At 48.1% G+C, this 107,726-nt stretch overlaps 1 protein-coding gene across 4 annotated transcripts; it reads left to right on the top strand.

Moving 5' to 3' along the window:
* Positions 1–29,594: 29,594 nt before the first annotated feature.
* Positions 29,595–90,374, top strand: RGS19 (regulator of G protein signaling 19). Of its 4 annotated transcripts, none has more exons than XM_040331532.1 (6): positions 29,596–29,749; positions 52,533–52,719; positions 84,741–84,859; positions 85,805–85,879; positions 87,210–87,444; positions 89,822–90,374. In XM_040331532.1, exons 3-6 carry the CDS (start codon positions 84,771–84,773, stop codon positions 90,008–90,010), a joined length of 588 nt encoding a protein of 195 aa, XP_040187466.1. In that variant the 5' UTR covers positions 29,596–29,749; positions 52,533–52,719; positions 84,741–84,770; the 3' UTR covers positions 90,011–90,374. The 4 variants fall into 4 exon arrangements, with proteins under 4 accessions (XP_040187463.1, XP_040187466.1, XP_040187465.1 ...); XM_040331531.1 differs by having other exon boundaries at positions 52,533–52,740; XM_040331529.1 differs by lacking the exon at positions 52,533–52,719 and having other exon boundaries at positions 29,595–29,749.
* The last annotated feature ends 17,352 nt before the right edge of the window (positions 90,375–107,726 follow it).

The following is a 107,726-nucleotide window of genomic DNA, read 5'->3' as shown; positions in this document are numbered from 1 at the left end:
TGAGACTGTAGAGGATTTCCCATATGCATCCAGCTTTCAGCTATCTCCTTGTTGTCCCTAATATGGAGATAAGACGGCACAACATTTAAGTACAGCAATCCAGGAAGCAGTCAGTCATCTAACACTCACACTGGGATATGTCTTTCATCCAGCTCCATCTTTCCAGACAGATAACAATCTACTGCTTTTTTCCCTCCACTGTTAGCAGCTAATGGAGTCAAGTCTGCTTTTCCACACCCAGATCATTTATAGAAGACCGTCCGAACACAATTTAGTATTCTCAGGCCTCGATGATCACAGTTAAAAGAGTTTTTCACCCCCATGATTATTTAGTTCCTTTTTTAACTTCCCTGTATTTGTTCATGCAAAAATTTAATTTTCATATTATCATAGGGAAGAGTGAACTTATGCCTAGCACAATATACACTCTAGGACCATTACACAGACTATATGGCCAATAGTATGGGGGAACCCTTCAGATGATTGAATTTGGGTCTTTCCAATGACAAGTGCTTTTAATATGACAGCATACAAAGACCATAGCTCCAAACTGCCCCTGATTTCGAGGGACTGTCCCTGATTTAAAGCAATGTCCCTCATTCCTCCTCATTTGTCCCTCATTTTGGTCAGATCTATATAGATGTGTATAAAATGCACTTTTTATCTATCAAAAAGTGTTTCCCAGTGCTAAACTTTTCATCGTATTACTAAATTTCTGAATTTGTAAATTCCATAAGCCAATATAAAGCAATAGTGGTAAAAAAAAAGCACTTGTGGGTTTAACCAATCTTGTTTTTTGTGTAATTCTCCTTTAAGGGGGCGTAGCAGGGGGGGGTCCTATGCCTGCATACTTTTGCTGATAGGTGTCCCTCACTTCTATGCAGGGGCGGACTGACCATTGAGTCACTCGGGCACTGCCCCATGCCACTAGGGGGCCCCATCAGGGTTGCAAGGCTCAGTAAAATCTGTGTTTTTTTTTACATCTGTCCCTGATCTGTCCGAAACTGACATGCTTTTGATGTGAAAATCCAGAGATTTTAGCTGCCCCGCCTCTGCACTGCCTCCTGGCGTGGTGGCCATCTGTAAGCCCGGGGGCCCCATAATCTTTTATTGCCCGGGGCCCCATGAGTTGTCAGTCCGCCCCTGCTCCTATGTCAAAAAGTTGGGAGGCTTTTGTGTACTATTGGGGTAGGCCCATTTCTGATCCAGTGTGACTGCACCCCCATGCACAAAGCCAGCTCCATAAAGAACTAGATTGACCAGTTTGGTGTGGAGGAAGTCAAGTGTCCTGTACAGAGCCCTGACCTCAACCCTACTGAACGCCCTTGTGATGAAATGTGATGCCAAATGTGAGACAAGTCTTCTCTTCCAACATACCTGACCTCACAAATGCCAGTTTGACTGAATGGGCCCAAATTCCCATAGACATTCCAAAATATTGCGGAATACCTTCCCAGAGGAGTGAAGGATTTTATAGCCTCAAAGAACGGGATGACTCCATATTTATAGTCATAGTTTTGGAATGGAATGTCCAACAAATTTACATAGATTTGATGGTCAGGTGTCTACATACTTTCTTTTCATATATAATTTTTATTATGACTGAAGTAAACGATGCAATATTATATAATCTAATATAAACTATATAACTATTCTTCCGAAAGGTGTTTACGGATTTCCCTCTATCTATTGCATAAATGTATCAACTTGTCTAAGCCTATAATTAGCTAGTCTATTATGACTCTGATAAGCACAATGATATAAGGTTATCTATGAAAGTAAACGCACTACTTAGTAAAACAATAACTTTCATTTATTTCCCAAGTAAATAGGAATATACTAACATCAAACACTAAACAGCAGAATATCAAAAATGCTTATCACAATCCTCTAGGCATAGTCTCATCGGCTGGGCTCTGGATGGCACCGCGGACCGGTTTCATCGGACATGTCTGCTCGTGAGTACTCTGCCTTATGGCTCAGGCCAAAGCTAGGATCCAGAACAAGGGAAAAGGGGCCTATCTCTCTTTTGTGTACCCTTTTTACTCAAACACTTGCCTCCTGTGCAATAGATATTGTCAAGAGGTAGTCTTTGTAATATATTATGTTGGCCTCTAGGGGCAGTATTGTCCATGTATCATCTCTATGAGCCCTGGGTCGTCTTCGCCAGCACACCAAGGATCGTCCAATTACGTCCAAAAAAGTTTTATTACAAAAAAATAAAATAACAAAGGTGCAACGTTTCGGGGTCGCGTAGGACCCCTTTGTCAGGCATGTTACGCTTTCCACGACTTGTTCATTCCCTGACTTAGTTGGGGTAGGCGGTACACTTTGATGGGGGTGGGTCAGCCACGGCCCGTGACCTTTGACCTTATTCTCTTTGAAGCCTATAATCACACATATCACACCAAGGTGGGCTTGAGCCAGGCCCTTGTTACCAACTTCCAGATGAAGATTCTGAAATGCTACAAAGCTTTGATGTTAACTGGTTACCTTCCAACCTGGGGCCGTCTGCCTGTATGAACCAGGAAGCGAAGTTCCAGAGCTATGAAATTAAACCAAGTTGCCTTCTAACAATGACCATTCAGAAACTCAGCTGTCCCTGCTTTCTATGAGCTTTCTATTCCTGCTGTCATGGGACTCCATTGTGGTGGAATGCCAGGGCCTGGTCACAACTACCCTGGTAGTTCTGCCACTGGTGTTATGGTTTCAATTGCCAGCCCCAACATGACTACAGTGTCCTATAGTGAGATATAAGGAGTATGGAACCACATCATCCGACACTCCCTGAAGCGTCAGATGTGAAGGTTCTGCGGAGGATAACGCAACAAAGAAGAACAGGCAGCAGGGCAAATAAATATCAACTGCCTTCTTTTGCTGATGGTGTGTTTTATACAACACACCAACCTCCAACCAGATACCATCAACAAAAAGGAGAGGGCTGTTCTTGTATGGAAGGGTTAAAATCTTTCATCCAAGATTTTATTTTCAAAGTCGGGGGCTGTCTGCTTTTTTTTCCCCAAGCATTTCATATACGGGTGCCCTTTAAGGCAAAATAAAAGCTTCCCCCATTTTTATTCCTTTGCAGAATTCCTCCTCTGCAGAAAAGCAGCAAATATAGAATGTCTGTCTATTTACAAGAGGAAATTGTTGTCCTTGAATACGGTGCAGGTAGTTTTTCCTGATTTCACTGCGTGGCTCTCAGACCTCTCGGCTGTCTGATAAACACACACCCACACACACTGCTCTCTGCAATGGCACACAAAAATAAGAAGACAGAGTCCGACCCTCCATCTGCAGAACTGAGGCCAACACGCTAATCTCTGCGACACGCACATCAGGCTTTTACCAAGAGCCAAAGCTTAGGGTGCCCAATCATTTTAGCAATTTACCCATCGAATGCCAATATGTCAGATTTGTATATATGCCACGGGGGTGGGCAGAAGAGACAGCCGCCACTTCCGGGTACGATGCTGGCGGTGGGCATTCCTAATTGATGGACAGGCATCCGACCGACGCATACATCGCGTCACGAGATGCCGAAAGGAGCCGAACGTCGGTGCGGCTCTATACGGCGCATGCGCACCAACGTTCGGCTTCTTTCGGCATCTCGTGACGCGATGTTTGCGTCGGTCGGATGCCTGTCCATCAATTAGGAACGCCCACCGCCAGCATCGTACCCGGAAGTGGCGGTGGGAACGAATATAGCAAACGGTATGTACGGACGTTTTTTTTTTAATAAAACCAGCCGATTCTAATCGTAATTAATTTGGGAAAAGCAATGTTAAAAGTTTATTTTTAGGGGAACCACCGCTTTAAGGACCCCTTCACGCCGATATACGTCGGCAGAATGGCACGGCTGGGCACATCCACGTACCTGTAAGTGGCCCTTTAAGCCCAGCCGTGCAGTTGTGTGCGTGCACACGACCCCGGTCCGAAGCTCCGTGGCCGCGGGACCCGCAGACCCGATCGCTGCCGGTGTCCCGCGATCGGTCCTCCGGAGCTGAAGAACTGTGGCGCTGTCATTGATCGTGTGTTCCCTGTTAAAGGGAAACACAATCGATGACATCACACGTCCAGCCCCGCCCCCTACAGTTAGAAACACATATGAGGTCACACTTAACCCCTTCAGCGCCCACTAGTGGTTAACTCCCAAACTGCAATTGTCATTTTCACAGTAAACAATGCATTTTTTGCTGTGAAAATGACAATGGTCCCAAAAATGTGTCAAAATTGTCCGATGTGTCCGCCATAATGTCGCGGTCATGAAAAAAAATCGCTGATCGCCACCATTAATAGTAAAAAAAATATATATTAATAAAAATGCAATAAAACTATCCCCTATTTTGTAAACGCTATAAATTTTGCGTAAACCAATCAAACGCTTATTGCGATTTTTTTATACCAAAAATAGGTAGAAGAATACGTATCGGCCTAAACTGAGAAATAAATATGTTTTTTTTATATCTTTTTTGGGGGATATTTATTATAGCAAAAAGTAAAAAATATTTTTTTTTTTTTTTTCAAAATTGTCGCTCTATTTTTGTTTATAGCACAAAAAATAAAAACCGCAGAGGTGATCAAATACCACCAAAAGAAAGCTCTATTTGTGGGGGAAAAAGGATGCCAATTTTGTTTGGGAGCCACGTCGCACGACCGCGCAATTGTCAGTTAAAGCGACGCAGTGCCGGATCGCAAAAACTGGCCAGGTCCTTTACCTGCATAATGGTCCGGGTCTTAAGTGCTTAACTAATCTGCATGAATACATTCCTGCCGCAGCTTTATGGCACAGCATAGCTCTGGCAGGGCAGGAGACCGGATTTTTCTTTGTAACACTCACAGGTCTTGTCCCTACCCCCAGCCTGGACAGTGAAAGGAAATGCATCAGACTAATGGGCCCATCTCTCTTTGTTCTCTCCTCCTATCAGCATGTTCCTTGCACGGCTGAAAAACTGATTGGCTCCTTGTGCTGCTTCTACATCTCCCAGAGTTATGCTGTACAGCGATTGCAAGGGGCTGATGCCGGATTCAGGTAATTCTACTACTTACAATAAAAAGAACCCATATTTAATGCTGTAATGATGAATACAGGGCTGCCTTAATGCGTGTCTTTTGTATCTGGTTGGGGATAATCTTTGTATACTAGTAGGTAGATTCACGTACATTGGTGTAACTTTAGGGCGGCCTAGCCTAGCCTGTTTAGGCTACACCGCCGTAAATTAGTTAGGCTAGTAGTGATTTTCAATCTACTTACCTGCTAATCTACGGCGGCGTAGCCTCAAACGAGCGGGCGTAAGGGCGCCTAATTCAAATGACTTGGAGGGGGGCGTGTTGTATGGAAATGAGGCTTGACCTCACGTTTTTTTACGTTTTTTGACACTGCGCATGCGCCGGGCGACTACATTTCCCAGTGCGCATTGCGGCTAAGTACGCCGTGCGGGCCTATTGATTTCGACGTGTACGTAAACGACGTAAATCCCGATTCGCGGACGACGTAAAAAATTCGAACCTCGCGGCGGGAACGGCGGCCATACTTAACATTGTTATTCCACCTCATAGGTGGAATAACTTTAGGCGGCCTATCCCTTACGGAAACGACTTAATTCGACGGCGTAGGCCTGGCGTAAGTTCGTGAATTGGCGTATCCCCCCATTTACATAATCTACGCCGGCCGCAATGGAAGCGCCATCTAGCGGCCATCAGAAACATTGCAAGCTAAGATAGAACGGCGCAAGCCGGCCTATCTTAGCTTTGTTTAAGCGTATCTCTGTTTGAGCATACGCTTAAACAAACGCCGGCGTAGATTCAGAGTTAGGTCGGCTTATCTGGAGATAAGCCGGCCTAACTCTTTGTGAATCTACCTATAGGTATGCTGGAAACAATACCTTTCGGAAGATCCGAGCTGAGCATACATAAGGATACATAAGGGAGATGTGAAGTGGGAATAATCGGAGTTGTTTGAGAAAAGCCTGTTCCCAGTGCAGCCTCATCTGGAAGTATTCCATAATTGGATACAGCTTATCGAGACACTCCAAGCTCTCATTGCTAAAATAGCAACTGGGTTTAAAGAGGAGGTCGCAGCATGTTCGCTGCCAGCAATACGGGCACATCGTGGGGGGCTGGCCATTCAGGGAAGAGGGGGGGGGGAGCCAAGCAGAACCGTAGATGTAAAACAAAGTACAAGGTTTTGTAATCTGCTTGTCCCTGCTGAGTTACATGACAGCATAGATGACATCACTTTTCTATGGTTTTCAGTCCTCTGCCCCGTCTCATAATTAACCCCTCCCACTTCGTCTTACAAAGCAGGTACTCCCATGGATAGCTTGATTTCTCTGAAGTCTGCCCGTTCTCTATATCTAGAATATATAGAATTCTGTAAATATAGATATTTACTCTGGTTCAACATACAAGTAATTTCATGACCTTTAAAAAAAGCTGCATTCTCAGTGATGTCACCGGTCTCTAGTGAATGGATAGGCTGTATTCTCAGTGATGTCACTGGTCTCTAGTGAATGGATAGGCTGTATTCTCAGTGATGTCACCGGTCTCTAGTGAATGGATAGGCTGCATTTTCAGTGATGTCACCAGTCTCTAGTGAATGGATAGGCTGTATTCTCAGTGATGTCACTGGTCTCTAGTGAATGGATAGGCTGCGTTCTCAGTGATGTCACTGGTCTCTAGTGAATGAAGAGGCTGTATTCTCAGTGATGTCACCGGTCTCTAATGAAAGGATAGGCTGTATTCTCAGTGATGTCACCGGTCTCTAGTGAATGGATAGGCTGTATTCTTAGTGATGTCACCGGTCTCTAGTGAATGGATAGGCTGCATTCTCAGTGATGTCACTGGTCTCTATTGAATGGATAGGCTGTATTCTTAGTGATGTCACCGGTTTCTAGTGAATGGATAGGCTGCATTCCCAGTGATGTCACTAGTCTCTAGTGAATAGATAGGCTGCATTCTCAGTGATGTCACTAGTCTCTAGTGAATGGATAGGCTGCATTCTCAGTGATGTCACTAGTCTCTAGTGAATGGATAGGCTGTATTCTCAGTGATGTCACTGGTCTCTAGTGAATGGATAGGCTGCATTCTCAGTGATGTCACCGGTCTCTAGTGAATGGATAGGCTGTATTCTCAGTGATGTCACCGGTCTCTAGTGAATAAATAGGCTGCATTCTCAGTGATGTCACTGGTCTCTAGTGAATGGATAGGCTGCATTCTCAGTGATGTCACCGGTCTCTAGTGAATGGATAGGCTGCATTCTCAGTGATGTCACCGGTCTCTAGTGAATGGATAGGCTGCATTCTCAGTGATGTCACCGGTCTCTAGTGAATGGATAGGCTGTATTCTCAGTGATGTCCCTGGTCTCTAGTGAATGGATAGGCTGCATTCTCAGTGATGTCACTAGTCTCTAGTGAATGGATAGGCTGCATTCTCAGTGATGTCACTGGTCTCTAGTGAATGGATAGGCTGTATTCTCAGTGATGTCACCGGTCTCTAGTGAATGGATAGGCTGCATTCCCAGTGATGTCACTAGTCTCTAGTGAATAGATAGGCTGCATTCTCAGTGATGTCACTAGTCTCTAGTGAATGGATAGGCTGCATTCTCAGTGATGTCACCGGTCTCTAGTGAATGGATAGGCTGTATTCTCAGTGATGTCACTGGTCTCTAGTGAATAAATAGGCTGCATTCTCAGTGATGTCACCGGTCTCTAGTGAATGGATAGGCTGCATTCTCAGTGATGTCCCTGGTCTCTAGTGAATGGATAGGCTGCATTTTCAGTGATGTCACCGCTCTCTAGTGAATGGATAGGCTGCATTCTCAGTGATGTCACCAGTCTCTAGTGAATGGATAGGCTGCATTCTCAGTGATGTCACCGGTCTCTAGTGAATGAATAGGCTGTATTCTCAGTGATGTCACTGCTCTCTAGTGATTGGATAGGCTGCATTCTCAGTGATGTCACTGGTCTCTAGTGAATGGGTAGGCTGCATTCTCAGTGATGTCACCGGTCTCTAGTGAATGGATAGGCTGTATTCTCAGTGATGTCACCGGTCTCTAGTGAATGGATAGGCTGTCTTCTATGCGATCACAAGATATTAGTTTAGCCTAGTACACTGTTAAACCTATGGATATATCCTTTTCAGAAAACTGTGCTTTGTTACTGTTTATCCAAAACATAAAATTAGCAAATTTTGCAACAAGCACAGGAACCAAAAGAGCTGATCTAGCAAAAGTTGGACAAACTGTCGATCTGACATATGGAACAGATCTATACATCACCCAGAGGATCACATGGGCAGAAGGAGGAAGTGAAGAAGAAATGTGTGTCGCCTCCCCCTCCTGGGTTGTCTGTCCATGTGACAACATTTCGGGTTCTGCTGAGACAGATCAGATTTAACCCTTTCTTCTTGGAATGAAAAACGTCACGGAAAAAAGTGTAATTTCTAGCCGCATACTCAGTCTTACTCACTTAGTGCAAAGAACAATTCCCCCTTTTGCATATTTCCAGTCTCTTTCACTCAGGATTGCACAGTCCACCAGTCAGAGGCATGCTAAAGAAAAAGATGGCTTCTAAACAGAACTGCACAGAGCCTTGTCACTCCTCTTTGAAGCCTCTTTTCCTCTCGTTTGCCCCCTTTTTTTGGTGGGGGGTGGGGGGGGGGGTGAATTTGCCTACACACCTAGGCCAGACAACCTAAAAATATAAATAACATTTTAAATATAACAATAATATGTACATTTTGCGTTTAGGAGCTTCGCCAATTATTTTGATGAGTTTAATCTGCTTATATTTAGTCTTTTGTGGATTCTCATTTCTCCCCTCATAAACATTTCTAACCTTTTTAAAGCGGGGGTTCACCCTTAAAAAAATTCTAACATTACATTCAGCTCACTACCGACATTGAACGTCGAGTCGGCGCTATACGGCGCCTGCGCACCGACGTTCGGCTTCTTTCGGCAACTCGTGACGCTCCTTATGCGACGGGGTGGGTAGTGTTTGTCGTCACGTCAATCACTAACTGCTGCATAGGAACGCCCACTCCCTTGGGATTCACTACCCGGAAGAAGGCTAAGAAAATAGCTTTACAAGGTATGTACGCCAAAAAAAAAAAAAAACGACATACTGTCAATGTCGAGACTGAGCTCAATGTAATGTTAGAAAATAGTTTTTAGGGTGAACCTCCGCTTTAAGCCCCCGGAACATTTTGGCGGTCAAAGACCAGGCCACTCTTTGCGATCGGCACTGTCTGGCTTTAACTGACAATTGCGCGACGTGGCCCCCAAACACAATTGGCGTCCTTTTCTTTCGCACAAATAGAGCTTTCTTTGGTGGCATTTGATCACCTCTGCGGTTTTTATTTTTTGCGCTATAAACAAAAATAGAGCGACAATTTTGAAAAAAATGCAATATTTTTTACTCTTTGCTATAATAAATATCCCCAAAAATATATAAAAAAAACATATTTTTTCCACAGTTTAGGCCGATATGTATTCTTCTACATATTTGGTAAAAAAAAATTGCAATAAGCGTTTATTGATTGGTTCGCGCAAAAGTTATATTGTCTACAAAATAGGGGATAGATTTATGGCATTTGTATTAATAATTTTTTTACTAGTAATGGCGACGATCTGCGATTTTTTTATCATGACTGCGACATCATGGAGGACACATCGGACACCTTTGACACCATTTTGGGACCATTGTCATTTTTACAGCGATCAGCGCTATAAAAATGCACTGATTACTGTAAAAATGACACTGGCAGTGAAGGGGTTAACCTGTAGGGGGCTCTGAAGGGCTTAAGTGTGACCTAAGGAGTGCTTCTAACTGTTAGGGGGTGTGGCTTGTCACTGATCGCTGTTCCCGATGACAGGGAACAGACAATCAGTGACATGTCACTAGGAAGAACGGGGAGATGTTGGGGCAGATCCACATACATCTGCGCCGGGCGCAGCATATCTAAGATACGCTACGCCGCCGTAACTTATCTTTTTTAATCCACAACGAATCCGCGCCATAAGTTATGGCGGCGTAGTGTATCTCTCGCGGCGTAAGGGCGCGGAATTCAAATGGATCTAATGGGGGCGTGTTTTATGCTAATACGTCGTGACCCGACGTAAACAAAGTTTTTTACCCTGGGGGTATCCCAGTGCGCATGCTCGAAATTAAACCGGAACCCGCCAATGCTTACGACGGTGACGTCATTCTACGCAAATTCCTATTCGCGAACGACTTACGCAAACGACGTAAAAAATTCAAAAAATTGTACGCGGGAACGACGGCCATACTTAACATTGAGTACGCCTCAGTATAGCAGCTTTATCTATACGCCGGAAAAAGCCTAACGCAAACGATGGAAAAAAATGCGCCGGCCGGACGTACGTTCGCGGATCGCCGTAAATAGCTCATTTGCATACTCTACACGGATTTCGACGGGAACGCCACCTAGCGGCTGCCGAAAAATTGCAGCTTAGATCCGACGGCGTACGAAGACGTACGCCTGTCGGATCTAGCCGAGATGCCGTCGTATCTTGTTTTGAGGATTCAAAACAAAGATACGACGCGGGAATTTTGAAATTACGCCAGCGTATCAATAGATACGCCGTCGTAATTTCTTTGTAGATCTGCCCCATTGTGTTTACACTGACATCTCCCCGTTCCTCAGCTCTGTGACCCGATTGCGGGGCATCAAAAGCCTTGATGGGTGAATGTCGGACTTGGGAGGAGTGGGCATTGCTAGACAGACCTTATTTGCATGCAGACTTTCCTAAGGTAATGCTCACATGATTGACAGAACTGAAAGGCAATTCCATAAAAGGGTGGGTCATGGACAATCAGGCTGGGGAGGAAAGCACAATATGATGCCGGATGCCCTCCAGCCAGGTAAAGAGACAGGATCTGACTTGCTGCAACTTCTAATGAACGCTGTAAGAAACCAGAGGAAGCAAATTCAGTCCAGGAGAGGAACCTGTACAACTGTGCAAGAATGAAGGGGAGGCTGGCGTTCAGGTACTTACCTTGGTGGATGCTACATCTGTCCCCCGGCGCCTCTAACACTGAGAACCGAGCGATCAAGCACCGCCGATCGATCAGTTCTCGCAGCTCCCTGAGCAGAGAGCTGGTGACTGTCACCGCAAGAAAAATCAAACCCCCCCCCCCCCCCATACTTCTCTCTGTTCAGCCCTCCACCGCTCTCTGGAGCGCTGGGCTGTGGAGGGGGCGGGAGCGGCCGGCTCAGGCTCTCAGTGTCTCTCTCGCTGAGAAGCTGAGGCGAGTGCTGGTCTAGGCATGTGGGCGGATCCCGACTCGTGAGCTTTCCTGAGCCTGGACCGGCTCTGAGATGTCAGCAGACAGTGGGATTTAGAGCGAACTGCACTCCTGTGATCGATAGAAGTACAGCCAAATGGGCCAGATTCACAGAAAAAGTACGCCGGAGTATCTGCTGATACTCCGGCGTACTTTCAAATTTGCCGCGTCGTATCTTTATTTTGAATTCTCAAACAAAGATACAACGGCATTTGGCTATGATCCGACAGGCGTATGGCTTCGTACGCCTTCGGATCTTAGGATGCAATACTTCGGCGCCCGCTGGGTGGAGTTTGCGTCGTTTTCTGCGTCGGGTATGCTAATTAGCTGTTTACGGCGATCCACGAAGGTACGCGTGTTCGTCGCATTCTCTTACGCCGTCAAGTTGCGATTGCTATTTAGGTGGTGTAAAAATAGACAGCCCATGTTAAAGTATGGCCGTCGTTCCCGCGTCGAATTTTAATTTTTTTTTTTTTTTTTGCGTAAGACGTCCGGGAATAGGAAAGGACTTAACGCACGTCGCCGTTCAAAAAATTACGTCGGTGCGACGTCATTTCACGCAAAGCACGGCGGGAAATTTCAAAACGGAGCATGCGCAGTACGTTTGGCGCGGGAACGCGCCTAATTTAAATGATACACGCCCCATTTGAATTAGGCGGGCTTGCGCCGGACGGCTTTACGCTACGCCACCGCAAGTTTACAGGCAAGTGCTTTGTGAATCAAGCACTTGCGCTGAAAACTTGCGGCGGTGTAACGTAAATGACATACGTTGCGCCGCCGCATTTGTACCTGAATCTGGCCCAAATGAGCTTTAAAGAAGAGCTGCAGTCTTCTCACATAACTTGTAATAAAAACATTGGAAGCTTCCCTACAAACACTTTGCATTTTATTTTATATATACTGTGGGCTAGATTCAGTAACACTTACCACAGGCGTATCAGTAGATACGCCGTCGTAAGTCCGAATCCGCGCCGGCGCAATTTTAAGTGTATTCTCAAACTGAGATACGCTTAAATGTTGGTAAGATACGACCGACGTAAGTCTCTTATGCCGTCGTATCTTAGGGTGCATATTTACGCTGGCCGCTAGGTGGCGCTTGCGTTGATTTCGGCGTAGAATATGCAAATGAGCAAGATACGCCGATTCAGAAACGTACGTGATTTTTTTACGTCGTTTACGTAAGGCTTTTTCGGGCGTAAGGTTACTCCTGCTATATGAGGCGTATCCAATGTTAAGTATGGACGTCGGGACAGCGTCGTATTTGTGACATGATTAGGAGCATGGGCACTGGGATACGTTCATGGACGGCGCATGCGCCGTTCGTTAGAGAGGTCATTTACGTGGGGTCATGTTTTATTTACATAAAACACACCCACCTCTTCAAAATTTGAATTCGGCACGCTTACGCTGGCAGATTTACGCAACGCCGCCGTAACTTACGGCGCAGGTTCTTTGTGAATCCAGCCCCAGCCACACTAAGTTACTGTGGCGTAGCGTATCTGATATATGCTGGATCAAGGGGGGGCTCAAGTGAGTTCTGGAGGGGGGGGGCTGTAGAGGGAGTAGCAGAAGAAGAATAGATGAAGGTTAAAAAAAAAAACCTTCACCCTTATAGCCACTAGCCAGTACTAGTTGAAGAAAATGTGGAAAGAGGGGGAGCTTGATTCTTCTAATTGAAGCAGGCTAATAGTTTGTCAAAAAACGAGAGACCTCCAATAAACAGTTGGACACTAATATGACACAAATACCTATAAAGCGTAATTTATTGTAGCATAATGTACCAGAAAACAGACAAGATCTCACAATTAATGATAACGATGGTAATTTATTCTGTCCTCTCAGTCTTGGTGTGTATAAGTTTCTCTTTGTGCCCCACTGACCTGCATTGAAATCTCTCAATTGTTGGCAATGCCACACAGTCCCTGGCAGAATGCTGTAGAGGCGCATTAAAGGGGGAACCGAAGGTGCATTACAGGGAATCGGTGGAGGGAAAGGAAGTTCATTACAGGGGGGTGCATTACATGGGGCACAGTGGAGGGGAAGGAGAGGTGCATTACAGGGGGGACAATGGAGGGGAAGGAGAGGTGCATTACAGGGGGGGCAGTGGAGGGTTAGGAGAGGTGCATTACAGGGGGGACAGTGGAGGGGAAGGAGAGGTGCATTACAGGGGGGGCAGTGGAGGGTTAGGAGAGGTGCATTACAGGGGGGACAGTGGAGGGGAAGGAGAGGTGCATTACAGGGGGGGCAGTGGAGGGGAAGGAGAGGTGCATTACAGGAGGGGCAGTGGATTGGAAGGAGAGGTGCATTACAGGGGGGGGCAGTGGAGGGGAAGGAGAGGTGCATTACAGGGGGGACAGTGGAGGGGAAGGAGAGGTGCATTACAGGGGGGACAGTGGAGGGGAAGGAGAGGTACATTACAGGGGGGGCAGTGGAGGGTTAGGAGAGGTGCATTACATGGGGGGCAGTGGAGGGGAAGGAGAGGTGCATTACAGGGGGGACAGTGGAGGGGAAGGAGAGGTGCATTACAGGAGGGGCAGTGGAGGGTTAGGAGAGGTGCATTACAGGGGGGACAGTGGAGGGGAAGGAGAGGTGCATTACAGGGGGGACAGTGGAGGGGAAGGAGAGGTGCATTACAGGGGGGGCAGTGGAGGGGAAGGAGAGGTGCATTACAGGGGGGGCAGTGGAGGGGAAGGAGAGGTGCATTACAGGGGGGACAGTGGAGGGGAAGGAGAGGTGCATTACAGGGGGGACAGTGGAGGGGAAGGAGAGGTGCATTACAGGGGGGGGCAGTGGAGGGGAAGGAGAGGTGCATTACAGGGGGGATAGTGGAGGGGAAAGAGAGGTGCATTCCAGGGGGGACAGTGGAGGGGAAGGAGAGGTGCATTACAGGGGGGACAGTGGAGGGGAAGGAGAGGTGCATTACAGGGGGACAGTGGAGGGGAAGGAGAGGTGCATTACAGGGGGGCAGTGATGGGGAAGGAGAGGTGCATTACAGGGGGGACAGTGGAGGGGAAGGAGAGGTGCATTACAGGGGGGGGGGACAATGGAGGAGAAGGAGAGGTGCATTACAGGGGCAACAGTGGAGGGGAAGGAGAGGTGCATTACAGGGGGGACAGTGGAGGGGAAGGAGAGGTGCATTACAGGGGGGCAGTGATGGGGAAGGAGAGGTGCATTACAGGGGGGACAGTGGAGGGGAAGGAGAGGTGCATTACAGGGGGGGGGACAATGGAGGAGAAGGAGAGGTGCATTACAGGGGGAACAGTGGAGGGGAAGGAGAGGTGCATTACAGGGGGGACAGTGGAGGGGAAGGAGAGGTGCATTACAGGGGGGGCAGTGGAGGGGAAGGAGAGGTGCATTACAGGAGGGGCAGTGGATTGGAAGGAGAGGTGCATTACAGGGGGGGCAGTGGAGGGGAAGGAGAGGTGCATTACAGGGGGGACAGTGGAGGGGAAGGAGAGGTGCATTACAGGGGGGACAGTGGAGGGGAAGGAGAGGTGCATTACAGGGGGGACAGTGGAGGGGAAGGAGAGGTACATTACAGGGGGGGCAGTGGAGGGTTAGGAGAGGTGCATTACAGGGGGGACAGTGGAGGGGAAGGAGAGGTGCATTACAGGAGGGGCAGTGGAGGGGAAGGAGAGGTGCATTACAGGGGGGGCAGTGGAGGGTTAGGAGAGGTGCATTACAGGGGGGACAGTGGAGGGGAAGGAGAGGTGCATTACAGGGGGGCAGTGGAGGGGAAGGAGAGGTGCATTACAGGGGGGGCAGTGGAGGGGAAGGAGAGGTGCATTACAGGGGGGACAGTGGAGGGGAAGGAGAGGTGCATTACAGGGGGAACAGTGGAGGGGAAGGAGAGGTGCATTACAGGAGGGGCAGTGGAGGGGAAGGAGAGGTGCATTACAGGGGGGACAGTGGAGGGGAAGGAGAGGTACATTACAGGGGGGGCAGTGGAGGGTTAGGAGAGGTGCATTACAGGGGGGACAGTGGAGGGGGAGGAGAGGTGCATTACAGGGGGGACAGTGGAGGGGAAGGAGAGGTGCATTACAGGGGGGACAGTGGAGGGGAAGGAGAGGTGCATTACAGGGGGGACAGTGGAAGGGAAGGAGAGGTGCATTACAAGGGGGACAGTGGAGGGGAAGGAGAGGTGCATTACATGGGGGACAGTGGAGGGGAAGGAGAGGTGCATTACAGGGGGGGCAGTGGAGGGGAAGGAGAGGTGCATTACAGGGGGGCAGTGGAGGGGAAGGAGAGGTGCATTACAGGGGGGGCAGTGGAGGGGAAGGAGAAGTGCATTACAGGGGGGACAGTGGAGGGGAAGGAGAGGTGCATTACAGGGGGGACAGTGGAGGGGAAGGAGAGGTGCATTACAGGGGGGACAGTGGAGGGGAAGGAGAGGTGCATTACAGGGGGGACAGTGGAGGGTTAGGAGAGGTGCATTACAGGGGGGGCAGTGGAGGGGAAGGAGAGGTGCATTACAGGAGGGGCAGTGGAGGGGAAGGAGAGGTGCATTACAGGGGGGGCAGTGGAGGGGAAGGAGAGGTGCATTACAGGGGGGACAGTGGAGGGGAAGGAGAGGTGCATTACAGGGGGGACAGTGGAGGGGAAGGAGAGGTGCATTACAGGGGGGGGGCAGTGGAGGGGAAGGAGAGGTGCATTACAGGGGGGATAGTGGAGGGGAAAGAGAGGTGCATTCCAGGGGGGACAGTGGAGGGGAAGGAGAGGTGCATTACAGGGGGGACAGTGGAGGGGAAGGAGAGGTGCATTACAGGGGGACAGTGGAGGGGAAGGAGAGGTGCATTACAGGGGGGCAGTGATGGGGAAGGAGAGGTGCATTACAGGGGGGACAGTGGAGGGGAAGGAGAGGTGCATTACAGGGGGGGGGGACAATGGAGGAGAAGGAGAGGTGCATTACAGGGGCAACAGTGGAGGGGAAGGAGAGGTGCATTACAGGGGGGACAGTGGAGGGGAAGGAGAGGTGCATTACAGGGGGGCAGTGATGGGGAAGGAGAGGTGCATTACAGGGGGGACAGTGGAGGGGAAGGAGAGGTGCATTACAGGGGGGGGGACAATGGAGGAGAAGGAGAGGTGCATTACAGGGGGAACAGTGGAGGGGAAGGAGAGGTGCATTACAGGGGGGACAGTGGAGGGGAAGGAGAGGTGCATTACAGGGGGGGCAGTGGAGGGGAAGGAGAGGTGCATTACAGGAGGGGCAGTGGATTGGAAGGAGAGGTGCATTACAGGGGGGGCAGTGGAGGGGAAGGAGAGGTGCATTACAGGGGGGACAGTGGAGGGGAAGGAGAGGTGCATTACAGGGGGGACAGTGGAGGGGAAGGAGAGGTGCATTACAGGGGGGACAGTGGAGGGGAAGGAGAGGTACATTACAGGGGGGGCAGTGGAGGGTTAGGAGAGGTGCATTACAGGGGGGACAGTGGAGGGGAAGGAGAGGTGCATTACAGGAGGGGCAGTGGAGGGGAAGGAGAGGTGCATTACAGGGGGGACAGTGGAGGGGAAGGAGAGGTGCATTACAGGGGGGGCAGTGGAGGGTTAGGAGAGGTGCATTACAGGGGGGACAGTGGAGGGGAAGGAGAGGTGCATTACAGGGGGGCAGTGGAGGGGAAGGAGAGGTGCATTACAGGAGGGGCAGTGGAGGGGAAGGAGAGGTGCATTACAGGGGGGACAGTGGAGGGGAAGGAGAGGTGCATTACAGGGGGGCAGTGGAGGGGAAGGAGAGGTGCATTACAGGGGGGACAGTGGAGGGTTAGGAGAGGTGCATTACAGGGGGAACAGTGGAGGGGAAGGAGAGGTGCATTACAGGGGGGACAGTGGAGGGGAAGGAGAGGTACATTACAGGGGGGGCAGTGGAGGGTTAGGAGAGGTGCATTACAGGGGGGACAGTGGAGGGGGAGGAGAGGTGCATTACAGGGGGGACAGTGGAGGGGAAGGAGAGGTGCATTACAGGGGGGACAGTGGAGGGGAAGGAGAGGTGCATTACAGGGGGGACAGTGGAAGGGAAGGAGAGGTGCATTACAAGGGGGACAGTGGAGGGGAAGGAGAGGTGCATTACATGGGGGACAGTGGAGGGGAAGGAGAGGTGCATTACAGGGGGGGCAGTGGAGGGGAAGGAGAGGTGCATTACAGGGGGGCAGTGGAGGGGAAGGAGAGGTGCATTACAGGGGGGGCAGTGGAGGGGAAGGAGAGGTGCATTACAGGGGGGACAGTGGAGGGGAAGGAGAGGTGCATTACAGGAGGGGCAGTGGAGGGGAAGGAGAGGTGCATTACAGGGGGGACAGTGGAGGGGAAGGAGAGGTACATTACAGGGGGGGCAGTGGAGGGTTAGGAGAGGTGCATTACAGGGGGGACAGTGGAGGGGGAGGAGAGGTGCATTACATGGGGGACAGTGGAGGGGAAGGAGAGGTGCATTACAGGGGGGACAGTGGAGGGGAAGGAGAGGTGCATTACAGGGGGGACAGTGGAAGGGAAGGAGAGGTGCATTACAAGGGGGACAGTGGAGGGGAAGGAGAGGTACATTACAGGGGGGGCAGTGGAGGGGAAGAAGAGGTGCATTACAAGGGGGACAGTGGAAGGGAAGGAGAGGTGCATTACAGGGGGGACAGTGGAGGGGAAGGAGAGGTGCATTACAGGGGGGACAGTGGAGGGGAAGGAGAGGTGCATTACAGGGGGGCAGTGGAGGGGAAGGAGAGGTGCATTACAGGGGGGGCAGTGGAGGGGAAGGAGAAGTGCATTACAGGGGGGACAGTGGAGGGGAAGGAGAGGTGCATTACAGGGGGGACAGTGGAGGGGAAGGAGAGGTGCATTACAGGGGGGACAGTGGAGGGGAAGGAGAGGTGCATTACAGGGGGGACAGTGGAGGGGAAGGAGAGGTGCATTACAGGGGGGACAGTGGAGGGTTAGGAGAGGTGCATTACAGGGGGGACAGTGGAGGGGAAGGAGAGGTGCATTACAGGAGGGGCAGTGGAGGGGAAGGAGAGGTGCATTACAGGGGGGCAGTGGAGGGGAAGGAGAGGTGCATTACAGGGGGGGACAGTGGAGGGTTAGGAGAGGTGCATTACAGGGGGGACAGTGGAGAATCTATGGGGATGGCAATATAGGAGGTGCATCTTCTAGGGGGTCTTGGTCCCAACATTTCCCCTCATTGAGTCACTAACCTAATCCAATATTTCGGTCCAGAGTTCTAAGTCTTTGTAATGTGTGAAGCAGGGGGGAGAATGACAGCCCCATAGTTACATCTTAAAGGAGAGCTCCGTGTAAAAACAAAGAATATACCGATTTTTTTACCTTCTTTCTGGTTGCAGCATTTACAGGAATAAAATAACGTTCCATTAATTTCCAGGCCTATAACAGGAAATGAACTTGCTGCCAGCTACTGTATAAAGGATTACAACAGTGACCACAAGTGCTGCAGTTTACACATCAGCAAATGGCAAGTAACTAATAACCTGATAATATGACAGTTTACTGCTAAACTTTTTATCATGATGGTGATTTTTTTTTTTACAACTTTTTAATGGCTTTATGTACTGAAGTGCCTAAAAATAGGAGGCATTGACCTTTTGTTTTTTTTTACCAAGGAAAGAAATAGATTTGAGTCCCTGCTTTGTGGGAAACATAACATCTATCCCTTCCACCCTGTCAGAATGGAGATCTGCCTTGTTTACATAGGTGGAGCTCTGTTGCAAGTCTCTCACTGACATCGAGTGCCTGGCACCCACAGATCAGCTTCTGCTGATTTTTTACTATAACAATGGCGGCGATCAGCAATTTTTATCGTGACTGCGACATTATGGCGGACCCATCGGACACTTTTGACACTATTTTGGGACCATTGTCATTTTTACAGCAATCGGTGCTATAAAAATGCACTGATTACTGTGAAAATGGCACTGGCAGTGAAGGGGTTAACCTGTAGGGGGCGCTGAAGGGGTTAAGTGTTTCCTAGAGAGTGATTACTACTGTGTGGGGGCGTGGCTTGGTGTGTGACGTCGCTGATCGTCGTTCCCTATGACAGGGAACAGACGATCAGTGACACTCACACTAGGAAGAACGGGGAGAGGTTTGTTTACACTTACCTCTCCCAGTTCTTCAGCTCTGTGACCCGATCGCGGGACACCGGCGGTCACGGAGCCCGGGTCGCGAGTGCGACTCACCGCTGGGCTCTAAAAGGGCAACATACCTTAACCACTTAAGGACCCCTTCACGCCGATATACATCGGCAGAATGGCACGGCTGGGCACATCAACGTACCTGTACGTTGCCCTTTAAGCCCAGCCGCAGGGTCGCGCGCCGCTGGAGTCCCGCGATCGGTCCCCGGAGCTGAAGAACAGGGAGAGCCGTGTGTAAACACAGCTTCCCCGTTCTTCACTGTGGCGCCGTCATCGATCGTGTGTTCCCTTATATAGGGAATCACAATCGATGATGTCACACCTACAGCCACACCCCCCTACAGTTCCAAACACAGATGAGGTCATACATAACCCCTTCAGCGCCCCCTTGTGGTTAACTCCCAAACTGCAATTGTAATTTTCACAGTAAACAATGCATTTTTAATGCATTTTTTTGCTGTGAAAATGACAATGGTCCCAAAAATGTGTCAAAATTGTCCGAAGTGTCCGCCATAATGTCGCAGTCACGAAAAAAAATCCCTGATCGCCGCCATTAGTAGTAAAAAAAAAATTATTAATAAAAATGCAATAAAACTATCCACAATTTTGTAAACGCTATAAATTTTGCGCAAACCAACCGATAAACGATTATTGCGATATTTTTTTTTACCAAAAATATGTAGAAGAATACGTATCGGCCTAAACTGAGGAAAACATTTTTTTTTATATATTTTTGGGGATATTTATTACAGCAAAAAGTAAAAAAATATTGAATTTTTTTTCAAAATTGTCGCTCTATTTTTGTTTATAGCGCAAAAAATAAAAACCGCAGAGGTGATCAAATACCACCAAAAGGAAGCTCTATTTGTGGGGGAAAAAAGGACGCCAATTTTGTTTGGGAGCCACGTCGCACGACCGCGCAACTGTCAGTTAAAGCGACGCAGTGCCGAATCGCAAAAACTGGCCGGGTCCTTTAGCTGCCTAAAGGTCCGGGTCTTAAGTGGTTAAATACCACACAAAAAAATAATTTGTGCAAAAAAAAAAAAAAGGTAAAAATTCCATATGGGTACAGTGTTACATGACCGCGCAATTGTCATTCAAAGTGTGAGAACGCTGAAAGCTGTAAAATTGGCCTGGGCAGGAAGGGGGTGAAAGTGCCCGGTATTGGAGCGGTTAAGGGAACGTTACATTGTTTTCTGGCAGTTGGCACAGGACTGCAAAATAGTGTTGTAAGATGTTTCCATCTCATCCCTACAGATAAAGTCAGAGGCCTTGCTAACTGCAACGCATCTCCTTGCCAGCGCGTTCTCTATACAAACAAGGTTAAATAAACCCAAATTTGTGTTTGTTACATAAAAGAATGTATCCAGGAAGGAAAAAGAGGAAACGCAAAGATGCAATATGACCTCGGTCACTTTTTCAAGATAACGATCTGCACATGTTTTGTTAATAAGTCGCTGCATTGAACTAGTCGCTTAGTGCGCCGAGAAATCATCTTCTGCAATGCTAAAGTCAGACAACTGAAAACACTTCCAAATGTTAAGCAAAGGTCTTCGAAAACAGGCATCTGTTCTGTGGAGGGGGGGGGGGGGGGGCATAAGCTTGTGCCCTCAGGACTTCCTGTTCTGCAGAACAGGAAGTTTTGCGGTTCCATTGTAGGGCTATATAAGGTAACTGGAACGGTAGATAGGAAAGATAAAGTTAGCAGTACAAAGGACCTTAGGGTGTGCTAAAGCAGCTTCTAGCCATATATAACCCTATCCCTTGAGGGGGTCACTTTAGCATGCCTTTAGTGCTGCCACAGCTTGGTGAAACAGGCCTTTCAAGCTGGTTAAAGGGGTTGTAAAGGTACAATTTTTTTTTTCCTGAATAGCTTCCTTTACCTTAGTGCAGTCCTCCTTCACTTACCTCATCCTTCCATTTTGCTTTTAAATGTCCTTATTTCTTCTGAGAAATCCTCACTTCCTGTTCTTCTGTCTGTAACTCCACACAGTAATGCGAGGCTTTCTCCCTGGTGTGGAGTGTCGTGCTCGCCCCCTCCCTTGGACTACAGGAGAGTCAGGACGCCCACTGACACTCCACACCAGGGAGAAAGCCTCCCATTACTGTGTGTAGTTACAGACAGAAGAACAGGAAGTGAGGATTTCTCAGAAGAAATAAGGACATTTAAAAGCAAAATGGAAGGATGAGGTAAGTGAAGGAGGACTGCACTAAGGTAAAGGAAGCTATTTAGGGAAAAAAAATTGTACCTTTACAACCACTGGCCCAGATTCAGCATAGCTTGCGCTTTATTTGCGCGGGCACAGGGCAACGATTTTGCCCTGCGCCCACGCAAATATTTTGCGCTGCCCTCGATTCACGGAGCAGTAGCTCCGTAAACTGCGAGGGCGCGCCGGCAAATTTGCCCGGGGTAAGCGCGCGCAAGTTAAATGATCCCGCCGGGGGCGGGAATCATTTAAATTAGGCGCGCTCCCGCGCCGAGCGTACAGCGCATGCTCCGTCGGGAAACTTTCCCGACGTGCATTGCGGCAAATGACGTCGCAAGGACGTCATTTGCTTCAAAGTGAACGTGAATGGCGTCCAGCGCCATTCACGAAGCACTTACGCAAAGGACGTAATTATGATTTGTACATGTAGGAGAGAAGTGCCAGAATAGGCCCGGTATGGATGTGTGTATAACAGCCCTGTATGGAAGTGGATAAATATACCATTAAAAAAAAAGGTTTTATTATATCTGTCCAAAAAAGTGCAAATAAACCGTTGATATTGCTAGAAATTCAGTGACGTCCTTTATACTCCCAAGCAGTCTTCTTAGCCCTGCCCAGTTCTCTCTATGGACTACAGAACCCCTCACCCTATGGTATGTTGAGGGAGAAGGTGTCTCTTTGCAGGGTGACAACGCTGCTCTTCCGTTGATTCAGTACACTGAGTAGGAGTTGTCACCCTAGGATAGGAAGTGTGTTACCTGGCAGAAACACTAGGTCAAAATAAAGTAAAAAGAAAAAGCCTAAGGCCCCTTTCACACTGAGGCAGTATGTGCGGTGGCGGTATAGCTACACCGTCGGAATTGCGGCGGTATTCGGCCGCTAGCGGTGCGGTATTAACCCCCGCTAGCGGCCGAAAAGGGGTTAATACCGCCCGCAGAGGCACATTGCGGGCGGTATTACCCCGGTGTCCCATTGTTTTCAATGGGAAGGAGCGGTATACACACCGCTCCAAAGATGCTGCTTGCAGGAGATTTTTACTTCTCCCGCCAGCGCATCGCCTCAGTGTGGAAGCCCTCGGGGGTTTCACATTGAGAATGCTGGGGCAGGAGTATTTCAGGCTTTATTTATGCGCTATTTTTAGCGCTAAAACGCCTGAAATACGCTCAGTGTGGAAGGGGCCTAAAGCATGCTTGACATGAATGTCAGGTGTAGAGACCCCCAAACTATGCAAACAAACTGTTAGACCCCTTTCACACTGAGGCGTATTTCAGGCGTTTTAGTGCTAAAAACAGAGCATAAATAGCGCCTGAAATACTCCTGCCCCAGCCCCCCCGAGGGCTTTCACACTGAGGCGAGGCGATGCGCTGGCGGGAGAAAAAAAAATCTCCTGCAAGCAGCATCTTTGGAGCGGTGTGTATACCGAGCCTTCCTATTCAAAACAATGGGACACCGCGGTAATACCGCCCGCATTGCGCCTCTGCAGAGGCGCATTGCGGGCTGTATTAACCCTTTTTTGCCCACTTTGCAGGGGTTAATACTAGGGTTGTCCCGATACCACTTTTTTAGGACTGAGTACGAGTACCGATACTTTTTTTCAAGTACTCGCCGATACTGAATACCGATACTTTTTTTTAAATGTGTCCCCAAATGCAGCCATGTCCCCCCCAAATGCAGCCATGTCCCCCTACATATGCAGCCATGTCCCCCCCCCATATGCAGCCATGTCCCCCCCATATCCAGCCATGTCCCCCCCATATCCAGCCATGTCCCCCCCATATCCAGCCATGTCCCTCCCATTTCCAGCCATGTCCCCCCCATATGCAGCCATGTCCCCCCCATATATGCAGCCATTTCCCCCTTACCTACATGCTGCTGCATCCCCGCTTGGTTAATACGGGCGGCAAACATTACAGCTTTCATTTGAATAGCTGTAGTCTTTCGCGCCGCGCTGCGTATAGACACTGCCCCTTGCTCGGGATTGGACAGTTCACCCGAGCAAGGGGGAGTGTCTATACGCGGCGCGAAACACTACAGCTATTCAAATGAAAGCTGTAATGTTCCCTGCCCGTATTAACCAAGTGGCGGCTTCAGCGGGGATGCGGCGTAGCGTTGGCGGCGGGGGGGAAGTATTCTATTTAGGTATCGGGGGCATTTGCGGGAGTACGAGTACTCCCGGAAATACTCGGAATCGGTCCTGATACCGATACTAGTATCGGGACAACCCTAGTTAATACCACACCGCTAGCGGCCGAATACCGCAGCAATTCGGACGGTAAAAATAGCGGCGCGATACCGCCACAGCACATACTGCCCCGGTGTGAAAGGGGCCTAAATCTTCAGGGCAGACCTCAACAGTCACCAAAAATAGTACATCATTCTACATTCTCAGAATACCTACTTGGAGAACAAAGCTCTCTATACTGCCCAAGCTCTACACTACCAGATCGGACTTCTTTCTGGATAATAGGGAAATGCCATGGTACCAGTCATGTGGTCTGTGCATAAGGAAAACAAGGGGCAGATGTCAGGAATGGATGCTGCTCAGGCAGAGTCACTGAATGGCCGCCTCTGTCTGGACATCATCGCTCCCCAACATCCTCTGGCAGTGACCACGTGACTGGAGCTTCGGCATTGAGCATGTGACCGGGGTCTGCAGAGATGACGAGATATTTTTTCCTTTTTAAAGAATGGGACAATACAACCTTTCACTCTTTAGTTCTGCATTTTGTTCCTTCAACTGGAAAGCCTTCATTCGTGGGCCCCTAACCAAGCAAAACGTTATGCTGAGGAGCCCTGTCTATATTTTTCACATAGAATGTGATGCCGGTATTCATACTTGGAGGAAGTAAAGTGTCTATGTTGCTCAGAGCAGGGCCGGGACAAGGAGAGGGCAGGAGGGATGGCTGCCCTGGGCACTATGTGTTGTGTTGGAAGGAGGAATTTTGGGAAGCAGCAGGGGGTAAGTATTGTTCTACCGTGTTTCCCCGAAAATAAGCCCGGGTCTTATATTAATTATGCCAACAAAAGACACAGTAGGGCTTATTTTTGGGGTAGGTCTTACCATGTAATGTGCTGTCTTCTCTCCCCCTCTCCCTCCCTGCCTGTCAGGAATCCCCAGTGTAAACTGAGTTAAAATGCTTGTAAAATCCTCTAATCCACTCTATTACAGTAGTATATAATGTACAATGTGTGCGTTTCTGTAATATAATTGTGCCAAATACCTTCATTATAGTGCCGCTCTGCGCTTCTGTTACCCGCCGGAGCTCCCTTCCCCGCAATTATATTACAGAAACACACACATTGCACATTATATACTACTGTAATATTGTGGATTATAGGATTTTACAAGCATTTTTAACTAGGGCTTATTTTCGGGGTAGGGCTTATATTACAGCCCTCCTGGAAAATAACACTAAGGCCCCGTACACACGAGAGGATCCATCCGCTGGAATTGATCCGCGGACCGGCTCCAGCGGATAGATCCCCTGGTGTGTACAATCCAGCGGATCTGTTTCCGCGGATTTTTATCCCCTGGAATGGATTTCCAGCGGATAAAAATTTGAAGACATGCTTTAAAATCTATCCGCTGGAATCCATCCCAACGGATTGATCCGCTGGTCTGTACAGACTCACCGGATCAATCCGTCCGAAGGGATCCCCCGCATGCGTCGTAATGATTCGACGCATGCGTGGAATTCCTTTTATGACAGCGTCGCGCACGTCATCATCGCGGCGACGGCGCGACACGTCATCGCGAGGGGATTTCGGCGTGGATTTCGATCCGATGGTGAGTACACTCCATCGGATCCAAATCCGTGGAAATCCTCAAGAGGATTTATCCGCGGATACGGTCCAGTGGACCGTATCCGCGGATAAATCCTCTCGTGTGTACTAGGCCTAAGTCTTATTTTCAGGGTAGGTCTTATATTTGGGGAAACAGGGTAGGAGGGGAAATTTGGTGGTAAGAGTGGCGATTTAGGGGGATTCATGTTGGCAGGGGGGTGGTGGAAGAAGAAGATTTGTGCTGGTAGGGGGGATTTGAAGTGGTGGGGAGAAAATGTATACTAGGAGGGGAAATATTAGTGGTAGAGGACTTGTGCTAGAAGGGATTCCTTTTTGAGGGGAAGGGCTATCTAGCTGGGGGGCTGTGGGGGCAAATATGTGAGCTGGGATGAGGGATTTAAGCATGGGTGTGCATTTGTACTGGGAGGAGGGGGGATTAGTGCTCAGTGGTTTTGTGGGTGGAATTTTGCTGGCACAAAATGATCATGCATCTTGGGGGGGTTGCAGTTTGGCATGTTTGCCCTGGGCGCTAGATGACCTTGTCCCGGTGATCTAACGATATGGTTCCAGCTATCGAGATGGTTCCTGTAAGGACTGCGCAGGCGCAATCCTTGCTGACGGAAATCTCCGAACCTCGGCCGGCATCCAGGGTGACGTGGAATTTGAGGAAAGTGGCCAGTGGGCCTCACTCCGCCTCCTGGCTCTTTTTTTAACATCCTCCAATCCACGGGGATGTTAAGGAATGAGCCTGTATGCCGGCCGAGGTTCGGAGATTTCCGTCGGCAAGGATTGCGCCTGCGCAGTCCTTACAGGAACCATCTCGATAGGGGAACCTTAACGACAAGTCACCGGCACTGGCTCAGAGCACAAATGTTCCACCTTAGTAGCACCTTAGGCTCCTGCATCCTTTACTGCAGATTTATGTTGTAGTTAACAGAGGCGTCAAACTCAATTTAATCGCAGGCTGCATCAGCATTATGGTTGCCCCCAAAGGGCCGATTGTATCTCTAAGATTAAAAGTCCAGACCCCCCCCCCCCCCAGCCTATATCAGACATCAAGAGCCTCCCCACCAAGTCAAAAAACTCCCACGCTCCCTTCCATGCAGGGCGGATCAACAACCTGCAGGCGCGAGTTCTTGGTGCCGGTCCTCCAACAGAGCACATCTAGCTCGATAACTGGAATCCAAGTGTATGAAGCGGAGCCGCACACCGTCATCGGCAACCACAGTCTGGCTTCAGCTCAATCTCCTTCCATAAAGACACACCAAACTAACGCGTTTCACCACAGTAGGGGGTATGTCTTCAAGGGAGGAGATTGAGCGAAAGCCAGCCTTTAGATTTTTGCTAGAGGTTAGCATCGACAGTGTGCGGCTCCACTTCCTACACTTGAAGACCAAAGGGCCACAGTTGAGCGCCAAGATTGTAGAATGCAAGTGGATCTTACTACTAGATTTCTAGGAGGACATAATAAACCAGTAATTCTCATAATACTCATAAGTGATCTGGGTGGAATGATATCAATATAGAAGAACTTCAGTGGAACCTCAGATTACGAGCATAATCCATTCCAGGAGAATGCTTGCAAGCCAAAGCATATCAAAGCCACTTTCCCCATAGAAGTCAATGGAAACTAAAATGATTTGTTCCGCATTGACTTCAATGGCATGCAATACCGCATGTGGCCAGAGGTGTGGGGGGCCCTGGAGAGCCTCGGAAACGGCCGGAAAGGCCCGAGGACACCTCGGCAAACCTCGGAAACGAAGTATTTCCGTGTCTTTCCGACCGGCGCCGTTTGGCTACGGCGCCCCCCCACCTCAGGCCAAATGCGGTACTGCACACCGCTTTGGCCTGAATCCTGCTCGGAAAAAAACCCAACACAGGATGGTTGTACTGAAGTTGATCGATTGGATCGACATCAGTACATCTAATCTGCCCATAGATGGATCGGAATTTGATTGCTCTTGTACCAAATTACGATCCATCTATGGCTGACTTAACAGCAGTGGGGTCGTGTATTATAGAAGAGTGCAGTGTGTGGAGCAGTACATTGTAACGGAGTGCAGTGTGTGGAGCAGTACAGTGTTAGGCTGGGTTTACACTGCTGCGAATTCTTTTGGGAATTTGTGCGTTGCGATTGCTCAAATTCGCAAGTCATTAAAATAACATTGTTTCCCATGAGTGGCGTTCACATCAATGCGGTGCGGATCTAAGCTGCGGGGAAAAAAGGGTCCTGTGCGAGTTTGATCCGTGTGCGATGCAAATTCAGCTCTATAGCCTGCCATTCCCTGAAATCGCAGCAAAAACACGATTTTACAGTGATTTTGAATTCGCAGCAGTGTGAACCTAGCCTAAAGGAGTGAAGTGTATGGAGCACCACAGTGTAAAAGGAGTGCAGTGTGCGAAGCAGTACAGTGTAGAGGAGTGAAGTGTATGGAGCAGTATAGTGTAAAGGAGTGCAGTGTGCGAAGCAGTAAAGTGTAAAGAAGTGCAGTGTGGAGGAGTGCAGTGTGTGGAGCAGTACAGTGTAACAGAGTGCAGTGTATACGGCAGTGCAGTGTGGAGCAGTACAGTGTAAAAGTGTGCAGTGTGTGGAGCAGTACAGTGAATAAAGCAGTACAGTGTAAAGGAGTGCAGTATAATGGAGTACAATGTACAGGAGTGCAGTGTGTGGAGCAGTACAATGTACAGGAGTGCAGTATAATGGAGTACAATGTACAGGAGTGCAGTGCATACGGCAGTACAGTGTAAAGGAGTGCAGTGTGTGGAGCAGTACAATGTACAGGAGTGCAGTGTGTGGAGCAGTACAATGTACAGGAGTGCAGTATAATGGAGTACAATGTACAGGAGTGCAGTGCATACGGCAGTACAGTGTAATGGAGTGCAGTGTGTGGAACAGTACAATGTAAAGGAGTGCAGTGTATACGGCAGTACAGTGTGGAGCAGTACAGTGTAAAAGTGTGCAGTGTGTGGAGCAGTACAGTGAATAAAGCAGTACAGTGTAAAGGAGTGCAGTATAATGGAGTACAATGTACAGGAGTGCAGTGTGTGGAGCAGTACAATGTACAGGAGTGCAGTATAATGGAGTACAATGTACAGGAGTGCAGTGCATACGGCAGTACAGTGTAAAGGAGTGCAGTGTGTGGAGCAGTACAATGTACAGGAGTGCAGTGTATACGGCAGTACAGTGTGGAGCAGTACAGTGTAAAAGTGTGCAGTGTGTGGAGCAGTACAGTGAATAAAGCAGTACAGTGTAAAGGAGTGCAGTATAATGGAGTACAGTGTAAAGGAGTGCAGTGTGTGGAGCAGTACAATGTACAGGAGTGCAGTGTGTGGAGCAGTACAATGTACAGGAGTGCAGTGTGTGGAGCAGTACAATGTACAGGAGTGCAGTATAATGGAGTACAATGTACAGGAGTGCAGTGCATAGGGCAGTACAGTGTAAAGGAGTGCAGTGTGTGGAGCAGTACAATGTACAGGAGTGCAGTGTGTGGAGCAGTACAGTGTACAGGAGTGCAGTATAATGGAGTACAATGTACAGGAGTGCAGTGCATACGGCAGTACAGTGTAAAGGAGTGCAGTGTGTGGAGCAGTACAATGTACAGGAGTGCAGTGTATACGGCAGTACAGTGTGGAGCAGTACAGTGTAAAAGTGTGCAGTGTGTGGAGCAGTACAGTGAATAAAGCAGTACAGTGTAAAGGAGGGCAGTGTGTGGAGCAATACAGTGTACATTATAATGGAGTACAATGTAAAGGAGTGCAGTGTATACGGCAGTACAGTGTAAAGGAGTGGTGCATTGTATGAATACACTGTATAGCATTGCATGGAGACATTTCGTAGTACTGTGTGTAGTGCAGTGTATAGCATGCAGTAGTACAGTGTATAATGCAGTGTATATCAGTGCAGTGTATGAAGTGTATGGAGGTACAGCAGAGATCAGAAGGGAAGTGTATGGAGGAGAGGAGAGGACGGATTAGTCGTGGTTGGGGGATATGACTGTACAGCGCTGTGTATACTGGTGTAGGGCGCAGTATGGCGGTGTAGAGTAGAGCGGTAGGGCCGGTAGTGGAGGGAGATCGGAGGTGTGAGTCGGTGGCGGCTCCCGGTGCGGTGTACGGCAGATCCCGTCTCTCGGTGACTGACGTGGAGTAGCAGCAGCAGCAGATCGGAAGTGAATGGGGGGCGGGGCGCATGCGCAGTGCGGCGCTGGCTGTGTCTGTGTCCCCGGGTCCCTCCCGTGTGTCCCGGTTCCCGGGTCCCTCCCTCCCGGTGCCGGCTCTCCCCCCAGCCAAGCGGATGTGCTTCAGGAAGAGACCGGGCTCCACTGCTGCCCAAATCGTGAGTACCAGCTGCCCCCCCTCCCTCCTTGCCCGGCTCAATCACTACACAGGGCTCCGATCCGGGGTCCCTCCAACCGTGCCCCGGTGTCCCCCCCACCGAGCCGGAGCCCGCTCCTCTTCCTGCACCTCCCACCTACTCTACACCCCCCACACAGCCACTCCACAGCACTGCACCCCTCACTCTACACCCCCCCCTCCACTGCACCCCCCTCACTCTACACCCCCAACACAGCCACTCCACAACACTGCACCCCTCACTCTACACCCCTCACTCTACACCCCCCACACAGCCACTCCACAACACCCCTCACTCTGCACCCCCCACACAGCCACTCCACAACACTGCACCCCTCACTCTGCACCCCCCACACAGCCACTCCACAACACCCCTCACTCTGCACCCCCCACACAGCCACTCCACAACACTGCACCCCTCACTCTGCACCCCCCACACAGCCACTCCACAACACTGCACCCCTCACTCTGCACCCCCCACACAGCCACTCCACAACACTGCACCCCTCACTCTGCACCCCCCACACAGCCACTCCACAACACCCCTCACTCTGCACCCCCCACACAGCCACTCCACAACACTGCACCCCTCACTCTGCACCCCCCACACAGCCACTCCACAACACTGCACCCCTCACTCTGCACCCCCCACACAGCCACTCCACAACACTGCACCCCTCACTCTACACCCCCCACACAGCTACTCCACAACACTGCACCCCTCACTCTACACCCCCCCTCCACTGCACCCCCTCACTCTACACCCCCCCTCCACTGCACCCCTTACTCTACACCCCCCACACAGCCACAGCACTGCACCCCTCACTCTACACCCCCCCCTCCACTGCACCCCCTCACTCTACACCCCCCCTCCACTGCACCCCTTACTCTACACCCCCCTCACTCTATACCCCCCCCCCTCCAGTGCACCCATCACTCTACACCCCCCTCCAGTGCACCCCTCACTCTACACCCCCCTCCATTGCACCCCCCTCCAGTGCACCCCTCACTCTACACCCCCCACACAGCCACTCCACTGCACCCCTCACTCTACACCCCCCTCCACTGCACCCCTCACTCTACACCCCCCTCCACTGCACCCCTCACTCTACACCCCCCTCCATTGCACCCCCCTCCAGTGCACCCCTCACTCTACACCCCCCACACAGCCACTCCACAACACTGCACCCCTTACTCTACACCCCCTCCACTGCACCCCTCACTCTACACCCCCTCCACTGCACCCCTCACTCTACACCCCCCCTCCACTGCACCCCTCCACTGCACCCCTCACTCTACACCCCCTCCACTGCACCCCTCACTCTACACCCCCCCTCCACTGCACCCCTTACTCTACACCCCCCTCCAGTGCACCCCTCACTCTACACCCCCCACACAGCCACTCCACAACACTGCACCCCTCACTCTACACTCCCCCCTCCAGTGCACCCCTTACTCTACACCCCCCTCCACTGCACCCCTTACTCTACACCCCCTCCAGTGCACCCCTCTCTACACCCCCCTCCACTGCAACCCCTCACTCTACACCCCCCCAGTGCACCCCTCACTCTACACCCCCCACACAGCCACTCCACAACACTGCACCCCTCACTCTACACTCCCCCCTCCACTGCACCCCTTACTCTACACCCCCCTCCACTGCACCCCTTACTCTACACCCCCTCCAGTGCACCCCTCACTCTACACCCCCCTCCACTGCAACCCCTCACTCTACACCCCTCACTGTACACCCCCCCAGTGCACCCCTCACTCTACACCCCCCACACAGCCACTCCACAACACTGCACCCCTCACCCTCCACCCCCCCTCCACTGCACCCCCCACATTACACCCCCCCTCCAGTGCACCCCTTACTCTACACCCCCCCTCCAACCCTCAAATTACACCCCCCTCCAGTGCACCCCTTACTCTACACCCCCCCTCCAGTGCACTCTACACCCCCCTCCAATGCACCCCCTCACTCTACACCCCCCCTCCAATGCACCCCCTCACTCTACACCCCCCCCTCCAATGCACCCCCTCACTCTACACCCCCCTCCAATGCACCCCCTCACTCTACACCCCCCCTCCACTGCACCCCCTCACTCTACACCCCCCTTCAATACACCCCCACCCCTCTCTACACCCCCCTCCACTGCACTTATCACTCTACACCGCCCTTTCCACTGCACCCCTCTCTACACCCCCCTCCACTGCACCCCTGACTATACACCCTCTCTCTACACCCCCCCTCTACACCCCCCCTCCACTGCACCCCTCTCTCTACACCCCCCTCTCCACCACTTCACCCCTCACTCTACACCCCCCCCCTCCACTGCAGCCCTCACCCCCCTCCTCCATTGCCTCCCTTACTCTACACCCCCCTCCTCCATCTGCTGCACCCCTCACGCTACACCACCCCTCCCCCACACATCTATGTACCCCCACTGCTCTACTGTACAGAACCCCCAACACATACAACTCTGAACACCACTGATCTACTGTACAGCACCAACCCCATACAACTCTGCGCCCCACTGATCTACCGTACACCCTGCCCCACTCTACATAATACTGCACCCCTCACTATACACCCTGCCCCACTCTACATAATACTGCACCCCTCACTATACACCCTGCCCCACTCTACAGAATACTGCACCCCTCACTATACACCCTCTCCCACTCTACAGAATACTGCACCCCTCACTATACACCCTGCCCCACTCTACATAATACTGCACCCCTCACTATACACCCTGTCCCACTCTACAGAATACTGCACCCCTCACTATACACCCTGCCCCACTCTACAGAATACTGCGCCCCTCATTATACACCCTGTCCCACTCTACAGAATACTGCGCCCCTCATTATACACCCTGTCCCACTCTACAGAATACTGCGCCCCTCACTATACACCCTGCCCCACTCTACAGAATACTGCACCCCTCACTATACACCCTGTCCCACTCTACAGAATACTGCGCCCCTCATTATACACCCTGTCCCACTCTACAGAATACTGCACCCCTCACTATACACCCCGCCCCACTGTACAGAATACTGCACCCCGCCCCACTATACAGAATACTGCAGCCCTCACTATACACCCTGTCCCACTCTACAGACTACTGCACCCTTCACTATACACCCTGCCCCTCTCTACAGACTACTGCACCCCTCACTATACACCCTGTCCCACTCTACAGACTACTGCACCCCTCACTATACACCCTGCCCCACTCTACAGAATACTGCACCCCTCACTATACACCCTGCCCCACTCTACAGAATACTGCACCCCTCACTATACACCCTGCCCCACTCTACAGAATACTGCACCCCTCACTATACACCCTGCCCCACTATACAGAATACTGCACCCCTCACTATACATCCTGTCCCACTCTACAGAATACTGCACCCCTCACTATACACCCTGCCCCACTCTACAGAATACTGCACCCCTCACTATACACCCTGCCCCACTCTACAGAATACTGCACCCCTCACTATACACCCTGCCCCACTCTACAGAATACTGCACCCCTCACTATACACCCTGCCCCACTCTACAGAATACTGCACCCCTCACTATACACCCTGCCCCACTCTACAGAATACTGCACCCCTCACTATACACCCTGCCCCACTCCACAGAATACTGCACCCCTCACTATACACCCTGCCCCACTCTACAGAATACTGCACCCCTCACTATACACCCTGCCCCACTCTACAGAATACTGCACCCCTCACTATACACCCTGCCCCACTCTACAGAATACTGCACCCCTCACTATACACCCTGCCCCACTCTACAGAATACTGCACCCCTCACTATACACCCTGCCCCACTCTACAGAATACTGCACCCCTCACTATACACCCTGCCCCACTCTACAGAATACTGCACCCCTCACTATACACCCTCTCCCACTCTACAGAATACTGCACCCCTCACTATACACCCTGCCCCACTCTACAGAATACTGCGCCCCTCATTATACACCCTCTCCCACTCTACAGAATACTGCGCCCCTCATTATACATCCTGCCCCATTCTACAGAATACTGCGCCCCTCACTATACACCCTGTCCCACTATACAGAATACTGCACCCCTCACTATACACCCTGTCCCACTCTACAGAATACTGCGCCCCTCATTATACACCCTGTCCCACTCTACAGAATACTGCGCCCCTCACTATACACCCTGCCCCTCTCTACAGAATACTGCACCCCTCACTATACACCCTGCCCCTCTCTACAGAATACTGCACCCCTCACTATACACCCTGCCCCACTCTACAGAATACTGCACCCCTCACTATACATCCTGCCCCATTCTACAGAATACTGCACCCCTCACTATACACCCCGCCCCACTCTACAGAATACTGCACCCCTCACTATACACCCTGCCCCACTCTACAGAATACTGCACCCCTCACTATACACCCTGCCCCATTCTACAGAATACTGCACCCCTCACTATACACCCTGCCCCACTCTACAGAATACTGCACCCCTCACTATACACCCTGCCCCACTCTACAGAATACTGCACCCCTCACTATACACCCTGCCCCACTCCATATAACACTGCACCTCTGACTATGTACAGTGTCCCCACCATCTAATGTTCCACTACATATACTCCCATCACTCACTATTCACCCTGCCCCCACCCCATACTGCTCCACTCTATATACCTCTTCACCCCTCACTATTCACCCTAACCCCCCCCCCCATATTGCTCCACTCTATATACCTCTTCACCCCTCACTATTCCCCCTAACCCCCCCCCCCCCATATTGCTCCACTCTATATACCTCTTCACCCCTTACTATTTACAGTGCCCCCATCCCATACTGTTCCACATTAAAGCGATAGTAAACCACTGGATGTTTTTTTTTTTTTGTTGTACCCTGCGTGGTAAAGCCATAATGTGCTAGTATGTTAAACTTCTCTTAAAGCAAAGCCCTTACAGCGCCGAGCTGCCACCGCTGAAGCCGCTCCCATCTTCGCCAGTCTTCCTTCCGGGTTCACAGACTCTGACTGGCCGCAGCTGCGATGCGTAGGAGCCACAGTTTATGGCACAGGGCCCTGGCGGCCGTTCCTTCAGAGCGCATGCACCAGTGATGTCACTTTATAGAAAATTGCACTGCTTTAGGATGTACCCTCCTCCCTTCTTATCCTGGGGGACTCCACTCTGTAAAATACTGCACCTCTTTACTGTGACCACTGCCCCATCATAGTACTAGAGAGCCCCATTCTGTACCCAGCCACAACCCCATACCAGCTCTACTAACACATGGGAAGCCCGGCTTTGTAGAACTTTGCACCCCTTCCTTTATATTCAGCCCCCTGTTAGTACTGGGGAGCCCTACTCAACTGTACCCACGTTCTGTGTGTTCGGGCCCCATCCCATCCCATCCTGCTCGCTAGTAGTACTAAGGAGTCCCACTCTCTAGAACACGGGTGTCAAACTGGCGGCCCTCCAGCAGAACTACAAGTCCCATGTGGCATTGCAAGGCTGACAGTTACAAGCATGACTCCCAACAGGCAGATGCATGATGGGACTTGTAGTTCTGCAACAGCTGGAGGGCCTGCCAGTTTGACACCCCTGCTCTAGAACATTGCATTCCTATCTACTTACCCTGCCCCCACTCTATACTACCTTCTCTCAGTACTAGGGAGCCCAGTCTCTATATTAATGCACCCACCCCCTCCCTTCAATATACCCCTCCCTTACCACAATACTACTTCCTCATCCTCTCCAGGTATGGTGGCCCAGCTTTTCAAAATACTGCACTACATAATATTTCTATACTGCCCCCTTATCTCCTCCTAGTACTAGGGTACCACTTTATGTACCATATACTATTCTCTGCCACAACTCAACACTCACCTTGAGTCCTGGGCCTCCTCTCAATAGTCACCCACCCTCTACAATACACCATGTCTCTGGGGGCCCCTATTCCCTATAGCACTGCACCCCCATTCCGTTGCAGGCAACATAACACCCCTTTCCCGAAATCCTCTCCCTCCTGGTGTTTGGGGGATACATATGTTTGAACTCCATAAATCTATCCTTTTCTCCAGGTGTGGTACCCCAGTGTGAAAAGCGCTGCACCCCCTTGTAGCAAGTACCCCCTTCCATGTATTATTCCATAACCCAGTTTAATAGTACCCCTTCCTTCTCTGTAGATACCAGAGCCCCTATTCCCTATATCACTGTACCCCCTTTCAGTTGCAGGCACCATAACCTACCCTTGTCCCAAAACTTCTCCTAGTATTAGGGGATCCGTGTGTTTGAACTCCACAAAACTATCCGCTTCTCCATTGTGATACCCCAGTGAGCTGTACCCCCTTGTAGCAAGCACCCTCTTCCAGATCCCAGTTTAATAATACCTCCTATCTTCTCTGTAGGTATCAGAGCCCCGTCTGCACATGAATTCCGTACCACTTATACCAAAGCATACCCCGCCGCCTATATTGGGGGCCCCGTACCCCTTACCAGGCTTCTGGGGCGAAGGGAACTGAGAAATAACAGAGCCTTCCCCTGTCATTCATTCATCCCCTACAGATCAAAAGGCCTAATGGATATGGAAGAGCCAGGGCTGTCTTAATGAGAGGGCACACCTGGGCACTGCCCAAGGGTCCCAGCTGCATGGGGGGTCCCTGCCCTTTCCCCAAAGCAGCTGGTCCTTGAAGTTGGGGCAGCCCGGACTGCCCCTCTACATCCCAGATATCCCCCCAGCACTCTGACCCCTCTACACCCCAGATACCCCCCCAGGACTCTGACCCCTCTACATCCCAGATATCCCCCCCAGCACTTTGACCCCTCTACACCCCAGATATTCCCCAGATATCCCCCCAGCACTCTGACCCCTCTACACCCCAGATATCCCCTCAGCACTTTGACCCCTCTACACACCAGATATCCCCTCAGCACTCTGACCCCTCTACACCCCAGATATCCCCCCAGCACTCTGACCCCTCTACACACCAGATATCCCCCCAGCACTCTGACCCCTCTACACCCCAGATATCCCCTCAGCACTTTGACCCCTCTACACACCAGATATCCCCTCAGCACTCTGACCCCTCTACATACCAGATATCCCATCAGCACTCTGACCCCTCTACACACCAGATATCCCCCTAGCACACTGACCCCTCTACACCCCAGATATTTTCTCAGCACTCTGACCCCTCTACACCCCAGATATCCCCCCAACACTCTGACCCCTCAACACCCCAGATATCCCCCCAGCACTCTGACCCCCTCTACACCCCAGATATCCCCCAGCACTCTGACCCCTCAACACCCCAGATATCCCCCCAACACTCTGACCCCTCTACACCCCAGATATCCCCCAGCACTCTGACCCCTCTACACCCCAGATATCCCCCAGCACTCTGACCCCTCTACACCCCAGATATCCCCCCAGCACTCTGACCCCTCTACATCCCAGATATATCCCCAGCACTCTGACCCCTCTACACCCCAGATATCCCCCCAGCACTCTGACCCCTCTACACCCCAGATATACCCCCCCAGCACTCTGACCCCTCTACACCCCAGATATCCCCCCAGCACTCTGACCCCTCTACACCCCAGATATCCCCCCAGCACTCTGACCCCAGATATCCCCCCAGCACTCTGACCCCTCTTCACCCCAGATATCCCCCCAGCACTCTGACCCCTCTACACCCCAGATATCCCCCCAGCACTCTGACCCCTCTACACCCCAGATATCCCCCCAGCACTCTGACCCCTCTACACCCCAGATATCCCCCCAGCACTCTGACCCCTCTACACCCCAGATATTCCCCCAGCACTCTGACCCCTCTACACCCCAGATATCCCCCCAGCACTCTGACCCCTCTACACCCCAGATATCCCCCCAGCACTCTGACCCCTCTACACCCCAGATATCCCCCCAGCACTCTGACCCCCTCTATACCCCAGATATACCCCCAGCACTCTGACCCCTCTACACCCCAGATATCCCCCCAGCACTCTGACCCCTCTACACCCTACATATTCCCTACGTCCTACCTACTTGATTTCTGTTTACCTGCACTGTCTCCATTGTAGGGGCCCCAGTGCATTACTTTGCTCAGGGGCCCATGATGCTATTATGACGGCCCTGGGAAGAGCCACATTTTACTTTTCATGTCCTCCAGTGCCAATGGGGCAACTTGAGCAGGACCCGCTCTCCTTATTTTTTATATTTAATATGACGAGGGAACATTTATTGTACGTGACTTGTGTGTGTGAAGGGTTAATCAGGGGGCCAAAAAAAAAAAAGAAAAACTCCACTTTTCCAGGCCTGGAGTGATGTGTCTGTAACATAGTTACTAATTGTATGCAATGAGTGTATTTGTAGCGATATGTGATTGAAGGGCTGAACGGGAGACTGAGGTTGACTCTTCGAAATGCTGTAAAAGGATACAAATGTATAAATTTAGATCTGTACACAGGATTTTTTTTACATATGTCTTTAGTTTAGCAATCCTCATGTGGTGTGTGTTTTTCCCCTGTGTATGTCATCGTATGTGTGTAGCAATCTTCCCTTCACCGAGGGGGGGAAGCTCTCTGTAAAGCTTCGTGTGTTATGACTGTCCGTCGGGATTTCAGGAGACAGAAAGGGAGATGCCCACACGGCAATATTAGATGAAGCTTTTCATTGTCCCCTGCCTTGTTGTGTATACAGTAAAATGCTTTTGTCAATGTGCTGTGTGATGTGGCAGACCCGCCAATGGAGCCTCGGTGAAGGATTTATGTTTGATCTGTGCTCGGATTTATGTTACTCGCTTAGATCACTGACAGACTTCCACGGCACTTTGGTTACGTAGGCCACCTGCGTCAGGTCGCTGCTCCCCAAAGGAGAATGGTTATGTAGGCCTCTAGCTTTAGGCTCTGCCCCCCAAAGAAAAATGGCTACGTAGGACACCAGCGTCAGGCTCTGCTCCCCAAAGGAAAATGGCTACGTAGGCCACCAGCGTCTGGCTCTGCTCCCCAAAGGAGAAGGGCTATGTAGGCCACCAGCATCTGGCTCTGCTCCCCAAAGGAGAAGGGCTACGTAGGCCACCAGCGTCTGGCTCTGCTCCCCAAAGGAGAATGGCAACGTAGGCCACCAGCGTCTGGCTCTGCTCCCCAAAAGAGAATGGCTACATAGGCCACCAGCTTTAGGCTACACAGGCCACCAGCGTCCGGCTCTGCTCCCCAAAGGAGAATGGCTACGTAGGCCACCGGTATCGGGCTCTGCTCCCCAAGGAAGAATGGCTACTTAGGCCACCAGTGTCAGGCTCTGCTCCCCAAGGAAGAATGGCTACGTAGGCCACCAGCGTCAGGTTGCTGCCCCCCAAAGGAGAATGGCTACACAGGCCACCAGCGTCCGGCTCTGCTCCCCAAAGGAGAATGACTACGTAGGCCACCGGTATCAGGCTCTGCTCCCCAAGGAAGAATGGCTACTTAGGCCACCAGTGTCAGGCTCTGCTCCCCAAGGAAGAATGGCTATGTAGGCCACCAGCGTCAGGTTGCTGCCCCCCAAAGGAGAATGGCTACATAGGCCACCAGCGTCAGGTCGCTGCCCCCCAAAGGAGAATGGCTACATAGGCCACCAGCATCAGGTCGCTGCCCCCCAAAGGAGAATGGCTACATAGGCCACCAGCTTTAGGCTACACAGGCCACCAGCATCCGGCTCTGCTCCCCAAAGGAGAATGGCTACGTAGGCCACCGGTATCAGGCTCTGCTCCCCAAGGAAGAATGGCTACGTAGGCCACCAGCGTCAGGTTGCTGCCCCCCAAAGGAGAATGGCTGCATAGGCCACCAGCGTCAGGTCACTGCTCCCCAAGGAAGAATGGCTACATAGGCCACCAGTATCAGGCTCTGCTCCCCAAGGAAGAATGGCTACGTAGGCCACCAGTATCAGGCTCTTCTCCCCAAAGGAGAATGGCTATTTAGGCCACCAGCATCAGGCTCTGCTCCCCAAAGGAAAATGGCTATGTAGGCCACCAGCTTTAGGCTACATAGGCCGCCAGAGTCAGGCTCTGCTCCCCAAAAGAGAAGAGCTACATAGGCCGCCAGCGTCTGGCTCTGCTCCCCAAATGAGAATGACTACATAGGCCACCAGCGTCTGGCTCTGCTCCCCAAAGGAGAAGGGCTACATAGGCCACCAGCGTCTGGCTCTGCTCCCCAAAGGAGAATGGCTACATAGGCCACCAGCTTTAGGCTACACAGGCCACCAGCGTCCGGCTCTGCTCCCCAAAGGAGAATGGCTACGTAGGCCACCGGTATCAGGCTCTGCTCCCCAAGGAAGAATGGCTACTTAGGCCACCAGTGTCAGGCTCTGCTCCCCAAGGAAGAATGGCTACGTAGGCCACCAGCGTCAGGTTGCTGCCCCCCAAAGGAGAATGGCTACATAGGCCACCAGCGTCAGGTCGCTGCCCCCCAAAGGAGAATGGCTACATAGGCCACCAGCATCAGGTCGCTGCCCCCCAAAGGAGAATGGCTACATAGGCCACCAGCTTTAGGCTACACAGGCCACCAGCATCCGGCTCTGCTCCCCAAAGGAGAATGGCTACGTAGGCCACCGGTATCAGGCTCTGCTCCCCAAGGAAGAATGGCTACGTAGGCCACCAGCGTCAGGTTGCTGCCCCCCAAAGGAGAATGGCTGCATAGGCCACCAGCGTCAGGTCGCTGCTCCCCAAGGAAGAATGGCTACATAGGCCACCAGTATCAGGCTCTGCTCCCCAAGGAAGAATGGCTACGTAGGCCACCAGTATCAGGCTCTTCTCCCCAAAGGAGAATGGCTATTTAGGCCACCAGCATCAGGCTCTGCTCCCCAAAGGAAAATGGCTATGTAGGCCACCAGCTTTAGGCTACATAGGCCGCCAGAGTCAGGCTCTGCTCCCCAAAAGAGAAGAGCTACATAGGCCGCCAGCGTCTGGCTCTGCTCCCCAAATGAGAATGACTACATAGGCCACCAGCGTCTGGCTCTGCTCCCCAAAGGAGAAGGGCTACATAGGCCACCAGCGTCTGGCTCTGCTCCCCAAAAGAGAATGGCTACATAGGCCACCAGCTTTAGGCTACACAGGCCACCAGCGTCCGGCTCTGCTCCCCAAAGGAGAATGGCTACGTAGGCCACCGGTATCAGGCTCTGCTCCCCAAGGAAGAATGGCTACTTAGGCCACCAGTGTCAGGCTCTGCTCCCCAAGGAAGAATGGCTACGTAGGCCACCAGCGTCAGGTTGCTGCCCCCCAAAGGAGAATGGCTACATAGGCCACCAGCGTCAGGTCGCTGCCCCCCAAAGGAGAATGGCTACATAGGCCACCAGCATCAGGTCGCTGCCCCCCAAAGGAGAATGGCTACATAGGCCACCAGCTTTAGGCTACACAGGCCACCAGCATCCGGCTCTGCTCCCCAAAGGAGAATGGCTACGTAGGCCACCGGTATCAGGCTCTGCTCCCCAAGGAAGAATGGCTACGTAGGCCACCAGCGTCAGGTTGCTGCCCCCCAAAGGAGAATGGCTGCATAGGCCACCAGCGTCAGGTCGCTGCTCCCCAAGGAAGAATGGCTACATAGGCCACCAGTATCAGGCTCTGCTCCCCAAGGAAGAATGGCTACGTAGGCCACCAGTATCAGGCTCTTCTCCCCAAAGGAGAATGGCTATTTAGGCCACCAGCATCAGGCTCTGCTCCCCAAAGGAAAATGGCTATGTAGGCCACCAGCTTTAGGCTACATAGGCCGCCAGAGTCAGGCTCTGCTCCCCAAAAGAGAAGAGCTACATAGGCCGCCAGCGTCTGGCTCTGCTCCCCAAATGAGAATGACTACATAGGCCACCAGCGTCTGGCTCTGCTCCCCAAAGGAGAAGGGCTACATAGGCCACCAGCGTCTGGCTCTGCTCCCCAAAGGAGAAGGGCTACATAGGCCACCAGCGTCTGGCTCTGCTCCCCAAAGGAGAATGGCTATGTAGACCACCAGCACCAGACTCTGCTTCCCAAAGGAGCTTTAAATCTAATATGCCTTTTTGTAGCCTTGCATGTGCACAAAAGATAGTTTTTCATAGACAATCTGGCTGTGTAAGGTGTTTTGTAAGACTTAGGTCTATGATAATTGGACTGTCTGGAAAAATATTGGATCTGCCCTTGTATTGTTGTTGTCTATACATGGTTTATGGGATGTAATCCAGAGAAAACTAGACTGCTCATTGAAATATAATGGGAACGGAACCCAGGACCCCAGTGTAGAAAGCGCACATTCACCCTTCTGAGGGCCTCTAAGTTTTAAATGGAGGTTGTCTACCCCAGTGGTGGCCAACTGTCTTGATATGGGGGGCCTCAAGTGCAATCCCCGGATATCACCAAAGGGTCATACATAAGATTCAGAGACAGCAGACACACAACAGAATATAACAGATGGTCAAAGACTGTGGACGTGATACAAGAGATGGTCAGAAATTGCAGCATGATACAATTGATGGTCAGAGACTGCAGAAATAATACAAGAGATGGTCAGAAATTGCAGCATGATACAATTGATGGTCAGAGACTGCAGAAATAATACAAGAGATGGTCAGAAATTGCAGCATGATACAATTGATTGTCAGAGACTATGGACGTAATACAGGAGATGGTCAGAAATTGCAGCATGATACAATTGATTGTCAGAGACTATGGACGTAATACAGGAGATGGTCATAGCAGTGGAAACTATCAGGGTCGCACTTGTGACCAGGCCCTGGCTTTCCGCCACTGTTGAGGGCCCCAGTGGGGTAGCTTACTACAGGGCTCCGAGATGAGAGCAAGGATTGGAGAGAGAGGAGAGAGTCGATCTGCTCCTTCTCCTCCTGCCCCTCTCCTCCTGTGTGTGCACCACAGGAAGTTTGAAGCCAAGTAGCTGAGTTTGATCATTTAGCTGCTGGGCTTCATGGTTTCCGTGTTTGCACACACAGGAGAGGGGTGGGAGGAGAAGGAGCAGATCGACTCTCTCATCTGTGCGAGTGAGGGAGAACTGTCAGTGCAGGCTCTGGGCTGTATGAGAGAGACACCCTGAGCTCAAAATTCTGCTGAGGAGGCACTGATGGGCACTGGTGAGCGGCACCAATGGGGCTGCACTGATTATCAGTATAAACAATGTGCCGACAGTCTTTCCGGTTAACGACTCTCCTTTCCTCACACAGATACAGCGTGGGGGGAAAGGACTGCTGACAATTGGCAAGTCTGTTTACATGTAATCAGTTCATCACATGGTAAAGGGCGGTTGTAATTGGCCCTTTATGTGATCTGCTGTGTCCAATAGACAGAGCAGTCACAGAGTGCACTGAAAGCACACGAGAGGCCTGGACACCCTCCCAGAACTGTAAGCCCAGGGCTCAGATGTAGGGGGGGTTCTTGCACCAGGACCCCGATTCCTGTTATGCCTCTGGCCAGAGACTGCAGACATGATACAAGAGATGGTACGAGACTGCAGACATGATACAAGAGATGGTACGAGACTGCAGCATGATACAGGAGATGGTCAGAGACTGCAGCATGATACAAGAGATGGTCAGAGACTGCAGACATGATACAAGAGATGAGAGGCACAGGACTTGTCAGCAGCTGAATGGAGACCTGTACCTGGGGTCTGCTATTGCTCTCTTTCTGAAGATGCTACTTGCCTGGCTATAATGGTGATCCGATGTCTGTGATACTTCCTGAGTCACAGACCTGGAACAAATGTGCAGATAAGATGTGTAGACTTCACTGGTTCCATGCTTGTTTAAGACCTGTAAATTCAAGGGATCTATATCACGGTCAGTTGCCACCTTCAGAAGGAAGTTGGCAATGCCGTTCTCTGCCCACCGAGCAGACTAATGTTAGAGAGTCTAGACCAGCACCTGTCTTGTCTCTCCGGCGCGGTCAGGTTTTGTCGCCTGGTTTTTAGAACCGATAACTTGTCTCACAAAGATGGAAAGAAGGAGAAAAAGCTCCTTTTTGATGCAGCACTTGGGTTTTCCTTTCATAACCTGACCAGGATACTATCTGCATGGAGTATGCATGTTCCCCCCGTGCTTGCGTGGCTTTCTTCCAGATGCATACTGGCAGGTTCGTTGACTCCTCTCTAAAATGGCACTAATATGTGTATGAAGTATGGACCTTAGATTGTAAGCTCCCTAAAGTGGAGGTCCATCCTAAAAAAAAAAAGAAAATAATTACACCAAAATGCTACAAAAAAAAATAGAAAACGTATTTTTTTTATACTTACCAGAAATTGCGGTTGCTAGGCGGATCTTCCTAATCTGCCTCTTCCTAGTCCACAGCTGGCCTTCAGCCTCGCGTTGTCTTCTGGGGAATGGGGAGCGCTGCCTTCTGGGAACGGTGCGTATTGCAGAGAGCAGCCGCCCATTCATACAACGCCGCGAGACTCGCGCATGCGCAGTAGGAAACGAGCAGTGAAGCCGCAAGGCTCCACTGCCTGTTTCCCTTAGTGAGGATGGAGGCGCTGGGACCTGCCACCATTGAGGGATCGGCCTTGGGGGCCGACATCGTGGGCGCCTAGGACAGGTAAGTGTCCTTATTAAAAGTTCAGCAGCTACAGGGTTTGTAGCTGCTGACTTTAAAAAATAAAATAAAAATGGCGGGTGGAACCCCACTTTAACCACTTAAGGACCGCCTCATGTACATATACGTCAGCAGAATGGCACAGGCAGGCACATGCACGTATATATACGTGCCCTGCTTGACGTGGGTCGGGGGTCCGATCGGGACCCCCCCGGTACATGCGGCGGTCCCCGTGGCTTCAGGAGCGATCCGGGACGACGGCGCGGCTATTTGTTTATAGCCGCTCCGTCGCGATCGCTCCCCGGAGCTGAAGAACGGGGAGAGCCGTATGTAAACACGGCTTCCCCGTGCTTCACTGTGTCGGCGCATCGATCGCGTCATTCCCTTTATAGGGAAGACACGATCGATGACGTCATTCCTACAGCCACACCCCCCTACACTAGTAAACACATACACAGTGATCCCTAAATGTTACAGTGCCCCCTGTGTTTAACTCCCAAACTGCAACTGTCATTTTCACAATAAAGAATGCAATTTAAATGCATTTTTTGCTGTGAAAATGACAATTGTCCAAAAAATGTGTCAAAATTGTCCGAAGTGTCCGCCATAATGTCGCAGTCACGAAAAAAATCGCTGATCGCCGCCATTATTTGTTAAAAAAATTAAAATAAATAAAAATGCAAAAAAACTATCCCCTTTTTTGTAAACACTCTAAATTTTGCGCAAACCAACCGATAAACGATTATTGCGATTTTTTTTACCAAAAATAGGTAGAAGAATACGTATCGGCCTAAACTGAGGAAAAAAAATTTGTATATATGTTTTTGGGGGATATTTATTATAGCAAAAAGTAAAAAATATTGCATTTTTTTCAAAATTGTCGCTCTATTTTTGTTTATAGCGCAAAAAAATAAAAACCGCAGAGGTGATCAAATACCACCAAAAGAAAGCTCTATTTGTGGGGAAAAAAAGACGCCAATTTTGTTTGGGAGCCACGTCGCACGACCGCGCAATTGTCTGTTAAAGCGACGCAGTCCCGAACTGTAAAAACCCCTTGGGTCTTTAGGCAGCATTTTGGTCCGGGGCTTAAGTGGTTAAGGACAGGGATAGATTGTCGGCACTCTATAGACATGGAGTGAAGGTCTGAGCTGTTTACCTCAATTTGTGGTTAGCATCCACTGGTTTTGGGGGTCCTGTGTTGGGAAGCCCACCTACTGCCTGAGTTGCTTCTTAAGCCTCGTACACACGATGGGACTTCCATCGGACAAATCCGTGGATTTTTGTCCGAAGGGCATTGTCCGTGAACTCGTTCTGCATACACACGCACAACTTTTGTAGCCAAAAACACAAAACTACGTTTTTTTCTCAGCTCTTTACCGCCACCCTTTGGGCAACTTCTGCTATTGTTTGTCTGATGTTTAGCATTGGTTCGGAGCATGCGTGTTTGTACTTTGGATTTTAGTCCGACGGATTTGTGTACACACGATCGGATAATCCGACGGAACACATTTGTTGTCGGAACATTTGAGAGCATGCGCAGCCAGAGCATTGTTTGCTTTATACAGCTATCTGTGGCTTAGTTGGCTCCTTTTCTCTCCATTGCCTTTAGCAACCTGTTCCAGCGTCCTCTCACCACTGAATGGGAGAATGAAGGGAAGACATTTCCTGGCTGCTTAAAGCAACCCAGCTGAGGCGCGTTCAGTACCTCCTGATGGATTCATAGTCCAGGCATCCTGTAGAAGGTGTTGCTTACTTACTTCCACCCGTTTTCTCTCGTCATACTACCCACATTCTCACCACCTTCACATCAGTCGCCCCTGCCACAGGGCAGAATATCTATCTTATCTTCTCATGGTTTCATTCCCCCAGGCCGGTCACACACATAGACCTGTTTTTCTGGCCCCATAGGTATTCCATAGGGTGCCTATTGATATTGGAGAAAGGTTGGATGTGTGAGAACCTTTTCATCTTCTTTGAGCAAACCAGTGTGTCCCCTAAGCCCACATTCAGGGCACAGTGAGGGAATGGGGCCGCCATAGGTGTGCGCAGGCCATGGCATTAGGGTGTGCACCCAAAGCTCAAACACGTGTGTGTGTGTGTGTGTGTGTAAAATATATATATATATATATATATATATATATATATATATATATATATAATATCCTAGTAGAGCAGTGGACGGTGTCAGTAGGGAAGAGATTGATGTCAGTAGTTTATTTTTATTATTATTATTTTTTTTTTTCACATTTTTCAAATTTTCTTTAATATATTATTTATTATTTTTTATCATAACTTTTTTTTTTAAATTTTCTATTTTTTTTTTTTTTGTTTTTTACAATTTTATTTAATAATATATTATTTATTTTTAATCATAACTTTTTTAATGTTTCTTTTTTTTTTTTTTTACAATTGTATTTAATAATATATTTTATATATATATATATATATATATATATATATATATATATATATATATATATATATATATATATATATATATACATACATACATACATACATACATACATACATACATACATACATACATACATACATACATACATACACAGGAATACCCCGCTTTAAGTACACTCACTTTACATACACTCGCGAGTAAGGACATACCTATGAGTATGCTCTCAAGCTAAAGCTGCAGCTGAGTAATCCGTGCATGTATAGTTCAGATTCCCTGCTACTTGGAAAAACACTCCCTGACACCCCCACTATAGTCCCTGACACCCCTCTACATACCCTGACACCCCAGAAGTGAAGAAAGGTATTGCTTCACTTTAAAGCGGGGGTTCACCCTTAGAGGGCACTTTTCCCCCTTAGATTCCTGCTCGTTTTGTCTAGGGGAATCGGCTATTTGTTTTAAAATATGATCTGTACTTACCCGTTTACGAGATGCATCCTCTCCGTCGCTTCCGGGTATGGGCTTCGGGAATGGGCGTTCCTTCTTGATTGACAGTCTTCCGAGAGGCTTCCGACGGTCGCATCCATCGCGTCACGATTTTCCGAAAGAAGCCGAACGTCGGTGCGCATGCGCAGTATAGAGCCGCACCGACGTTCGGCTTCTTTCGGCTACGAGTGACGCGATGGATGCGACCGTCGGAAGCCTCTCGAAAGAATGTCAATCAAGAAGGAACGCCCGCTCCCGAAGACCCATACCCGGAAGCGACGGAGAAGATGCATCTCGAAAACGGGTAAGTACTGCTCATATTTTAATACAAATAGCCGATTCCCCTAGACACAACGAGCAGGAATCTAAGGGGAGAAACATTTTTTTTTTTTATAAATGGGTGAACTCCCGCTTTAAGTACATTTTCGTTTTACATACATGCTCTGGTCCCATTGTGTACTTAAAAGTGGGGTATGCCTGTATATCTATATACACACACACACACACACACACACACATTTATATATATATATATATATATATATATACAATTTTTTAGGAGCTCCATTGGGGGGCTTTGGTGAGATATCAGAAGTTGTGATTAAAAAGTTACAATTAAAAAAAAATATTAATATATTATTAAATAAAATTGTAAAAAAAAATGTTACGGTAAAAAAAAAAAAAAAAAAAAATATTAAATAAAATTGTAAAAAAAAATAGAAAAATTTAAAAAAACAGACCCTTGATATCTCACTTTTTAGACAGCTTTTCCCCAGTCCCTTTTTCTGCAGCCAAACAGCAGGGGGAATCTGTGCAGCGCAGTGTGGTTAGGGTGTGCCCGGGCACACCCTGTGCGCACGCCTATGGGGGCCGCCCTGATGCTGGGCTGTAATAGGTGTATTTAGTTGAATTTACCACCACTCAGGGCTGTTTTGGCTTTTCGTAGCGGACCTACCTCTGATTTAGTTAGCTGTATGCCTGTCCTATATCAGAGACTAATGCCAGCCATAGTTGGATCGAATGTTGGATGGTTCAGCAGGGACCGAACGAGATTCGATCCATGTATGGGCAGGCTCATTGCACACAAGTCAAGTCATTGATTGACTTGGATACAACCAGAATGTCAAATTTTTAGCATGCCATTATTGCCAGCGGCTATAGCCCCCAGCAGTAATCACTGTGTTCTCCTGGCTCCCCACCAAAAGAATACAATGGCCCCATGAGAGGGATTCCTCCATCAATGGGAATCAAGTGATTTTCTTTCCTGCAACCCAAAGAAAATGGCATAATCAATGGTCTGCCTTAGAAGGTATTGAGGCCGGGGCAGATAGAGAGACCTCTCTATACAGGTCTTCTTCATAAAGTTGATTGACATTTCAACTTTTTTATTTTCAGGTGGAAGAAGGACCCCACCAGGGGGTAAGATAGTGAATGTCTGCTTCCGTCAGAGCCTAATAACACAGGGCTTTTGCTTTACAATGAACATCCTCCAATGCTGTGGGGGGGGGGGGGGGTATATAGGGGAGGACTTAGCTGGTGGTTTTGGATGCCACAATCCACACTGCTGACTTGACAACTGACGCAAGACTTAGATGCAGCGACGTGCACGCTGAGACTTGTAGTTCCCCTCGCTCATGATGTACGCAGGATCTGTAACTTCCGTCCTTGTGGCAGTCAAGTGGCATCTGACGTCACCGGAGAGCTTGCACAGTGCCACTTGAGAGACTGCGGCTGAGGGAGTTGCACTTTCTGCGGTCGGTTCTCTGTCTGGGCTTCCTGTTTCACGTATTTGCTTGTTTCTGCCCGAATTTTAACCCCCTCAGTCCCCCCTTTCATCATAAACCCCTGACACTCTGACTGTCGCCGCTACACTGTACCCCAACACCTTGTCATGCCTAAGTTACCTTTCTACACTGTACCCCAACACCTTTTAATGCCTAAGTTACCTTTCTACACTGTACCCCAACATCTTGCAGTGCCTGAGTTACTTTTCTACACTGTACCCCAACACCTTGTGCCTGAGTTACCTTTCTACACTGTACCCCAACACCTTGCAGTGCCTGAGTTACCTTTCTACACTGTACCCCAACACCTTGTGCCTGAGTTACCTTTCTACACTGTACCCCAACACCTTGCAGTGCCTGAGTTACCTTTCTACACTGTACCCCAACACCTTGCAGTGCCTGAGTTACCTTTCTACACTGTACCCCAACACCTTGTCGTGCCTGAGTTACCTTTCTACACTGTACCCCAACACCTTGTCGTGCCTGAGTTACCTTTCTACACTGTACCCCAACATCTTGCAGTGCCTGAGTTACCTTTCTACACTGTACCCCAACATCTTGCAGTGCCTGAGTTACCTTTCTACACTGTACCCCAACACCTTGCCATGCCTAAGTTACCTTTCTACACTGTACCCCAACACCTTGCCATGCCTAAGTTACCTTTCTACACTGTACCTCAACACCTTGCAGTGCCTGAGTTACCTTTCTACACTGTACCCCAACACCTTGTCATGCCTGAGTTACCTTTCTACACTGTACCCCAGCATCTTGCAGTGCCTGAGTTACTTTTCTACACTGTACCCCAATAGCTTGTGTCTGAGTTACTTTTCTACACTGTACCTCAACACCTTGTATGGGCAGAGTTACTTCTCTACACTGTACCCCAAGACTTTGTAGAGTCTGAGGTACTTTTCTACACTGTACCCCAACACCTTGCAGTGCCTGAGTTACCTTTCTACACTGTACCCCAACACCTTGCAGTGCCTGAGTTACCTTTCTACACTGTACCCCAACACCTTGTCATGCCTGAGTTACCTTTCTACACTGTACCCCAGCATCTTGCAGTGCCTGAGTTACTTTTCTACACTGTACCCCAATAGCTTGTGTCTGAGTTACTTTTCTACACTGTACCTCAACACCTTGCAGTGCCTGAGTTACCTTTCTACACTGTACCCCAGCATCTTGCAGTGCCTGAGTTACTTTTCTACACTGTACCTCAACACCTTGTAGAGTCTGAGGTACCTTTCTACAATGTACCTCAACACCTTGTAGTGGCAGAGTTACTTCTCTACACTGTACCCCAAGACCTCGTAGAGTATGAGCTACCTTTCTACACTGTACCACAACACCTTGTAGTGTCTGAGTTAATTGCACTGTACCCCAACACTTTGTAGTGTCTTAGTTAATTGATACACTGTACCCCACTTTGTCCAAGTTAGTTTGCCAAACTGTACCTCAACACCTTGTAGCGTCTGAATTACTTTGCTACACTGTACCCCAGCACTTTGTAGAGTCTGAGCAAATTTGCTACACTGTACCCCAACACCTTGTAATGTCCTAGTTACATAGTCAGGTTGAAAAAAGACACAAATCCATCTAGTTCAACCAAAAAAAAAAATGGTATAATCCCATATACACAATCTTGTACCCACAGCTGATCCAGAAGACGTTCATTTGCTACACTGTACCCCAACACTATGTAGCATCTGAGTTAGTTTGTTACATTGTGTTTAGAGAAGGGAAATAAGAAAAGGAGAGAAGCATCCCGGTCATACATTTTGGGATGAAGCGTTTCTATAGGCTGTGATACGTTGTGTCTGTCTACGGAACATGAAATATTTTTCGATGAGACTCGTGTCTGTAAATATTGAGGAAGGATTGTGTAAAAATAATTGGCCTAATTTGTCAGCATGCTACATTCAATAAGAGGCGCTTTGTGCCCAGGTCTGATAGCGGGACGCGTCTTCCTTCTGGTTGGGGTTCGGTGAGCTCCTTGGGTAAAAGAAAGGCGATGACATGGAATTGTATCGGGATCCTAAAGTGTGTGAGCCCAGGTGTGATGCCTCATAGTCACGCAGATTGGACGAGGTCGTATGAAATGGTGAATGGATGAGGTTTCATCATTTTGGGTACCTATAAATATCCCTCTCATACCCCCCTTTGCCAGTTATGGTACAGCCGTTAGGTGAGAGAAAGGTCCTCTAGAACAGGGGTCTCCAAACTGCGGCCCGAGGGCCAGATGTGGCCCTTTGCTAGCCTTCATCCGGCTCCCAACTATATGAGGCACTATTCCTCCCAATGACACCAACAATGGGGCACTGTGTATTCCACTAATGGCAATGATGGAGCCCTACTCCTCCTCCTACTGCCCACCAGCACTGGGGCAATGTTTATTCTCACTGATGCTCGGCCCTGGGGAATTTTCTACCCCCTCTGGTCAGAATCCGGCCCCCCTTAAAGGGGTTTTCCACCTTTTTTTTAAGTTTATTAAAAGTCAGCAGCTACAAAAAGTGTAGCTGCTGGCTTTTAATAAACTGACACTTACCTGCTCCACGGCTCCAGCGACGCGCCGGCCGGGGCTCCGCTCCTCGCCCCCCTCTTCATTCTTAGTGTGGGCCCCCGGCAGTGACAGCTTTCAGCTTCACGGCCAGGCACCCACTGCGCATGTGCGAGCGGCGTGGCGTCGTCCGATTGGACAGGCGCTCGCCTACAGGGAGGGGCTGTGAAAAGGCGATTAAGCTAATCGCCTTTCCAGCCCCTCGGCGGAAGGAGGAAGTGGGACAGGAAGTCCCCTTCTCCTGAAGCCCCCACTCCCCCCCCAAAAAAATTACATGCCAAATGTGGCATGTAAGGGGGCAAGGAGTGGGTTAAGAGGAAGTTCCATTTTTAGGTGGAACTCCTCTTTTTAAGTCTGAAAGACAGTAAACTGACCCTTTGCTTGAAAAGTATGGAGACCCCTGCTCTAGAACAATGTTTCTCAACTCCAGTCCTCAAGGCACCCCAACAGGTCATGTTTTCAGGCTTTCCATTATTTTGCACAGGTGATTTGTTCAGTTTCACTGCCTTAGTAATTACCACAGCCGTTTCATCTGAGGGAAATCATGAAAACATGAGCTGTTAGGGCGCCTTGAAGACTGGAGTTGAGAAACACTGATCTAGAGACACCCAATGGTGCCCATTTTTGGAGGGTCCCTTTTCTCAGTGATGGAAGGTCTAGCCTGGGCATAAGATGCTTCTGTCTATCAGGTCATTGCAGGAGATACAATGACAGATCCTGGTGGAATGTAGGACTGACAGATGTGCCCACAACCATCTTCTTTCAGGGAGTCATCTGCACGTCTGTCGTCGGCTTAATTTTCATTTTTATACTGTTAGGCTTAACATTAGTAGACTAGAATCTGATTGTAAGGTGTCTGGTTGAGAGATAGATGGAAGGGTGGAAAGATAGGTAGACGATAGATGATGGTAGATGATTGAAGACATATACATATATATAATATATATACTTGTATAAAGTCCGCAGGAGGAAGAAATGGAGACAAAGGGGCAGAATGAGCCATAAAGTTCCCAAAAGAACAGGAAGTGACAGGCGCGTGTTGCTTATTAGAGGAAGGAGCAGAGGAACTTTCTCAAGAGCTTGCAATTGACGAGGAGCGCCAGCAGAATATGCATTGTGCCTATGTAAAAGGGAGGAAACGGCATTGTATGTATTGCTCATGAGATGGTGGGTTTACGTATTGTGTTTTCTGTGTATTTGTGAGGGAGGAAGCGGTGAGGTCTGTGTATTGTTCAGGTGGGTGTCCGGGATCGGAGGGCGCAGGGATGGAACGGCAAACTTGTGTGGTTTGCCTTGGCATGGAGGCGAGTATGGCGTGTTTGTTCATTTTGTGGTCCTCAGCAGATTTAGCTCTGTGTAAAAGAGATGTTATACTATTGATCAGCCAGTGTGCTCTCTGGGGGGTATTGGGGAACAAGCTTACCAGGACTGATAGTACCCCAACAGCTGGGTGGTCTTAGCCTGCCCATATTAATCATAAAACAGATTCTTGTACCACTTGGTGCTGGGGTAGTTAGATCTCTGACATTGTATCCCCAGCCTCGCCCAGCATGCAATGGTACGGAGATCTCTGCACCCTTGGTCCCAGTTTAGGGGACACCATATGATACTGAGATCTCTACACCAATGCTCCCAACTTTTGGCTACTATCTGATGGTACTCAGATCTCTGAACCCGTGCTTCAGACTTGGGGCCACTGTTTGATGATACTGAGATCTCTACACCCATGGTCCCAGCTTGGGCTACCATACGATGGTACTGAGATCTCTGCACCCATGGTCCCAACTTGGGGCTACCATGTGATGACACTGAGATCTCTGCACCCGTGGTCCCAGCTTGGGGCTACCATGTGATGGTACTGAGATCTCTGCACCCGTGGTCCCAGCTTGGGGCTACCATATGATGGTACTGAGATATCTGCACCCGTGGTCACAACTTGGGGCTACCATGTGATTGTGCTGAAAACTCTGCACCCGTGGTCTCAGCTTGGGGCTACCATGTAATGGTACTGAGATATCTGCACCTGTGGTCTCAGCTTGGGGGGGCTACCATGTAATGGTACTGAGATATCTGCACCCGTGGTCACAACTTGGGGCTACCATGTAATGGTACAGAGATCTCTGCACCCATGGTCACAACTTGGGGCTACCATGTGATCTACTGAGTTCTCTGCATCCGTGGTCACAACTTGGGGCCACCATGTGATCTACTGAGATCTCTGCACTCGTGGTCACAACTTGGGGCTACCATGTAATAGTACTGAGATCTCTGCACCCGTGGTCACAACTTGGGGCTACCATGTAATGGTACTGAGATCTCTGCACCCGTGGTCACAACTTGGGGCTACCATGTGATCTACTGAGATCTCTGCACCCGTGGTCACAACTTGGGGCTACCATGTAATGGTACTGAGATCTCTGTACCCGTGGTCACAACTTGGGGCTACCATGTGATGGTACAGAGATCTCTGCTCCTGTGGTTCCAGCCACGCCCGACACCCCCTCAGTGGTAGTGAGACCTCTATACCTGCCAGCCTGATGGGGTACCTACTCCTTGTTTTTTTTGTTTTAATTTAGTTTAGTTTAATTGAATGTAATTAGACTGCTCATCCTGCAGCGTGAGGAAAGAGTCTCCACTGCAGGGGTGTGTCAGAATCTCAGTGAAGAGTGCTTGAGAGATATAGGAAGTCTGGGGGGGGGGGGGGGTTACTCAACCCACTAATGAGAACGTGTAATTTAAATATAAATTGTAGGTGGACAAATCCTTTAAATGTGTGTTATATGATTACTGGGAGTGCCCGTCTGTGTCCAGTATGAGTTTTTACTGCAATGTTTAGTCCTTGGAGTCGATTTTCCTGCAGTATGTGCGGACCCAAATGTTGGATCTGTCTCATGGCGTCCAATCATGTATGGGGATCCCTGTCTTGATCCCTCAGTATGTTGGAGCTGATATGTACCAGTATACTGCATGTGTTGGCTTAGCTGATTTCCTATTATAGAGAGGGACACCCGATTGCCTCTGAGCCAGAGATTCTGAACAATCGACCTTTATTCATGGGACTGTTATAAAAAGATCTCAACCATAGATCCTTCTCTTACTTCCTGCTGCCACGCCTCTAAACATGTACATCTCAGTCCATAGAGATTGTTCATACATGGGCGCCCCAAAGGACGATAAAACCCAAGACATGGAGTTCTTCTCATTGTAACTTTCACAGTTGGCTGTATAGATGTTCCCATATCTGGGATAATTTTATATATATAACTCTGCAGTGCTGCCACAATGGGCATAAGAGGGCACCAAGGTGACAGTTGGTGGTTTCCTTGCATGGGGCTACCCGACGGGAAGTCAGTTGTGTGTTAGAAAATATGTTCTCCCGTAACATATCGCCTTCCATCTTTATCTCTGATTACCTCCTGAGTCTGTTGTTAAAGGAGAAGTATGGGGGAAAGCTCGTTTGGCTGGACTTCTCCTGTGGATCACAGAAGTGCAGTTAGTTCTGCACTCCTGTCATTTGTTTTCAGCAGGAAGTAGGCTGAAACCCGCTGTCAGATGACGTCACAGAGCTGGTCCAGAGCTGGTTGCGATAAGGAAGTCGGGCCCCGCCCACATGCCTGGACTGGCACCCGGCTCAGCCTTTCAGCGAGCCACTGACAGCCTAAGCTGGCCGCTCACCACCCACTCCACAGCCCCGCGCTCCAGTAAGCGAGGGGGGGAGCGGTCAGAACAGACAGCGGTTGACTGACCGTGACCAGGTCTCTGCCGAGGGAGCCCTGAGAACTGAGCGATCAACAGTATTTGATCACTCGGTTCTCAGTCCTGGAGCCTGCTGCATCCACCAGACAGGTGCTGCATCCAGCTAGGCAAGTATGATTCTGAAAAAAAAAAATATCCATACTTATCTTTTAATAATTTATTATAATACAGGAGTATTAGAAAATTATATATTTATAATGTTAAAATATATTTATAATATATTATAAATTATTTTAAATATATTAGAATATAGTTCTATATTTATAATAATATATTTATATTAATATATGTAATATTCAAATATATTTATAATATATTTAATATTATAATTAGTATATAAAATATAAATATATTATAATATTTTTTTATAATATATTATAAATTATAATACATATAATAATATATAAATATATTTAATATTAAAATATATTTATAATTTAATATTAAAATATATAGTATAATATATAAAATATAACTATATTATAATATAATTATATATTTATCATATATTATAAATTATTCTAAATATATTATAAAATATAATATATGTAATATTAAAATATATTTATAATATATTTAATATTAAAATATAAAATATAAATATATTATACAATTATTATATATTTATAATATAAATTAATCTCAATATATTATAAAATATAATAATGTATTATAAATGTATTGATAATATATTTACTATTAAAATATAATATATTTAATATTAAAATATATATTATAATATTATTTAAAATAAAACTATTATAATATAATATATAAATATATATTATAATAGTTTTATTTTATATAATATTTATAATATATTTAATATTAAAATATATATATATATTATAATATAATTATTATATAAAATATAAATATATTATAATGTATTTTTCATATAATGTATGACAAATATATTTATAACATATTTATTATTAAAATATATTTCATATGTTAAAAAAAATTAAATATATTATATTTAATATACCGTATTTATCGCGGTATAACGCGCTCCCGCGTATACCGCGCACCCCTAAAGTTACCGTGAATCCTGTGGAAAAAAAGTTTTTGTTGTACTTGCAATTTTGGTGTCTTGCGCGGCGTCCATCGGCGGCCTCGTCGCGTCCGGCGTCCGTCTGCGGCTTCGGGTGTCCTCTTCGTCGGGTCCGGCGTCCTTCTGCGGCTTCGGGTGTCCTCTTCGTCGGGCCCGGCGTCCTTCTGCGGCTTCGGGTGTCCTCTTCGTCGGGCCCAGCGTCCTTCTGCGGCTTCGGGTGTCCTCTTCGTCTGGTCCAGCGTCCTTCTGTGGCTTCGGGTGTCCTCTTCGTCGGGTCCGGCGTCCTTCTGCGCCGTCCTCGCGTCCTCCCCGCTCGTTTCATGCGCCGAGTTTGAAGACTGCGCCGACATATACCGAGCGCAGTACATTCGTGTATCGTCGGGCAGGCTCGGCAACTCTCGCGCTGACGTCCTGTACGCTCAGGACGTCAGCGTGAGAGGCGCCGAGACTGCCCGAAGATACAGGAGTGTACCGCGCTCGGTATATGCCGGCGCAGTATTCAAACTCGTGGCGGGAAAGCGGGTATCGGCGTATATCGCGCACCCACGATTTTGCCCTGATTTTCAGGGCAAAATAGTGCGCGGTATACGCCGATAAATACAGTATTAAAATATATTTATATAGCGCCAACAGACTGCGCAGCACTACAATATAAAGGGAGACAATACAGCAACAATACAATTCAATACACGAGGGTTAGGAGGGCTCTGCTCCTGTGAGCTTACAATCTAATAGGTTCATTGTTTTGCATGAAAAATCTCGTCATTCAAAGAATGGCCTTTAAGATCCTTAGTGCCCCCTCCCACATTGCCCAGCTAACAACAACAGTACACAGCATACTGTATGTGTACATATGGGCAGGTAACACCCCCACCCCCCACCACCCAAGCTGGGTTACACAGGAACGGAAGTCTTCTTGTCAGGAAGTTACATTGTCACCACAGGATGTCATAATCGCTCGTCTCCCACACCCTCACCGCTCATACTCACTCCTCATTCCGAATCCTCAGCGCTTCGAATGCTTCTCACTTCTTCTCAATGGGCATCGGAGAGCGACGCCAAAAGATGCACCCACTGGGAGAGCAGACTAAAGGACGCAAGGTGGGTGTGTTCTGGCTGGGACCTGTCTGCCTTTCTTCTTCCTTTTTTTTTTTTTTTGCAGGTTGGACTTCATTTAATGAAACACTTTTTGGGCAAATTAAACCAAAACATGCAGAGAGGAGGAAATTCAAAAATGTCCAATTCTACATTTGCTGCAATTTTCTGTTTAAAAAATATTTGATGATTTAGCAGAAGATCTTTGGAAACGTGTGTGTGTGTAATTGTTTGCGTATGTATATGTGTGTGTATATATATATATATAATTTAATACACATATACACAATGGGGGAGATTTACTAAAACTGGAGAAAACAAAATCTGGTGCGGCTGTACATGGGAGCCAATCGGCTTCTAACTTCTCCTTGTTCATTAAGCTTTGACAATAAAACCTGGAAGTGGATTGGTTTTCTATGCACAGCTGCACCCGATTTTGCACTCTCCGGTTTTAGTAAATCTCCCCAATTGTGTGTGGCTTTGTTGTCAATCAGGTAATAAGGGCTAACTTATAAAAAAAAGTGTGATTCTTTCACGATAAACATTGATTTTGATTTGTGATCGAACTGCGTAATATTACGTTTGTTTGCACCAGTGCAAAATCTGGTGCAGCTGTGCATGGTAGCCAATCGGCTTTCAGGCTTTATTGTCAAAGCTCAAAGGGATTGTAACGGTTCATATTTTTTTTTTTTTAGATAAAAAACATGCCTATACTTATCTTCTCTGTGCAAGAGTTTTGCACAGAGAGTGGCCCAATCCTCCTCTCTCTGGGGTCTCCCGATGGCGCTCCTGGCTCCTCCTCCTCATCAAATGCCCCCACGGACAGCTGATTTCAATAGGGGGATTTATTCCCCCATCCCCCCCCCCCCCCCCCGAGTCATGCTGTTGTGTCCTTTGACACAGACAGCAGGACTCGGCCCCACCCCCAGCTCCCGTGTCACTAGATTTGATTGACAGCAGTGGGAGCCAATGGCTCCTGCTGCTATCTATCCATCCAATGAGGGCCCGAGACAGTCGCTGAAAAGATCGGGTTCAGTTAAGAAAAAGGGGGGAGATGCACCACAGAAGGTTTTTCACCTTAATGCATAGAGTTGAACTCGCACGGCTTTATTCCCGCAGCCCAGTTTGAACCTGGGCTCAAGCAACTCTGGAAAGATCTCCATCCCATTCGCTCTTTTTTGCAGCTGACTTTTCACCTGTCGTTGCACAGAAACTAGAAAAAGTTTATTGAAAACGGGTTAATTATGAAATAAAAACACACGGACGTTCAGGTCCGCCTGTCAGTTTTGACAGTCGGATGTCACTGACATCTGACCCGATCCGATCTGCCAAAATCAGGCGTATGGCGATACGTCCCCATCCACCCATGGCGGATCGGATCGGGTGAGATCCGATGAAAACGGACATGCTGTCCGTTTTCATCAGATCGCTCCATAGGAATCAGCGGCGCTGCACAAGCCCCTCCCCGCTCAGTGAGCAGAGAAGAGCTTGTCATCTGCCAGCTCAGTGGAGATCTGTCTGTGAATGGGGCCTAACTATAAAAACAACCATAACTATAAAAACAATTATAACTAACTATAAAAAACAAGTTATAGTTGTTTTTTTAGTTAAAGTTTTTTTTATAACTTGTTTTTTATAGTTTGTTATTGTTGTTTTTATAGTTTTGTTTTCTAACTTTTTTTTATAGTTGTTTTTTAACTTGTTTTTATAGTTAGTTATAATTTGTTTTTATAGTTAAAGTTTTTTTTATAACTAACTATAAAATAAAAGTTAGAAAACAATTATAACTAACTATAAAAACAATTATAACTAACTATAAAAACAACTATAACCAACTATAAAAACAACTATAACCAACTATAAAAACAACTATAACCAACTATAAAAACAACTATAACTAACTATAAAAACAACTATAACCAACTATAAAAACAACTATAACCAACTATAAAAACAACTATAACCAACTATAAAAACAACTATAACCAACTATAAAAACAACTATAACCAACTATAAAAACAACTATAACCAACTATAAAAAACAACTATAACCAACTATAAAAACAACTATAACCAACTATAAAAACAACTATAACCAACTATAAAAACAACTATAACCAACTATAAAAACAACTATAACCAACTATAAAAACAACTATAACCAACTATAAAAAACAACTATAACCAACTATAAAAACAACTATAACCAACTATAAAAACAACTATAACCAACTATAAAAAACAACTATAACTAACTATAAAAACAACTATAACCAACTATAAAAAACAACTATAACTAACTATAAAAACAACTATAACCAACTATAAAAACAACTATAACCAACTATAAAAACAACTATAACCAACTATAAAAACAACTATAACCAACTATAAAAACAACTATAACCAACTATAAAAAACAAGTTATAGTTGTTTTTTTAGTTAAAGTTTTTTTTATAACCTGTTTTTTATAGTTTGTTATTGTTATAATTGTTTTTATAGTTTTGTTTTCTAACTTTTTTTTTATAGTTGTTTTTTTTAACTTTTATAGTTAGTTATAATTGTTTTTTATAGTTTAAAGTTTTTTTTATAACCAACTATAAAAAAAAAAGTTAGAAAACAACTATAACTATAAAAGCAATTATAACTATAAAAACAACTATAACTATAAAAAAAAGTTAGAAAACAACTATAACTATAAAAAAATCATAACTAACTAAAATAAAAAACGATAATTATAAGAAAAAACTATGCTAACTATAAAAAAAATGAACTAAATAAAAGCAGCTGGATTAAATCTGCAACATGTTGCAGTTGTAAGAACAGAGAAAGCTGAATGGCTCTATGAAAATCGTGTGAATGAATAAAGATCTATAACGAGGTGCAGTTTCCTTCCTGGACTTTGCATCGTTTGCTTGTATTTGATGTCGCCTACGAGAACATTGGGTGGGGGGGCAGCGATTTCAATGATTTTTAGGGATGCCTTCGCACAGAAATTTCCAAACATATTGGAAAGTGCTTGTTTGGAAATGTTTGTGACAACATCCTTATTTTCTTTTCTAGAAAAAACAAAAAGGTAAACTACACCCTACATCCTGCCCCCAGTCCCTGCTGTACTTCCCTCTGGGGATGCTGAGCTGTCAGTCCCCATGTATCCGGTCCAGTGAATACTTATCTCTGTGCAGCGCTTCCGGGACGGAGCAGATCAATTCTGATTGGTCAGCACCTGCGCAGTGAATCGCTCTGGTCCATCCCTGAATGAATGCACTGCACAGAGAAGAGGGAGGAGAGCGGGGACCAGCTGCATGAGCACTGACAGCTCAGCATCCCAGAGGTAAGTACACCGAGGACCAGGGTGGTGGGGAGGTGTTAGTTCATCTTTACATTCTTTCTATAGGGCCCCTTTCACATGGAGGTTCCGATTGGGTGCACCTGTCAGTTTTTCAGGTGGACCGGATCCGAATCTCCATTCTTCTCTGTGGAGCAGTGGGTGTAAATGTCTGCTTACACCCGCCTACATCCAATCTGATCTAATCTGCCAAAAGCAGAGGGATGGGGATACGTTCTCCATCCGTCCGGCGGATCGGATGGCAGTCGGGTGTAAATGGATAGGTAGGTGGTCCGTTTTCATCCAGCGGCTCATTGAGGAGAGCTGTCTGTGTCCATGTCTGCTCTGCTTGAGCAGAGCAGACAGGCACATAAAAAAGCTCTGTATTCATGAATACAGCAATATAATTAGAAAAAGTGTAAGCACCTAAATGTAATCTGATATCAGCCTCTTGCAGTTGCTGATAGGAGGAGAAAGTAGCGTGAATGTGAGATGAGCGCTGCTTCTCGTTTCATTGTTCAGTCACAGGGTGGAGCAGATCCTGGGGCTCAGAGGAACTAAGTTTGAAATATGCTGGCCATCAGACTGAGGACATCTAGTGGCAGACAAAAGGTATAGCGGGGGAAATATCTGGGTTGAAAGGGAATATTGTAGCAGAATCTGCTTTTATTATTTTATTTGTTCATGGGCTAGTCACTTGTATCCTGATATATTTTTGTTTGGAGTTCTGCTGGTCCAGCGATGGCTGTCAGCAGTACCGGGACAGGTTCATGTAGCGCCAACAGCCAAATGCATGCTGTAGAACAGTGTTCCCCAACCCCCGGGCCGCGGACCGGTACCGGTCCGTGGATCAAACGGTACCGGGCCGCCCGAGGAACTTTAAATAATTTCACTGTGGCGGCCGAGGCACAGAGCATTGCCCTCCCGAGCCCGCCCATTGTGTGACAATAGCGAATGAAAATTCGCTATTGTTACACTGATCCTCCTGGACAATCAGGGAGCGGACATAATACAAGCGGCCCGAGCAGAGAGATGGTGTCATCTCTCTGCGCTACGCAGAGGCGCGCCGCTGTCCCGCCCTAACATACGGGCTGCAAGGCTACGCTACACAGAGGCGCTGCCGCCCGATGAGAGCAGAGAGAGAAGTCATCTCTCCGCCCTCCCCCTCTATGCATTCCCGCAAGCGAACGGCTCCCCTCACATTCCCGCCCTGAGACTGTAAGTACAGTGGGCACTGGGGAGGGACATGCATATTGTTTTATACTGGGACATTTATTAATTTTTTTATACTGGGACATTTAATCATTTTTTTATTATGGGACATTTAATAATATTTTTACACTGGGACATTTAGGGCCGGTTCACACTGCACCAATGTCAGAGTTCAGATGTGATTTGCGCCGCACTGCAGTGCACATCACATGCGATCTCTGTGCGATGCGATTTCAGCCATAAAAATTGTATGGCTGAATTCACATCAAACTCGCACAGGACCCTTTTTTTTCGTAGCAGAAACGGATCGCATGGGTGTTCACACCCATGCGATCCGATTCCTGTCCGAGTTTGCAGATCGCACTGCGATATGCGAACTGATTTGGGGGTATTAACTTTTAAATGACACTCCCAGCAGTTCGCATAGGGCAATGTGAACTGCCGCAAAACATGTGATGCGGGAACCCGCAATGGATTTGCAGGGTTCCCACACTAACCGCTAACGCAACACATGGCGATTCCTCCTACCGGGCCTTGGAAAAATATTCTTCCACAAACCGGTCCTTGGTGCCAAAAAGGTTGGGGACCACTGCTGTAGAATGTTTACTGTTCTGTGATTATTCTCTGCCCTCTTGTTCTGCTGTGTCCAGGGCAGCTTTCCCTCCCGCCCACCCCTTGTCCCACCTCTGACCGTCATTGTTGGTCGTGGTCACCCATCAGATCCTGCCCACCCCTTGTCTCGTCCCTGACCATCCTTGCCGGTCACCCACCAGATCCCGCCCACCCCTTGTCCTCCCCACCCCTTGTCCTCCCCACCCCTTGTCCCACCCCTGGCCGTCATTGTTGGTCACCCATGAGATCCTGCCCACCCCTGGCCATCATTGTCGGTCACCCATGAGATCCTGCCCACCCCTGACCATCATTGTCGGTCACCCATGCAATCCTGCCCACCTCTTGTTCCGCCCCTGGCCGTCATTGCCGGTCACCCATCAGATCCTGCCCACTCCTTGTCCCGTCCCTGACCATCCTTGCCGGTCACCCACCAGATCCTGCCCACCCCTTGTCTTGCCCACCCCTTGTCCCGCCCCTGGCCGTCATTGTTGGTCACCCATCAGATCCTGCCCACCCCTGGCCATCATTGTCGGTCACCCATCAGATCCTGCCCACCCCTGGCCGTCATTGTCGGTCTCCCATGAGATCCTGCCCACCCCTTGTTCCGCCCCTGACTGCCATTGCCGGTCACCCATTAGATCCTGCCCACCCCCTTGTCCCGCCCCCGGCCGTCATTGTCAGTTACCCATCAAATCCTGCCCACCCCTTGTCCCGTTCCCTACCGCCATTACCAGTCACCCATCAGATCCTGCCCACTCCTTGTCCCGTCCCTGACCATCCATTGCTGGTCACCCACCAGATCCTGCCCACCCCTTGTCCCGCCCCTGGCTGTCATTGTTGGTCACCCATCAGATCCTGCCCACCCCTGGCCGTCATTGTCGGTCACCCATGAGAACCTGCCCACCCCTTGCTGTCATTGTCGATCACCCATCAGATCCTGCCCACCCCTTGTCCCGCCCCTGGCCGTCATTGTCGGTCACCCATGAGAACCTGCCCACCCCTTGCTGTCATTGTCGATCACCCATCAGATCCTGCCCACCCCTTGTCCCGCCCCTGGCCGTCATTGTCGATCACCCATCAGATAACACCTTATGTGGACTGCAGTGGTGCCACTTCCGCAGCAGTGTTCCCGACCCCGCCCACTTAGTACATCTTATGAGGGAGCCCCACTCTCTTTGATGGGGTTTTGTTCAATTTACATAATTGTGAAATGCAATAGGAATTAAAAAAAAATAAAAAAACAAGAAGTCGATAACATTGCATTTCCTCTAAGCTATAGACAGGCGCGTTTGCTTTCTGGTGGTTATTTCACCTTGGTGGCAGACATTTCCGGCTAGGGCTTACCGAGTGACTGTCACCCTTTCTGTTGTGATTTATAGGTGTGATGAGTGTATAATGTGTGTTGTGGAAAGGCTGAAAAAAACTAAACGCAGCAGAAAAGCGATACGCCATTTTCAGAACTATGTCCTTTCTCCAGCCTGCATCAGACAGTTGGCCTTAGTGAGTAGGTAGAAGGTATCCTGTTCCCACTTCTGGTAACCGTGGCGGTTGACGTCACAGCTCAGCTTCCCGGCCGCCGGGCCAGTAGGAGAGCGGAGCCTCACGCATGCGCAGTAGGGTTCCCGGCGTAAAGCCGTAAGGCTACACTGCTGGGTTCCCTTACCCGCAATGGCGGTGGCAGCCCCTGACGGAAACATAAGCTGCGATGCCGACATCGCTGGAATCCAGGACAGGTAAGTGTCCTATTATTAAAAACCAGGGGCTTCAGTATGTGTAGCTGCTGGCTTTTAATTTTTGCAGCGGCGGGCGGACATCCGCTTTAAGCTTTGACAAACAAAAAGACCTGGAAGCTGATTGGTTCCTATGCAGAGCTTCACCAGATTTTGCTCTCTATAGCTTTAGTAAGTCAACCCCTGTGTGTTGTGATTTAGCTGTGATTACCCACAGCTAATCACATGGTACAAACGGGCTGTGATTGGCCCTGTCTGTACCATGTAAACGGGCTGTGATTGGCCCTGTCTGTACCATGTGGTCACTGTGACCAATCACAGCTAGCAACACAACTGTATACAATGAATGGCATGAAAGGAAGCCATTTCATGTTTACAACTGTGATGTGATCTGCTATGATTGGACCTGTTACCGGCAACGGGCCAGTACACTGATCAGTTATCCGCTGTGGACAGTGGGTGACGGATCACGCCAGGGGGGGCGGCCCGTTCTCAGAAAGACGTCATATGATGTCCTCCCAGAACAATACGGTTCCTCCCCGTCCATCATTTTATAATGAAACGGGTGGGAAGCAGGTAATCAAAGCTGTATTACTACACTATGGGGGAGATTTACTAAAACTGGAAAGTGCAAAATCTGGTGCAACTTTGCATGGTAGCTAAGGATGAGCTCCGGCGTGTTCGCATAGAACACGTGCGGAGCCCGCCAGGAAGTCGGCACCCGCGCTGCGCTAATCACAGCCAGGCAGACATTTCCCGATCTCTGCAGCCGAGCATCGGGAAATGTCTGCCTGGCTGTGATTAGCGCAGCGCGGGTGCCGACTTCCCGGCGGGCTCCGCACGTGTTCTATGAGAACACGCCGGAGCTCATCCTTAATGGTAGCCAATCGGCTTCCATTTTTATTTATTTTTTTGTCAAAGTTTAATTGAACAAGCTGAAGTTAGACGCTGATTGGCTACCATGCACAGCTGCACCAGATTCTGCCCTCTCCAGCTGTAGTCCAAGTATATATATATAAAAAAAAGAAAGGCACTTCAATGCATCTTAGATCTCCTTCACCCCTCAGGCTCATTCCCATGAATTCTAATGCATTGCAGCAAATTAGCATGAAAAGTTTTCTGTAGGACTGGTTTTGTACTACATTGCTGCAAGGGAAGAATTCCTCAGTGATTCATCTTTGTTACTCTTCCCGGGCCGATTTAATAGAAACTTTCGCACATTTTTTTTTTTTGCAGGTAAAAAAAAGTGCATTATATTATTATTATTATTTTATAAGGAATCTACAGAGTCTGCAGAGCATTGTACCCCAGGGATCAGCAGATCGTGGGAGAATCTCAGGATATCTCCGATATCAGGCAGGCGTTTACCGAATGAAAGGAAGAATAATGAACTATGAAGAGCGCTCACCAGCTCCTTCGCAGTTCATTGAGAACTACAAGCCGTCAGCTGCAAAGGCTGAAGGTACATGTAGTCTATTGGATGCCAAAATATGTGAGCAATATTGGGCTTGTGTAACAAAAAAACCAACAACATAAATAAATCGAATAAAGATGTAACATTAATTGTGAGACATTTTACACAAAATAATGATAATGGATGAAAAGGAAGAAAAATTCATATCCCAAAATAATCATAAGTCTTTAACCACTTCATTACTGGGCACTTAAACCCTCTTCGTGCCCAGACCAATTTTCAGCTTTCAGCGCCGACGCATTTTGAATGACAATTGCGCGGTCATGCTACACTGTACCCAAATTATATTTTTTATCATTTTTTTCCCACAAATAGAGCTTTCTTTTGGTGGTATTTGATCACCTCTGCGGTTTTTATTTTTTGCGCTTTAAACATAAAAAACAGAAAATGTTGAAAAAAAACACTATTTTTTACTTTTTGTTATAATAATATCCCAATTTTTTTTTAAAAAAATAAAAATTTCCCTGAGTTTAGGCCGATACGTATTCTTCTACATATTTTTGTTAAAAAAAATCGCAATAAGCGTATATTGATTGGTTTGCGCAAAAGTTATAGCGCCTACAAAAAAGGGGATAGATTTATGATTTTTTTTTTTTTTTTTTAACCAGTAATGGCGGCGATTTGCGTTTTTTTTTTTTTTGTCAGGCCTGCGATATTGCGACGGACACTTTTGACACAATTGTGGGACCATTTACATTTATACAGCGATCAGTGCTATAAAAATGCACTAATTACTGTATAAATGTGACTGGCAGTGAAGGGGTTAACACTTAGGGGGTGAGGAAGGGGTTAAATGTATTCCCTCATTGTGTTCTTACTGTGTGGGGGGAGGGGACTGACTGGGGGAGGTGACCGATGCTGTGTCCCTATGTAATGGGACACACATCGGTCTCCTCTCTCCCTCACAGCACGTGGAGCTCTGTGTTTACACACAGAGCTCCACGTCCTGCTGTGTCACCTACGATCGCGGGTGCCTGGCGGACATCGTGGCCGCCAGGCACTCGCATCGGCTCCCGAACGATGCGCCGGGCACGTTGTTTCCCCGCTGCGCGCCCCCAGCAGCGCACGGGGAATCGCAACAACAGGACGTCTAAAGACGTCCACTCGGCAGTTGAGAGCCGCGCTGTGGACGTTTTTCGTCTATAGCGCGGCCCTCTAGTGGTTAAAGTCCGAAAAATGCTAATACAGTAATACCTCGGATTGCGAGTAACGCGGTTTACGATATGAGTTATTCGATTTTTTTTTTTAAATCTGACTTGGTTTGCGAGAGTTGACTCACAAAACGAGCAGGATTCAAGCCTCTGGGGTGTGCAGTACCGCATTTGGCCAGAGGTGCAGGGGCGCCGGTGACACTCGGAGCCGTTCGGAAACACTTCGTTCTCAAGTGTCTTTGAGTGCATCCAAGTGTTTCCGAATGTCTCCGGCGCCCCCCCCCCCCCCGCCTCTGGTTACATGCGATACTGCATACACTAGCAGGGCCACTGGAATGGATTATCTGAGTTTCCATTTTTTCCTATGGGGAAACCCGCTTTGATATACGAGTGCTTTGGATTGCAAGCATTCTTCTGGAACGAATGATGCTCTTAATCCAAGGTATTACTGTAAATGTGTAGCCAAAGGACAACCAACTCGGGAGTGCTCGTAGAAAACCTCCACCATGTGAGAAGCCACCGACATAAGGGTCAAGATGTACTCTTACCATAGAGTATATAGAGCAGGGATCCTCAAACTACGGCCCTCCAGCTGTTGCGGAACTACACATCCCATAAGGCATAGCAAGACTCTGACATTCATAGACATGACTAGGCATGATGGGAATTGTAGTTCCTGAACAACTGGAGGGCCGTATTTTGAAGACCCCTGATAAAGACCCTCTGATTATGGAAGGTCACATAAGCCTTGGTAATTCACCACTATTAGTTGGCCCATGAAGACAAAAGGCAATAGTATAGATCACATACGCAGCTCCTGGTGATCAGATCTCTGGTCATCAAACTTTTGCAGCGGTACACCCAATAAAAGAGAAGGGGTTCCAATAGTGTAAAACCTCTTACAAATGGTTTATTAAAACAAAATCTTGCACTTGCATGTTTCCAAAGTAATACAAGCAGATGGCATAATAAACAGCGATCAGTGAAAGTTTGGACGGACAGCACGATGACAGGTCTGTGTATCTCCGCCCGACCAGTTTCGTCACAAGTGGACGTCTTTCAGGGCATTTAGTCTATTCAATCACAGAAAACTGTGAATGAATGAGGCAGCCCCGTGGGGGTGGAGCACCCGACAAATTGTGACAGCGGTTGCAGGAAGAAGATCCCACCCTTCCCTGTGACAGCAGGGGGGGGTGCATGCTGAACATGTTACCTAAATACAGATGTAACATGTTCACAAAGGTGAACTCCACCTTTAAGCTTACTGAATGGCAGAGTTCTAATCCACAGTGCAGGTCATGTCAATGCAAGCCTTGGAGTAGCAATGAACCCTAAAATCCACCATAAAATGTACTAATAGCTAAGGAATTTATATCTGTATGAAGGGAGGAAATATCTTGGTTACCACGGGCAATGCAGGTGCCGCCTTCTACTTGTGTCAGTAGGTATTGTGCATATTGTATGTAGCCAAGCTCTGCGTGTATGAGACCTTTTTGGACGGGGTTTTGCTGGTGTGGTTTGTGCGTTGGCGGGGCACGATGGAGATTTGGGGAAGTTGTGGTCGCTTTGTGTTCACAGCTTCCTCCTAAGGCTTGTTTGTGCTGGCCTGTCATAGGGTCTTATCTTTGTGTGCGCCATCGTTGTACATTTTATATACGCAAGCTAAAAAACCTCATCAACTAGATCTTCAAAGGAAGAAACAAATAATTGCGCTGTTTGCGTCATCATATCTATGTTTCATTAAGATCTATACTGATCAGTATGTAAGTACACACACGTGTCCCCAGTCATCTGTTCCATGCCATGGGGAGATTTACTAAAAACTGGGGAGCAGTGCATAGAAACCAGCGTCCAGGTTTTAGCCCTGGTTCACATTGCAGCGATTTGGCATGCGATTTGACATGTGAAATCGCATGCCAAATCGGCGGCCATTGCCGGCAATGGCACCGTCCAAATCGGTGCGACGGTGCGCGATTCCCAAAAGTAGTTTCTGTACTACATTTGGCATCTTCGGGGTGCGATTTCAATAGACATCTGTGCAGAAAGAAACCCATACAGATGTCTCTGAAATCGCTCCCCGAAGTTGGGAACAAAATTGTGCGACTTCAGCTGAACGCGCACAATTTCATTCCCGCATATCAGTGTGAACCTGGGCTCATTGCCAAAGCTTAAGAGCCTTTTCACACTTACCATCGTTTTAGCTGCGCTTTTTGGCCGCTAGCTGGGTGCTTTTAACCCCCGCTAGCGGCCGAAGGAGGGGTTAAAACTGCCCATGTGGCAGCGCATCGGAAGCGCTGCCCATGCATTTCAATGGGCAGGGCCGGGCTCCTAAGCCGCCCCAAAGATGCTGCTTGCAGGACTTTTTCTAATGTCCTGCAAGCACACCGCCCCAGTGTGAAAGCATAAGTGGCATTTTACAGGCGCTTTTTTTAGCGCCTAAACATTTGAAAAATGCATTCAGTGTGAAAGGGGTCTAATTGAAGAAGCTGATTGGTTACCGTGCACAGCTGCACTAGATTCTGAGTTGCTCCAGACTTAGTAAATCTTGTGTCCTGGAAAATAGTCTTACTAAAAGGCTGCAGTTAAACTGTTGAAGTAGATGTAAAGCGCTGTGTATCACTACGCCTTTCACCCTTTTCTTGTATCTTAGTCCTGCTGATCTCTTCCAGACTCTTTTCAGCCACTTCCTGTCTGCATGCCTTCATTTCACAGCAGCTGCTCATCATTGCTCTGGACCAGCTTCCTAAGGGCTCTTTTAGGCTCCATTCACACAAATGCGTTTTTTGATGCATTTTGCAGAAACGCAGGGACATTTTTTAACATGGTTTCCTATGGAACGTGTTCACATCAATGCTTTTTTGTGCCTCTGCGTTTTTGGAAAAGGGTCGGGGACTGTTTTTCCTGCAAAAAGCAGCGTTTTGCATGTAATAGAAGTCAATGGACCCGCATCCAAAACGCAAGTGCCGCGATTTGCCAGTTTGTGTTTTTCGTTTTACCGGTTTATAGCTGGTTGTTAAAGGAAATGTAAAAAAATAAAAATTGCAGGCTAAAAAAAATAATAATAATAAAAAAAAAACGCAAATCGTGGTAAAAATGTGTGTCGAAAAATGCAGCAAGCACTGCAAAAACCGCTGCAAAACCGCTCAAAAGCAACATGCATAGGTGTGATTCGAGCCTTGGGCTGTATTCACACCTATGACATTTTTGGCGATTTGCACTACAGATCGTGTTCCATAAGAAACCATGTAAAATGGACTGTAGTGCAAAATGCAAAACGCACTAAAACTGCATCGGTGTGAATCCAGCGTTACAACGAGCTGTCCAATCAGGTCCGTCTGTGAGTTTGGACCCTCCAGTGTCCCCTATGGAGCGGCGGATGTCAGGGCCACATGTCCGTTGACATCCACCGCTATCCGATCCAATCCAGACGCATGGCGGCCCTATTTTCCATCCACCTGGCGGATCGGATGGAAAATGGACAGGCGGTCCATTTGCATCGGATTTCCCCATAGAGGACAGCAGGACTCTGTGAGCACACAGTGAGCGGGGACGGAACTGACGTCCGCATGCTCGGCGGGGATCACCAGAGCAATCCCCCGCTGAGAAAAGCAGAGTGCGTTTCACGGAGGTGCCACTTGTGAGACTTGTCCTGCGACTTGGGACTGCAGAGTCGCATTACAAGTCGTACCCCATGCTTTCCAATGAATACCGTTCTTATCTGTGCGACTTGTCACCCCACATCACAAAGTGCCTAAACAAGAACTTCCATGGAAGTGTTCTTCAATAAAAGCTGGACAAAATCTTTTATACACTGTAACTTGTTAAAGTGGATGTAAACCCGAATTTTTATTTTTTTATTTCACAATGTACAGTATAAGATTTCTACTCCAGGGATATGCAATTAGCAGACCTCCAGCTGTTGCAAAACTACAAGTCCCATCATGCCTCTTGTGGCCGTCAGAGTCTTTCTATGCCTCATGGGACTTGTAGTTCTGCAACAGCTGGAGGTCCACTATTTGCATATCCCTGTTCTACTCTCAAGCTCTCTCATCTCCTCCTCCCATGTTCGTCTCCAGGACTTCTCCAGAGCCACTCCCATCCTTTGAGGCTCTCTACCTTAACCTGTCCGGATATCCCCTAGTCTTACTACCTTCAGGCGATCCCTGAAAACTCGTCTCTTCAGAGAAGCCCATCACGCCTCCAACTAATCTTTTACCACTTCCATCAGCTCATCCCCCCACAGTTACAACCTTTTGTACCACCTGCCCCACCCTATTAGATTGTAAGCTCTTCTGAGCAGGGCCCTCTTAATCCCCCCCCCCCCCTGTACAAATCATTAGTAAGACCTCATCTGGAATATGCAGTTCAGAACAAAACAAAGCAACAAAAACTAATTTTTATTTTATTGAATACCGTATTTATCGGCTATAACGCGCCCCGGCGTATAGCGCGCACCCCCGAACTTGAAGGAATATTCCTGCAAAAAAAAAAATACTTACAGTTTGGATGCCCCTCGTCGGTGTCTTGCCCGTCGTCCATCGCGTCCTGCCCGTCGTCCATCGGCGGCCTTGTCCGGTCCCGCGTCCTTCTGCGGCCATCCCCGCTCGATCCCCGCCTCCCGCGCTGTGTTCGAACCACCGCGCCGACATATACCGAGCGGAGTATAGTCGGGCGGGCTCGGCTCCTCTCGCGTAAAGGACGTACAGGACGTGACCACGAGAGGAGCCGAGCCTGCCCGACTATACCCGAGTGTACTGCGCTCGGTATATGTCGGCGCAGTGGTTGCGGGAATCGGCGTATATCGCGCACCCACGATTTTGCCCTGATTTTCAGGGCAAAAAAGTGCGCGGTATACGCCGATAAATACGGTACTTAAAGCCAATCTGGCCCTTGGGTCTTCGGTAAATTGCGACTTCACGTCCTGGTTCCCTATTGCGCATGCGCGACTCCCGCTGTGCGATCCCACTGGTCCCTGCTGTCTTCTGGAACCTGTGTGTCTCCCGGAAGACAGCTGGGGGGACGGAGGAGGCGCTGGAAGTGTAGATACTTGCGGGTGGCTTGGCTATCTATGTCCGGAAGTGGGAGCAAAATACCTGTATTAGACGGCTATCTGCTCCCCATGAAAGGTGCCAAACGTGACACCGGAGGATTCTGAAAAGCGGAAGTTTAGTTTTTGGGTGGAATTTCCACTTTGCTTTGAAAATCTTATCTGAAAACGATAAAGTTCTACAGAAAGATAATCCTGATGTGCGTGTCACAGTTTGTGTTTCGGATCTGTAGATCTCTTAAATGGTTATGAAGACCTCAGGGCCTTTGTTATCATAGTCAGCCGAGACTCCCCTTGGTGGGCAGATGGTGTCATTCTGTTATGTAAATTCCCACCATAGCTGGTAGGGTCACATTCTGGCCTGTCCTCCCCCCCTCACATATCCCACTTGACCATTACATGGCTGGGTGGGGGGTCAGTCACCACCATGCAAACATTGGTCAGGATTTGTGATAAATGATGGCCATCTCCGAACACTGGAAGCACCTGGAGCCAACTGTTCTACTGATAGCATACATCTGAAGCTGGTGTCCTATCACCACAGGTTCTCTTTAACTTGTGCTAAACCCATCATAGTGGAAGCTGCTTTATTTGCTTGGAGCCCAGGAGGTCAGAATTGAGATAAAATATCACAAAAGGATCAGTGGGGGAGGGGGGGGGGATGGACACGCCACGCCACGCCCATCATTAACCAGGAATTCCTGACTAGTCTTCAATGGGTTTAGGAACATCTCAATGTTTACTCCCAAATGTGTTTACCAATCCAAAACCTCACTCGCTGGCCTAAAAGTCGGGTCACACGGGCAGCGCGACTTGCCGAGGCGATCTGCACACGACTTCAGAGGCGACTTGTAAAATGACTTCTGTATTGAAGTCAATGCAAGTCGTACAGGAACCTTTTTCTAAGTCGGAGCGACTTGAGTCGCTCCTATTAGAACGGTTCCATAGTACAGAGCGGAGCGCGAATTGTAAGGTGGATACGTCGCCTGACGAGTCGCCCCTGTTCTCTAAAAGCCAGTTGGGGGTTGGTAAACAATTGAATCTATCCAACCTTCAACAATTTATAAGCTCAATAATGGCATGCAATGCCAAGCTGCGGTTTCCATAGCGAGCGAAGTCCTTTCTTGTAATAAGAGGGGCATGGACTCCAGAGACAGAGATATCATTTTGCCCCCCCCCCCCCTCGTACATCTGGAATATGTAGTTCAGTTTTGGGCTCCAGTTCTCAAAAAGGATATCGGGGAACTGGAGAAAGTGCAGAGAAGTGCAACCAAACTGATAAGAGGCATGGAGGAGCTCAGCTATGAGGAAAGATTAGAGGAACTGGATTTTTTCTCTCTGGAGAAGAGGAGAATAAGGGGGGATATGATCACCATGTACAAATATATAAGGGGTCCATACAGTGAACTTGGTGTTGAGTTATTCACTTTACGGGCAACACTGAGGACAAGGGGGCACTCTCTACGTCTAGAGGAAAAGAGATTTCATCTCCAAATACGGAAAGGTTTCTTCACAGTAAGAGCTGTGAAAATGTGGAGCAGACTCCCTCCAGAGGTGGTTCTGGCCAGCTCAGTAGATTGCTTTAAGAAAGGCCTGGATTTTTTCCTAAATGTACATAATATAACTGAGTACTGAGATTTATAGGTAAAGTTGATCCAGGGTAAATCCGATTGCCCGGAAGGAATTGTTTCCCCTGCTGTAGCAAATTGGATCTCATGCTCTGCTGTGTTTTTTTGCCTTCCTCTGGATCAACTGTGGGTATAGAATTGGGTATATGGTAGAGCTGCACGATTAATCGTCAAGAATCGATCTCGCGTTTTTCTTCCATGGCGATTTTGACAAAGGGTTTCCCGATCTTTGGTATGCAGAGAATTTTCTCTCTGCTCTCAGCCATTAAGTACTGTTCGGACCTTGAAGAAGGGGTAACACCCCGAAAGCTGAAAAATTTTATGTATCGTGGACAGTACTCAATTTTCTCAGCCATCAAAAGTCTGGGCAGTCTGCCAAGTTTTGAAAACATTCTATCAGTGGAACTTTAAACATTGTATCAATTTGTCTTTTACATCAAAAGGAATAGACTTCTGTATGTAAATTAGGAACGTTTAACCACTTAAAGCGGAGGTTCACCCATAGCCAACACATTTTCCCCTTAGATGGATGCTCGTTTTGTCTAGGGGAATCGGCTATTTGTTTTAAAATATGATCCGTACTTACCCGTTTTCGAGATGCATCTTCTTCCGTCGCTTCCGGGTATGGGCTGCGGGACTGGGCGTTCCTTCTTGATTGACAGTCTTCCGAGAGGCTTCCGACAGTCTCATCCATCGCGTCACGATTTTCCGAAAGAAGCCGAACGTCGGTGCGCAGGCGCAGTATAGAGCCGCACCGACATTCGGCTTCTTTCGGCTACGAGTGACGCGATGGATGCGACCGTCGGAAGCCTCTCGGAAGACTGTCAATCAAGAAGGAACGCCCATTCCCGAAGCCCATACCCGGAAGCGACGGAGACGATGCATCTCGAAAACGGGTAAGTACAGCTCATATTTTAAAACAAATAGCCGATTCCCCTAGACCGAACGAGCATGAATCTAAGGGGAGAAGAGAAAAAAAAAAAGAATTGGGTGAACTCCCGCTTTAAACACCAAACCTCTTTCTGACAGTTGTTGTTTTCAAGTTAAAATCATTTTTTTTGCTTGAATATTACTTGGAACCCCCAAACATATATATAAATATTTTTTTGTAGAGACCATAGAGAATAAAATGGTGGTTGTTGCAATATTTTATGTCGCACTGTATTTGCGCAGCGGTCTTTCAAATGCAATTTTTTTTGTAAAAAATTACAGTAAAACATTGGTTTGCGAGCATAATTCGTTCCAGAAACATGCTTGTAATCCAGAGCACTTGTATATCAAAGCACTTTTTTTTACTAGTAATACGGCGACCTGCGAATTTTGTCAGGACTGCGATATTATGGCGGACACACCGGACACTTTTGACCCATTTTTGGGACCATTTACATAGTGAACAGTGCTATAAAAATGCACTGATTACTGTATAAATGTGACTGGCAGGGAAGGGGTTAACACTAGGGGGCGAGGAAGGTGTTAAATGTGGATCCTGGGAGTGATTCTTACTGTAGGGGGAGGGGACTGACTGGGGGAGGTGACCAATGGTTGTCCCTATGTACAAGGGACACAGCATCAGTCTCCTCTCCCCGACAGTACGTGGAGCTCTGTGTTTACACCTCATCATTACACACAGAGCTCCACGTCCCTGCTCTAAAACTGCCAATTGCGGGTACCTGGCGGACATCGCGGCCGCCAGGCACGCGCATCGGTGTCGCGCCGGGCGCCCCCCAGTGGCCGGAGGACCCGAGGCCGTAAAATGACAGCCTCTGGGATTTATAGAGCCACCTGGAGGCCGTCTTTTTTTACTATGGCCTGGGACTGAAGTAGTTAAACCTAACTAACTACCGTATGTAAATGGCCTTCTTTGGCCTAAATACAGGTCAGTCACCACGTCGCCTTTTTTTTTTTTTAACCCATAATAGAGCTCCTTCCTTTGGGTTCAAAATGGTCCTTTTTACTATTCCACCCTGGCCTCTGCCAACCTGGCGGGCAGGAAAACCGTTCAGCCTTTCCAACCGACAAAATGACGGCCCAAGCATCCTGTCGGGTCCAAATCCTTTTTAAAATTTGATTCATCTTCTTAGTGGCAGTTTCCTTTTGGAAAATTGTAATTATTATTTGAGGGCTGAAGACATTATTTCGGAGCTCTATGACTCTTCTTTAGATGTAAAATATCTGCCATGTTACTGCAGATGAAAAGAGAAGAGGAAACGACACCCAGATATAAGTTCCTCTTACAACTGCTGTCTTTTGGATTTGGAGCTGTGACAGGATTCCAGTGCTTATCTCTGAGCGGCCATCTTGTGGATCTGAGATAAGATATGGAGGCCGTCGTGTTTGGCTCATTAGGTCTTTTGTATCAAAGGATGAAAGAAGAAAATACTTTGTGGTTTTAGCTACTCTTGACTATATTTGGTCGTGAAAATGCGCCAGTTTTTCCTGATCACTTTGTGAATGATTGGCATGGAATGTCAAAGGAAACGTGGAGGCCGTCCGTTATCTCCTTCTGCTTCTTAAAGGTTCCTCACACATTTGCAGATACGGATCTTTACAAGAAGGTCAGCAATAGCATTACCTATATTTTTCGCATTATACATTTACTTCAAAGAGGTTATTCTGACCTCCCAGATGGCCACATGCTTGTTCTGGGTGGTCCACAGCCATCCGGCGGATTCAGTCAAGCTTTGGTATCAGTGGGGGTTGGACAAGGTTGCTGCCATTATGATGTCTCCGGTACCCCCAGCAGTAACGATGGTGTGCACCACGCATGAGAAGGCCATTGGTTTGTCAGTTGCCTAGGAATGATGCTTTGGGCCATGGGTCACCAAACTTTCTAATAAAGGGCCAGTTTATTCCCCCTCAGTGGAAATGGAAATTTTCCTGTCATCACTGGGAGTAAACAACATCACATTGGTATTAGGGGGCGGAATAGTGCCCCATCATGGGCATCATTTGGAGGAATACTGCCCCATTGTTGGTGTCAGCGGGAGAAATGGTGCCCCATTGTTCATGTCACTTGGTAGAATAGTGTCTCATACGAGTGGGAGGAATAGTGCTCCATTGTTGGTGTCACCAGGAGAAATGGTGCTCCATTGTTGGTGTCACCAGGAGAAATGGTGCTTCATTGTTGGTGTCACCAGGAGAAATGGTGCCCCATTGTTGGTGTCACCAGGAGAAATGGTGCCCCATTGTTGGTGTCACCAGGAGAAATGGTGCCCCATTGTTGGTGTCACCAGGAGAAATGGTGCCCCATTGTTGATGTCACCAGGAGAAATGGTGCCCCATTGTTGATGTCACTTGGCAGAATAATGTGGGAAGAAATGGTGCTTCATTGTTGGTGTCAGCGGGAGAAATTATGCCCCATTGTTGATGTCACTTGGCAGAATAATGTGGGAAGAAATGGTGCTCCATTGTTGGTGTCAGCGGGAGAAATGGTGCCCCATTGTTCATGTCACTTGGTAGAATAGTGTCTCATACGAGTGGGAGGAATAGTGCTCCATTGTTGGTGTCACCAGGAGAAATGGTGCTCCATTGTTGGTGTCACCAGGAGAAATGGTGCCCCATTGTTGGTGTCACCAGGAGAAATGGTGCCCCATTGTTGATGTCACCAGGAGAAATTATGCCCCATTGTTGATGTCACTTGGCAGAATAGTGTGGGAAGAAATGGTGCTTCATTGTTGGTGTCCGCAGGAGAAATGATTCCCCATTGTTGATGTCACTTGGCAGAATAGTGTGGGAAGAAATGGTGCTTCATTGTTGGTGTCAGCGGGAGGAATGGTGCCCCATTGTTGATGTCACTTGGCAGAATAGTGTCTCGGATCAGCCGCAGGATTAGTGCCCCAAAGGCTGGATAAAAGCAAGCAGAGGGCTGCAGCTTGGAGACCACTGCTTTAGACCACTAGCACTGACATGTTGCATCCTCAGGGGTGGGGCTCAGACTCTCTTTTGGGATTGGGTGAGTAGGGTGTGGAAAGACTAAACATTTGGATAGTGTTGGGGAGTTGAAGAAAGCTGAAGGCTTAAATCTCCTTTTTGGTGCCACTTGGATGCGACTTTGGCTTTGACCAGTGATAATGGAGAACTGTTGCACACAAGTTACATTGTATAACATTTGGGTACGACTTTCATGCAACTTCGGAGGGTTAACATTGAAGTCTATGGCCCTCAAGGTGCATGAAAGTCGGACTAAAGTAATGCATGAACACCTTTGAAGTCGCTGCAACTATAAGTCGCTCATATATGAATGGTTATCATTGGAAAACATGGGACACGACTTGTCATGCCGCCGTGATGTACAAAGTTGCATGACAAGTCGCACAAGTGTAAATGGAGCCTAAATAGCAATGCCAAAAAATGATCCGAAAAACATACAAAAAATAGAAAAAACATTGTGGGAAGATTTTGAAGAGGGCGGAGTGAGTTTCTCGATAAGTGGGGGGTTAGAATTTGGCGTACAGGAATTTGTTTATAGCCAGACTTGGAAAACAGGAAAAGTGTTTGTGTTCTGTAGATTCTGAGAGAAGCCGTCTTCTAACTTCCTCTATCTGAGTCAGAAGATCATGTGATCGCCGGGAGAAGTGGAAGACCCCCATCCAGGCGCCCCTGTAGATGAGAGGAGCCTGTGTACAGACTAGTCTGGGGATGTCGCAGATATTGGGGCTTATTTACTAATAAAATGTCACCTCAATTATCCAATCAGATAGAATAAGTAAGCAGGACTTTGCTTTTTATGTGATTGGCTATTTAAAGTGACTATTCCCACAATTGTTTATTGTGTGAAGATTCTCAACCCCTTTTAGTAAATTATCCTCATCAGGGCTTTTTTTTTCTCAGAGAATAGGTGCAGGAACCCCCCCCCCCCTTCTGAGTCACCTCTTGTCTCTGCCCCCTACCCACCTCTGAGCACCATCCCTTGGTTCCACCCCCTACCCACCTCTGAGCACCATCCCTTGGTTCCACCTCCTACCCACCTCTGAGCACCATCCCTTGGTTCCACCCCCTACCCACCTCTGAGCACCATCCCTTGGTTCCACCCCCTACCCACCTCTGAGCACCATCCCTTGGTTCCACCCCCTACCCACCTCTGAGCACCATCCCTTGGTTCCACCCCCTACCCACCTCTGAGCACCATCCCTTGGTTCCACCCCCGAGCGCTGTCCCTTGGTTCCACCCCCTACTCACCTCCGAGCGCCGTCCCTTGGTTCCACCACCTACCCACCTCCGAGCACTGTCCCTTGGTTCAACCCCCTACCCACCTCTGAGCACCGCCCCTTGGTTCCACCCCCTACCCACCTCCGAGCGCTGTCCCTTGGTTCCACCCCCTACCCACCTCTGAGCACTGTCCCTTGGTTCCACCCCCTACCCACCTCTGAGCACCGTCCCTTAGTTCCACCCCCTACCCACCTCTGAGCACCGTCCCTTAGTTCCACCCCCTACCCACCTCTGAGCGCTGTCCCTTGGTTCCACCCCCTACCCACCTCCGAGCGCTGTCCCTTGGTTCCACCCCCTACCCACCTCTGAGCATCGTCCCTTGGTTCCACCCCCTACCCACCTCCGAGCGCTGTCCTTTGGTTCCACCCCCTACCCACCGCCGAGCGCTGTCCTTTGGTTCCACCCCTTACCCACTTCTGAGCGCTGTCCCTTTGTTCCACCCCTCACCCACCTCTGAGCATCGTCCCTTGGTTCCACCCCCTACCCACCTCCGAGCGCTGTCCTTTGGTTCCACCCCCTACCCACCTCCGAGCGCTGTCCTTTGGTTCCACCCCTTACCCACTTCTGAGCGCTGTCCCTTTGTTCCACCCCTTACCCACCTCCAAGTGCTGTCCCTTGGTTCCACTCCCTATCCACCTCCGAGCGCTGTTTCTTGGTTCCACCCCCTACCCACTTTCAAGCGTGGTCCCTTGGTTCCACCCCTTACCCACCTCCGAGCGCTGTCCTTTGGTTCTATTCTCTATCCACCTCCGAGCGCTGTTCCTTGGTTCCACCCCCTACCCACTTCCGAACGTGGTCCCTTGGTTCCACCTCTGAGCACCGTCCCTTGGTTCCACCCACCTCCGAGCACTGTCCCTTGGTTTCACCCCCTGCCCACCTCCAAGCGCTGTCCCTTTGGTTCCGCCCCCTACCCACCTCCAAGCACTGTCCCTTGGTTCCGCCCCCTACCCACCTCCAAGCACTGTCCCTTTTAGAGAATACAGAACCAAGTATCATTATGTGCTGCTAAATAATTTTGTATGGAATTTAATAACAAGAAAAGCAGTAAAATAGATCCCCTGTAGCCAGCAACGATAGCTCTACCCCACCCACCCCCCAGGAACAATAGATACCCCAAGCAAACACTAGACCCACCCTAGCAACAATAGGCCCCCCGGCAACAATAGATCCCTCCCCAGCAAAAATAGACCTCCCAGTGCCACCCCTTTTAGAGAATACAGAACCAAGTATCATTTTGTGGTGCTAAATACTTTGTATGGAATTTGTTAATGATCACAAGAAAAGCAGTAAAATAGATACCCCCTCCCCAGCAACAATAGATACCCCCCTCCAGCAACTATAGATCAGCCAGCATCAATGGAATCTCCAGCACCCCTTGCCATTTCATACATTCAGTGCTGGAACTGTGACCCCCCCGCGTTCCCGCTGAAAAAAGTAACTCCTGATCCTTGTCGCCTCAAGCACTGTTGGGACCTCTGGGGAAACCCCCCCTGTAAGGCCGGCCGTATCTGATTATTGAAATGAAGTTTCCCTTTAATATTTATTCTTGCAAATGTTATCAAAATGTAGCATGGAAATGAGCAGTGCCGGTATTATTTGGTTCTGCTCTCTGATTGGTGAAGGATCAGTAGAGAAGTTTGCATAGATCACAAACAGGGTGAGGTCAGCCTGTCTGAGAGATAAAATAACTGGCGCGGCGCGTGCGTGGGACATCAGTTCCTAGTTGTGGGACGGCGTGAGTACTCTCTCTTTAATATTTCATGTGTGGGGGGGTTGCTTGTGTTCTGCTTGGTTTGCCTTTGAATTTTAAAAAAATCTATACAGACAACCCACTTCAAAGGGTGGTCTGCCACAAGGGGTGGTCTGCCACAAGGGGTGGTCTGCCACACGGGATGGTCTGCCACAAAGGGTGGTCTGCCACAAAGGGTGGTCTGCCACAAGGGCAGCTGTCCAGGGCGCCAGGAGAGTCAGGAGGTCATCAAAGGAGGAAATGTATTTTCTTGTAGCTGTAATATGGATAGTTCTTTCTCTAATATGGATAGTCCCTTCTCTAATATGGATTGTCCACCTTCTAGTCCACGGTAGAACTACGTAACCCAACGCTGACCCTGCCGCGTGATTTTGTGCGCACAGTGCAAAGCCAATTCCCTTTTTTATATAAAGAGCTCAGCTTGGCTATTTCTGTGCGGTCTTCTATCACCCGGTCATTCTTATCTCACCTTCGCTGAACCCATCGCTGCAGATAATCTCCGGCGATGCTCTCAGGTCAAGCGCCTTGCAGGAGGAAGTCACACACGGCCACAAAAACTGTTAAATCCTCCCAGATTCCGGCCGCAGCCACTGGCCTCTGCCCCTGAAATTCACCTTGGGTATAACGGGGGCCTGTGACGGGTGGAGAGGACATATGGAAACAGGGATTAGACTTAAAAACCTTCCACAGAAGCCATCGAACGTGTTTTAGAATTGGTGATTCGGTATTCACCCAAAAATGTAATATATTGCAACTTACCGATCATTAGATGTGCTGGCTGCATTCCTTTTCTTTTTCTTTTTTTCCCCTCCCTCTGTTTTCACCTGGTAATCTGGTCAGTAACATACCTCCTGTGTTAGTGAGACCCAGCTCTGGAGGAATGAACACAGGAGGCACAGCAGCGTTGTAAACAATATCAGCCCCACTCCTTTTAGCTCCTCTTAGCGTATATTAAATAGCCAATGAATTGACTGCACTACATGCAATAAAGAAGGAGAAAATTAGATTTTTAGGTGGAAAAAATGTCATATAGCAAGTAGATTATAATAAAATATTTTTTTTTTTTTTTAACACCAAAATAATAACAGTAAAAAAATATAAAAAAATATAGAAAATTGGAGAGTGATAGTACAAAGAATACAGTAGGACAGTCCTATTCTATTCGATTTTCCTATTAATTGTATTTTTTTGTACTATCACTCTCCAATTTTCTATATTTTTTTACTGTTCAAAAAAAAAATATTTTAATATTATCTAATTGATATATGACATTTTTTTGCACCTAAAAATCTATTTTTTTCCTTCTTTGTTTCTACATTATTGGGGATTTGGTGCTATATACTTTATTTGGGTTATCCAGAAAAACGAATCCTGCATATAGCAATGTCTCCACCCGAGAACCAACCATCCTTGGCGTTTCACCTCTTCTGATTTGCTCACAAGGATAGGAGACTTCCTCTATCCTTTCTCACGAGTCAGGAGTGGCGAAACGCGTCAAGGATGGTTGGTTCTCGGGTGGAGACATTGCTATATGCAGTCAATTCATTGGCTGTTTAATATACGCTAGGAGGAGCTTAGTGGAGTGGGGCTGATATTGTTTCATATTTTCAATAGAGACTATTGTGGCCACAACCCAGATTGTCCGTGTAGAAGAGAGGCCAGTCGTGAGTGGAGCTACGGATCTGTGTGTTTCTGCCGGGAATACGTTGTTTGCCATTTTATAAATGAGGCCTACAGCATCCAGTATAATCCAGAGCCAGGTAGACGGTGAGACGATCAAATAACAGAGATCACACACCACTACCACACCACCACATCTACCACCCCACACCACACCACCAAAACAACCACATCTACCACCCCACCCCACATCACTCCACCAAACCAAACCACCACCACATCTACCACCCACATCACTCCACCAAGCCACCACATCTACCACTCCACCACATCTACTACCCCACATCACTCCACCACCACATCTACCACCCCCACCCCACATCAATCCACCAAACCACACCACCACCCCACCCCACCACATCTACCACCAAACCTCCAACACATCTACCATTCCACCCCACATCACTCCACCAAACCATACCACCACATCTACCACAACACATCACTCCACCAAACCACACCACCACCCCACACCAACACATCTACCACCCCACATCACTCCACCAAACCACATCTTCCACTCCACCCCACATCACTCCACCAAACCATACCACCACCCCACTCCACCACATCTACCACCAAACCACCACCACATCTACCACTCCACCAAACCACACCACCACATCTACCACCACACATCACTCCACCAAACCACACCACCACCCCACACCAACACATCCACCACATCACTCCACCACCACATTTACCACCCCACATCACTCCACCAAAGCACACCACACCATCACCCCAAACCAACCCAACCACCACCACATCTACCACCACCCCACCCCACACCACACCATCACCCCACATCAAACTACCACATCACTCCCCCAAAGCACAGCACAACATCACCCCACACCAAACCACCACATCTACCACACCACTCAACCAAACCACACCACTACCACCACATCCCACCCCACATCACTCCACCAAACCACACCACACCATCACTCCACTAAACCACACTACCACCACTCACCAAACCACCACATCTACCACACCACTCCACCCCACATCACTCCACCAAACCACACCACACCATCACTCCACCAAACCACACTACCACCACTCACCAAACCACCACATCTACCACACCACTCCACCCCACATCACTCAACCAAACCACACCACTACCACACTACCACCACATCCCACCCCACATCACTTCACCAAACCACACTACCACCACTCACCAAACCACCACATCACTCCACATCAATTCACCAAACCACACCACCATTACTACCACTCCACCAAAAAAAAGAGACAGATATCAGTAAGCTGAACCCTCTGTTGGCTTCATGTATTTTGTGAGGACACCAATGAGTAAGGTGTTTCCAACTTATACTGCCATGGTGTCTCACTCCTCCTGTTGTCTCACTTCAGCAGATGCTTTTGAGGCAATGTTACCTACTTAAAATGTAATTTTGCCATCAGAGTTATAAAGGGAGTTGAGCTTGGTACGCACAATGAGAATATCGGACAAATGATCTCCCGTTTTTGTTTTGCATGCTAATCTTCATGTTAAAAATGAAGAGTTTACTGAAGTTATGAAAATTCTCATAGGACAGAACAATAATTTGGAAGTGAAGTCATGTATTGTGTATTGTATTTTCGGACGACAACTGTACTGATTGAACGAAAATCGCACAATCTGGTATCATACGAGGAACATTTTCATGTTTGTCCCTTCGGATAATTTCGGACGGAAGCCGTGCACCAACGATCAAAATATCTTACGATCAATTCGAAAGCGGTATTTTTCGCACAGTTTTCTGATCGTGTGTACGGGGCTTCAGTCCCCAGAGCTGTTGTGGTCTGCCATTACAGCAATGCCATATGGTATCCAGCACATATTATCAGTATCTTGTGTACATTTTTAGCTGAGTGCCTGGAACGTGGTGCAATGTGAACCCGGCGGCTCTGTGACAACTTCTGCTTTCTGTAAGGTTTAAACAGAGAACAATGCTTAATACATTACTGGTTGGAGGGAAAAAACTGCAACAAGACAAGATGGAGGCAGTGATGGCTGTTGTTGTGACCTCAGAGGTTTCTGGGTAGTTGTGGTAAGGGGTGTCGGTAAGCAGGACGGTGGGGGTCAGCCACTTTCTCTGTTGGCTACACACTAATAATCAATTGTGCAATACATTTGTATGTATGAGGGCAATGGGGTGCTAATATGAGCACCCCATAAAATCCATGGCCAGCCTTCCCTGCCCCTTCCTGTGCCGTGTATCATGACGATTGAACTTTCCCTTCAGTTGTGAATGGTGGCTGTGAAAGTCGTTGTACGGATGTGGCCCTCACCAGACTAGATGTTTCCTGTTGGTGCATTAAGTAATAATTCTGTCACCTGGCACAGTGATGTCATAATATCCCCCCACCTGTAGCTCTGTGTGTTCTGTGCTTCTGATGTCTCTCTTCTGCTCTCTCAGTACACAGGGCCTGACCCCAGTGAGTCTCCCATGTCACGGTATGACAGGACCCAGCCAACCCGGAACCACCGGACCAACCCTTGCTGCCTCTGCTGGTGTTGCTGCTGCAGCTGTTCCTGGTAAGTTCCCGAGCCACAATGGCTAACATTATACACGCAGTTACCTTAAACTGAACGGGTAAAGAAAGGTGTGCCTTAGGCTCTTAGGCTGGGTTCACACTTATGCAAATTCTCATGACAGGAGATTGTGACCGGCTCTCAATGGAACCGATTTACACACCTCCGGGGCCGCCGCAGTCCGCATATGGAAAGGGTCCTGTGCGTCTTTGGCTTCGAATTAGGTGCGAATTAGGCAGAAATTTGGATCTGGTTCACACCTGAATCGGTAAACAGGGATGCACCGGACCCCCTGCTGTGAACCCGGCCTTAAAGTGATTTCCACAGAGCACCCCCGATCCTCCTTTTATAGGGACTCCCGGCATCGCTTCTCCTCCTCATCGAGTGCCCCCACGAAGAGCCACATTCCATGGGGGCACTTGTGCTGGTGCGCTCCTGAGTCTTGCTGCTGCGTCCATTGACACAGACAGCAGGCCCCGCCTCGGCTCCCGTGTCACTGGATTTGGTTGACAGCAGTGAGAGCCCATGGCTGCTGCTGCTATCAGTCTATCCAATGAAGCCCCCGCCCCCTTATCACTGGGTTTGATTGACAGCACTGGTAGCCAATGGCTCCTGGTGCCCCACCAAAGCCAGTAAGACACGGAAGTGAGGGAAGAGAAGAGCTGGAGACAGAGCGCTGGATCAAATGAGGGCTCAGCTAAATAAAAGGGGGAGGTGAGAGGGATACTGATCCTGAAACATTTTTTAACCTTAATGCAATGAATTTCCACTCAGAGCCCTGGGACTAGCAACCCTGCTGGGCCCCCCGACAGTGAAATGCCAGGGCCAAGTCGCAAGTGCGACTGCTGCGACCCTGGGAGTTCCGCCACTGCCATATTAGCGATGTGAAAACAGTGCTGCTGTTTTAAAAAATGTAAATAATTAAGATTCTGTTCTCTTTCTGTCAAGGAATGAGGACCGCAATAGACTTCGGAGGCTGTCTCGAGACACCAAGTTGGAGATCGTCGCTCACTGTGAGGTCTGGTAAGTGTGACCCCTTCTGTGCAGGTGACATGTGATGAGTACAGGATGTCGTTCCAGGCAACAAGTTCAATCAAGCAATGACATGATAATGTGATCCACAATATTACTACTTTAGTCTGAGTTCTGTGTAATCCCCTGTGGCCCTATTCCAGAGAGCACCTCACACGGATAGGTGACGGAGGAAGCTACATTGCCTGTGCATTGTAAGTTCTTCTTTTAGCGTATACTGTATCACCCGTCACTTAAAGGAGAAGTCCAGCCTGAGCTTGTTTGGCTGGGCTTCTTCTCTGGGTCACAGGAGTGCGATTCGTTTTGCACTTCTGTGACCCCTTTTTTAAGCAGAGAGTGGTCTGAAGTTTGGAGATCATGGGAATGGCCAAGTAGGGTTCAGGAAGTTTGGAGATCATGGGAATGGACAAGTAGGATTCAGGAAGTTTGAAAATCATGGGAATGGCCAAGTAGGATTCAGGAAGTTTGAAGATCATGGGAATGGACAAGTAGGGTACAGGAAGTTTGAAGATCATGGGAATGGCCAAGTAGGATTCAGGAAGTTTGGAGAGCATGGGAATGGACAAGTAGGATTCAGGAAGTTTGAAAATCATGGGAATGGCCAAGTAGGATTCAGGAAGTTTGGAGAGCATGGGAATGGACAAGTAGGGTTCAGGAAGTTTGGAGAGCATGGAAATGGACAAGTAGGGTTCAGGAAGTTTGGAGAGCATGGGAATGGACAAGTAGGGTTCAGGAAGTTTGGAGAGCATGGGAATGGACAAGTAGGGTTCAGGAAGTTTGGAGAGCACGGGAATGGACAAGTAGGGTTCAAGAAGTTTGGAGATCATGGGAATGGCCAAGTAGGGTTCAGGAAGTTTGGAGAGCATGGGAATGGCCAAGTAGGGTTCAGGAAGTTTGGAGATCATGGGAATCGACAAGTATGGGTTCAGGAAGTTTGAAGATCATAGGAATGGACAAGTAGGGTTAAGGAAGTTTGGAGATTATGGGAATGGACAAGTAGGGTTCAGGAAGTTTGGAGAGCATGGGAATGGCCAAGTAGGGTTCAGGACGTTTGGAGAGCATGGGAATGGCCAAGTAGGGTTCAGGACGTTTGGAGAGCATGGGAATGGACAAGTAGGGTTCAGGAAGAGTTGAGGCCCCTGGAGGGAAGTATTTGCAGCCACAGATAAGGGACTTCAGGATATAGTAGATTTAAAAAGATCACCAAGAGAATCCAATACTTTTTTTTTGTACCGGTAATCTGTTTTGAGTGGAGTGTCTCTTTAAATGGTCAGACCCGGGCTCTAGGATTTACAAGCTGATCCTTTTTTTCACCTCGCAGCACAAAGCCGTCCTCAGAAGAGATATACACCTGGGGCCACTCCTTCGAGAAGCTGATGAAGAACCCGGCCGGGCGCAATGTGTTCCGCGAGTTTCTGCGCACCGAGTACAGCGAGGAGAACATGCTCTTCTGGCTGGCCTGCGAGGAGCTGAAGAAGGACAACAGCAAGCATTTTGTGGAAGAGAAGGCGCGCATGATCTATGAGGATTACATCTCCATCTTGTCTCCCAAGGAGGTAAGTGTGGCCACACCCAGAATCAAAAATGTTCTGCCCCATCAGACTATACTACCAGCCAGGCAGCTAAAAATCCTCACTTTCATGCTGCTGATGCCCAACAATGGGGGTTCTGCAGGTTCCAGAGACGTGGGTAGTCAGCTGCACTGACCTATGACCTCTAATATTTCAGGGGAGACTCTTGGAATCTCTAGTCGGGCTTTTCCATTGGCACAGCTGGGAATCCAGATGTTTAGATTGGGTTTCAGATGTGATTTTTTTAAATGCTTCAAAATGCCTTTTTAGCGAGAATAGGGGAATAAAATGAGGCTGCAATGATTTCACATTTTATAGTAGCAGCAGGAAATGTGTAGCTTGTGATTGCAGAGGTGTCAGAAAACCTTTTGTACATTTCAAATGGAGTTCATTTTTTACTTGGTTGATGTGTGTGATTGCACTGCCCTCTTATGGGCATTAGGCTAACTGCAGGCATTTTTAAGTTAATGCTTTACCTACAGCAGGGTCTTCAAACTGTGGCCAGGGGGCCGGATGTGGCCCTTTGCTTGCCTTTATCTGGCCCTTGGGGCACTATTCCTTCCACTGTTATGGGGCACTATTCCTTCTATTGACACCAAAAGACAGGGCTCTATTCCTCCCACTGACACCAATGATGGGATGCTATTCCTCCCACTGACACCAATGATGGGACACTATTCCTCCCACTGACACCAATGATGGGGCACTATTCCTCCCACTGACACCAATGAGGGGGCACTATTCTATCCACTGACACCAATGATGGGGCACTATTCTATCCACTGACACCAATGATGGGGCACTATTCCTCCCACTGACACCAATGAGGGGGCACTATTCTATCCACTGACACCAATGATGGGGCACTATTCTATCCACTGACACCAATGAGGGGGCACTATTCTATCCACTGACACCAATGATGGGACGCTATTCCTCCCACTGACACCAATGATGGGACGCTATTCCTTCCACTGACACCAATGATGTCATTTTTTTTACTCCCACTGGCCACAGTCCGGCCCCCTAAATTGTGAAGGGCAGTAAACTGGGCCTTTGTTTCCACTGTTTGGAGACCCCTGACTTACAGCAGCCAGTGATCTTCAGATTGGGACACAGAGAGATTCCTCCTCTACCAGCTCTGGACGGGTCTCCCTTTTTTATATACTGTGTGATTGGGAGGGAGGAGTTTGTAAAGTGTAAAGATTGATGCTGTGCCTGTGTTGTGGCAGGGGGTGTACAATCCACGCCGCGGATCCCGGTGAGTTTTCTGTAACGCTGAAGACTTGATGTGTGATTTTCTGCATGTTTCTGGATGCAGATCTTGGAGGATTCAATAAAACTGCCGTCCGCACTTCTGAGAAATCCCTGATTCTTGATCCCTAAACCCTGATTCTTGATCCCTAAACCCTAATTCTTGATCCCTGATCCCTGATTCTTGATCCCTGATCCCTGATTCTTGATCCTCAATCCCTGATTCTTGATCCTCAATCCCTGATTCTTGATCCTCAATCCCTGATTCTTGATTCCTGATTCTTGATCCCTGATTCTTGATCCCTGATTCTTGATCCCTGATTCTTGATCCTTGATCCCTGATTCTTGATCCCTAAACCCTGATTCTTGATCCTTGATCCCTGATCCCTGATTCTTGATCCCTGATTCTTGATCCTTAATCCCTGATCCTTAATCCCTGATTCTTGATCCTTAATCCCTGATTCTTGATCCTTAATACCTGATTCTTGATCCTTAATCCCTGATTCTTGATCCTTAATCCCTGATTCTTGATCCTTAATCCCTGATTCTTGATCCTTAATTCTTGATCCTTGATCCCTGATTCTTGATCCTTGATCCCTGATTCTTGATCCTTAATCCCTGATTCTTGATCCTTAATCCCTGATTCTTGATCCCTGATTCTTGATCCCTAAACCCTGATTCTTGATCCTTGATCCCTGATTCCTGATCCCTGATTCTTGATCCTTAATCCCTGATTATTGATCCCTGATTCTTGATCCTTAATCCCTGATTCTTGATCCTTAATCCCTGATTCTTGATCCTTAATCCCTGATTCTTGATCCTTAATCCCTGATTCTTGATCATTGATCCCTGATTCTTGATCCTTGATCCCTGATTCTTGATCCCTGATTCTGCCTGTAGCCATGGAAACATTTTGTTACCAAAGACTACTTTAAAGATTTTGCTAACACACTTTACCATGAAAACAATTTGAATCTCTTCCAAAACCAAAATCACCGGTGATTTCGTCAGTTTGCGCCATTTTTATTGAATCTTCATGTCTCTCTTTGCAGTGCTGCTCTGTGATTGGCTTGTTTTCTTTACTCTTGTCCTCTGCTGCCCCCTACAGGTCAGCCTGGATTCTCGAGTCAGAGAGGTGATCAACCGGCGGATGCAGGAGCCCAACCCCCAGACCTTCGACGACGCCCAGCTGCAGATATACACCTTGATGCACAGAGACTCCTACCCCCGATTCCTCAACTCGGCCATTTACAAATCGCTCCTGCAGAACATTTCTCGCTCCAGCTCAGAGTCGTAGGTGTGGGGCCCGGGTTGCGGGGCTTTCCGAGACGGATAACTGAAAAACGCACATTTTTTTTTATGTACAAGAGGAAGGGGGGGAGGGGATGAAGAGGACAACTGGAGCACGGATCCTGCCCACTCTCTCTCTCCCCCTCCAATCAGCTTCAGGGGCCCGTCCCACGCGGTGTAACAGACTTTCAAAAGGGTGGTCCATTTGCTCTTGTGGCATTAAGAAGAACGTGGAGGGGGGGGGGGGAGGAGCGTTTTGACCTCATACCCCGCCCAGTCTCCCTCCCCCTTGAAGAAGAGAGGGGGCGATAGGTACTGTATTGGGGGATTTAACCTCAGGACATGAATACTACTGAATTCCCCGGGGGGGGGGGGGGGGGGGGGTTCTGAGAGTGGAATACGGCAATCTTGCAATTTACTGCCTTTCTCCTTGGAAAGGGCTAGATTGGGGGGTGGGGTGGGGGGGGAGGGGAACACGTATGTTACACTGCGCTCCGTACTTGGCAGTCTAGCATCAGAAGGGTTAACTAACTGGCGGTCGAGGAGGGAAACTTTACATGGACTTTGTTACCCCTCCCCCCCCTGTCAGCTATTATTAAGAATTGATCTCCCCCTCCTCGTGCATTTGGGGGTATTTAAAGGGGTAATGGGGGGGAGGTACGATTTTACTCAATTTAGGAATTTTACTTTTTTTTATTTTCACTTTGTGAATGTTGTGGGGGGGGGTACAAGCGATCTCCTCGCTGGTGTGGAAGATTATTAGGTGACCCGGGGGAGGGGCAGAAGTTCCGCTGCCTTAGTACATACCATAACCCACTTACTCATAATACCCCAGCCGCTTACAGCCTGGGGCTCTGTTTACAGTGATGACTTTTCTGAACCCTCTTTTTTTTAAATTTTGGCCAAGATCCACCTGGAAGGGGGAGGAGTTTTGAAGACTGATGACTTTGCTCTGCACATCCTGCCCCTCCCTCCTCCTCCCTAATCCCTCCCTAGAGGAACGAAGAATAAACAGCAGGTTGATCGGGGAGGAGGTGTGTTGTCTCCCCCTGCTGGCCAAAACTTCCTGTAGCTACCAAATACTCCAGCACTCCTCAAAGCGGATGTCATGACCTGACAGTGTTACTTTTTTGTTTCAACACCTCCATGAAATTTTAAGACTTTTTATAAAAAAAAAAATATATATGTAAAAATATATATATCTCTCTATATATATATATATATAAAGTGACGTTGTGGATGTTTCATCTTCGTCTTTTGTCCAGAAATTTCCCATCTTGTAGTTCTATTCACACTGCTGACCCCCTTTGTTTACGTCAAATAGATATAAACCCTGGCAGGGTGACCTCTGCTATGCTAAAGCACTGTGTATCATAAACAATCATTTACATGAAATATTATTGTAACCACTCGCCGATCGGCCTGCAGTCATTTTACTGCTGGCTGGCGGCTCCCCTGGGCGCGTCGCGCCAAACTTCCGGGTTTACAGGCGCGCGCACGCCCCCCTGCCTCTCGTGCTGTGGTTTGTCAGCAGGCTTGCAGACAATTCTGTTGGCTGTGAGCCTGCTGATTGCTGTGGGCAATCGCAACCCAGATCTGGCTTTTTTTTTTTTTTTTAACCCCCCCAATTTTTATTTTATTTTTTTTATAACCCACGATTTTCTTTATTTTATAACCTCCAATTTTTATTTTTTAACCCCCCAATTTTTTTTATTTTTTTATAACCCACGATTTTCTTTATTTTATATCCCCCAATTTTTATTTTTATTTTTTAACCCCCCAATTTATTTTTTATTTTTTTAACCCCCGATTTTTTTTATAACCCACGATTTATTTATTTTTTTAACCAACGATTTTTATTTTTTATAACCCACGATTTATTTATTTTATAACCCACAATTTTTTTATTTTATATATGAGTTTTATTTTGAAATAAAAGAAAAGAGTCAGAGTACAGAATACAACCAGGGTACATGAGTACCGCACACAGACACATAGTCAAAACCTGACAATACGTACTCTGAAAATAAGCAACTTTTTATCTTATAACAAAAGATAGCACAGGGCACATCACACCTACTAAGCCATTCGGGAATAGAAGGAGTATTTATTTTATAACCCACGATTTATTTATTTTTTAACCCCCAATTTTATTTTATTTTTTATTTTATTTTTTTACCCGATTTTTTTTCAGCTTGAAATCAGGCGGAAAAGCCAGTCTGTAAGTGAGTAAAATCAGCACACCACGTACAATTGTTAGGCACACAGTTATAGTGTTACTAAACCCCAGTAATATGAAAATAGTTTTTCTGCCCCCCCCCCCTCCCCCCCCATAGTGCCCACAGCTTATAAAAAACTTTTTTACATTAAGATACTGCCACTATATACAGTGGAACCCCGGACTACGAGCATGATCCGTTCCAGGAGAATGCTTGTAATCCAAAGCACTCGCATATCAAAGCGAGTTTCTCCGTAGAAGTCAATGGAAACAAAAATAATTTGTTCTGCATTGACTTCTATGGCATGCAATACCGCATGTGCCCAGAGGTAGGGGGGAGCGCCGGAGAGATTAGGAAAGGCTCCGAAACATTTGGAAACCGGGTATTTCCTAAGGGCTCTGGCGCCCCCTCACCTCTGGCCAAATGTGGTACTGCACACAGCAGAGGCTTGAATCCTGCTTGTTTTGCGAGACATCGTAAACGAGTCAGGATTTAAAAAAAAAAAGTGCTTGTGTTGCGAATTGCTCGTTAACTGCATTACTCGCAATCCGAGGTTCCACTGTACCCTTTTTACTGATCTGTATACCACGGTCACATGATAAACTTGCACAGTTTGTCCAGTGCTTGAGTTTCCAGGTAGTTGGAGATTTCCACTACAGCCTGTATACACGCCCACATGTGTGATGTCAATATCATGTGACCTGAACAGTTCAACCGAAACAGGAAATGTTCTCTCCAGCAATAGACACTAAACTGAGCATGTGCAGGATGGCAACCCTCACTGTATTATGTTGCCCTGCCAATATAGACAGTGCAGGAGGAGGATCTGTCCATGTAGGAGGAGGATCTGTCCATTTAGGAGGAGGATCTGTCCATGTAGGAGGAGGATCTGTCCATGTAGGAGGAGGATCTGTCCATGCAGGAGGGGGATCTGTCCATGCAGGAGGGGGATCTGTCCATGCAGGAGGGGGATCTGTCCATGCAGGAGGGGGATCTGTCCATGCAGGAGGAGGATCTGTCCATGCAGGAGGAGGATCTGTCCATGCAGGAGGAGGATCTGTCCATGCAGGAGAAGGATCTGTCCATGTAGGAGGAGGATCTGTCCATGTAGGAGGAGGATCTGTCCAAGGCGGAGGATTAACCCCTTAAATTCCACAGTGAGTATAACAAGCATGCTATTCTGCATATACAGACCGATTTTACTGTTGTGGGGTTTAGTAACGCTTTTAAGCGTTACTAAACCCACAACAGTAAAATCGGTCTGTATATGCAGAATACTGGGGTTAATCCTCTGCATCGTGTAAAAAGGCTGTTTTGATCCTGTCTTCCCTGATCCTCCCCTTCTTGCATTGTCCCCAAAACATCTCCGGATAAGAGTTTGCGGAGTCACTCTGCACATGGTCAGTTTGGTGTGTATTGCTAGAGAGTTTTTTTCATCCTAGAGAGAGTGCATGTGATCAGCACAGGGCCTATCAGGACTGTCCAGACAGAGGGTCAGGGGTCATACAGCCTCATAGGAGAATGTTTTCTCTTCCTACAAGCTTACAAGCTTTAACCAGACACTGATAGAAGTCATAAGACTGCTATATACTGCTAAAACTATTTCCATGTTCTGTGTACTGTAGGGGATCAGATATAGTGAATGCAGGCTCCTGGGGGGACCAGATATAGTGAATGCAGGCTCCTGGGGGGACCAGATATAGTGAATGTAGGGTCCTGGGGGGGACCAGATATAGTGAATGCAGGGTCCTGGGAGACCAGATATAGTGAATGCGGAGTCCTGGGGAGACCAGATATAGTGAATGCAGAGTCCTGGGGAGACCAGATATAGTGAATGCGGAGTCCTGGGGAGACCAGATATAGTGAATGCGGAGTCCTGGGGAGACCAGATATAGTGAATGCAGAGTCCTGGGGAGACCAGATATAGTGAATGCAGGCTCCTGGGGGGACCAGATATAGTGAATGCAGGCTCCTGGGGGGACCAGATATAGTGAATGTAGGGTCCTGGGGGGGACCAGATATAGTGAATGTAGGGTCCTGGGGGGGACCAGATATAGTGAATGCAGGGTCCTGGGGAGACCGGATATAGTAAATTCAGGGTCCTGGGGGGGACCAGATATAGGGAATGCAGGCTCCTGGGGGGGACCAGATATAGGGAATGCAGGCTCCTGGGGGGACCAGATATAGGGAATGCAGGGTCCGGGGGGGACCAGATATAGGGAATGTAGGCTCCTGGGGGGACCAGATATAGTGAATGCAGGGTCCTAGGGGAGACCAGATATAGTGAATGCAGAGTCCTGGGGAGACCAGATATAGTGAATGCAGGCTCCTGGGGAGACCAGATATAGGGAATGCAGGGTCCTGGGGAGACCAGATATAGTGAATGCAGGCTCCTGGGGGGACCAGATATAGTGAATGCAGGGTCCGGGGGGGACCAGATATAGTGAATGCAGGGTCCGGGGGGGACCAGATATAGTGACTGCAGGCTCCTGGGGGGACCAGATATAGTGAATGCAGGCTCCTGGGGGGACCAGATATAGTGAATGTAGGGTCCTGGGGGGGACCAGATATAGTGAATGCAGGGTCCTGGGAGACCAGATATAGTGAATGCGGAGTCCTGGGGAGACCAGATATAGTGAATGCAGAGTCCTGGGGAGACCAGATATAGTGAATGCGGAGTCCTGGGGAGACCAGATATAGTGAATGCGGAGTCCTGGGGAGACCAGATATAGTGAATGCGGAGTCCTGGGGAGACCAGATATAGTGAATGCGGAGTCCTGGGGAGACCAGATATAGTGAATGCAGAGTCCTGGGGAGACCAGATATAGTGAATGCAGGCTCCTGGGGGGACCAGATATAGTGAATGCAGGCTCCTGGGGGGACCAGATATAGTGAATGTAGGGTCCTGGGGGGGACCAGATATAGTGAATGCAGGGTCCTGGGGAGACCGGATATAGTAAATTCAGGGTCCTGGGGGGGACCAGATATAGGGAATGCAGGCTCCTGGGGGGACCAGATATAGGGAATGCAGGGTCCGGGGGGGACCAGATATAGGGAATGTAGGCTCCTGGGGGGACCAGATATAGTGAATGCAGGCTCCTGGGGGGACCAGATATAGTGAATGCAGGGTCCTAGGGGAGACCAGATATAGTGAATGCAGAGTCCTGGGGAGACCAGATATAGGGAATGCAGGCTCCTGGGGAGACCAGATATAGGGAATACAGGGTCCTGGGGAGACCAGATATAGTGAATGCAGGCTCCTGGGGGGACCAGATATAGTGAATGCAGGGTCCGGGGGGGACCAGATATAGTGAATGCAGGGTCCGGGGGGGACCAGATATAGTGACTGCAGGCTCCTGGGGAGACCAGATATAGTGACTGCAGGCTCCTGGGGAGACCAGATATAGGGAATGCAGGGTCCTGGGGAGACCAGATATAGGGAATGCAGGGTCCGGGGGGGACCAGATATAGTGACTGCAGGCTCCTGGGGAGACCAGATATAGTGAATGCAGGCTCCTGGGGGGGACCAGATATAGGGAATGCAGGCTCCTGGGGGGGACCAGATATAGTGAATGCAGGCTCCTGGGGAGACCAGATATAGGGAATGCAGGGTCCTGGGGAGACCAGATATAGGGAATGCAGGGTCCGGGGGGGACCAGATATAGTGACTGCAGGCTCCTGGGGAGACCAGATATAGTGAATGCAGGCTCCTGGGGGGGACCAGATATAGGGAATGCAGGGTCCGGGGGGGACCAGATATAGGGAATGCAGGGTCCGGGGGGGACCAGATATAGGGAATGCAGGCTCCTGGGGGGGACCAGATATAGTGAATGCAGGCTCCTGGGGAGACCAGATATAGTGAATGCAGGCTCCTGGGGAGAGCAGATACAGTGAATGCAGGGTCCTGGGGAGAGCAGATATAGTGAATGCAGGGTCCTGGGGAGACCAGATACAGTGAATGCAGAGTCCTGGGTTTAGTAATCCTTTTCTTTCTAATAATAAACACATCGTACTTACCAGCCCCGATCCTTTTCTTCTGGAGTCCCCCACTGGCACTCTTGGTTCCCCCTCTCCGGCGAGTGCCCTCATAGGAAGCTGCTTCCTATTGGGGAGACTTGCAGTATATGGGCTCGCCCCCAGGACAGCTCGGACACTCCCTCGTCACAGGATTTGATTGACAGCAGTGGGAACCAATGTTTCCTGCTACTATTAATCTGCCCAGAGAGGAGGGGGAGAGCCGCTGCTCTTGTGCACATTACTGGATCAGGAACGGGCTGAGGGTAGTTATATTGGGGTGGGGGGGGGGGATTCTGTTACACAGAACTTTTTTTCTATATTAATGCATAGAATACCTAAAGGTGAAAAGCCTTTAGAACCACTTTTACCCTTTTATTTTCTCCTGATCGCCAGGGTCATCATTACAGTGTTATCACTGAATTAGTGTCACTAGCGGCATCAGATAGTATCAGCTGGTGCCCCTCCCAGCCAGTGTCAGTTAGCGCCAGTCACTGATTGCCCACCACACTATCACAGTCACACTATAAGTCGCTGATCACCGCCATTACCGGTATAGTGTCTGTCTGGGTCGGTATCCTGGTCACAGTCAGAACTATATTAGTGTCCTGTTGGCAGGATCAGCGCCCCCCCCCATCACTGCCAGCCCATGTAGCAGAATACATTTTGGCCTAAATTTATGAAGAAATTCGATAGGTTTTAAAACAGAAAGTAGAAAACATTGGAGGTTTTTTTTTTTTTTTCTTCAAAATTTGTGGTCTTTTTTCGTTTATATAATAAAAAATAAAAACCCAGCGGTGATCAATTCCCACCAAAAGAAAGCTCTATTTATGTGAAAAAAATGATATCAATGTTATTTGTGTGCAGCGTTGCATGACCGAGTAATTACCAGTTAAAGGTGCGCAGTGCTGAATTGCTAAAAAAAAATGGTCTGGTCATGAAGGGGGGGGGGGGGTAAAACGATCCGGAGGTCAAGTGGTTGATTTGTTTTCCCATCTCTGTGCTGCTGATCTCCTTCAGACACTTCCCAGCCACACACACGCACTGCAGCGCTGGCGGCACATCATTGCTCTGGACTGGCTCCGCCCCCCCCGCTGGTGACCGTAGTGGACCATGCCGGTGCTGTGTGTTGTCCGCATGGCTGATTGAATTGATTGGGTGACAACACAGGAGCACAACTGGGACACAGTTGTCATCCTATAACAGGAAGTACCAGAACAAAGATCTTTGTGGCAGGATCATCGGCTATTCTTAGATTTAGAAAGTTTGGAAACCGCTTTTAAAAATGGAATTAACCTGTTACCTCTTCCAGGAGAACAAAACTGGTCCATTGGCATTACAGTGGAACTTTGGATTACAAGATAATCCGTTCCAGGAGAATGCTTGTAATCCAAAGCACTTGCATATCAAAGCGAGTTTCCCCATAGAAGTCAATGGGAACAAAGACAATTCGTTCCGCATTGACTTCTATGCCATGCAATACCGCATGTGGCCAGAGCCTCAGAAAAGGGACGGCTCGGCTGAACTCGGCAACGCTCTGGAACAGTATTTCTGATCGGCTCCGCTCTGGCGCCCCCCCGCACCTCTGGCCAAATGAGGTACTGCACGCCCCATTAGCTTGAATTCTGCCCGTTTTGCGAGACAAAACTCGTAAACTGAGTCAGAATGTTTTTTTAAAAAGTTGCTCGTTATTCAAAATGCTCGTTAACCGCGTTACTCGTAAACCGACAATCCACCGTATATAAAGAGCTTCATGGTTTATGGGGTCTTTCCACGTACTCAAGAGTCACGTGTTTTAGAATGAATCCAGCAGACTACAGATGTGATGGAGAGAGGGAGCTGCTCTGTAGTCCAGCAGGGGAGAAAGCTTTCCAGTTGGTTGCTGTGCTGTCAGTTGGTGCACTTAGCCACTCCCACTTGGTTGCCACGCTCTCCCGCGACTAATGGCTGCTACAGGAAGATCTCGCTCGATGCAACCGCGGGGCTCGATCTGAAAAGGAATGACGGAACTGCTGGGCTCATTCTCTACTTTCCATGGCGGCTTCTTCTCTGTGGGGCATTTTTTTTGGACTCGGGGCCAAATGCCAGCCAAGTACTGGTCACATGATGCCATGGCCGGTGCCAGTTCCCTTTGATGCAGCTCCATTTGCTGTGGCTCCAATCCAAAACTTGTGTGCAGTACTGATACCTAAAGCAATGCTGGTCACCTAACCGTTAGAATTGGTGTGACCCAACAATATGTACCCTCCCCCAACAAGGACATTACTAGGTGGCATCCTGATGGGCTTCTTTGGCAGGTGGACCTTGTACTTCACTGTCCCTCTCCTCCAATAAAAAGTGGGGAAAAAATAAATAAGAGGTTGATTTACTAAAACTGGAGAGTGCAACATCTGCTGAGCATGGGAGCCAATCGGCTTCTTCAATTAAGTCTTGAGAATAAAACCTGGAAGCTGATTGGTTTCTATTCAGGGCTGCTCCCGATTCTGCACTCTCCAGATCTAGTAAACCAACCCCACTGTATATCCACTTGCCGACCTCCTCATGTACATTTACGTCAGCAGAATGGCACGGACAGGCACATGTATGTCCTCTGCTTGACGTGGGACCCCCCCCCCGCTACACGCGGCGGTCGGGTTCCCTCGGGGAGCGATCCGGGACGACGGCGCGGCTATTCGTTTATAGCCGCTCCGTCGCGATCGCTCCCCGGGGCTGAAGAACGGGGAGAGCCGTATGTAAACACGGCTTCCCCGTGCTTCACTATGGCGCTGCATAGATCGAGTGATCCTTTTTATAGGGAGACACGATCGATGATGTCATTCCTACAGCCACACCCCCCTACAGTTGTAAACACACACTAGGTGCACCCTAACTCATACAGCGCCCCCTGTGTTTAACTCCCAAACTGCAACTGTCATTTTCACAATAAAGAATGCAATTTAAATGCATTTTTTGCTGTGAAAATGACAATGGTTCCAAAAATGTGTCAAAAGTGTCCTATGTGTCCGCCATAATGTCGCAGTCACGAAAAAAATAGCTGATCGCCGCCATTAGTAGTAAAAAAAATTAAAATGCAATAAAACTATCCCCTATTTTGTAAACGCTATAAATTTTGAGCAAACCAACCGATAAACGATTATTGCGATTTTTTTTACCAAAAATAGGTAGAAGAATACGTATCGGCCTAAACTGAGGGCAAAAAAATGTTATATATGTTTTTGGGGGATATTTATTACAGCAAAAAGTAAAAAATATTGATTTTTTTTCAAAATTGTCGCTCTATTTTTGTTTATAGCGCAAAAAATAAAAACCGCAGAGGTGATCAAATACCACCAAAAGAAAGCTCTATTTGTGGGAAAAAAAGGACGCCAAATTTGTTTGGGAGCCACGTCGCACGAGCGTGCAATTGTCTGTTAAAGCGACGCAGTGCCGAACTGTAAAAACCCCTTGGGTCTTTAGGCAGCATATTGGTCCGGGGCTTAAGTGGATATACAACTCACTGGCCACTTTATTGGGTACACCTGTTCAATTGCTTGGTAACACAAATTGCTAATCAGCCAATCACATGGCAGCAACTCAATGCATTTAGGCATCTAGACGTGGTGGAGATGACTTTCTGAAGTTCAAATGGGGAATAAAGGGGATTTAAGTGACTTTGAACATGGCATGGTTGTTGGTACCAGACGTACTGGTCTGAGGATTTCAAAAACTGCTGATCTACTGGGATTTTCACACCCAACCATCTCTCGGGTTTACAGAGTATGGTCCAAAAAAGAGAAAATGTCCAGTGAGCGGCAGTTGTGTGGAGGAAAATCCCTGGTTGAGGTCAGAGGAGAAAAGGCAGACTGGTTGGGGATGATTGTAAGGGAACAGTAACTCAAATAACCACTCGTTACACCTAAGGCATGCAGAATACCATCTCTGAACGCACCACATATTGACCCTAGAAGCCAGGGGTCTCAAACAGGTGGACCTCCAGCTGTTGCGGAACTACAAGTCCCATCATGCCTCTGTCTGAGGGAGTCATATGTGTAACTGTCAGCCCTGCAATGCCTCATGGGACTTGTAATTTCACAACAGCTGGAGGGCCACCAGTTTGAGACCCCTGGGCTACAGCAGCAGAAGACCACACCGGGTGCCACTCCTGCCAGCTAAGAACAGGAAACTGAGGCTACAACTCACACAGATCATAGAAGATTGGAAAAACGTTGTCTGGTCTGATGAGTCTCAATTTCGACATTCAGACGATCGGGTCAGAATTTGGTGTAAACAACATGAAAGTATGGATCCATCCTGCCTTATATCACCGGTTCAGGCTGGTGGGTGTATAATGGTGTGGGGGATATTTTGTTGGCACACTTTGGGCCCCTTAGTACCAATTGAGCTTCATTTATACACCGCGGCCTACCTGAGTATTGTTGCTGACCATGTCCATCCCTTTATGACTACAGTGTCCCCACCTTCTGATGGCTTCTTCCAGCAGGATAATGTCACCATGTCACAAATCTCCAATCATCTCACCACTGGACAATGAGGTCACTGTACTCCAATCATCTCACCACTGGACAATGAGGTCCCTGGACTCCAATCATCTCACCACTGGACAATGAGGTCACTGTCCTCCAATCATCTCACCACTGGACAATGAGGTCACTGTCCTCCAATCATCTCACCACTGGACAATGAGGTCCCTGGACTCCAATCATCTCACCACTGGACAATGAGGTCACTGTCCTCCAATCATCTCACCACTGGACAATGAGGTCCCTGCACTCCAATCATCTCACCACTGGACAATGAGGTCCCTGCACTCCAATCATCTCACCACTGGACAATGAGGTCACTGTCCTCCAATCATCTCACCACTCGACAATGAGGTCCCTGGACTCCAATCATCTCACCACTGGACAATGAGGTCCCTGTCCTCCAATGGTCTCCACACTCACCACATCTCATCCAATAGAGCACCTTTGGAATTTGAGATTCCCATCATGGATGTGCAGCCGACAAATCTGCAGCAACTGTGTGATGTTATCATGTCACTATGGAGCAAAATCTCCATAGCTGAATCTGTGCCACCAAGAATGAAGGCAGAAGGGGGTCCAACCAGGTACAGTGAAACCTCGGATTGCGAGTAACGCGGTTAACAAGCGTTTGGCAATACAAGCATTTTTATTTCTAAAATCCTGACTCGGTCTGCGAGTGAGGATTAAAGCCTCTGTGGTGTGCAGTACCGCATTTGGCCAGAGGTGTGGGGGGGCGCCAGAGCCGGTCGGAAATACTCTGTTCCCAAGCCTTTCCGAGTTCAGCCGAGCTGTCCCGAGTATTTCCAAGGTTCCCCTCACCTATGGCCACATGCAGTATTGCATGCCATAGAAGTCAAAATAATTTTCATGTCCATTGACTTCTATGGGGAAACTCGCTTTGATATGTGAGTGCTTTGGATTACAAGCATGATCCTGAAACTGATTATGCTCGCGTAATCCGAGGTTCCTCTGTACTAGTAAGGTGTACCTAAGTAAGTGGCTGGTGAGTGTACATTTTCCTGACTCTACAGTGCAGGGGGTGCCATTGCTATCCTTTCCGGCGAGATCCAGGGAGTCACTAACTACCCAAATCTCATGTAAAGATGCGCCAGAAAAGTGCAATGGCATCTTGTGAGATTTTGGGTGCTGACCGTTCTCTGGGATCTCACTGGACAAGGATCGCCACATCACCCTTGCCCTGGCACTGTAAACAGGAGTCAAGGTAAGGCAATTTTTTTCCTATAGCATTATGGTGGGGGGATGGGCAAACCCCCCCCCCCCCCATATCCCCCGCCCCAAACAGACTTGACATTTGTTGGCGTTTCTGGTGATTTGTATTACAATTCAGACCTATTTCTTAGACTTTAAAATGTCAGCTTGTTTTTTTGCACCCTGAGACCATCAGAAGCTCCAGTTATGACGGAGGGGTACCTCGGAGAACGTCTCGGGGACCTTTGTTTGATCAATTGCGGTAACAGCCTTCCTAATTGGTTCTATTTTTTTAAATAAAATAACGATTTTCAATGCTATTTGAGAAGATGGCGCTAAATCATGTGACACCAGAGGGCTTCTTCCTCTCACGACCTCTCTTTTGAATTGCGGGTCTCTTGTATGTCTTTGATAGAACAATAATGAAGGTTTAATTGAGATAAGGCCATCAGGTAGAGATGAAAGCTCTGATTGATGTACTGGGGACCTTATCCTTTGATTATTATTGGTGGACACTTTGTAGTTGTTTCGTAAGAACAAAACCAGAAAGAAGATGGCGCGAAGACTATCGGCCTCTTAAAGGAGACCTAACGTGATAAAGTAAAAGTAGTTCGGAGTGTTGGCCCTTCCTTCGTCCTAGTTTTGAGGGATGTGGTTTAAACCCTGATAAGGGTCTCCTGTGTCTCCCATTGGTCCATGTTTTCAGGATAAGACCAAGACTCCGGATGTGCTTAGGATGAAATGGCTCAGAGAACTAGCGCACTCTGGTGGTTGTATAGGAGAACTCTGTTGGTTTTTTTTTTTCAAACTGGTTCATGCCTTTTAGTTCTGAAATAGAAGAACCAGCACCCCAATGTGTGAGCACAGGCGATAGCTTGGAGGGTAAGAGCTCTGACTGGTCTGCTGGAGACCTGAGTTCAAATCCCTCTGAGGGAAGGCCTTGTGTGTCCCAGGTACTGTGCAGTGCCTGAACCCTCTGATGGTTGGATGGGGCAGTGAAATATTTCAGGCCCTCTCTCATCAGAAGTTTCAGGTGCTGTGCAGTACCTGGGGTGAGGCAATAAAACCTAAGTCCCTGCTTTTGAAATGGACTGCCCCGGTAAGACAGCCCATTCTAATTATATATGTTGCAGTGATGTCACAGACCATGGACCAAAGAGGCGGGGTGTCCACAACCTAATGTGATGCCCACACATGTTACAGGCCTGTGGGGACCTGGGACTGGAGCAGACTGGTGGGTTGTCCATGGCCTCCAGACTTTCACTCAGAGATTTGAGCTCAGGGTCTACAGCGTTTTCAAGCATTTGCCCTCGGAGTCTACAACGCTTCATGGATTCGAACTCGGGTCTACGGCGCCCTGGGTCAACGCTCTTATCCTCTGAGCTACTCGCCTCTGCTCAATCACTTATGTGTTCGTTCTCTTACTTCAGGTCTATAACAAGGTCTCAAATTTAAAAGAGGAAACCGAGAATCGAACCTGCAACTCAAAAACAGCTTGATGGCCTTGGGTTGGCTGCTAAACCACTGAGCCAACCAGTCTTCTCATCACCAGGAAAGTCACTCAAGACTTAGTAAGCTAAATATGATCATCGACATTCTAATAAATAGGTGGATTCGAACCACAAACCTGAAGGTCATGCTGGACCATTGGTTTGCTGCTAAACCTCTATACCAGAACAAAGCTCGGGCTTGGAGTTCAGCAGCCAGCCCTTTGTACATCAACACTTTAGTAACCAATTTACTAATCTCCTGACAACTATATTTGCAAAGAACGGTTTACCCAGGGAGGTGAAAATCAGGACTTAGAATGTTTTTTCCTTTTATCATTTAGGGACTGTAGATCAGCTTTGGATCAGTGATTTAGCAGCCAACCCTTTAAATATCAAGACTTGGTAAATAAATGATCACCAATTTGATTAATTAATCAATCAAACCAATTAATCTTTAGGACATAATTGGGCAACTAATGAAGATTAGCATCCAATGTCCCTGCTGGAGGGCGACAATATTTGTAATGAACCTCCTTACCCCAGGCGGGTAAAAATGGGGACTTAATAGATTCTTCTTCTTTATTTATGGGCCTTTGGTAGATGGGGTGTGGAACGCCAGGTTTGGAGTCACAGGTTGTGTAGAGTTGATGAAAATTATCCAAGACTTTATGATGTTGAGGAACTGGGTCTTATTAGTTTTTTAGAGCCAGTTTAGGAGGCTATTCACTAGGGTTGGTGTAGAGTTGATGAAGATGATCCAAGACTTTACGATGTTGAGGAACTGGGTCTTAATTCATTTAAAAACCTAAGTCCCTGCTTTTGGAATGGGCTGCCCCAGTAAGACAGCCCATTCTAATTATATATGTTGCAGTGATGTCACAGACCGTGGACCGAAGAGGCGGGGTGTCCACAACCTAATGTGATGCCCACACATGTTACAGGCCTGGGACCGGAGCAGACTGGTGGGTTGTCCATGGCCTCCAAGCTTTCACTCAGAGATTTGAGCTCGGGGTCTACAGCGCTTTCAAGCATTCGCCTTCGGAGTCTACGGCGCCCTGGGTCAACGCTCTTATCCTCTGAGCTACTTTCCTCTGCTCAGTAACCAGTGTGTTTGTTCTTCTATTAGGAGTGTAAAGTCATCACAAATTCAAAAAGATAACCCAAGATTCGAACCTGTGACTCTGAAAACACCGCCGGACCAGAAGCTGGCTGCTAAACCTCTGAGCTACAGCACAGCTCTGGCTGAGGGCCTTAGCAGCAAGGCCTTTAAAGCATCGGAAATTCCGATAGTGTGTATGTAGCATCGGAAATTACGATCGTGTGCATGTAGCATCGGAAATTCCGATCGTGTGCATGCCCCATCAGAGTGATTCCATCAGACTTTACATCCGCCGCTGGAATTCCGATGTGAATTTGGTCGGACAAAGGTCTGCTCGTGTGTACGGGGGGTTTAGGCGTTTTTAGAGCTGAGGCTTACAGCAGAAAATCACCCAAAAATGCCTAGATGTAAACGGAGCCTCCATAAAATAAAATAAAAACCCCCGCTTTGTTGCGCTTTTGAAACATTTTTAACCACTTGCCTACCGCTGTATAGTAAAACCAATCAATATATTTTTTTTGTTTTACCAAAAATATGTAGAATAATACATATTGGCGTAAATTGAATAAAAAATTGGGATATTTATTATAGCAAAAAGTAAAAAAATATTGTTTTTTTTTTAAATTGTCGCGTTTTTTTTTTTTTATTTTGCAAAAGATAAAAACCGCAGAGGTGATCAAATACCACTAAAAGAAGCTCTATTTGCAGGGAAAAAAGGACGCCAATTTTGTTTGGGTACAGCGTCGAACCGCCACGCAATTGTCAGTTAAAGCGACGCAGTGCCGAATCGCAAAAAGTGCTCTGGTCAGGAAGGGGGGTAAATCCTCCCGGGGCTGAAGTGGTTAAGCTTTTGCCAATAAATCCTGGAAGCGGATTGGTTTCTATGCAGAGCTGCACCAGATTTTGCACTCTACAGTTTTAATCCCCAAAGTGTGCCAGGCGCTGTATAGTACCTGCACCCCTCTGCTCCTGGGAAAGGGAACTGTCCTATTCAACCAACAAGGGGGATCGGCGCTGCTCAGCATCGGGGGGGAAACACTCGGAGACATATTAGAACGCGGCTCTCAGGCAGAAGTTACACATTAACAATCAGGAGGAACTCACACGACTTAAAAAAAAAAAAAAAAAAAAGGTTAGATTGACGTGCAACTTTGTCTATTGCCCACAAGGTGGCGCAATACAAATTAACAGAGACCTTGAATCAGACCAACACTGCAGCATTCATTCCCAATAAAAGAGTAGAACCAAAAAGTAAAGCTTTTATTTTTGTTTTGGATGAATTGGAGAAGGATTAGAATACCTGTCAGTTTTTATTGCTGTTAGGGAGACTCGCCCTCTCTATTTGCGGTTTACCTTCATCCATAAGGGCTAGTTCACACACCACATGCAGTCCAGTGCATTTTATTTTCTGCATCAAAAATGCAAGGAAAGTCGGTGATATGGCTTCCAATGGCAAAGTTCACACCAGTGCAGTCAGTTCCAGTAAAAAGTAGACCATGCTGCACTGGAAAACAGTAAAACGCATCAAAAACACACTGTACCCTAGTACATTGGGGGAAAAACACCTGGAATGCATCCGGAACTGCATCAAAAACGAACTGGAACGCATGAAAAACGTGTTAAAACCGCACATGCAGAAATGCATCTGGAACGGATCTGAAGGGCGTGTTTTTTTGCCTTAAAAGTGAAAGAAATTCACACATTTTGGGCCGAAAGCAACACTCATAAAAGGGGAAACCTTCCAACGGGGACACTGGTGACACACTGGGACTCCCTCACTTCAGAGGGATTTCCTCTCACGTCCTGTTTTGGTTATGGGACAGGAAGTGAAAATTCCCCAATGGGGAAAAAGATGTGAAAAAAAACTGACAGGGGTTATAACCCTCCTTTACTGTATCCAAAGGGGGAGAAAAAAAGTCTTGCCTTTAGACTCGTTACTCTTTAGTTTTAACACAATACAAGGCAAAGAGGACTGAAGGCTTCTCCATGCAGATGTCCAATGAGCCGGCTTATACCGGACCGGGACCGATGTACCACGAGCCTCCAGAAATATGACCACCAGAACAGAGCTATTGCCACCATACCACTTACCAGCATCTCCTGCCAAGGACAGCATGGAGGAAGTTGTCTTTATTTCATTACTGGTAAATTACCAGTAAAGACAACCTCCTCCATGCTGTCCTTGGCAGGAGATGTCTAGCTGGGTAAAGGACAGATCACACAGCCCAAGATTCCTTTCTGTCAGCGTCGCCAACGACTCCTGGGATCCTGACCTCCCTGAACCCAGCTAATGAGATTGGCCAGCACAAAGCTGGCATTGTATATGCTAGGGATCGACCGATTATCAGGACAGCCAATTATTGCGGGCCGATATCAGCATTTTCCGCACAAAACGGTATTGGTCACAAACTAGACCAATATCACCGATATTGGTCTCCACGGGCCGCGGCCATCCTGCAGACCCAGTGCGCAGGGGCGTATGACACACAACGTCATTAAGTCTCTACGCACTGGGCCTAACGTTCTGAGTCTGACTCGGCCTCCCTCGCCTTGACACTCGGATGGACACACCAGCCACCCACAGCAAGGTGCCAGGCCACGGAGGCCGACCAGTCAGCAGTCACCCACCCACAACAAGGTGCCAGGCCAGCCAGCAGCTACCCACAGCAAGGTGCCAGGCCACTGAGGCCAACCAGTCAGCAGCCACCCACCCACAACAAGGTGCCAGGCCACTGAGGCTAGCCAGCAGCCATCCACAGCAAGGTCATGCAGGTATAGTATGAAGATCGAACTCTAAGGGGCAGATCCACAAAAGAATTACGCCGGCGTATCAAGATACGCTGCGTAATTTAAAATTTTGTGCGTCGTATCTTTGTTCTGCATCTACAAAACAAGAAACGACGGCAACTCGGATCAATGCGACAGGCGTACGTCTTAGTACGCCGTCGGACCTAAGATGCAATTTTTCGGCGGCCGCTAGGTGGCGTTTCCGTCGAATTCCACGTCAAGTATGCAAATTAGCTAGTTACGGCGATCCACGAATGTACGTCCGGCGCATTTTTTTACGTCGTTCGCGTTCGGCTTTTTCCGGCGTATAGTTAAAGCTGCTGTTATGAGGCGTACTCAATGTTAAGTATGGCCGTCGTTCCCGCCTCGCATTTTGAATTTT

Source organism: Rana temporaria, chromosome 12, assembly GCF_905171775.1.
Source record: "Rana temporaria chromosome 12, aRanTem1.1, whole genome shotgun sequence".
Classification (NCBI taxonomy): domain Eukaryota; kingdom Metazoa; phylum Chordata; class Amphibia; order Anura; family Ranidae; genus Rana; species Rana temporaria.
Note: the sequence above shows the minus strand (reverse complement) of the source record. Positions and strands in the feature narration are given on the sequence as shown.

Excerpts from the sequence above, each read along its gene's own strand:
- RGS19 (XM_040331529.1), top strand. The coding sequence starts at position 29,603 with ATGCGCAGTGCGGCGCTGGCTGTGTCTGTGTCCCCGGGTCCCTCCCGT. Across the intron at positions 29,750-84,740 it reads GCTCCACTGCTGCCCAAATC|TACACAGGGCCTGACCCCAG; the intron begins GTGAGTACCAGC and ends CTGCTCTCTCAG. Across the intron at positions 87,445-89,821 it reads CCATCTTGTCTCCCAAGGAG|GTCAGCCTGGATTCTCGAGT; the intron begins GTAAGTGTGGCC and ends TGCCCCCTACAG.